The sequence below is a fragment of the Cryptomeria japonica genome, chromosome 5, assembly GCF_030272615.1.
Source record: "Cryptomeria japonica chromosome 5, Sugi_1.0, whole genome shotgun sequence".
Taxonomy (NCBI): Eukaryota; Viridiplantae; Streptophyta; class Pinopsida; order Cupressales; family Cupressaceae; genus Cryptomeria; species Cryptomeria japonica.
In genome coordinates this window covers 114,186,444-114,330,622 of record NC_081409.1, presented here as the reverse complement: position 1 = coordinate 114,330,622, position 144,179 = coordinate 114,186,444, and the positions used below count along the sequence as shown (strand labels likewise).

Here is a 144,179-nt window from a genome sequence, read left to right as displayed (position 1 = left end):
GTTCTCTCATGGGGTAGAGAATAATCTACACCTTCTTCTAATGGTTCATCCCAAATAGTGAAGTTGTTGAAAGGAATGTTTGAAGCATTGTCAATTTCGGGAGAGGAGATAACATTGTTTATTAATTCCTCATCCTTAGGAGGGAGAGCGTCAATAGATGTGTTAAACTCATCCTCTTTCCTCAAAATATGTTCAATATGATCTTTAGGGGAGAGAGAATTAAGGAAATTGCTTATTATTTCATCTTCTTTCTCTAAGGGATGCTTATGGGTAAGACAAACTTTAGGAGAAGGGTAAGCATTTATCATTAATTCATCATCTCTAGTGGGAATTTTGTTGGAAAAGGAAATGCCATCACTAGGAAATGTAGGGATAATGTCATCTTCTTGCACAAAAGGATCCTCATGAAGGGAGTGTTTTTTAGGAGGAACATGAACATATTTCTCCAAAGATTCATGCTTGGGAAGGAGATCTTTGAAAGAAGTGTTCATAACCTCTTGTTGCACTAACATGCCCCCATTGGAAGGACCAACTTTAGGAGAAAATAAGTCAATGTCCATCAATACCTTTTCACTTAGAGAGGCATCTGTAGCGTCCTAAAATTGCGACACTTGCAATTTCGACTGCATTTCGGTCTTCACGATGGCGACGCAACACACAACCTGAATGGAGACCCCAAAACTTGCTCGCGACACCAAAAACTGCATTTTTCAAGTACCCTGGCCTGAACCTCCTTGCACCCTGTTGTCCCGGGAGGTGGGACCAGAGCGCCCAGCGCCCTGGTCCCTGGGTCCTATTTTGGGCCCGGTCTCCTAAGGGGCTCGGGTCTTTTTGTTTGCAATTTGGAAATTAACTTTCCCTGGTCGGCCTAAGGTCGGGAAAATCAGTCTATCAGCCCTAAATGACAAGTATATAAACTACATTTTTCTCTCTCATTTGGGATAGATGATGGATAGATGAGGAGCATATGTGTACAAAGCGTGGAAATTATACTCAAGCATTCAAGCATTCAAGCATTCTTTCAAGCAATTGATCATTTCAAGTCTCCATTCAAGGCTAAGTGTTGCATTCAAGTCAAGGATTCAACCATTGAAGAGGAGATCACATACTACATGCTACAACATACAACATACAACATCTAAACCTTTGCACATAAGGATACAAACATCCTTAGAACAAGGTATTAGTACTTGTTTTACAGTCATTTACATTTACAGCTCTTGCTCATTTCTTGGTTAATTCAAAAACCGGGGTTTGACCTAAAGGCAAACCCCTAATCCCTAACCCCCCAATCGTCTTCACTTTTCTGTGTGTAGGTTGCAGGTACGCGGCTGAAATTGAAGATCTGGAATCCTTGTGCAGAGACGAACAGATCCCCCTTCGTTTCGCGGATTTTTCGGAGGACCATGGCGCCGGGCGCCATCGTCCCGACAACTTTTGCTCAAATTTGCAGGACAGCGCCGTATCGACATTTTACTGCTAATTCCAGGTCCGCAGCTTCATCTTATAACCCGAACTCAGTTTATAAGCGAATCTTTATGACTTTCTATGCATGCTTAGCTTAATTTCCTTAACAACATTCTTTACAAAAGAGGGTAGCCTTGCTTTCCTAACCCTTGAAATTCATTTAGCATCCAACCTTACATTGTGTGGGATTGGATCTTATGAGTTTCAACCCCTCTTTTGAATGTAAAGTCTCTCCCCTAAGTGAAAACCATCAAATCCTAGCAAACCTCCCTTCTCTCTCCTCGGAGTGGGAAGAGGGGAGAACAACTAGGGTTCGATCGCGATTTTCCGCTTTACATTTTGGTGAACCCGACGTGAACATCCTTTCTGATTTTTCATGCTTAGATCTGAAAAAATTGATTACATTTCCATGTTTGATCTTTTGCAAAATTTTAGAGGTGATTGCATAAAAACCCTAAATTTTCTTTTTGGTAATTGAACCTGCGAAATGTCTAAATGTTAATGCCTGTTTCAGATCTGCCCTTCTATTACAAATTTTCAATTCATATTTGTGCTTTAATTCTGAAAATTAAGTGGTTAAGTGTCAAAACCCTAATTTTTGAAACCCTCTTGATTCAACCTTTGTCCGACAATTCCACTGATCAAAACATCTCCAAATCAGCTGTAACTTTGGATTCTGCAATAAAATCACAATATCCTTCATCCCTGAAAATTTGAAAAAAAGTTGCGAGGACCGTGTTGCACTCCGAGCGCCATCGTCCCCGACATTTTTTCCAAAATTTCGGGAGCGAGATCTTGCTGTATTTTCCTGCTAAAATCCAGAATTTTGGCTGATTTTGTCAATTATAACACTTTCAAAATTACAGTCAAAGTTGGTCTTGCGATTGCTTGGTCTAAGGCTTCTAATCATTCAAAAATCATTGAAATTAAAATTTTGTGTCAAAATTGCATTTTTATTATCATAAATCTGAAAATTGCGTTTGCATTCATTCGAAATTTCAGTGCTTTATTCAAATTCTTGCATTTTGTGACTTTTGAAATTAAGTGCTTAATTACAACAACTTTGATTTCCGCTTTCAAAATTGAATTTTGCGTGAAATTGAGTCAATTTTTGAATTTCAAAATTTGCATTGCTTTTGACATTCCCTCTAAAATCATAAAATTCAAAATTTCAGTTTCCCTCTCTTTTTCAAAATTCAAATTTTGCATTTTTCGACAATCTTGATAGGGTTCAATTTTGAATTTGCAACTTTAATTTGGCCTATCTACAGATCGTAAAATCACTCAATTTTTTCAAATTAGCTCTAAAATCATCATACCTTTCATCCCTGCAAATTTCGAAAAAAGTTGCAAGGACCGTGTTGCACTCCGGGCACCACGGTCCTGGACATTTTTTCCGAAATTTCAGGAGACTGTTGTGATTGCATTTAACAGCTTAAATCCAGAAGATTGGCTGATTTTACTGAAAATTGCTACCTCTAAAATCAAAATTTTCTCTCCTTCTCTAGTGCATGAGTTTTACAACAATAAGCCCTACTTACACTATTCCCGTTAGACGAAGCCGTAGAATTAAGTCTTTCCAAGGTTTAACTACTGAGGAGATGGAACCTAATTTGAATAGCCTTTTTAACGAGGACATGGGTAATTCCTCTAATCCTCCTAATGATGAAGAAGCTCTCCATGAGGTTTCTGAAGAACAACTTTCGAAATTGGATAACCAATTTGACGATTTTCGACAATGGATGTCTCATGAGTATCCCGATAGTCAAGCTCTTCCTTTAATTGAGGGTCTAAAACATATGCTTCAAAGTGATAAGAATGGAATTGATATTTTGCGTGGTATTTCACACATTGTGAATTCGAACGTGATGCCTATGAAGAGCTGTGCTGAAAATTTGGGTTATACACAACCTCCTACACAAGTCAATCATTCTATTCCTTTGATGACTTCTATTGCTAGTATACCTACCTTTACATCAAACATAATGGCTACTTCTACACAAGACATTCCTCCTGTGATCACCAGTCATGGGGGCAACCCTTCTTCTTCAATTAACTCTCTTCCTTCATTCAATCCGACTTCTTCATTCATTCCTCCAATGAGTGTTCCTATTATATCTCCACAAATGAACATGACGCAAGGGGGTAATTCATTTAATCATTCCATTCCTCCTTGTAGTGTTCCTCCTGTCCAATCATCTCCTATGACTGATTATCATAGAGTCCCACCACCTTAATCTCTACCTTCTTTCAATAACATAACACCTCCATCTCAATCTAACACATCCAATATGAATTCTTCGATTGAAGCGACCATTAACAATCTAGCACAAACTGTCTCTTCTTTACAGCGACAAATTGCCTCTATGAATCAATCTAAGTTTAGTGTGCCCACATTTGATGTTGCGAGCCCACTTTCTCTTGACATTGTCCGAGCTATTCCTCCTAAACATGTTGAAATCTCGCATTTGGAACTTTATAATGGTAAAGGAGATCCTCTAACACATGTTAAGACTTTTCAAACAATTTGTACTGATTTTGCTTATGACCAAAGGTTGCTTGCAAAACTGTTTACTAGAACATTAAGAGACAAAGCCCTACAATGGTATTGCTCGTTGCCTTCCTATTCTATTACTTCTTTCGAACAACTTGCAAATGCTTTCATTCAACAATTTCAAAACAATATAAGTCCTAAAGTTACTTTGATTGATTTAATGCATTGTAAACAAGGTGTTAAGGAAAAAGTGACTAATTTCATTGGTAGATATAAGCATTTGTATGCTCAAATTTCTTTTCCAGTGCCTGACAATGATATTCAAAGAATCTTTATTTCTAATTTACAAAAAGATATTCGAGACAAACTTCTGTTTTCTGAGTTTACTTCTTTCCAACAGTTGTGTGCAACTCTTCACAATTATCAACTGACTGTGAGTCAAATGGAACAATCACATCCTATGGCTCCAAGTGATAAGGGTGATAGCAGTCAACAACCATTTGGGAAGTTTAAACCGAACAGAGATTCCATCAAATTCAATGAAAACATCATCAACAACAATGTGAATGCGGCATCAGGTGTGCCTCCTATTTCTAAATTTTTCAAGAAAGAAAGAAAGTATACTCCTTTGAATGAATCATTGCATAGTATTATGAATAAGTTATTGGAACAAAATGTGCTTACTCTTCCTCCTATAAGACAAATTGATCCTGCAAAGATTACTTCACCTTATTTTGATAACAAAGCCTTTTGTCAATTCCATCGTCAGCCTGGGCATGATACTGAAAAATGTTTTTCTTTAAAGGGTAAAATTCAGGATTTGATTGATAATAATACTATTTCTGTTTCTGGAGTCAATGATAAAGGCAACACATCTGTAGCTCCTCCTAATCAAAATCTTCAGATTTTCACTGATCCATTGCCTTCTCATACCTCTAATGCGATTGAGACTAATGATTCCTCTCTCTCATCTGATGGTCTTGTGTCTATGACTCCGAATGTGATTAACTTTGTAGAGCAGCAAGAAATCCCTAAAGAACCTTCCATCACATTTGATTCTAGCGAAACCATTAGGGCACCTGATGGTCCTTTATACATAGTTGTAAAAGTCAAGAATACACCTTGCCGTGGAGTGCTTATTGATCCTTCGTGCATGATTAATGTTATTACTGAAGAATTCCTTTTTACTTTGCAATTGAATCAAGTGATCTATGACAAAACAGATGTGATTGTGAAATTATTTGATGCATTTTCTTCTCCTGCAATTGGTTCTATTACATTGCCTATTGAGGTCCATAACAAATCTCTTGATGTGAACTTTGCTATTATTCCATCTTCCGAACAATTTCGTGTGAAGCTTGGCTATCCTTGGCTATCTTCCATGAAAGCTATTGCTTCTCCTATTCACAAGTGTTTGAAATTTCCCCATAATGGTGAAGTCGTTACTGTCAATCATAGTCTCTTTAAACCAGCTGAAAGAACTTCTAGTGTTCCTATAGATTACTTTTGGCCTAAACAATTCCAATCTCTTCCTCCGCGAAGTGATCATATTTTCAAATCTTATCAAAAGTGGAAAACAGATATGATCTTATCTCTAAGTGAACCTAGAACACCTAAACTTGACATTCCTATCATTCTTGAGAAGGAAGTTCTTCCTTTGAAAGATAAAACTAATGTCTTTCCTCAAGAAGATTCCCAACCCATCCCTATGGATGTGACTATGTCTATGCCTAATAAACTTCCTAAGAGTAGACCTATACCTCCTTGTCATGATGGACTTGGTCTTCTCCCTAAACCAAATATTCTTCCCTTATATGGAGCAGTTCCTCCTCCTTCTTTTTATAGAGAGAAGAGACCTTCTTCTTCTCCTATTATCCAGCCTAAGAGACCACAACCTAAACACCCAAGTGCTAAGGATGAGAACATTCCTCCTCCTCAATCTTCTCCACTTCCTACTAAGACTAGACGAAATCGTTCTGCACGTGAACACCGACGAAAGCGTCGTCTTAGAGCTCAGGCAGCTGCTTCTCAAACTTTGCAATCTCCAAAAACACCTTCAACAAGCATTATTCCATTTTCTCCTCAGCCGGACATTGAGCCTAAATCTCCTAAACATAAGATGCATGATGATCTTGATCCTGTGCGAGTTAAAGATCCTATTTTTATAAATCTTGATGACGATATAGATGAAAATGTTACTCCTCTTGCTTCTGATAGTGAATATGAACTTGTTGATGTTGATAACCATTTATCTAATGAATTTTCTAAAGCACTTATCCTAGCTCCTAGACAAGAACAATGTGGCTCGGAACATGAACATAGCCCTTGTTTGGATCTTGTGATAGCTCCATCTGCTGTGTTGGATGTTCCTCCTCTGGCATGTTCCCTGCCTTCCCGAAACATTGATCAGCAAGATCGGGGGGTAGATGACATGCTAGACTAGTTACATTAGCATAGTAGATTCTCTTCTCCTCTCTTGTGTTACTTCTTCTATATGTTATTCTCATTCTTCTATTTGTTGTCCTTAGTGTTGTCTACTTGAGGACGATGCAAAGCATTGAGATCTCTCGATCTCTCTCATGTTGACTCAAAAGACGCATGTGTTCCCTTCTTCTAGGTGACCTTCCTTGATTGGGGAATGAAGAACAATTATGCATACATACATATGATATATATACATGAATTATCATACAACATACTGACCCCGAGGAAAGTGAAGTCACCTCGTGCTTTATGTTTTGTGTCTATTATCCTTGGGTTTATCTCACACTTGGGGGCTAAATCCTTGTGATAACGTGCTCCTTTCTCATTTCTTATGTGTATCACTACGTTAAAACAATCACCCCCGGTGAGGCGTGTGCGATCGCTTTAACGTAGGGGGGCATACATCCCGTTCATATCTTTTCAAGATACTTGAAAATTTCTTGGTAAATTTAACCTTGCCTTGAAAATTTTTGATATCTTTCTTGCATGACTCATAGTGAGGGAACCTTACTACTAACAGTCATGGTTCTCCCTCGTGATCTTCCCTTTTACTTTGTCAATCGAAGTCGTAAGATCCTTAGTCCACTGGGGGCTTGGTGTATCTTGCCTCCTTGACATGGTGAAAGTCTTTCAATGTTGTTTCCTTGTACTTTACCGGAAGTATGAGCATACATACTCCCGCTAAAATGGGGGCTAAATGTAGCGTCCTAAAATTGTGACACTTGCAATTTCGACTGCATTTCGGTCTTCACGATGGCGACGCAACACGCAACCTGAATGGAGACCCCAAAACTTGCTCGCGACACCAAAAACTGCATTTTTCAAGTACCCTGGCCTGAACCTCCTTGCACCCTGCTGTCCCGGGAGGTGGGACCAGAGCGCCCAGCGCCCTGGTCCCCAGGACCATGGCGCCCAGCGCCCTGGTCCCTGGGTCCTATTTTGGGCCCGGTCTCCTAAGGGGCTCGGGTCTTTTTATTTGCAATTTGGAAATTAACTTTCCCTGGTCGGCCTAAGGTCGGGAAAATCAGTCTATCAGCCCTAAATGACAAGTATATAAACTACATTTTTCTCTCTCATTTGGGATAGATGATGGATAGATGAGGAGGATATGTGTACAAAGCGTGGAAATTATACTCAAGCATTCAAGCATTCAAGCATTCTTTCAAGCAATTGATCATTTCAAGTCTCTATTCAAGGCTAAGTGTTGCATTCAAGTCAAGGATTCAACCATTGAAGAGGAGATCACATACTACATGCTACAACATACAACATACAACATCTAAACCTTCGCACATAAGGATACAAACATCCTTAGAACAAGGTATTAGTACTTGTTTTACAGTCATTTACATTTACAGCTCTTGCTCATTTCTTGGTTAATTCCAAAACCGGGGTTTGACCTAAAGGCAAACCCCTAATCCCTAACCCCCCAATCGTCTTCGCTTTTCTATGTGTAGGTTGCAGGTACGCGGCTGAAATTGAAGATCTGGAATCCTTGTGCAGAGACGAACAGATCCCCCTTCGTTTCGTGGATTTTTCGGAGGACCGTGGCGCCGGGCGCCATCGTCCTGACAACTTTTGCTCAAATTTGCATGACAGCGCCGTATCGACATTTTACTGCTAATTCCAGGTCCGCAGCTTCATCTTATAACCCGAACTCAGTTTATAAGCAAATCTTTATGACTTTCTATGCATGCTTAGCTTAATTTCCTTAACAACATTCTTTACAAAAGAGGGTAGCCTTGCTTTCCTAACCCTTGAAATTCATTTAGCATCCAACCTTACATTGTGTGGGATTGGATCTTATGAGTTTCAACCCCTCTTTTGAATGTAAAGTCTCTCCCCTAAGTGAAAACCATCGAATCCTAGCAAACCTTCCTTCTCTCTCCTCGGAGTGGGAAGAGGGGAGAACAACTAGGGTTCGATCGCGATTTTCCGCTTTACAGCATCATGTAGGGAAGGTGAAGTAACATTAAGAAAGGTGTTTATGATATCATTCTCTTCCTCTAGGATAGCTAAATAGGAAGGGCACATTTTAGGAGAATTGTCAAGATCACTCTTAAAGTCTTCATCCTTAGAGCATGGGAGAGTCTCAAAGGGATTGGTAGCAACTCTTTTAGGCACTAAAATGTTGTTATAGATGGGGGGAGGCTCTTTAGGAGAAGGAAAAATTGAAACAAGGGAAGCTAACCCATTATCACATCTATGAAATGAATGCATCATGACAACAATTTTCCTCTTTCAAATGATAACACATGCAAAATAGAAGGAAATGTTCAATGCAAGCACTTAGAATGTAGATTTAGAAAATGATTCAAATGAGTTCCTAAATCAGATTTAAAATTATTGATCCCAATTAAGCTATCCACAAGTTCAACTTTGAATTGAAAAATTAGGGTTTTAGCAAAAATTTCCTCTAGATTTTTGAATCTTGTAAGAAATTAAAACTTGTAAATGCAAATTTGAATTTGAAATAGCATAAACACTCAAATTTGAAAACATAAATCAGAATTAGAGAAGATTGGAATTCACGTCGGGTTCACCAAAATGTGTAGGGGAAAAAGTGACACTAAGCAAACATGCCCTAATCTCACTTTCAATCACACACTTGTGGAATACGAAAGAGCCTAGAGGTATCACACAATTGGCTACTTCTTTTTGTGGAAGAGAGAGCCACGGGCTACCTATTAGGATTTCTATTCCTTTGTTGTAATTGAAAAATAAAATGATGCAAGTTCAATCCCTAACCCAAAGTGCAAGTATGAACTAATAACAAGATTGCAGAATTGAACTTAAATAATGGAAAGCTGTAAACATAAGGACAAGACAAGAATGTAAATGCGTACCTGGTGTTAAAATATGAATGAAAATGTTCGGGACGGGGGCGTGGGCGCCACTGTCCTGATTCTGCCCCTGAAACTGCTCCTGAAATTGTTGTTTTGCAACCTGAAAAGCTGTCGGAAATGCTGAAAAATGTTGTCTGACAAAGGGACCAGGGCGCCCAGCGCCCCTGTCCTGGTAGGACCAGGGTGCCCCACGCCCCTGTCCTGGTCTTTTGCTCTGCAATTTGGTGTGTTGTTCCGTCTCAGTCTGCTTCCGTCGGATCTACAACTTGCAGCGTCGTCCGAATCCCGAAACCTGCACTTATATCTGAAAAGGGTTGTAGGCGGCTATATAGGGTTTTGCCTTAGTCAAACCCCCACTTTGGTGATTTCCACCTCCACGAATAGCCAAGTTGTATTGTAAAAAGTAATGTGTGTGCAGACCTTGTGTGTGTGCAAGATCCTAAAATGCAAGTAAGCAAACTAGAGCAACCTAGAAAGTAAACCCTAATTGCTTGTAAATGATAATGTAAATGCTCCAAATCAAGATGTAAAGAGATATAAAGCATGAATACAAATGATATAATGAGGCTTATGCAAAGACATGAAAACAACATGAAATCATACCCAACCCCAAGGGAGGGGTACAAGCCAATCTTCAGTCGGTGATCCCTTATCGCTCTTCAATGTCTTCAAAGCCCTAAATGGATGAATGAAATTGATGAATGCTTGATGGATGGATGTTGAATGCTGTTGAAGTCTTCAAAGATCTGCTCTTTCCCTGCATAGAAAGTCCTTGAAACCAAAATTCCGGATCCTTTCAAATGAAGAAAGAGAGCTCTTATATATGAAACCCTAGGTCTTAATTTCAACTTTTGGCCGACCTAGAGATTGAATCTCCCGTCAATTTCTTGGGGTTAAGCTTTATTTTATGATTGGATCGTGCTCCTAAAATTTTGGGAAAAATGTCCGGGACCATGTGCACGTCGGGCGCCATGGTCCCAACAACTTTTCACCAAATTTTTAGGGCCGTCGGATATGATGATTTTAGAGAGAATCCCGAAGTTACAGGTGATTTTGAGATGTTTTGACCCTCGAAATCAAGCCCCCAAGTTCAAAATAGGACCTAATTAGGATTTTTGATTAAATGATGTATTGGAGGAATAAAATGAAAGGGGCACACTTTAATGAAAAGGGCCCAACTTTATAATATGGGAGATGATAAAATAGAACCTTAGACCTAATTAATTTAATTAATTAAGTGCTAAAGGGGAAATGCAATGCAAAATGCAAAATGCGCCAAGGCGGGTGCTAAACTAGGTGTGAAATTGTACCACCCTAGCAAGTGCGTACAATTTATGACGCTACAGGAATTAACCAAGAAATGAGAATGCTGTAATGTAAACAAGTACTGATACCTTGTTGTAAGAATGTTTGTATTCTTACATGCGAAGGTGTAATGTATGTAGTATGTTGTATGTTGTATGTGATCTCCTCTTCAATGGTTGAATCCTTGTCTTGAATGCAACACCTAGCCTTGAATGGAGACTTAGAATGCTCAATTGCTTGAAGGAATGCTTGAATGCTTGAATGTTTGAATGTTTGAATATCGCTTTCGCGCCTTTGCACACATATGTCCTCCTCCTTCCCTCTTTCTAGGAGAGGAAAAGTAGTTTATATACTTGTCAATTAGGGTTGATAGACTGATTTTCCTGACCTTAGGCCGACAAGGAAACATTATTTTCCAATTTGCAAACTTAAAGACCCGAAGCCCCATAAGAGACCGGGCCCAAAATAGGGCCAGGGACCAGGGCGCTGGGCGCCATGGTCCTGGGGGACTAGGGCGCTAGGCGCCCTAGTCCTAAAGGACCAGGGCGCTGGGTGCCATGGTCCCACCTCCAGGGACAGCGGGGTGCAAGGAGGATCAGGCCAGGGTGCTGAAAAATGCAGTTTTTGATGTCATGAACAAGTTTCGGGGTCTCCATTTAGGTTCCGTGTTGCATCGCCATCGTGAAGACCCAAATGCAGTCGAAATTGCAAGTGTTGCAATTTTAGGACGCTACAGTCACCTCCCTGTCTATGTGGCGCGATCTGTTTGGCTAAAAAAAATGGATGATGTGTCAGGGTGATCGGGCAACCAACTGGGCTGCTGACTGGGCAGCGTCTGCTGATGTGGCGCGTAGTCGGGGGTCACTGGAAAAACCGCTGAGGTCCCAGCAGTGGTGGAGCTGAAGTAGGGGGGCCGACAACGGCAGAGGAGCTGTCGGGGAGGTGCGCGGCGGTGCTGCGGAGGGCGGCTGCGCCGGTGGAGCAGGGCTGTCGGCGGGGGCCTGTGCGGGCTTCAACTCCGGACGGTGGGGACTGCACGGGTGTCAGCGTCGGACAGTCCTGTAGACCTATAGAGTATGACAAGTCAGGGGGGGGGATCTGCGGACCCCCTAAAACAAATTTTTTTTTGACAAAAAAAAATCGATATTTTTATTTGAAAAATACTAAAAAAAATTCAAAATCCGTACAATAATAGCAAAGTTGGCGAAAAAAATTTCTCACCAAAATAGGCCGACTTTATAACCAAAATTCATGGAAACGGTCACCGGGACGCAATGACAAGGTCGGATCTGGTCTAGGATGCCTCCAAAAGATGCTGCTCCTCAAATCTGCCTCTTGACATCACAATAATGCCTCTTCAAGGACAAATCAATGATGCTCTAATGGCTCTGATACCATGTGAGATTTTGCCAAGATCAAGAGCTCAATGAAATGTAAAAAATAGAGACACAATATAGGACAAGAATAAATTTTATTCTCATCAATGGAAAATGATCAATCGTTCAATAGTTACAATGAATATGAGTTTGCTTATATAGGCAAGGCTATATGGATATGTGAGCACACAAACATGACATGTGGCTCAGTAAGAAACAAGGGTAGGTAGGAAATAGGTGTGGGTAGGTAGGAGAAACAATATAATAGTCCACATGAGGTGGATCACCCATTGAATGTGGAGTGTAACAACAAGATCAACACCATAAAAGGTGGAAATTCTCCTACACACACTATCCCAATGTGGCACAAACACCCAAGTGTCTCATACCCAAACTACTATGAAATGCATTTCCTAAGTAAACTTAAGTAAAGTGTAATAATATCCATGATAAATAATTATTTACACCAATAGTGTTGTCTTAAGGAAACCTCAAGATGGATCCCAGGAAGGTTGAAGCCATAGTAAATTGGCCTACTCCTAAGTCAACAACAGAGGTGAGAAGCTTCCATGGACTAGCTCAGTACTACAGGAAGCTCATTAGGCAATTCAGTGTCATATGTGCACCAATGTTAGACACCATTAGAGATGGAATGAAGGCAAAGTTTCAGTGGAATGAACAAGAAAATAGACGATTTGAAACCTTGAAGGAGAAGATAGCTACTCAATCGGTGCTAGTGTTGCCTAGTTTTGAGAAACTCTTCACAGTGGAATGTGGTGCAAGCAATGTTGTAGTAGGTGTTGTCCTAAGCCAAGAAGAAAGACTAGTAGCTTTCCATGGTGAGAAGATAAGTGATGCAAAGAGGAATTACTCCTCTTATGACTTGGAATTATATGCTTTAGTGCAGGCTTTGAGGAAGTGGAGACACTATCTCCTTCCTAAGGAATTTGTAGTCTATACGGACAACCAAGCATTGAGCTTTCTAAACTCACAAGACAAACTCAGTCATAAACACATGAAATGAGTGGAGTACATGCAAGCCTACACATTCACAATAAAGCACAAAAAAGGACACTTGAACCGAGTTGCTGATGCATTGAGCAAAAGACTCTTAACAGTCCAAGAAATCCAATTGAGGAGCATAGGTGTTGACAATTTTAGAGGCATATACCTGGAGGATGAAGACTTCTCAAATGCCTACAAGGTGTGTAAAGAGTATCAAAATCATTTCCATAGTGAGTATTCAGACTTTACTTTGCAAAATGGACTATTGTTTAGAGGTGGACAACTTTGTGTGCCTAGAGGCTCAATGAGAGAAAACCTCATTCAAGAGAAGCATAATGGCAGCCTTAGTGGTCATTTTGGAGTCAATAAGACTCAAGAGTTGGTTCAGAGGTATTATTATTGGCCAAGGATGAATCAAGATGTTAAAAGGTATGTGGAGACTTGTATAGTTTGCCAAAAGGCCAAGGGTACTTCTTCAAATGTCGGTTTATACCAACCTCTTCCCATACCAAATAGACCTTGGGAGTGCATTAGTATGGACTTTGTAGTAGGTTTACCAAGGACAAAGCAGGGATGTGACAACATTTATGTCATTGTGGACAGATTTAGTAAGATGGGCCACTTTGTGCCTTGCAAGACTACTCATGATGCATGCCAAATAGCTCATTTGTTCTTCAAATAAGTAGTAAGGATACATGGTTTACCCATGAGCATTGTTTCATATAGAGACTCAAAGTTCATGAGTCATTTTTGGAAAACACTTTGGCAAAATCTTGGCACCAGCCTATCTTTTGGATCAGCCTACCATCCACAAACAGATGGGTAGACCGCAGTGGTGAATAGAAGCTTGGGGAACTTATTGATGTGCCTTACCAAAGAGTATGGAAAGACTTGGGATCAAGTGCTTTCACAAGCTGAATATGCTTACAATGCCACAATAAATAGGACCACTGACAAGAGCCCTTTTGAAGTGGTCTATGGTGTTCACCCAAGGGGTATTTTGGAGTTGAGAGACTTAGGTAGTGCAGCAACAAGAAGTGGATATGCAGAAGACTTTGCTTAGTCAATGAAGGAAGTACATGAATCAGTCAAGCAAGAATTGATGGAGAACACAAGCAAAACCAAGCAAAAAGTTGATGAAAGAAGAAAGAACCTACAATTCCAAGTAGGAGATCTTATCATGGTGCACCTAAACAAAGAAAGGCTACAACAAGGAGTGCCTAATAAGTTGCAAATGAGAAGGTTGGGTCCATGTGCCATTATAGCCAAGTATGGAGAAAATGCATACAAGGTGGACCTACCTAGTGACATAGGATTGTCACCAATTTTCAACATAGCAGACTTAGTTCCCTACAAAGGACCAATCCAAGGTTTAGATTGTGGTCACTCAAAGGTATCAGATGATTCCAACAAACTTCAATTACCAGCAAAACCAAATCCAAAGGTTGAGAAGGTGTCGAGTTCAAGAATCGCCAAGAAGACAAGGCATCAAATCTATTGGGAGAACCTAATCAAATGACATGGGTATGGATGATGTTGAAGCTACCTGGGTGCTTGAGACATAGTTTAGGAAGTTAGGCATTGATCAAAATTTGATTCCCAAGGAGGTGACTTAGTTTTCTTTTGTTTGGGAGAATGGTGCAAGAGCACCTAGGACTTAGGTTTATAGTCTTTTCTCAAATTTGGCTTGTACTGACCTTAGCCAAGTTAGATGCTCAATAAGGAATCCAGGAGGGTCCAAGAGTGAGTGTGATGAGTAAAATATAGGCCTAGATTGAATTAGTTCTTCTTAGGTTTGCATTTTGTGCATAAGTAGTGGTTTGAGTAGGAAATTGACCTTCTTGATGGTCAAAAGTGGTAAAACTTGGTATGAGAATGAGTGAGGTTTAGATTACTCTTAGGAATGTTTTAAAAGTCATGAGTAATGACTTAGAATTAGTTTCATAGGTTAGAAAAGCAAAAGGTGCAAAGTTGCAAAAGTTGTCATTACAACTTTTGAAAGTTGTCATGACAATTTTTGAAAGTTGTCATGACAATTTTTGTCCTAAAATACTTAGTGATGGAGTTAGGGATAGCACAATGCCCTATAATGCCTCCACGCATGGGGAAGACTATAATAACCTCCTCTTACACAATTACCAAGGTTGGATTTTTGTTTTTGTATGATCAACATTCTGAAACTACTCATTTTCAGACTGTTTGTCACCATTTTGGCTTATTTTGCTTGCAATGTGAATACAAATGGATTGAATCCATTGATTCAGTAATGGATTGAGTTTCCTTGGTGTGTTTTAGAGTCATTTAATTCATTTCAAATCTTTGTAGATAGTGTGTGTTGGTGTTTTCCAAGTTTTATTTTCAAACATCCAATTTTGGATTGTACATAGCAATTTTGTGTAAAATGGTTGACCCATGAAATACCTCTATGCTACCATAATGGCCTATTGGTACATGGAAGTCAACCACTTGCAAAATGTACATATGTAGGGACAATTTTTGGAGATGAATATTGATATGACTTTCACCTTGTTCTAGGCGAGTCCAGGAGCAATCCGGCTAGAGAAGACAGGGTGAAATTGGAGTGTAAAGTGCATGGGTGAGCATAAAACCACAACCAAACCTTTTGGAGGGGTCCATGAAGTTCATACATAGTTTCCAATGCAAGGAGAAGCCTTGAAAAGACCATTTGATGCCCATACACAAACTTGACCGGTCACTGCCGGTTAGAAGGCCTAGAAACCCTTCAAAACCCTCATTTTTGGGTTAGGGCATTGTACGGTGGGTTGAGATACCAAAATCACTGAAATCACTTGGGGATAGGTGAGTCTTTGAAGAAAAACCAATCTTGTTGTAGGTTCTTTTGGACCATTTTCCTGCAAGCCCTAGAAAACCGGATTTTGGAGGCCTAATAAGGGCTCATTCCTTGTAGCCCTTTTCTAGGAAAAATGGTGAAATCGGTAAGAAAGCTAATGGTTGCAAACCTCAAATGGACCCAAATGGTATTAAAAACATGTTACAAGCCACCTCCACACCTCTACAACAACTCACAACAGTAGGAGGTAAAATTGACAAGTTGAGGTCAAGACAACAATGATGAGCAAGTGGGAAACACCTTGAAATGGTAGGGTTCCTAGTTAAACACTTGAAGCAGACACCTTGAGAGTGACAAGAAGAAAGCCCTAGAAGAGATTGAGAAGTACTTGGAGGTCTTAGAGCATAGCTAGACCTGGAGAGTTGGTGGAGTTGAGCAACATCAACTAGGTGAAGTGTGAGCAAGCTAGGTGAACCCCATCAGGATGTCAAAAAAAAATGGATATATTGTTCAAGTTCCCCCTACTGACCCTGATGCTAAAAGGGAGTATGAAAAAAATGCAAAAGATAATAACACGATCTTAAGTGGTATGTCTGATATAAATTTTGCCAAAGTCATGCACTACACATCAGAAAAAGCAACATGGGATAAAATGTAAAGTATATATGAAGGAGATACTAAAGTGAAAGAAGCCAAACTGCAGAATCTAAGAGCTCAATTTGAAAACCTGTAAAATGAAGGATAAGAAGAAAATAGCTGACTATCTACAAAGAGTGGATGAAAATGCAAGTGCTATAAGAGGACTCAGAGAAGAAGTTAAAGATGAAGTTATAGTAAAAAAGGTACTTAGATCTCTCAATCCAAAGCATGACACCAAAGTCTCTACCATTGAAGAAGCTCAGGATCTAACCATCTTCTTTATGCATGAATTGTTTGGCTCTCTATCAGCCTATGAAATGAGAACAATAAGTGTTGAACCTTCAAGGAGAGAAATTGCCTTCAATACCTCACAGAAAGGTAAAGAACAAGCTACAAATGAGGATGAAAATGATTTTTATGTTGTAGAAAACTTAGTAAGGAAGCTCAAAAGAGGCTCAAGAAAGTACAAAGGTAAATTGCCTTTCAAGTGTTTCAATTGTGGCAAGATTGGACACTTTGCATCATGAGTGCCCTTATGAAGAAAAGGATGAAGATGAAAAAAAAAACATGAAAGCTTTTGGCAAGGAAAAGATGAAGAATTCTTATAAGCCAAGGAGAAGAAGTTTTAGGAGTAAGAGAAGTCTTTACACATTTGAAGTTGATGCCTCTGACGAAGAAAGTGTCTCTGAAGATGGTTGCAATGAAGGTGAAAGAGAAGTCAATCTCTTCATGGCGCAAGGATAATTATCTGATGAACATTTTGTAGATGATGAAGAAGAAGAGATTGAAGTTGAAGTAGACCTTGAAGGTGAACTTGTAAGTGCATTAGAAGAACTTAGGAAGGTGAGAAAGGAATATAAAAAGTACAGGAATGTTTCTGTTGAAGAACAAGATCTACTAAACAAATCACTTGAAGAATTAAAGACAACAATTTCTAATTTGAGAATCCAGTTGGAAGAAGCAAAAATGATGTATGAAGTGACAAAATCAAATTTAGAAAGGAAGGATAAGGAGTTTCAAAAATTGGAACAAGATCTTGTAAATTGAAGAAAGCAATTGGAAAAGAATAAGGACGAACTCAATACGAGAATTAAATATGGTGGCAGCACTGAAGCACTAGACAAAATGTTAAGTAAGGAGAAGCACAACAAGGACATAAATGGAGTTGGATTTGAAAAGGGATGGTGTTCTAAAAGTAAAGATTCATCAAACAAGGAGATACACTTCACCTCTTCAAGTGAAAGTGATGTCAAACAAACCTTCACAGTCGGCAAGTCCAATGAGAAGAAGACATATTTTGCCACTACAAAGATTTAACCAATGCACCATTATGCTGATCTTAAAAGAAAATCCAATGTTGATAATGGAGGCTTCACGAAGGTCAAGGATACAAGAAGGAAGAGCTCAAAAATACCAAACTATGCTGCTCCAAGAAGACCAATGAGAAATAATTTCAACAATGATTGGTATGTACCTCAATTCCATGGATACTGCTATAAATGTAATACTTATGGTCATAGAATTGTTGATTGTAAGCTTAAGCATACATCTCCATCTAGTTTTGAAAATAGAAATCAATTTGCTTCTCTTAGGGATATGAGTGTTATTTGTTATCAATGTAGTGGGTATGGTCATAGGGGTTATGAATGTAGGAGAAATGTTTATCAATCCTACAATAGTTTTTCAAATTCATCATTCAATGTAAATGTTAAATGTTATCATTGTCAAAACTTGGGCCACATTGCAAAACGTTGTAAGCTTAGGACAACTAAGCAAAAAAAGACAATGTCAACATCTGAACCTAATGCAAAATCAAAACAGAATGGGACAATGGAAAAGACGAAAGAAACCAAACAAGTTTGGGCAGAAAAGGATAAAGATAAGATTGAATCAAGTTTGATTGTTCAAACTGCCTTACATGCTAAAAGGAAAAAAATGTGGGTAGTTGATAGTGGGTGTTCTAACCACATGACTGGTGATAAGAAGAAATTCATTAAGCTTGAAGATTGGAATGGTGGCTCAGTGAAGTTTGGAGACAACTTATCAATCAAAATCAAGGTTAAAGGTACACTAAACATTGATGGAAAGCTAAAAGCTCATGATATTTATTATGTAGAAGGTTTGAAACACAATTTGCTAAGTGTGAGTCAAATGTGTGACAAAGGATATAAGTTTACATTTGATTCCAAGGGCTGTGAAATCAGAAAAGAGAGCAATGGTCAAAAGGTTGCAGAAGGTAAGAGAACGTATGGAATTGTATACAACTTGAAGGAATGCTTTGAGTCTCAATGTATGATGAGACAAGTTGATGAGAGTTGGCTATGGCATAGAAGAGTAGGTCACATCAATTATGATAAACTTGTTAAGGTAAGCAAGAAAGGGTATGTAAGACACATACCTCACATTATTAAGCCAACAAGCACCTTCTATGATGAGTGTCAAAGAGGTAAGAAAACAAAGGTCAGTTTTAAGACAAAAGAATACTCAACTACAAGACCTTTTGAGCTTGTGCATACTAATTTGTGTGGTCCCACAAGAGTGAGAGCCATAAATGGAGAAAGGTACTTCATGTTTCTTATAAATGATTTTTCAAGAATGACATGGGTCACCTTCTTGCAAGACAAGTCATAAGCATTTGGAAGACTCAAGATCCTCAAAAATACGGTTGAGAAGGAAACTGGATACAAACTGAAATGTTTAAGATCAAACCGTGGATGTGAGTTTACATCAAATGAGTTTAAAGATTATTATGAGAGACATGGAATTAGAAGGCAATACTCTGCCCCTAAGATGCCACAACAAAATGGTGTTGTGGAAAGGAAAAACAAGACAGTCAAGGAGATGACAAGAACAATGTTAAATGAAGCTAATCTACCCGATGTATAATGGAAGGAGGCAGTCCATACTACTGTATACACATTAAATAGAGTTCAACTAAGAGTGAACAACATAATGACACCTTATGAGTTATGGTATGATAGGAAACCATCAGTCAAGTCTTTCAAGGTATTTGGTAGCAAGTGTTTCATCAAAAGAGATGAAGATGGATTAAGAAGTTTTGATTCAAGAAGTGATGAAGGCATCTTCTTGGGGTATTCCACTCACAACAAGGCCTGCAAGTGCTTCAACAAGAGGTTGAAGAAAGTGGTAGAAAGTGATAATGTGAAATTAGATGAGGATTTGCATAAAGGAAGACAAACCACATTAAATTAGATTGAAGACTCCCATATTGAAGATGAAGAGCAATTTGAAAGTGAACAAGAAGATGCACCCAACAAGACTCTAAATAGGTATGTGCAAAATAACCATCCCGAAGAGTAGATCATAGGAAAAAAAAATGATGGTGTGCAAATTAGAAGGAGAGAAAGGAACACTGAGCAAGTAAATTTTTGCCCCATGACCGAAATGGAACCCAAGACTATGATGAGGCTAGCCAGAGTGAAAAGTGGATGAAGGTAATGGAAGAAGAGTTGCATCAGATAGAAAAGAATAAGACTTGGGAATTAGTTCCTAGACCAGCTAATAAAAATATCATTGGGACAAAATGGGTCTATAGGGACAAGATGAATGAAGAAGGCAAGGTAATAAGGAATAAGGCAAGGCTAGTATGCAAGGGATGTGCTCAGGTAGAGGGCATAGATTTTGAAGAAACATTTTGCAACCAGTTGCAAGGCTTGAAGCTATAAGGATGTTCTTGGTATTTGCAGCCTATAAAGGGTATAAGGTTTATCAAATGGATGTCAAATATGCATTCTTGAATGACAATCTAAAAGAAGAGGTGTACGTCGAGCAACTTGAAGGTTTCAGTTGTACGAAGATGAGAACTTATTTGCAGATTGAAGAAAGCATTATATGGTCTAAAGAAAGCACCTAGAGGATGGTATTTTATATTGGATAAGTACCTCCATCAACAAGGTTTCAGAAAAGGAAATGCTGACAACAATTTATATATCAAGGTAGATGGAGACCACATGATCATAGTAGTGGTATATGTAGATGATATCATCTTTGGAGGCAACAAAGATGTTGTATGCAAAGAATTTGTTGATCAGATGCAGTCAGAGTTTGAAATGTCCATGCTTGGAGAGTTGTCATGTTTTCTTGGTTTAAAAATATCACAGTAGAATAAAGGCATATTCATCTCTCAAACCCAGTATGTTAAAGACGTGTTGAAGAAATTTCAGATGGAAGACAACAAACCAGTTAGTACCCCCATGGTAACATGATGCAAGTTAAGCAAAGATGACGTGTCACCTAGTGTTGATCAGACCTTGTACAAATCCATGATTGGAAGCCTACTGTATCTTATAGCTTCAAGGCCTGATATAGTTCAAGCTGTATGCATGGTTGCAAGATTTCAACCAACTCTTAAGCAATCACATGCCAATGCAATGAAGAGAATATTCAAGTATCTACAAGGAACACTTACTTATGGATTATGGTATCCAAAGAAAGGAGATTTCACTTTGCAAGCCTATATTAATGCAGACTGGGTAGGATGTGTAGATGACATGAAGAGCACCAGTGGTGGAGCTTTATTCCTTGGAGACAGGTTAGTTTCATGGCATAGCAAGAAGCAAGAGTCTATTTCACTATCAATTGCTGAAGCAGAGTATATTGTTGTTGCTACATGTTGCTCACAAGTTTTGTGGATGGAGCAAACTCTCAAGGACATTCAGGTAGAGTTTTTGGATTCCACTCCCATCATGTGTGACAACTCAAGTGCAATCAATATATCAAAGAACCCTTTCATGCATTCTAGGACAAAGCACATTGCAATCAAATATCGTTTTCTTAGTGAAAATGTTGCAGACAAAGAAGTGAAAGTTGAATATGTTTGTACTGGTGAGCAAATAGTTGACATCTTTACTAAGCCACTGCCCAAGGATAGTTTTGAGTACTTGAGGCAAAAATTAGGTGTCATCTCACCCTCCTTATATACTTAAAGCATTGATATGAGATCCATGGTTTAGGGGAAGCATATTGGTTCTACACTTTCCACGTTGAACCTCATATAAATATTCAGGGGGAGTTTTGAATTTTTGTAAGCAGTAGTAGAACTTCTCTTTATATTATAATAATGGTTTATCTAGCTATAGGTAGTAGAGGTCAAGAAGTTGTAAAGGAAATTTCTAATGTATTACAAATGTGTCGTGATCGAAATTAGAAGTTCCATTCATTGCTATAGAAAATCAAAGGGGGTGCTCATGCACATTTGACAGTTGGTTGTTTCACCCTTTTCCATTATTGTCGAAGGGGAAGAAAATGGTCAGAGAGTGGTTTGCAAGTGTGTTGACATCAATGCCAAAGGGGGAGATTTTTGGCATTATTGTCATTGATGTCAGGGGATATCAAATAGTTGCAGAGAAGGAGGTAGCAGTTGCACATAACATGCAGGTTATGCTATGCAAATTATGCATAACACCTCGTGTTATGTTGTAGGCAAATGGTGTTCAACTTACCCTTCATCATGTTGGTCGAGTTTTGAATGCCTTGCGAGAAAACATAAAAGTGGCACTACTAGTTATCTCGCGTTGTTGAATAGGTCATGTGCTAGTCGCGCGAGATAACTTAAGTTTGATGAACAAGGCGGTCCCTCTTATCCTGCGGTGTCAAAACTGACCAACAAAAGTCGCACTTTATAAGAAAATGAAGGGAAGATTGCAGACCCCCTTATCTTGCACAGGTTAAAAGGCACTCAAAATATCATGTGGGGAAACAAAAAAAGGCATCCTGTTATTTTGCGTGACCAAGCAGGGAGGTGAAGAAGCCCGCGAGATAAGGAAAAGCGAAGAGAAAAGGGAAATATGTCCCCCTCTATTTCGCATCATACGAGTGTGTGTATGGTGTCCATACGAGATAATTTCAAGTGGGACATAGCGACCCCCCGCTATCCTGCGACTTGTTTGTGGTAAGACTAAAGGTCTTGTGAGACAAGACAATGATAGCGGTAGAAGGTTTCCACTATCCCGCACCATTCAAGATGGATGAGCGATGGTTGCATGAGACAAGACAGTGAAGTGAGAGAAGGATCCAACTATCCCATGCCTACAAATGGATATAAAGAGGAACTCACGAGATAAGTTAAGGTAGAAAGATGATGCATCCCGCCATCCTGCGATGATAGAGGTTAAGGTCATCATGACCATTAGAGGTGTTTCAGTCGACACGTTGGCAGCCCGATAAGGACAATAGTCCATGTGGTGGTTGACTATGGTTGACCAGGTGATTTAGATGTTGATTATGAAGACTTTTGACAACACCTGCGCATGTCGATTAGCACAAGGTTTTTACGTGGAGGCCAACCGACCTTGACCGAGTGATCTAGATGAAGAATATGAAGACATGTGGTTTCTTGGTGGGCAAAGAACGAATCAAATATGCAAAAAGTTGGTAATAATGGATTCAAGTATGGTAGTTGTCATTCTTTTCAGGGTAGGTCAACAGAGGATGGAAAACACATTAATGGCGACTGAGTTGCAGGCAGGTTGTGCGGCTTGAGGAAGGATTCTAAATCATTTTGGGCAGAGGAATAATACTAAACTTAGTAGTCTAAGTACAAAGAATGTTTTGAAGACAAATAGGATGCATTTAATTCAGGAAGCCAATCTCAAAACAAATAGAGGACGAAGATTAAAATCACCTGCAATAGAGATCTCCAATATAACCGACTTGAATAAAATATTAAAATCCTACATTTGGAGAAATGCAAGTGGTGCATAAAGACGAATGTATTGAGCAACAAGTGTAATGAGATTTGGAATCGATAGGTGTGGCCGTTGAGATAGAGACAGAGGTGGAAATTGAAATATCTCACCAAGTCGTCTATGAAAAAAAGAGAGAGGTGTGTGTGCTATAGAAAGTGTGTGTTGCTGCCTGGAGAAATTAGGAAAACTACTGAGGTAGAGAGTGTGAGCACTGAGAAAGCATAGAGTGCTTTGAAAAGTGAAGTTGTAGCAGAGAATTCAGTAAATGTGTGGCTGCTGAGAGAGTGTAATATTTAGAAACAAAAAAAGAAGAAGAAACAGAGAAAGAAGAAGAAACAAAGAAGGAACTTCAACAGGCAAAGAAATTCATTCTCATGATATGAGAAATGTGTAAGTGTTACAAAACTCTTTTGTAACAAGGTTTCATCATTGCATTGTAAACTTGATCAATCATTGTATATCTTTGAGTGGGTTCTTGGAGCAAGTATAGGTGCTCCTTTGAGTAGGTGCTCATAAAATTAGGGGTTGGTCCTCCTTGGGTTGGTGCCCTAAATATTGTAAACTGTTATTTGTTGTGAGGCTGGATTGGAGCAATAGAATCCAAGAACTATTCGCACTGAGGGTTTTCCCTCATTGGGTTTTCCTCATAAATATGGTGTTGTGGTTTAGTTTGTATGGGTGTGTATGTTATTAATTAATTTACAGTTTCAACAATAGCATACATAGTTAAAATTTTAAAATACACCAATTCACCCCCCCTCTCAGTGTCCATTTGTGTTATTCACAAATAGATTGGTCTCATGAATATCAAGGTGAAGGATATAAGGAACAACATGAATATTAAAGTTGTCTCTAATTGGTGCCATTAGTAAAGCCGTCGAAAATGAGACAATGTCAGGTCATTCTCCCCTTCTATTACTCAAAATAGAATCAAGCCCCACTTAATGGAGGAAAACCCCTATAGCAAGATATATGATAAAAAATGATAAAACAAATGCACCTAGACAATAGATAAATTCAAAGATGTAACAAAGCAATACATGCATTGTTAAAGATACAAGACAAGAGATAAGAGAGAATACAAAGCATTCTAGCCAAACTCCTCTCTTGAGATAGGAGCACGATGAAGCTCGAGATAGTGTTGTTGTTGTATGATAGTTACTAAGTATTCACAATGAGAGCCAAGAGAACTTACCATGATTCCATCTCATGACCAACCCAGCCACAAAAAAGAGAAGATCACATAAAGCTACAATCAACCTCTTTCACAAAGCAAAGCTCCACCTCCATAAGGGAAACTAACACCTCCATGGGAATGATGAAAGAAGAAGAAGAAGGAAATCGAAAGAACCAAACTCTCACCATGGCCAACAAAACACACCCCACCTCAATAGGGGTAAACTCTAACTACAAAGTAGTCCCATAGGGAGGAACTAAAAGACAAGGAGCAGAGGCCCACTTCTAAGAAAAGAGAAGGATCCCTACATCAACAAAGGCAAGCACAACCCCAAAACTAGCTTCAATCCTTAACCAAAAACAATCATAGGCCAGGGCGAACCCTTGAAAACTAACAACAAAGACCTGACCATTAGAGAAAACAAGACTACTATCCATACTAACTAAAATAGATAGTCTAATCAAAAAGACAAAATGCAACCCAGTAGTGTTGGCAAATTCCACCACAATCCAGCCCCAAAGGGCATAAATTCTACTACCTGAATCCAGTACAAGCACTACCTTCAAACTCAAAACATCCTAACAAAAAATGTTATATACATTGAAACATCCTATTGCGCGTAGTCTCACAACAAAAGTAGGAAGTGTAGATCAAGTAGAAGATTTTTCAAATGATGAACTTGATCTAGAGATGCTGATAAGCAAGAATTCAAGGGTGTTGTTGACTTCAAATCCTTGGATATGAGTAGGACTTGTAAATGGAGCTCTTGGATATGTTTGAAAGATTATCTATAAACTAGGAAGTTCTTCACTCAAACCACCATCATATGTCATGGTTGAATTTGACAATTATATAGGAATACCATTTGAAGATCATCATCCAAATATAACTCCAATAACACCAATACAAAGGGGTAGGAAATTTAAGTTACCATTGAGATTGGCATGGGCATTGACTATACATAAAACTCAAGGGTTGAATCTATCAAAAGCCACAATTGATATAGGACCAACAGAAAGAACAAAGACAAAGATCGGGGGTATGCAAAATATCAGTTAATGATTGTTTTTAGGCATCGTTTTTATGATCAATGGTGTGACAGAGCTTATAATAATAAGTGTTGGATCTCTGCGGCCATTATTATTTACTTTTGTAAAATCACGGAAGGTACTCTGTTTTGTGAACCCAGTATTTTGCTCAAGAGCCTGTGTTTAAGTCTTGGTCTGCAATTTGTGAGATATACTATTGAAGACTTTGACCTGCTTTTCAACATGGGAGGTAACCTAAACCAGAATGAGCCCTCTAGTTGTGAGAATTGGAAAAGTGAGCGAAAAGTGTGGAGGAGGCTCCAAAGACATGGATTCACAAACTACATGGAAAAGTTGCATGGAAGCAAAAAATCGGTGTCTGAAGGCTTTGCTAAGGGTTGGAACAAAAAAAAAAGTTACTTTGTTTGGGGAGACCTGGAAGATTGATGAGGATTTGGTTGCGGAGGTCATGAGATTATAGAAGGAGGGCACAAAGTTCTACAGAGATCGAAAGTTTGCCGCCGAAGCAATTAAAAATTTCTCGAAAATTGATGATGAGAAGGCTCGACTTGCCAAGAAAGACAACGTTTCTTACTAGCTCCCGCACTAGGTAAAGTCTTTTTGGCAGAAGATGCTAAGGGTTTTGATGGAATTCTTGACTGTTGATGGTAGACTTACTAAAGTTTACAATTATCATTTTTCTATACTTAATCATTTCTGCCATGGGGTTAAGATTTCTCTGCCCTTTTATTTAGCATCCTCCCTGAATGAGAGCTTGGCTAACCATGCCAAAAAGCCCAAATCTTACCCCATAGCCCATTAGGGGCTTATTCTGCTCATTTACAAACACTTGAAGAAAAAATCTAGGGTTAGCAAGGATGATAATTTGGTGACAAATGCTCATATTTCAGAGAGTCATAACGACTCTGAGTCTGAAGATGATTTGTCTAATGTTCCTATCCATAAAAAAGGGAGGGCTGACATTGATAAAGTGGACATGGATGTGGATGATAGTATGGAGGAGGAACAGGGGAAGGAGGCTGATATTGAAGTAGAGAGTGAGAAGAAAGAGGATGTTGGAGAAGAGGAGGAAGGGAAAATAGATGCTTATATTGAAAACCCTGATTCTAACCCTATGGTATCAGATAGCAAGAATGTTGCCCAGAATTCCACGGAGGAAGCTAACCCTAAATCTGTGAGCTCTGAGCAGGGAAGGGATACGACGAACGCCATTTTGAATGCTGCTCGAAATTGCACATTGGAGTCTTTCAATTTTCAGAAGTGGGTTATTGAAAATATTACCAGCATTTAGAGCAAACAGAGAGACCTGGAGTATAAGATTCACAATTTGATCAAGGATACTAATTCAGGGAAAAAGAGTGCGGAGGTGGAAACTAGCGAAGTAGAGGATGAAATTGAAATGCAGGACTGGTCAGAAAAAGAACTTATAAAAGGTGATTTGAAACATCTGAAAGATGTGATTAGAACTGTCAAAGATAAGACTGAGGCTGATAATGAAATCATCATCAATTGGGTTGCTAAAACTGAGAAGGTGTTGAAGAATTTTATGAATCACAGTCTTGAGGTCTTGAGGATCTCATCTCAAAATATGAATGCCTTGGTGGATTACTTGGAGAGGAAACAACAAAATAAGGATATGGTAATCATTGATGATATGCCGACCTCCAACTCTACCCTACAAATCTCCAGGCGAAGGACCAGGCTGACGACCAATGATTTGGAGACAAAGACGAAAGAAATTCAGCTGAAGTAGGAGATCAAAGATATGTGAGAACCCACTAAGGCCATGATGATGTTGGTTAGGAATGCAGAGGAGTCCATAAAAGTTTTTATTTGATATGTAATGCTAGTTTTTGGTTGCCAGTATCTCGCTGGCTCTGTGTTGTCCTTTTTTCCTAGCTGCTGGTTTTTTTGCAGCTTTTCTGTCTAGGTCTTGTCTCCTCTAGTTTCTTTCATGCTTATCCTTCATATTGTAAGCGGGTTTCAGGTCCCTTAAAACAAGATTTTCCTTAATAAAAAACAGAAAGAACAAGATTGACATTTGTGGCAGTGTCTTGAGTAAAATCTCTAGAAGGCCTGAGAATAATGACAACATTCACATATGAGCATTACGAAAAAATGAAAATTGGTAGACAACTTGCAAAGCGAAAGGCCAAAGAAAATAGATTAAAGTTTTTAGAAGATAATTGATGTAATATATCTTTTTGTTGCTACTGTTTTTGTTGTTAGCTTTACATCCTTTGGGTTGTTGTTTATAGTAAAAACAACCTTGTTTTGCTGCTTATTAATATAAAAAACAATTGAAATTTTGTTCCAATATCTTTTATTTTCCCTAATTTTTACTTTTATTAATGACTTATATTGTGACAAATAATTTGATCAAATTCATTCTATTTTTTTTACTATTTATTCAAAATTATCCAAACAAAATGTAATTGAATACTATTTATTAATAAATAATTCAAATTTTGTTTGAAAATCTTCTATTTTCTATAAATCTAAATGATCTATTAAACCATTTCACTTCAAACTTACTACTAATAAAAACTTTATTATTATTTAAAAAATATTTATTATTATGTATGAATATTAAATATTTTCATAATTTGATATCTCTCGACATATGTTAGATTTTTTTAAAATATAGGTATGCTAGTTACTTTAAGTAACATATAATTTTATAAATTAGAGTTAAAATTATGTTAGAATTAAAATTAAAATTAATACTATATACATTATTTATATTGTATAATTATCTATTTAATATATATACATATCTTTCTACATTATCAATTGTTATTTCTAAAGTCAAAATAAATATAAAATACCTATAAATATTTTAATCAATTAAATATTTTTGTCATCATAATTAATAATTATTTCAAATATTTTAATTAAATAATCTTTCATTAAGCTTAGGCAATTATGATTAATGATTTGAAGGTTATAAAATATTGTGAATAACCATCACCAACCTCTATAATTGCAAACTCACATATCGATGAAATGAATGCAACAAGTGGTGACGTGCAAGAAGAAAATTATACTTGCAACCAAATATATATCTCACACAAGCAACACTCTATTAGCAATAAGGTAACTTGATATTAATGTTTCATTTGGATCACATCAATATTTAGAAAATAAATGATATGAAACTTATACATACAATTTTAATTTTAATAATAAATATAAGGTTGTTAGCTTATATATATAAGAATAAATTAATTAGTTAGAATTAATATTATATAGATTATTTTTAGTATAAAATTATTTAATTTTAGGGTTTCAATATATATATATATATATATATATATAATATTTTTCTAAGCTATCAATTGTTATTTCTAAATTATATTATGATTGTAATCCTAATCAAAAGTTATTTTAAAATATATAATTATTATATTAGGCAAATAATTGTTTGAATTAAATTATTAGAAAACATTGTCACTAACCATCACCAACATTTGTAATTGTAAACTCGTATATTGACCAAATGAATGGAACAAGTGGTGATCCACATGAAAAAAATTATATCTGCGACTAAATTTACATTTGTTAAAGCAACACTCTATTGCCAAAAACAATATCTACAAAGTAAATGATTGTAAACTCATATATTGACAAAATGAATGGAACGAGTGTTGATCCACATGAAGAAAATTATATCTGCGACTAAATTTATATTTGTTAAAGCAACACTGTATTGCCAATAACAATATTTGCAAAGTAAATGATATATGAAAGTTATACATATAATTTTAATTCTTATAATAATTATAAGGTTAAATAATTATCTCTCCTTTATATTCCCCTCATCTCTCTCTCTCTCTCTCTCTCTCTCTCTCTCTTCCCATATATCTTTGTCTCTCCCTATTTGTTTCTCCCTCTCCATCTCTCCCCGTTTCTCTCTCTTTGTATCTCTCCCTCTCTCCCTCTCTATTTTTCTATCTCTTCTTCTCCCCATCTCTCTCTCTCTCTCTCTCTCTCTCTATATATATATATATATATATATATATCTCTATCTATTTCTTTCCTCCTTTCTCTCTCCATATATCTTCATCTCTACCTTTGCCTTCCTCTCTCCACCCCCCTCTCTCTCTCCATATCCCTCTCCTCCATCTCCATCTCCATCTCCATCTCCATCTCCATCTCTATATCTATCTTCTTCACTATCTTTGTCCCCTATTTCAAACTCTCTCTCTCTCTCTCTCACACACACACACACACACACACACACACACACACACACACACACACACGCACACACACACACACACGCACACACACACACACACACACCCCTTTATCTCTCCCTCTTTCTCTCCCTATCTCTCCCCCTCTCTCTATTCCTCTCTCCCTATTGCAAACTTAACACGAGCCTATCGATAGTGGAGGCTTATTATCTTTCTAATTCACGAGTTTTCTTTCAATCATGCTTGGACTTGTATATGTGAATGTATAGTTGACACCATCACTTCTCCATTCAAAATTGTGTTGCACATACAACATGGCTTACTAAATGGCCTATTGGTCGATCTCATGTATTACACAAATGTATGCAAGAAATAGACAAAAAAAATTATTTATTGACCTTCCATGCCTCATCGGTGTACCCATTGCACACCAAGGTGCAATTGCTAGTAGTAAATATATTGGAACATGGTGACAAAATAGTCATAATTGTTGCATACATGAGAAATATTTAGATGGCTAACTTATGTTGTTTAGCAACAACAAGAAGGTTGGACAAAATGAATATTAGTACCATAAAGAAGACTAAGAATGATAGGTAGTTTAACAATTGTAGTTGTAATCTTATTCATTCTTCCCAATCGACTAGCCATCTATTAAAACTCATTATTGATATACAAATATGAGTCTCTCTATTTATTATTGTGTGGATTAATAATTAATACCATCTTCGTAATGTACAAGTTTTACAACTTTCATATTAAGAAAAAAATTAAATTTTTTAATTTAATTCCCTTTCTAAGACAAATATTTCATTTTTATTTTTAATCTATATATAATATGTACGCAAATTAAAAATCATCCATATATACAAATTAAAAGATAAAAAATTTCAAAATATATCAATAAAATTCAACAATAGACTCAACTACTTTAAATTATACATACTCTAGCTTACAAAAAAATCAACAATTGCAACTTAAATTTGATTGCTAATAACACATTATCCAAGAATCCCCTATAATGGATGTAATGTCCCAACTAAAGACACCTAAAGAAAAAATGTACAAGCAAAGTCCTAGCGAGGAAGATGCCTTGAAAAATTAAAAAATTCTTCCCCCCTATATTAGCAGAATTTAATTACAGCACCTTTCATTATGGTCCTTGGGAAAAGCATGATTATGGATGAAAATTCTACCCAAAATAACCCGAATAACCAAAGTAGCAACAGAGACAGAAGAATGGCTACAGGGGAGCAGCTAGTATTGGAGCTTACCATTCCCGAGCACAGGGAAAATGCTCTCCTCGATCTCTCCAAGGTACTTATCTATTTGTAACTCCAATTTTGAATTTCTCCTGGATACCCATGTTTAGGAAACCCTAAATCGAAGCGTCTCCAAGATGCTCGTTTCTATGAAACCCCAATTTCAGGAAAATTCAATGTACCATTTCATGGAAAGATCTTGTATAATTTTTTCTAGGTTCCCTTTTGTTCAAAAACTCTGAATTGAGTTTTCTCCACGGTACCATTTTCGTAATTATGCACTTGATTTTATTTTATTTTTTCTTTGAGGGGTTGTTTGTTAAATTGGAACCCTAACTTGATGATAATGTTATAAACCAAGGGATTTGTACTACATTTTCTGACGTTGTCGACTTGTCTTCGGGGTTATTTTTGATTGGGGTGCTCAAAACATTGATTTGGATAGTAGAAAAAAAATTGTATTGCCTTTTTTTGGTAAATTTTTTAAGTTGAATTCAACCAAAATTTCGGGTCTTTGAGTTTTTCCCTTAAAGGCAATATATCTCTTGTTAAATTTCGCTAGAATGAATTATTGTGTTTTTTTGTGGGTTTAAAGGGTTTTTTGGGGCTAATCTTTCCCTTAGAAATGGCTTCTTTATGATTCTGCAGAGACCTGAGTTTCTACTGGTTTTGCAACACACTAATTAGATTTTGTTAGGATAGCACACCTCTATCTTGGCATTAATGCGTTTCAATCCCTTACCTTGTATGTGCTTGGTAAATTTTGGTTCAGCTTATGGGCTGTGTGTTGGTTTAAGTGTGACTGCATTTTAAAGATATTTAATATAGGTCAGAGTCACATGTATCTCATAATAGGTAGGTCACAAACTGCCTACACCTTTTCTGTAAGCACGGTAATGGGCTTACAGATTCCTTCATTTCATATTTATGTTTCAAGTTTATAATTCTTTGGAGTAAGATTGGTACTGTTAGCTTAACTAGCTGGTGAAGTCGAGACTGGGGATATGCCCAATCACGCAGCAAAACAATAAGTGATATATTTCATTGTCACAAAATAGCAAACACTTCATGTATTCATTTAATCAAATTGGCAATTCAACAATATTTCAAATATCATATAATAAGAAGAAATTTCTTATTTTTACGCAGTACATCAATCTCAATTCATCGGTATAAAATTTCTTTGTTCATTCAACACTCCTCTATTTTTCTTTTATCATCTGCTCTATTCATCTTTCCTTTCTCTTTTCCCTCTCTCCCCTTCACTGCAGAGTTATAATTTTTCATTTCTGATATTTTTGTTTCTTGCTCTAAATGAGTACTTTACAAGTTTATCTTCTTCTCTACAAATGGTGCAATATATCTTCAAACTGGGAAGCAGAGATTTATTTTAAATTCCTCTAAAATCTGCAATTTTTTAATTCTAGTGCATACCTGGACAAAAATACACACCCCTTGAGCCTTATCTTCTCTGCTGCATTCTGTTCGTATTCTCTGCTGCATTCTGTTCTTATCACTGTGCATCCTCTTTCTCTCTTCTACTATGCCCAAACTCTCCTCTCTTTCTTTTTAATTCTGCTCTCCTCTTATTCTGCTCTTTTAAATCTGTAACTTCTCTCTTATTTGCCTGCAATAAGACAGTTGCATCATACTCTGTTTTATTTTTATTTGATCCAAATCTTGTGCCAAAACTTCCTCTCCCATCTGCTACGCACTCTTCCCTTTCTTCCACAAATTTATTTCCTTTTAGTGCAGCTTCCTTTTCTCTTGGAAATTGACCAGCAAAATCACAGTGCTTCCTTTTAATTATTTGCTCACTCTCTATTTATGCACCCCCTCATGCCTTATTCACTGGTTGTTCTTTTACTTCCCTTCTTTAAAACTGCAATAAAACCTTCTTGTCTTCCAGCACATGGGAAGACCAAAACCATACGCTGCCCCACTTCTTTTAGAGCTTAATGGAGAAAAAAAATTATGTCGCCAATTTCCTTTTAACTTCCACATTCCTTTTTTATTTGAAATCTATTTTCTTTTTAATTTTTTTTGATCACAGATGGAGACAAAAAGCTTCTGTGGTATTTTTAATGATTTTCATTCTTTTGATTTTCAAGGCCTCTTCAGCCCCTTTACCTGCCATATTAACTTTGGTTTTCCAGCTTCAAGATTTGGTGTTGCATTTCATCTAAACCATTTGCAATGAATTTTTATTTTATTTCATTTCATCTGCTGCTGGACATATGACACTTGACTTCAATTGCCTCTGCCTTCAATACTTTACCTTTTGAAGATTTTTAAAGCATAAGAATAAACCAAATTTATCAAAGAAAGAAAATTTCAGCAATTACAGCCAAAAAAAAACTCATCAAATTGATGTAAGATTTATTTTGATGACCTCCCGATTGCTCCTGCATCACTAGGATCATTCATTTATTTAAAATTATTTTTCAGTTGAGGGATGCCCTTTCACTATGATTTAAGACAGTCATCATTCTATAGGGTTTGTAATTTATCTGAGAAGCTAGCCAACTAACCATAGCCACAGATTTTGGTTTTAACTTTTGGTCCCCTGTAATTAGTTTGATATGTGCTCTATTTCACTGCTAGATCATCCTCACTCACATATTTTGTCTTTTATTATTAATCATGTTATTTGCTAGTGTATGCTGTAGGCTTAGGCAATCTCTTCATCACTAAAATGAGGCTTCTGATATGTTAATATGTTGTCCAGGATATTTACATCTGATGAAATGTTACATTGTCAATCTAATTTATAGGTGCTATGACAATTTCTGTTCAAGTTCATTGTATTATATAATTATACTATAGTTATACCAACATACTTTTGGTATGGTGGGTTGTTGCTGCAATTTGCAGATGTTATGAATTTATATTTTCAATCGTAGACAATGCATAATATGATATGTTATTATCTTAATGTTCTGCATACTGTTTTCGATCACCCTTTTGATATCTATTAACTATAAATTCTATTACTCTTAATCTATTGTTGGAAAAATGTTGTGAAACAGAATCTGAAATCTGATGACTTACAAAAACTACATTAGAATGAAAAATAATTGAATGAATTAATTACGAATATACAACCATATATAAAGGAATTACAATATGGTGTTCTAAAAAGAACAAACCATAAGGCTAAAGCTTCAACATGAAGCTAAAAAGCTTAATAGGCTAAATAAAGCTAAAAAGCTAAATAAGAAAAAGCTAACTATGCGTCTTTATAAAAGAAGCAATAGTTGCGCTTTAAAAGACTAAACGAACTAAAAAGCTAAAAAGCTAAATGACCATTAATAAAAGAATTAAATATAACTGACTAAAATATAATCAAATATTCTAATATAGAAGTTGAAATGTCTTACTGAGAAATTTTAAATCTGGTTTCTTTATTTGAAGTCTACAAAATTTAGCAAACCTACACAATTAGAATTAGACTGACCTATTCAAGAAAACATTGCAACATGCCGAACAAGGCTATATTTCTATTCAAATATCTGGCAAACAGTGTATAAGAAAAACCTCCATGAGAACATATGGATGCCAACTCAGGACAACTTTAAGAGCATTATGGTTGCCATACATGGAAATGAACAGCCCTTCACATGCCTATCCATCATTTTTTCAGCTGCTCTCATACGAGGCTTAAGTACCTTTAGGCTTTTATTACTTCTATATAATTCATTTAGACCTAAAGGCCATAGTGTAATTGAATTTAGATTTCCTACCTGTAGGGTTGGTCTAAACTTGCAATTGTCATTATGACTGCATAATCAATGAGTTCTGATATATGAACTAACTGATATGATCCTGCATAATTGATGAGTTATGACTGTATAATTGATGACATAACTGATATGTTCCTGCATTACTGGCTGATTTATAATTGTAAATTGTACACTTATAGAAATACAGATACTTAATGCAAGGGCCCCTCTTTCAGACTTGCAGCAAACAATTTTAAACTCTTGTTAATTTCTTATTGATTGTAATAAAGTCACTATAGGTCATTCATGAAATTTAATATGATCTTGTGAGCCACTCTGTGCACATCTTTGTTGAGTTGAGAATGCAATTTCACTGATTAGCTGGTTTTGTGAAACTTCATAGACTATCAAATGTAGTCAAGAATGAAATTCTAGTGGTTGGTTTGAAAAATTGTTGTTTTTTCAAGCTATGCATTTATATTTAACATGGTTTGTGTTCGTGACAGAAACGTGAGCTGTTTCAAGACCTTGCTCCAATGCTTTGGCATTCTTTTGGTACTATTGCAGCTTTATTGCAGGTTTGGTTTTAGGAAAGAGCACTTTCTCATGTTTTTTTTTCGTCTTGTGCTTCTTTATCAATATCTAGATCACATTTTTCATTGTAAAAATGTTCAATATTATGACTCAGTCTTGCACATCTTTTCCACATTGAGATTTTACATTTTTATATCTCAACCTTATGAAATCAAGTAGTCAGTAGTTATAATGTTATATTAATAAAGATGATTAAATTTGTAGCCTGGTCAATAATTTAGAATTTGATTTTCTAAATGCAAATGATTTTAATCTTTAAATAAATGTTACTACATAATATAATGTTCAAGATTTAATAAAAGATTTTTTAGATGTAAATTTAATTAAAACCAACCATCATAGGGTCACCATTAATGCATTATTTTTTCTCTATTATTATGGCAGTCTAATGGCTTTTTTATCCAAGTTGAATTGGAGTGTGAACTATTGTGTCGCAACCATTTTGTGCAATTTGCCTTGTCTTATGTTGTTTACCTTGCTTTCATAACACCATGGTTCATTTCAATTTTTTGTAATTTTTTTGATTATGCTGCTCATTTTTGTCAGCTAATTCCGCATTAGTTATCCCTTCTTACGACTATGACTGTTGTCAAATCTGACATCTTGTGAAGGCCTTGTGGTGGGTTGCCCATGATTCTGGTGGGAGTATGGCCATCTCCTTTGACATAAGATACACAAGTTTCTTGCAACTAGACCATGTGAGCTCCTGGCCATCTGTAATTCAGTTGAGAAGTTTTCGGCATTCTTGTTACAAGTAAAGCCTACTCTTTTGGTATTGATATCCTGAATTGTGTCTTGCATGCTAATATTCATTGCAATATCCAAATCAGCCTCTTCTCAATGTTTTTCTCATCCAACATTTTGTCTTTTATTTTTCTTGGGGTACATTGTATTACCTATTTGGAAAATATGCACTAGCCAAGTAGATGATTACGAAAGGTTCCAAACTGAATTTATTTATCATGGCTCCCATTTGTTGGATGCAAAAGAATGAATGCATGAAGAATGAGAGGGAAATTGTGAGGTGCACATCATTTATTTATTGTTGAGGGAAGAAGTTACATCAGTTGTAACATACATTTGTAAGTTATTTGATTAGACTTGATGTGTAAGTTATTTCAACATCATAACATTGAGCATTTTATGTTGCAAGGTTATACATTATGTCCTAAGTTATCGAATCGGGTATGGGTACATGTGTTCGATTTGTTGGTACAACAATTTTTTTGGAGGGGTTTGGGTACATTTTGGGTATGTCGATACTCTATTCATGAAATTATAAATATGTATACATTTGAAACCTAAAAAGTACCATATTAATGCCATAATAATAGAAACCCATACTATATTAATTTTTTTAACTACTATACTAATACCATATTAATATATAGTTGTTTTAAATTTATTTTTTAAACATGTTAAATATTAATAATAAATATTAAAAAAATTAAAGTAGAATTATATTATGGATAGGAATACCATATCACATATCATACGTTAATACAACTATTTTTCAAAACCTACTAAAATAAATACTACTTAATATGACATATAACATAGCATATATATAGAATAATAAATAATATTAATAATAAATATGAAATAATATTAAATTTAATAATTAATCAAATCAAAACTAATTAAAATAATGTAATAGAAAAATATATATTTAAGTTTAATAAACAATAAATTTCATAAAAAATGATTTAAGATTAATAATATAGCTTATAATCCTATAGCCTAAGTTTGATTTAAGGAGGTTTAAAAAAGAAACTTGAATGCAAAATTTTGAATATTATCCTGATTGGAAGCTATTGAATGGTTGGTCAAAGTTCAAACATTGTTGGAATTTATTCGAATGGCAGGAACATACCGACAGTGTAATGTCCCTTTCTAGAGCATTTCTAATTTTTACCCTAAAACTATAATTCCAACTTAGAATGATAATTGCATTATATTTGTAAATATAACTTTATCTAAAATGTTGAAATTTTATTATAATATTCAATTTATAATTTCGTGAGTAATTCTGAACATAGAACTTATCTAGGTTTTCTGCTATAATTCTCCTTCAAATTGTGATAATCTCCTCTTGTATGCCTACTTTGGAAGCGCTTTCAGATTTTCCCTGAATTAGGTTTTGTTTTCCCTAACTCAGCAATAGCAAGATTAATGTTTTTCACTCGTAACTGTCTAAGAGAATTTAAGGGTTTCCATCCTTAAAGCTCTTAATTTACCTTGGAGGTCAAGATTTGTGTTTTTGTCCAAAACTTGATAATGAGAAATAAGGGTTTTCATTCTCTTTGGCTGTAATTGCTTATTTGCAAGTCACTTCCAATTTTTCCAAATCTATTGATTGATTCCTTCCATCCCTCTTCCCAAGAAAATGATTTGCTTTTTATATCCATTTCTTGAAGGAGTCACCTCCCTTCACAAGATATGAGTCACCCCTTTTGGCTGTTGATAAATTATTCCTTAATTAATTGCTCTCCACAATGACATGATCTCCCTTTTATAAGTCATGTTTGAGGGAGCCACAACTTTTCATTATAACAATTGCACTTAGAACTCCAATAGACACAATCCTTCATTCATTGCCTTATGTCCTTTTTAATTGAATATAATTTGATCTTTTATTATTTCTTTTGCTAGCTCTCCTTAAGACTATTGCTGCCTATATTAATATTTGATTAACTACATGGGTGCTACTATATACCTCAATTGCCTGGGCAGTAAATTTAATTGGCTGATATCTGGCCCTTGTGGTGGGGGCATGATAGATGGCTAGTTGAGAGAAGGGCGAGAGAAATGGTGAAAATTTCCATGACATGAATGCAGTTTAAAAAGGGGTTAACCATGCTGTCAGTCTTGATGAAATATTTTTATCATCAACTACTCTTATTACTTGCAAAAATGTAGTAAACTATATTATTTAGTGTTTCCGTCATATGTTCTATGGTAAAAAAATTACACCAAATGCATCAGAATTTTAGTCCGCCACTAGAATCGCAGCAAAAACACTTTGTATAAGTTGGAACTGGTCAGGTATTCTTGTTGATGGCTCTAAATGAATCCACCTCAAAAATTGCATACCCTACCCAATTCCACAAGCGTTTTCTATCCGAACTCGATTCAGAAATAAAACAGTGCGAAACACGCAATGGATTTCAAAGAATTGATTGAATAATCAGAATGAGCAAAACGCTCATAAATAATACAAGCTATTTACAAGAATAGCAAGTTTCTAAAAAGAAACTGCTGAGAAGATCGAAGACGATCTTTCTAAAATAGAATATACATTGAATGAGCATTAATACTAAAATTAACATATTTTAATATTCTATTACCCTCCCTTAATGCTCAATCTATTAACTACACCTATAGACCCCCTGAATTTTACAAATTTATCAGGTCCAAGGGGCTTGGTGAATATGTCTGCTGGCTGCTCCGAGGTAGGAACATACAGCAACTGGATGGATCCGTCTTCAACCAGCTGTCGAATATAGTGACAATGCGTTTCCACATGCTTGGTTCTTTCATGGAAGATTGGATTCTTGGCGAGTTTGAGCACTCCCTGATTATCACAGAACAAGGGAGTAGGACCTGCCTGGGAGACATGCATATCCGCAAGCATTCGTCGAAGCCAAACCGCCTCACAAGATGCCTTAACTGCTCCCTGATATTCTGCTTCTGTCGAGGAGAGAGCCACAGCCTGTTGCTTCTTACTAGTCCATGTGACAGCACCAGATCCCAAACTAAACACATACCCTGCTGTAGACTTACGGTCATCAACCGAACCTGCCCAGTCAGAATTTGTGTAACCACTGAGTATAGGATCAGAACTCCGAGTGTACAGAAGTCCATAATCAGAAGTGCCACTCACATAACGTAGCACACGCTTCGCTGCTAACCAATGATCAGCCTTGGGAGCTGTCATGAAGCGTGAAATGTAGCTCACTGCAAAACTGATGTCAGGTCTAGTGGCAGTAAGATAAATGAGGCTGCCCACTAGTTGCCTAAACAGAGATTCATCCACAACTGGTGAGGATGACTGAGCTGAAAGTTTGAGCCCGGGTTCCATAGGAGTAGAGGCAGGTTTGCAATCTTGCATTCTGAACCTGTCCACAAGACTTCTGGCATACTTGGACTGAGAGAGAAAGATACTGGTCTCAGTCTGCCAGACTTCAACTCCTAAGCAGTAATGTAGAAGTCCCAAATCTGTCATATCAAAAGTGCGGCACAAATCCTGTTTGATCCCAGTGATCAAATGTGCTGAACTGCCAGTAATGATTAAGTCATCCACATAGACAACCACAAACAGAATATCATTACTAGTATACTTGATATACAGGTTTGCATCAGATGGACTCCGCTGAAAGCCATGATCTGTCAGGTACTTATCAATTTTCATGTACCAAGCCCGAGGAGCTTGTTTCAGAGAGTGCTTTGACTAGTCTACAGACCTTCTGTTCTTGACCAGCAACCTTGAATTCTGGGGGTTGCGTCATGTAGACTTCTTCCTGTAAGTCACCATTCAAAAAAGCACTTTTGACGTCCATCTGATGGACTTTCCAACTGAACTGGGCTGCCAAGGCAAGAACGAGCCGTATGGTACTCATTTTGGCTGTAGGAGCAAAAGTCTCCTCGTAGTCAATGCCTTCTTTCTGTGAGAACCCATGAGCAACAAGACGAGCCTTATACTTGTCTAGGGTTCCATCAGCTTTGTATTTTACTTTGTACACCCATTTGCAGCTAATGGGCTTCTTCCCTGAAGGAAGATCAGAAAGGGCCCAAGTGTGATTCTTCTGAAGACTCTGGAACTCAGCTTCCATAGCCTGTTCCCACTCAGGTATACCTTTAGCCTCTGAGTATGTTTGAGGCTCAAAAACACTGTGTATGTTAGCCATGAGAGCAAAATTGACTGTATGCTGCTGTTTGCTCTTATTACGGGAGGTTCTACCCTCAATGAGCTCAGTATCCCTGAGGTCACCAATGGTCTTGGCCCACCATTTAGGCCGGAGAGTAGAAGTGCGAACATCTGGAGGAGCTGGAAGAGGCTCAGGATCAGGAACAGGAGCAGCAAGAGGAGGATTATTCTCCGGAGGGAACTCAGGTAGTGCATCATCGAAAATAGATTCTGCATCATCCCTCCCATCAGGCGAACCTAATGGAATAAGAACACTGTGAGGCTGATCCTCAGAATTCTGCTCAGAAGAAGGGGACTGAAAGAATCCTCTGTCTTCATCAAATACAACATCACGACTGAAGATAAGACGTTCAGTGTCTATATCTATCAGTCTGTAGGCTTTATGGTGATCACTGTATCCTGTCATCATGAGTTTCTGACTTTTGGAATCCAACTTGGAGCGCTTAGCATCTGGAATCCAAACATAGGCAACAAAGCCAAAAACCTTCAGGTGGCTGATCTGAGGCTTCCGACCAGACCAAACCTCTTTTGGAGTCTTGCCCTTAACAGCCTGAGTAGGAGAGCGGTTAAGAAGGTAGACAGCAGTAAATACTGCTTCAGCCCAATACTTGTTCGGAACACTCCTGTGTTGTAACATAGAACGAGCCATCTCAACAACAGTACGATTGCGACGCTCGACAACACTGTTTTGCTGAGGAGTGTAGGGTGTAGTCAACTGGCGTTTGATGCCATGGGTATCACAGAAGTTGGAGAATGCAGAAGAACAAAATTCCCCCCCGTTATCTGTCCTAAGAGTAATGATACTATGTCCAGACTCTTTTTCAACAAAGGACTTAAACTTCTGAAAGATACTAAATACATCTGATTTATGTTTAAGAAAGTACACCCACATCTTTCTACTAAAATCATCTACAATAAGCAAAAAATATTTGCAACCAGTAACAGAAGATGTATTCATAGGACCACAAATATCAGCATGAAGTAATTGAAGTACCTTAGATGCGCGCCAAGACTTTCCATGTGGGAATGAAGTCCGATGCTGTTTGCCAGCTTGACAGGCGCCACATACTCCAAGATGCTGAGTTTGAATATCAGGTAACCCTGAAACAAGTCCCTCCCGAGATAGCTGAGAGAGATACTGAATGTTGAGATGTCCATATCTCTGATGCCACAAAGTGCTAAGAGGAGAAACACGAGCTGCCAGAGCCACTTCAGGAGAATCACCAGTGTCAAGAAGCCTATATAGGCCATGATCCTCTAGACCAACAGCAACAGTAAGACGAGTCTCCCGATCAATGATGGAGCACTTGTGAGCACTGAACACCACATCTAGTTGAGGAGAATTCCTCATAATCTGGCTGACAGAGAGCAGATTAAGTTCCATTCCAGGAACATAATACACATTCAGAAAAAGGAGAGTCCTGCCACCAGACTGTATCTGAACAGTGCCTCTGCCAACAACTGTATACTCCTCACCTCCGCCAAATACAACGGAATCACTGAAAGGTGAGAAGTCTGTAAACCAGTCACGCCGATGAGAAAAGTGACGTGATGCACCAGAGTCAATGTACCAAGCAGAAGACCTGGCATGATCTGAAGACCTCTTAGCCATAAAAGCATAAAAGGCAGACTCCTTCTGCTCGGAATGTTCTGCAACATGCGCCTTCTGGTGTGACCCTCCCTGCTTCTTTTGTTCAGAAGCGAGCCTCTGACGGCAATCTTTCTTCATATGGCCGTACTTGTGACAGTAATTGCACTGCACATTTTTCTTCTTAGCTCCATCCTGTGTCTGAGAAGAGCCTTTCTGCTGAGAAGACTGAGAGGACTGAAATTTGCCTTTATCCTTCTGAAAGGATTGAGCTGTGAAGGCATTTTCCGAGGAGGCTGATGTAGTACCACTACCAAATTGCTGTTTCCAGCGATCCTGTTGTAGAAGTTTGGTGCATAGTTCTGAAAACTTCAGATCAACATTAGTGGAAGTAATATTGAGGGTTTCAATGAAGTGTTCATACGATTTCGGAAGACTTTTTAAAGTGATTACAACCATGTCTTCTTCCTCCATAGTCCGACCAATAGCTTCGAGTTGATCTCGAATGTCCTTAATCCTCGTGAGGTGCTCCTGTAAGGACATACGTTCGTCCATCATAATGGAGAACAACTGATTCTTCAGAAAGAATGCTCGGCTCTTGTCGGATGTCTCATGCAATTCCTTCAGATGCTTCCAGATGTCAGAAGCTGTCTTGCTGGAAGGAATCTGCGGTAACTGATCATCAGTTACTGAGAGTTTGAGAAGCATGACTGCCTCCCGATTGCGTTCATCAAACTTATCTTGATCTGCACCAGGTGTACCAGGACTGAGTTCTTTACCCAAAACAAGCTGGTCAAGACGCCTATATTCAAAAATGGTCAACATACACTGTTTCCAGATGTTGTAGTTGTGACCATTAAAGCGTTGACTGCCTTCTAACATCAGATTGGTGAGAGAAGCCATTTGCACGTTTCCCAAGACAAATTCCTGGCTGACCCAAAAAAATCCAATGACAACCCAGAAAAGCGTGCAAAAAACCCAGAAGGATTCTCCTGTCAGAATCTGGATTCGCGGGCTCGAAGATCGAGGCACCCAGAAAAAATGGACAACCACCCAGATTAGGGTTTGAAAAACCCACCACGAATCTGCAAGAAAAAATGAGCTTCGATTAAAACTGGAGGTAAGAACTTCAATCGAAGATTGCAGAGGTCGGCGCCATTGTTTGCAGAGAAAAAAAAAAAAAACTATCGCCGAAGATGCAGGTTGTGCTTGCAGAGGACGACGCTAGAGAAAGTTGCAGGTGGCGACGACGACGATGGAGTTTGAAATCACGACGCTGAAGATCGTTGCAGGTTACAGGAACAGGTCGCGGGACGTTGCAGGTGGAGGTCGCGACGCCGAGGTCAGAAACGAGCCCAGGGTTTGCACAGAGCCGCGAACACCACCAGGGACAGAGCTGCGATCGTCGAAAGTTGCAGACTGAACGACGCCGAAGTGAAAACGACGCCCCTCCCTGCACGAACACAGGTCGCGACGACGCACGACGACCCTGCAGACAGAGGTTGCCGAAAAACGACGAACCTGCAGGTCGAAAAAAAACGACGATTCCACCCCAGAAAACTTTGATAAATTTTCCAAAAAATAATTTCGAAAATTTCCACTAATTAGAAATTAGGATTAAAAAATTTCTGAAAAAATTCCTCCTGTAGCTCTGATACCATAAAACAGTGCGAAACACGCAATGGATTTCAAAGAATTGATTGAATAATCAGAATGAGCAAAACGCTCATAAATAATACAAGCTATTTACAAGAATAGCAAGTTTCTAAAAAGAAACTGCTGAGAAGATCGAAGACGATCTTTCTAAAATAGAATATACACTGAATGAGCATTAATACTAAAATTAACATATTTTAATATTCTATTAAGAAATGCATCGTACTTGAGTGCACAAGTATTTATTGACGATTTGGTAATGTAGATTATGTCTAATAACTCCTCAATGACTTAATTGGAGACAACCCTAAGCTTGTCCCAAAATTTTGCAAACAAAATAGAACCAAAATTTTGTCATTAGGTCAGCAAATTGCTTTTAAGATGTAGTAGGAGAGAAATGTCTCCATTATGTATCCCTTGTCAAGTTTAATGATGATGAACCTCAATGTGCTTGGTGTGGGTATGATAAATTGGACCCTTCACAAATTTAAGATGCCCTTTGTGCAACTCTAGATTTGCTGATCACGGATGCGGATCAATGAAGGAAATTGTATATCACATACAATAGAAGTTCGCTAACCTTGCAGAGGTAATTCGCTAAGTGTGTATATGTTGTGTTGATGCTTGCATTGCCTTGAATATATATGAGCTTTTACATCTTATTTGACTTAGGTCGGCCTTTATGGTAAATTTATAAGGCATCTAAAGTTGGCACACAAAATAGGGTCTGACCCATAATAATTACAAGTTACACATTATAGGGTCAGCCCTATCACATCAACAAGTTACATTATATCACCCATTTAGGGCCCAACATGAATCACAAGTTACAATGCCCATTTAGGGCCAGACCCAATTACAAGTTACACAAGTTGAGCGCCCAAATAGGCCTTGCCCTTTAACATTCACAAGTTACATAATATAATCACATAAGTAGGCCCATCAAACATTTACCAAGCTAGGTCGGCCCAATCAAGGGATACGACCTAGCTATATTTCAACACTCCCTCTTAGCTAGGGAGGATTGTTGGTGTAAATAAATATTCATCATGGATATTATTGCACTTTACTTAAGTTAACTTAGGATAATGCATCTCTTCGTAGTTTGGATATGAGACACTTAGGGAAGTGTGCACATAGGGATATAGCTTGTAGGAAAAATTCCACCTTTTGTTGTCTTATTTATCTGTTACACTCCACATTTTGTGGGTCATCCACCTCTTGTGGAAAATTATATTATTTCTCCTACCTACCCCTAGTATTTCTTACCTACCCTTGTTTCTCATTGAGCCACATGTCATGATTGTGTGCTCGTATATCCATATGGCCTTGCCTATATAAGCAGGTTCATATTCATTGTATTGGTTAATCTAGTTGATCATTTGTATATTGATGAGAATACAGTTTGTTCTTGTCATTCTATTGTCTCTCTTTATGCTTTTCATTGTGCCCTTGATCTTGGCAAAATCTCACATGGTATTAGAGCTATTGGGGCTTCATTGATTGGTTTTGGGAGACATCTTGGAAGGCTTCTATTTTCGGATTTGAGGTATTGCGTGTTTTGGAGGCATCCTAGAGTGTTTTCGATCTCACCATTGCGTTTGGGAGATTGTTGCCAAAAAATTGAGTATAAACTTGACCTATTTTGGCAAAAGTCGAATTTTGGGTGTTGGAGAAATTTTTTGCCCAATTCGGGCGGTACGGTATAGAATTTTCGGTTTTTTTCAATGTTTTTTTCTTTTTTTGAAAAATAATTTTCCAATTGAAAATTAAAAACAATTTTTAATTTTTTATTTGGGGCTCCTTACCTTCTGCCCAGTCAACAGCACATAGTCAGTGCCCAGTCAACTTGGTCTAGGGGTGTGACGGCCATTTTGACGGGCAGACGATCGTCAAATTTAGCACAGTGTTTTGTCGACGTCAGCATTTTTTGAAAATTTTAGACCCCTCTCCGTTGAGCAGTTTGGATTTTTGGGTCAACTTTGGAGGCTCATAACTTGCTCAATTTTGCTCCTTTTTGGGTGCAATTGTTTTTGATTTGGGCTAATTTTTCGTGCTCTTCGCAGTGGTGTGGTTATTTTCTGATTTTGGTGCACAGGTTTTTCGGAATTTTCGGATTTTCTTAGCTATACCTGTCCAATCTTCAATTTGGCAACTTCAAAGGCTTCGTTTGAGCTCATACGACCTCTTTTTCAGGTGCCTTTTTTTTGAAAGTGCATATTTTTTCGTCTACTTTCATAATCTATGATTAGTTTTCAGAGATTTTGAGTGGATATTGTACTTTCAGATATTGGTCTTTTTTGGCCTATTTGGTACTTGTAATTTGCTTGGATCTTAGTTTAGATCCCTTGCATTATTAATTTGAGTCTCCTTTGGCCTTATTAAGGTAGTTGTAAAGTTGAAATCAGAAGTCCACTTTGCCATCTTTTGCAAGTGGTCCGTTGTACACGCACTAAGTATAAAGTGCCAAATCGTCATTTTGGGGGGGGGGGTTTAATTGAGTGAATTTGGGGGGGTGTCTTGTGTGATTGTGCCTCTCTTTCCTTGTGCTCTTTCATTTTTGTTGCAATGAGTCCTCATAAATTTCCACCTTTAACTCCACATAATTATGCATCTTGGAAAATTAAAGTATGGAGCAAATTAATGGAAAAAGGTCTCACGCATTACATAGATGGAACAATAGCAACACCACCTGATCCTAAGGTTGATCCTAATGCTTAGTTAGAATGGCTCACTAAGAATTGCATGGGTCTTGGAACTTTGCGTAAGTATGTATTAGATGACCTCATTTTTCACATTGAGAAGTGTACTACAATCAAAGAGGCTTGGGATATGTTTTAGAAATTGTATGGTCAAGTTGATGAAATCAGAGGTTACAAGATTGACAATGAGCTCACCAACTTGGATCCCAAGAGTTTTGATACAATCCAAGATTATGTCACCAAAGCAAATGAGCTAAGAGCAAAGCTTAAGGATTGTGGTATTGACAAAAAGGATGTTCAGTTGATATTCAACTTGTTGGACAAGCTTGCACCAGAATATGCAGCATTTGTTTCAAGCTTCCAAACTCATCATTTGACAGTGGGGAGTTCCTACATTATGCCTTCATTTGATGCTTTCACAGAAATGTTGATATTGGAACAATCTAAGTTGTTGAACATGGGGTTTCTCAAGTATTCAAAGTCCACGGCTTTGGTAGCTAATCAAGGGAGTCAAGGGAGTGAAGGCAAAGATTCCAAGAATAAGAAGAAGCAATCTAAGTCGAAGCCACAACAAGAGAAAGGACAATCCTCCTCTCCATCACAAGGTGATTTTTCATCCTTTTCCAAGAAGGGGACTCCACCTAAGAAGGATAAACCAACTTGTGCTTATTGCAAGAAGTATGGTCATGATGAGCATCGATGCCACACCAAGCAAGTTCATGAGTTGACAAATCTTCTTAAGAAAAACAACATCAACTTGCCATCTGCCTACACAAAGAAGGATTCATCTCCTTCCTCTTCCTCACAGTCTAAGGGAAAGGTGCAAGCATTTGTGGCTAGAGCAGGTTCTTCACAGCAGTGGATACTTGACTCGGGTGCCTCTTATCACAGGGGTTCTATAAAGGAGTAGTTTTTTTCATTGGAGCCATCAAAGGTACTTCACATTTACATAGGTGATGATACACAAGTTGAGGTTGAAGGGAAAGGTTCAGTTGACATGGATGATGGAACATTTGAGAATGTTCTTTATTTTCCTAACTTGTCTACCAACCTTCTCTCTATCTACCAAATCACACAATGGGAATGGGAAAAAGGTTGAGTTTACGCCCGATTCAATTGTGGTAAAGGAACTTGATAATGATGCCTTGGTAGCAGTGGGACAAGTCAATGACAACGCAAGGCTTTATTCATTCTCCCACTTTGTGCCAAGTTCTCCTTCTAGGGCCTTGCTTACTCATCCAAATTCGGGAAGTAAGCTATGGCATGAGCGGTTTGGTCACCTCAACTACCACTATCTTTAGCAGCTCAACACTAAAGACATGGTCACAGGTCTACCTCGAATCAGTTTTTCAGAGGGTGTATGTTCAGGTTGTTCCATGGGCAAGCATCCCGAGGAGAAGTTTCATAAGGGGAAATCTTGGAGAGCTTTGGAAGTTCTTCAACTTGTTCACAGCGATGTAGTAGGTCCATCTCCAACACCTTCATTTAGTAAGACCCGCTATGTCCTCACCTTCATTGATGACTGCTCCCGCTTCACTTGGGTCTACTTTCTTATTCATAAGAGTGAAGTATTTGACAGATTTCAGGACTTCAAGACTCGTGTGGATAAGCAATCTGGGAAAGTGGTCAAGATTCTTTGCACAGATAATGGAAGGGAATATGTGAACAAAAGACTTGAGGATTTTTGTACATTCGAGGGGATTGATCTTCAACATTCTGTTGCATACACTCCACAACAGAACGGAGTTGTAGAGCGCAAGAATAAAACTCTCAAAGAAATGGCTAGGTGTATGAGACATGCACGTTCTCTTTATCCCGCCTTTTGGGCAAAGGCTATCAGTTGTGCCACAAACATCCAAAATTGGGTTCCTCACAAAGCTTTGCAAGGTATTACTCCTTTTGAGGCTTGGGCTGGTAGGAAACCGATTGTGAGACATTTCAGAGTCTTTGGGTGTCTCGCATGGGCTCGCATACCTCCGCAGAAACACAAGGCACTGGAACCTCAGAGTAGGACTTGCATATTTGTTGGATATCCTAAGGGTGTTAAGGCATATAGATTGATGGATCGTGAGACACATGAGGTGTTTATTGAGAGGAGTGTTCACTTTGAGGAAAGCTTTCCTAGCCTAGCCTCTCTACCTCCTCCACCTTCCTCCATTGTGGATAGTGATGCCAGTGATTCAGATGATGAGATTCCTTCAACTCCGACTCGTAGGGTTACACCTCCGCAGGGTCCACTTGCAGTTGAGGAGCCTCATTCTCCACCTCCACCTAGACCTCGTTGGGCTCGACAGACACTTGAGTTAGCGAGTTCTCTTGTCGGGGATCCTTCAGATACACGGAGGACTCGATCACAACATCAAGACCTTCCACATGCATTCATTGCTACCGCTTCCGATCCACATACATTTCGGGAAGCATCAGGGGATCCTAAGTGGAACCAAGCTATGGAGGAAGAGTATAGTTCCTTGATGAGGAACAACACATGGGAGTTAGTCCTCTCCCTAAGGGGAGAAAGATGGTTCGATGTAAGTGGATCTATCGGACCAAGTTTGCAGCGGATGGTAGTGTGGATAAGTATAAGGCTCGACTTGTTGCGAAAGGTTTCTCTGAGGTTCCAGGTGTTGACTATACTGAGACCTTTGCGCCCGTAGCCAAGATGAACTCCATTCGCTTTACATTTGCTATTGTTGCAGCTCATGGTTGGGCTGTACATCAGAAGGATGTGAAGAGTGCTTTTCTTCATGGGGATCTTGATGAGGAGATTTATATGGAGCAGCCACAGGGTTTCATCCAGGATTCTTCCTTGGTTTGCAGACTAAGGAAATCTCTCTATGGCCTTAAGCAGGCCCCCAGGGCTTGGTACGACAAGATGGATTCCTTTCTTCTCTCAGCAGGGTTCACTAGGTGTCATTCCGATCCGAATGTCTACATTTTGGGACAGGATGACTCTCACTTGATAGTTGTGCTCTATGTTGATGATTTGATCATTACAGGGAGCAACGCATCCATCATTAGCAGGGTCAAATCTGCTTTGCATGATAGATTTGCTATGACTGACTTGGGTCTTTTGCACTACTTTCTCGGGATAGAGATTTCATAGTCACCTTCCGGGATTACACTATCGCAGTCCAAGTATGCTCTTGATCTACGTGCAGGCTTTCACATGGCTGATTGTAAGCCTGCACCGACTCCCTTTCTTTCAGGAGTCAAGCTTGAGGCTCGGTGCTTTTCTCCACCACTTGATGCCACATTGCATGATCAACTTGTGGGTAGTCTCATCTACTTGACTCACACATGCCCTGATATTTTATTTGCGGTTGGCATGGTTTCCCGCTTCTTGCAGGAACCACATGAGCGTCATTGGAAAGCCGCCAAACGCATCCTTCTTTACATCCAGGGTACACATCACTATGGGATTCACTATGCGATAGGCACAGGACTTCGCTTGGTTGGTTACACAGACTCAGATTGGGCTGGCGATCTTGATGATCGTAAGTCTACTTCAAGTTACAGTTTTTACCTTGGTTCAGGCCCCATTTGTTGGCAGAGCAAGAAGCAGCATGCTATTGCTCTCTCTTCGACTGAGGCTGAGTATTGAGGAGCTGTTAACGCAACGACTGAGACCATTTCGCTTCAGTAGATTCTCACAGGGTTTGGGTTCACCACTCCACGACCGATAATTCTACATTGTGACAATCAGAGTGCTATTGCAATCTCGAAGAACCCGGTCCAACATCAGCAGACCAAACACATCGAGATTCATATGCACTATATCCGAGAGCTGATTCAGGAGCAGGTCATTGATTTGGAGTATTGTCCTACAACGGAGCAGGTTGCAGACATATTCACCAAACCTTTCATCGAGAGTAAGTTCCAGCATTTGCGAGCTCTCTTGGGGGTGCGGGATGTCTCATTAGGGGGGGTCAGCTGATTTCTCCTTACTCTCTTATGGGGGGACTTTTTCCTCTTTGAGGTTTTGTCCTTCTTCTTTGAGAGTCTTTTGTACATTCATCTCTCTTTTGGGGGGGAGTTTTTTCCCACCGGGTTTTCTCCCTCTCTCCGTTTGTGAGAGATTGCATTGCATAGGTTTGCTTGCATTTTCATATTGTACATGGGTACTTATCATGGCCTAGTAGCCGGGACCCATCTTGCATTGTTGACTTGAGTCTTCATTCCCCTAAGTTGCACTTACGGGGGGGTGTTGGTGTAAATAAATGTTCATCATGGATATTATTACACTTAAGTTAACTTAGGATAATGCATCTCTTCGTAGTTTGGATATGAGACACTTAGGGAAGTGTGCACATAGGGATATAGCTTGTAGGAAAAATTCCATCTTTTGTGGTCTTATTTTGCTGTTACACTTCACATTCAATGGGGCCTCCACCTCTTGTGGAATATTATATTATTTCTCCTACCTACCCCTAGTATTTCTTACCTACTCTTGTTTCTCATTGAGCCACATGTCATGATTGTGTGCTCGTATATCCATATGGCCTTGCCTATATAAGCAGGCTCATATTCATTGTATTGGTTAATCCAGTTGATCATTTGTATATTGATGAGAATACAGTTTGTTCTTGTCATTCTATTGTCTCTCTTTAGGCTTTTCATTGTGCGCTTGATCTTGGCAAAATCTCGCAAGGATCCCTTTAATAATCAAGTTACATCGTGACTATGCATCATGGACTCTTTCCATGATATGTATCATGCATTCCCACAGAGGATGGTTCCAAAATGCATCATGGATTCCTTCCATGATATTCACCATGCATGCCCGCACAGGATGAATTCAATATACATCATGCACTCTTTCATGATACCCATCATGCACACTTGCAGAGGATGGATGCACCCTGCATTGCCCACAGAGAGTGGAAGAGGTCTAACACCTCAAAGAAACTACCACCTTGCACTCCGCAGAGGGTGGGTCCACCATGCCTACTTGCAGAGGGTGGAACGAGGGCTCTAACCTCAGACTTCTCCTAGAGAAGAATGCCTTAACTGAGGGCTTTCACCTCAATCTTCTCCCGGAAGATTGCCTTAACCGAGAGCTTTCATCTCAATCTTCTCCCGGAAGATTGCCTTAACCAAGGATATGGCTTCCTCTGAAGCTGAAACAACAAACAAGCTCCCTCTGAAGTTGAATACAACAAGCTTCCTCTGAAGCTGAACGTGATCGTAGTATCACCAACTAAGCTATGTCTCTTAGTCTTTAGCCTGTGATGCTTCCTCATAGGATGTCTCAAAACCTTCCTCTCTTGAATACAATCATCATCTTTATGCTCCCCAGTCCGTCTTGAAAGCATTTAAGAGACGTTACTAATAGTTCAAGACTATCATACATGATTCACTATCCAATGAATTGATAACAACATGAAAAATTCAAAAATACTTCTCTTATAAGTTAGTTTTCAACATAACCATCCACTTAGATCACACTGAATTATTTGATGATGGCTGCATGGCCTTCAGCCCTCGCCATCACTCAGAATCCATTCTCATCCATAAGCACTTCATAAATACCCTCGCCACAGGAGCATGTTGATTCGGTTTGAAGTCTGGACACTGCATGACATTAGCTATCAATAGTTGTGAATCGTTTCCCAGTTTGTATGAGTAGAGCGATAAGCCTGATAGAATTGCATTCATGCTAGTCTTCTTCAACACTTCTTTGTGCTACCTGCTCTGATTTCCCAGTCTGCAAAAAAAGGATACAAGATCTACCTTCAAGCTATTAGGCTTTATAGAAGGAACCCGCTCTGATACCATGTTAGTTTTATGTTAAACTTAGCAATCAGATTGACAGTAAAGAACAAGAAAACACAAATGCACACATAACATAATGATACCCTGGGAAAACCTCCCTCTTGGAGGAAAAACCGAGGAACAATAATCTCAGATCTGATTTGATTAAGCAGATTACAAGTTTACCCTTGTAGGGCATAAATCAACTATAGCAAAACTTATCTTAATTTGGAAGTCAGGGTGATGTGCAGATCGCTGTCAAACTTAGACAGCCTTTGGGCAGCCTTGACACGCTCCAGCAGACCTAAGGCAAATTCGGCAGCACAGAAGATCTTCGCCCAGCCTAGTAGACAAATCGCTGACTGATAAGCATTCACTGCCCTATAGTGCAACTCCAGATTTGCTGATCACGGATGCTGATCAATGAAGGAAATTGCAGATCACATACAATAGAAGTTCGCTAACCTTGCAGAGGTAATTCGCTAAGTGTGTATATGTTGTGTTGATGCTAGCATTGCCTTGAATATATATGAGCATTTACATCTTATTTGACTTAGGTCGGCCTTTACAGTAAATTTATAAGGCATCTAAAGTTGGCGCACAAAATAGGGTCTGACCCATAATAATTACAAGTTACACATTATAGGGTCAGCCCTATCACATCAACAAGTTATATCACCCATTTAGGGCCCAACATGAATCACAAGTTACAATGCGCATTTAGGGCCAGACCCAATTTCAAGTTACACAAGTTGAGCGCCCAAATAGGGCCTGCTCTTTAACATTCACAAGCTACATAATATAATCACATAAGTAGGCCCATCAAACATTTACCAAGCTAGGTCGGCGCAATCAAGGGATACGACCTAGCTATATTTCAACAGATTTGAGCCATGAAAATGGAATTGTCATGTTTTTGGAATTTAATACTTAAGCAATACTGTGAGTGGCCTAGATTAATCATGTCAAAAGCGACACTTCTAAGATTTACTTGCTATAGTGCAATGGCCGTGTTACTTGTGATGACAACTTCAGCTGAACCTCCATAGGTGTAGTGGAAAGCTCACTATTTGTCATATGAAACCTTTCTAAAAGATTTGTAGCATACTTGACTTGAGGCATAAAAATGGAATGGTCATGTTGTTGGAATTTAATACTCAACTAGTACTATAGGAGGCCTAGATTAGTCATGTCAAAAGTGACACCACTAAGGTTTACTTGGTTTAGTGCAATGTCCTTATTACTTGTGATGGCAATATCATCAACATAGATAATAGTTGTCACGTCGTCATCTTTGCTGCTTGTGACAAAGGGATTTGGATAATCCAATATATATCTTTTAAATGTAGAAACTTGAAGATGATCAATTTTCGTATGCTAGGTTTATGAAGCATGTTTCTTCTCATACAAAGGCTTAAGAAACTTGTAATCTAGATGATCACTACTAGATACTTGGAATCGTTTAATAGTTTATTCTCTCTTATTGTGAATAGGCTTTCACAAAAGAGGAGATTTGTTGTCCAAAGTACTGTTGGCTTTACACTTGATTTTGTACACCCATTTGAGCCCAATGAGTTTTTCTACCTAGAGCCAACTTTGCTAACTTGTAGGTATGATTCTTCATTAGGACATCATACTCAACTTGTATGGTAGCTTCCCATTTAGGGCTACCCTAAGATTTTGCATACTTGTGGTTTGGATGCATTTTGAAAAGATCAAAAGATAGCAAAATGAATTTACTCATCTTAATCAACATTTTGTTTCCTATTTTGCTAGGATTGTGCATTTAATTTAGGAATGGCATCCTCCTGCACATCTTGAGAGTGGAATAAAACCATTTTGTACTCTTTGGTTGGGTTTCTAAGATTCCTCAAGTGAAGTAACCATCGCTTGAGCATAAGCCAGCTTAGGTTTTTATTGTTGATAAACTAGTGGAATGGTAGTGATATTAGTTAGAGATTGACACATTGTGACTATGATGGAGTACAAGAAGAATTAGAGTGCTCATTTTTTAAAGGAATCACAACACTAGTTCCTAACATGTCACTTGTTGCTTGTTGATTAGAACTATCAAATAAAGGTCTTGTTTCATTTACATTAACATCTCAACTAATCTTGACATTGTTAATAGAAATATGAATGAGTCACTATGCCTTATATTTTTCGCTTTAGTCAAAGAAATATTTATAGCTCATAGAATCTAGTTTACCCGTCTTATTTTTGAGAATTAAAACATATGCACTTGAACCAAAAATATGAAAATGTCTTAAAAGACTTTCTATTGAGATATATTGTTGTGTTAATTGCTTCATCCTTCTATCTATATGACACACCTCTGTTGTGCATCATGCATTGGGCCTTCTCCATGGTTGTCTTGTTTTGTCTCTCAACCTCCCCATTTTGCTGAGGAGTGTATGTGGCTGTTGGCTGTTTTCAAATGCCCTCCATCTCATGATAGTGCTTGAGCTGCTTGAAAGTGAACTTGCCCCCATTAAATTTGGATGATTTTTAGGATAATTGCCATACATCTGCATGAATGAGATTAAAAGCCTCCATGCATGTTACTCACCTTTAGTAGGAAATGCCTTTTTGTTTGCTTGCAAGACAAACACCCTACATGCATCCCGCTTCTTCACAATAGTTGGCAAATTGTGAGCCATGTAGGTTCTACTCAATTTGGCTAAATATTGAAGGTCGAATTGTACTTTTTTCTCATGTGACAAGATGATTCTGTTATTCTCCATAGCGATAATATCAACTAGCCATTACAACACACTTGCCCAATGCCTCGAGCATTCTTCCCTACTTGACATTTGTCACAACACACTTTTCTCTGCAAAATCCATAAGAATGTTATGGACATCAATAAGTTGATTAATAGTTAATATGTTCTTGTGATCTTTTTTATGTGGTCTACCAATACAAGCATAAAATGATAATAGTCTACTGATACAAGCATACAATGATGATAACATGTGAGTGATTGTGATTAAAGAGTGCCATGGTGGGGGCAAGCCGAGACAAATAGACACATCTTTGACCTGATCAAACCCTTTTTTTTGAAATGAAGTGTAAAAAATACTGTTATTCAATAACCTATGTTTTTAACCCACATTGTTTTCACCTTTTTAAAAAAAAAAACTCAGCCATGTTTTAGGGTTTACCGTCCAATTTGTCATGCTTTTAACATTTAAACTTATGTAACTATGGATCAATGCTGTGTAAATGTAATGCTACTATGGATGTACCATTACCAAGTTGAATATAATATATATGATTAGAATCAACAATGAATTTAACATATAGGTCTTTGTGGTAGGTGAATTATGGAATGTGCAGTGTTTGCATCATTGTTGATTTGGGAAGACACCATGAATACAGACATTTCTTCAGAGTCTTGCTCTGCTTCAACTATTGCTGTATTAGCCCTTATTCAATAGCTTCTTGTGGTGTAGTTCCTATTGTTGTTTCCAACACACTTTCTTGACATGCTTGACTTTCTTATTGTATTGACATTTGACTTTGTGGTTGCATCGTGATTTAAAGTTGAACTTTCCTTTGCTTTGGCTGTCCAATTGGATTCTCCCATTTGTGCCTGTCTCTTCTCTTTTTGTGGCCAACATGAAATTGATTTTTTCAAATGTGAGAGCTCGACTTCCTGCGAGTAGAGCCAGAGACTGCAAAATTTTTAAAGGATGTTGGAAAACTATTGATGTCTAGACCAATGATATAATCTTTATCCATCTTTTGGTTCATGGTGAATAGCTGATCTCTTAGGTTTCAGTGTGAGAAGGTGTTTTGATAGGGATCCACCGGCACTCAACTTTGTGGAAAAGAAAAGATTTTTGAAATATAAGTTATAACAAATTACCTTTTTCTCAGGTTTTATATTTATCTCTCATTTTCTCAAAGGTGGCTAGTGGAAGTGGAATTCAAGATTTTTTGGACCTACTCATCAGATGTGCATAATTTTATTAACAAAAGGTTTAGGGGCTTCATTGTGATGTTTATTAAAATAAAAAAATGTAAAAATTATGTGTACCTGTTTAGAGGATCATCTTGTTACGGTTTCAACACTTGGAAATGGAAGTATCTTGTGAAATGGTAAGTATGAGGGGGGTGCTTCTTTTTCCTGCAGTTCAGATTAGGGAGCCTTTGCCTCCAATCACGTTCTTCATTAGCCCTATTTCTTTGGGCTTTGCTATTCTTTTTCTCATGGTAACTTCTACCATTTGTAATACATGGCCTTATTATCTTGACACACCTTTAGGTTACCCAACCTTGATTTACACCTTGTTAGTTACATTTTATTATTGTTGTGCTATTAGTGTAGCTTTATCTTGTAGCTTCTTCTTTGAGCTTCTTTCTGCTCCCTCATGTTATTTCTGCTTGTTTTACTCTCAAGTTCCATTGACCTACTTTGGTTGCCCATGGACATTAATCAAATTTCTTTCCCTACCAATCTTTATTCTTATCTCCAATCACAAATTTCATTGCTCTGTTTCTTTGCCCTGCTTTGTTTTCTCTTTTGTATTGAACCTCAGTCATTCTGAATTACCTACATTAACTTCGCTATCCTTTGTTTGATTAACTATATTCTAATTCTGCTTTCCTCTACAGTTTTCCATTTTTATCTTCTTGTGATGTTTTCATCCCTTTAACTGTAGTTTCTCTATTTTTGGCCCCCATTTCAATTATTTGTCTTTATCTTCTCTTCCTTGCTTATTGACATCGGTGCTTCCTTGTTGGTACATTCTACTATTCTATTGTTGTTCACTCTTTACCTAGCGTTTCTTCGGTTTGAGTATGCCTCAAACATCCCATGCAACATTCAATATGCCTCTTGCAAATAGTCGCAGTTTTGATTTCAACTATTCCTCAAACATTTCTTGTAATTTTCAATATGCCTCTTGCAAACAATGCAACTGACAGAAAACATTAATTCATTCATTGTTCTAATATTTTGAAAACATTGTGCAACATTTTTATCTTCTTAGGCCTTGATTGATGTCTCTCTTATGACCTGGTTTCTTGTAATTATGTGCTAGCAGAAAACAACACACAAGGGTAAACAACACTTCGAAACATATAAATATCTTAATTCATAATGATAATATGAAATAAATTGTCTTAAAGAAAACGCGAAGAAAATTTTAAATAGCTATGTTAAGAAAGTTATATACTCTTTAAATATGTTAACATTTTGTTTTATCTTTATTTAATGATATCAAGACATTTGAGAAAAATATCTTCAATCTAGACAGAATGTAATTTGATTGTGGTGTACCTGCCTCTTATCAGAATAATTAAATTCTCAATGGCATGATGCTCTACATTTATATAGCTCAAGGCAGCAATTTGGGCAAAAGTGTCATTTGTTTATGGATTAAATAATCTTGTATATAAACAATTTATATTAATCATTTGAACAACCATTTTGTTCCTAGAATAATAGATTATCACTCTGTTTTCTATTTGACAAGCTTATATATGGGGAGTTGAAGACAGTATTCTATTGGCAACTTCTGTTACTTAAATAGTAAACTTTTGCAGGAAATTGTATCTATTTACCCGATGTTGTCACCGCCTACTCTAACAGCAGGTGCATCAAATCGTGTTTGCAATGCATTAGCTCTTCTTCAGGTTTTATTCTTTCCTATTGACTCTTTATGGACAGGCGTTGACCTAGTGTTTGTTGTTTAATGATATAGGAGGAATCGATGTTTACAATGGTATAATTAGGCTTTGAACTTGAAGTGCAAAATGAAAATGGATGTCTAAGATGTTTACAAGTGCTTGTTTTTCAAATTACCATAAACAATGCAATTTGTGTTGGACATTTTGTCATTGATGTCAAAGGCTATTTGTGAAGGTTTTGTAAAGAGAGAATTGGAATGAAATATTAGCTAAGCTGCTGATTATTCATCAGATGTGATTTGAGCTGCTTGCTTACTTGCTTCAGCTACCTGTTTGTGTGCTTCAGCTGCTTGGCTGTCAGCTTCACTTGCTTGTGTGTCTACTTCACCTGGTTAGTTGCCTGCTTGAGCTGAGTGTATGTCTACTTAGCTGGTTATGTGTCAGCTTAAGCTATTTGTGCGCTTGCTTGTCCATCTGTCAGCTGCTCAATCAGATTGTATGCCAAGTCATCCTTGAATAGTCAACGAAACTATTGATTTTGTTTTCGACCATGTTAATGTGCTATTTATAAGATATGAAATATCTTATTACCGGCAGACGTTATGGCTTCTATTTTAAGCTTTTTGAGTTGAGGAAGGCAGACGTATTTAGTTTGACGGCTAGCATGCTCAGAAAACACCCGAAATGGTATATTCTTTTTGGTGTTTTTCTAATTCTAAGTGCTGGGCGTTTTTGGTTCAATGCCAAGTCAATGAATTCACATGGTCATGATCTCTTGAGGCAAGTCAGGGGTTACTAAAAATAAATGCAAAACAGATTTACTCCTGCAACGATTTGAAAACAAAAAGATTTGTGGGTCACAAAAATTGATGCTGTATTAAATTAGACTTTCTGGAAGTTTTCAATAGCCTCTGGCATGAATTTCTGGAAGCTTTTGTGGGTCTTCCTGAAGGATTGTTTAATTTTTTTCTGGAACCCGTTTGTAATGTGTGTGTGAGTCAATCTGATTGAACAAGTAGACAGGAATTTCATCTCATTTTGAAGTCGTCGATTTTCTTATCTGAGCAACATCCGCTTCAGAAAGATCGTGGCTGTCAGTCTTTCAATTTTTTTTTAATGTCTGCCTTCAATGATGTTCGTTTGAAACTGAAGATGGCTGGAGAATTTTGCGGGTGTGCTGGGCGGCGACTTTCAAAAGTAGTGGAGTTGGGTCTTCATAAATTAAGAGAGCTGGGCATTTTTAAAAAAAGATGATGATTTTATTATGGCAATGGGGTGTTATGATGGGGGGGATGACTTGATTTGATGCTGCGTTCTGGAGGAATCTGAAATGGGAACGAACCTGAGTTTTTGAGACAGATTTTGTGTGTTTTGAAAAAGACAGTCATGTGAATTTCTAAATGTTGCTGAGTTGTTTTTTGTTACTGGGATTTCACAGAGAGTTTTTTTTATGTTGGTTCTACCGTGAATGATTGTGGGAGATTAGTTTTACAGCAGGAGTTTGTTTTGAATTAAAAAAGGGAGCTGTGCGTGTGTTAAGTGATCGTGCTGAAGAAATATTTTTTGGGCATGTGATGGAGGCTGGGATTGTTTTGATTCAGAATCTGTGTTTCTAAAAAATATTGTTGATGACGGAAGTGTATTTTTGATGTTGAATTGCAGTTCTAATAATTGTAATTCTGAGTTCTCAATGTTGGTGTATTGGAGGGAGTTGGTGCTCTCATTTGTATGGGGTTTGGAGCCTCTGCTGTTCTCAGTTGGTGCTGAGAGGAGAGTTGGTGCTCTCTTTTGATTGTTGCTTTGTAATCTGGGCTGGAGCCCATTTAAAGTTAATGAAAGTCTTTTAATGCCGTGTTTTTTTAACCTGAAAGGGTTTTCCACGAGATATCTGGTGTTTTACTCATTGTGGTTATTCTTGTTGTCATTCTGTATAATTTTTAAAAAGTTAAATTTCTGCAATATTGATTCACACCCCCGCCCCACCACCCCATCGCCCCTCACCTCCCCACCCCTCTCAGTATTGCCTATGTGCTTCTCAATTTGAAATCAGATGTTTATACCATGATAATCATACAAACGGAATCTATTATTAATTTATTACTATTAATGTTAAAGTTATAAAGTATAAACATCTGAATGATTCTCCCCTCCATTGAATCTTGGTTACAAGTTGAATTTATCATGCTTTATATTGGAAGAATTATACATATCTATAAGACTTTTTTAACTGTAATTATGGACCTGAAGTGCATAATGGATATTTTACCAGCAAGAACAAGTGCTTGTGTTGCAGAATACCATACATAGTGTGATACTAAATTAAGTGCGTAGAGCACTGCAATCCTACCAGATGGATGAAAAAGTTGGTAGATATGTAAAGAACCAAGCATACAGTAACAAATCTATGCATAAATATAAAGTGAGATTTAGAACACGAGATGTATGGAGAGTATCAATGCCCCCAAATAACCAATATACTCTGAACTAAACATCCTGAGGTAGGTTACACTATACTACATTCTTTATGAGATGAATTACTCCAAATTATCTCCCACTATGAGCCAAATTAAATACAATATCTTCACATGATGTGTTTACAATGGCACGAGCCTCTCTCTATAACTTATCATCGTTACAATATCTTCACAATGATGCCAATAAAATGACATCAGCCTCTCTCTATATACAACTCATATCTATTAACTGCCAGCAGGATGCTGAGAAAAGATTACTTGCTTATATTGAAAGTAGCTGGTTCAACCCTATCAACATGCTGTCATATTTGTCTAACCCTATTAGTGTGAACCCTGGCAAGAATGTCAAAGAAAACGTTAGTGATGATGATAAGCTTCTAGTTCTAACTGTTGGTGTCTGTTTTATCATCTTCCAAACATTAGAATAAAGTACCCAAAGATAATTTATCCTCTCTTGAAAAACTAGAAGATCATATGGCAATTCCAAGGTTTCTTTTGTCAGGTCTTGACATGTGGATAAGATCAATGGGCATTGTGCTTTGCTGGTAATACACAAAGGGACTTACGCTTGGATTGTTCAATTCACAATGAAGGTTTAGACAATGAATCTCTATCATTTGGGACATGGATCATGATTAACTAAAAAGAGACAAGGGTTTAGAAGTTTTAATCTATTCCTAAGAATTCCAGAGATGGTATTAACTAGGTGTTCTCGGGAAACCACACTTTGCTTTGCCACACTAAGGACAACTAAACAAAGCAGGTGCAATCTTCAATGGGTTGTGTTTATGATCGAAGTTTTGGCATACACAGGGGATAGGATCAGACTAACTTTGCACAATGAAATGGAAATCATCCATTCACCAAAAGTATGAGCGGAGATACATCGTTAATTAATACTTATCAAATCCTTCATTCAACTCTAACAACTTGAATGCTAATCTAAATTAACTTCTAATTAATGTGTTGAGGAAATTGAAACCATGCTAATCACTCAAATAATAGAGATTACAAAGCCTTAAGAGAAAGCGCACATGCAATGTATTATTTGTAAAACGACCTTCACGCAACAATATATCAAAAACCTCACTCTCCAAATGAGAGGAGGCAACCTTATATAGTTTTCCAAAAAACAATGAACGATTGAGATCGAACAATGATCAAGGGCTCAGATTGAAAGATTGAAACCCTAATTGGGGTTTCCCAAAACTAACTACCCTTCGACCAATGAGAAAATTACATTTGGGGACACTTGTCCATCTTGCTAAATATGAACCAACAATGAAAATCGAAGGTTGTTGCATTGTGAAGTGTGCCCTTCTAGAAGCTTCTGGATAAGTCAGGTTCATTGAACTTGGACATGCTGACTTGGAACAATCTGATTGGTTGGAAGATGACGAGGCGCCACCTCAGCGTGTTGGATGTCTTTTCTGAATTCTCCAATTTGTGTGAAGAAATTGTCTAAGTATGGAAATTTATCTCTTCTTGTGATCATCTGATTCTGTCTGGGAGCTTGTTTTTTAAATTCTTCAGGAGATGAAATCTTTCAAGAAGTTGTATGGATGAAATTCCTCAAGAAGTCTGAAATTCTTCTCATCAAGTCTGAGGACTTTTCTTTTTTGATGCCTTGAGATTCTTTCAAGTGCCTTGAATTCGGAGAAGAATTCCTCTAGGCCTTCGTCATAGTAGCTCTTCACATACTTAGCCAAATTTTGGCCATCTTTATGCTTGGACGAACCTCACTTGTGTACCTGTCTTCAACTCTGAATTTGGCTCGAAACTCCATTCGTGTTTTCTGTGATGATCCCGTCTTCTTCAGCTGCCAATTTATGTTGTGCGGGAGGAGGGTGAAAAGCTCTGGATAACTCCTCGCAAATATGAATTGATGTGATCTAAAGTTCAGCTTTTCAGACATTCATCGTGTTCAGCCATCATCCAAAACCTGCAAAATCAAAAGAAAATTAAGTTAAGGTTCTATATTTGAGTGTAAATTTTGAAGGTTTGATGGCAGAGTGTATATCATGATTTTCACTCTTTCTCCAATACTTAGCCTTAAAATGGGGTTTCTCGACACTTGGATATTCTAAAAAAAAATCAGGTTAGAAACCCAATATTCTGCTCGCAAGACACATTTTCACCTTCGAAAGAATGAGAAAGAAGGGGAAAGATGCCCGCTTAAGATAGAAAATCAGAGGTCTGTCCCAGAAAATCTGTGAATTTGTTCTTCAAAACAGTCAAGAATCTCTCAAAAACCCTTTTAACCTGCACAAAACCTCTTAGAAACTCTCTCCTCTTGCTATCCAAAACTCGAACTTCATGTGAGAAAATGAAAGAATGAAGTGTATTTGTGTTGAAGTTCGAATTCTCAATTAGAAACTCAGAAATCTCTCTAAAATCTGTTTCTAATTCATCTTCAGTCTTTCAAATCTGCAAGGAATGTTTCTAATTTAGTCTTTAGTTGACTTGTCACTACTATCAAGTTCTAAATCTTCATCTTGTCTTTCCAATGCAACTTTCTAAATTGATTTTCAGTTCACAATTCAAACCAAATCTGCAATATTCTTCTTTGAAAAAATGTTTTAATTTGGTCTCAGTTCAAACTTCATCATCAAATCCTACTGACATCACTCGAGAATATTCCTTTCTCTCCAAACTTAGCAAGTTCCTCATGAGGGCAGACTTCATTGATTTCATGATTTCTTATCACCTCCAAACTTGGGCGGACTTGGTTAAGTTTGTGCACCACTTTACTCCTGCTAGGGCGGACTTTGTAATGTTTGTGCACTCAACCTCTTGATAGGGCAGACTTTATCACTTCCTTGCACCTCAACTCTCCACTCATGGTGGACTTTGTTCAAATTGGGAACCTTTCACATGGCATTTCTAAATCCCTTGGGCAAATTTCACTAACTCTTGACACCATGGCAAGGGTGGACTTCATCAACTTCATGCCACATTCCTTGTTTGCTAGGCGGACTTGCTTTGAGTTAGGAACCTTTCATCTGCAGCATAAGGTGGACTTTGCTCTCTTCATGACTCATGGCGGACTTTACCTTGCATTGGATCCTTCAACTTTCTTCCCAAGGCAGACTTTGTTTGATGTGTGCACCTTAACCTTAACCAATTTTTTTTTTCTAAGCGGATTTCCTTGGTTCTTTCCTTTCTAACAAGTCATTCTTCTTCATTTGAGCAGACTTCTCTTCTAATGTGCACTTCATATGTCCTCGTCCTAGGGCGGACTTTGCTCATTTCATGTACCACTGGGCGGACTTGGCACAACTTGTTCTTTTTGTAACCATTCCCTATGGCGGACTTGGGAAAAGTAGGAACGAAGACCATGCTACCTTCATACCCTTGGGCGGACTTCATCACTTCCTTGCTCCATGGTGAGGGCGGAGTTGGATCACCTTAGGCACCTTTCATTTGCAGCAGGGCGGACTTTATTGATGTCATGCACCTTGATTTGAAGGAGGGCGGACTTTGTTTGACTTGAGAATCTTTTAACCTTGTTATTTCCCTCACTTCTTGGGCAGACTTTGAGATACTTAAGCACCATTACCAAAGGCAGACTTTGATTTTTCTTCATGATAGGGCGAACTTTCTTTGATGTATGATCCTTTGGAGGGCGGACTTTGTTTGACTTAGGCTCTGCTGATTGCAAAGTAGGGCGGAATTTTTCACTTCTTTCCTTCTTGCACATGGCGGACTTTGCGAGTCTCCCTCTCCATCATGGGGCGAACTTTACCGAATCTAAGAACCATGGAGGGCGGACTTGCTTACTTCCTTGCACCTTGGAGGGCGGACTTTACTCATCTTGGGAACCTTGGAGGGCGGACTTTTTAACTTCCTTGCACCAAGGAGGGCGGACTCTGTTGAAGTTAGGCACCATCACTCATTACCTTGGGCGGAGTTTGCTTATGTCCTAAGGCGGACTTGATTCACTCATGCTCCAATGCTATGAAGAGTAGGGTGGACTTGGTGAAGCTTGAGGTACCACCATACCTTGCTTGGGCAGACTTTTTGGAGTTCCTGGAACAACATTCGACACCAAACATGATTAGCCAAACTTAGAAAAATACTTGGAAAACTTCAAAATTTGATAACTTCTTCAATTTTAGCCAGATTAACATGATATTTGAAATCCATACTCAGGTAACCCATCCGAAGTGCCATGACCCCTAAAATGTAGGAACTTATCCTTTTGGGTCAAAACTTGAAAATTTTCGATTGCAATCGATGCAGGTCAGTGGTACCAATGCAAATCCTAGGTCCCCACTTCGAAAAAGCAAAAAGCAGACATTCCTAAAAAATAGGGAAAACTTTCTAAAAATAGCCATCCCAGGGATCGAGCTAAAAATGCCAAAAACAAAACTCCCTAAAAAATAGGAAAAAGCAAAAAAAGCAAACATTACAAAAATGAAAAGTTGTCTGAATTCGTTCAAATCAGTTGCGTTCTTCGTCCTTTGGGCTTTCTGGACACAATGACGATGTCTAGACTCTGTTTTAACTATGGCTTGCACACACTGACTCATAATGTTCAAAACTCAGGCCATTCAAAACTAACAATCTTGGCAATATTGATGCCGGAAGGTCGCAAGGCTCCAACAAAAACCCTATAAAGGAGGAAAAAAGGAGGGTCCCCATTTGCAATGGGATGATGTGTGAAAAAAGGTCACAACACTAACTAATCATCATATCCAAAGTACTACTTTGGAGGTTAAATTGAGCTTGCCTTGATTAATAAGAAATAATCGGTTCTTAATGTTTAACTTATGTCAAGGCAGGGTTTGCAAAATACCAAGCTGCTTAACAAGAAAGATGAACACTAACTTCACATTTTCAGGTTCTGTTATTATATCATCTTTGCAGCAAATTCTGTTCATGCACTGCAACTTGAGTATATTTTATTTTATCTAATGCTATATTAGACGAGGATTGAAATAACTTATTGCATTATATGCCATTCTTATTAGTCTTCGTTACACTGATTGGCCATTTATGGCAATTAGTATAATTTATATCTTAACTAGTCAAAATTACTAATATTTGAGGTCGAATTCACTTTACTTGTGTGTTATCTTTAATGGTATTTTACTTTTTTGTATACCTAACTCTCTGATAGACCATATTACTCTTTATCAGGCTGGTTCAAAAATTATGAATCTGACCAGAGTTGAACCAGATCAGTTCAGATTTTAATCAGATCCAACTGGATTTGGTAATATTGAGGTCAACTTCTTCTCAGAAATATGGTTTACAGACCATAGATCAAAAAAATTCAACTTGGCAAAGCTTGGCAGGCTCAACATTGATTTGGACTTGGCAACTTAGCTAAAAATTTCTCTACATAAAGGACACATGTATGTACAAAACAATCTTAAAACTATGCATAAAACTTTATTTAGAGAACTGCTAAGTATTTTTCCATTCATATATTGAATGATAGTCACTATTACACAACATTGATCATAATTATTTACTTATTAGTTTCAAGTTCAAGTGTTCAACAGTCATAATATGTATGATCTCAAATATCAAACATCATAGTGTCTAGTGGAATGTCATAGCACATATATGATCAGATTCATGATTAGTATAACATCTCGCGCTGCTGCATCTGCTGATATTCATTGCACTTCGTCTCCTCACATGATGAAAGGAGAGCTATAACTTCTTGTATAATATCAGGCTCTACCATATCACAATGTGTTAACATCTTTTCCATGGATCCATGCCAGATGATATTTGAGATGGGTGACGCCTATCATCTTCTTCCCACTGTAATTACACACTACTTGTCCTGTTTCTACTTTCTTCCCCTGGGGTTCTATCCCTAGGCATGCCACTTGATGCCATAGCTAAAACAAAATAATGAATTTTGAAGCCCTAGCATAATAAAAATAAAATAAAATTAAAGATTATAAAATGTGAAGTTAAACCCTAGCAGCTAGCTAAATAACAAAAAAATGAGAATAATAAAACCCTAGAATGAGAGGGAAAGGCAAAATAAAAATTTGAAAATATAAAACACAAGCAGGGACATTGTTATGTTACATACATGCAAAATCTATTGAAATCACTTGCAAATGCATTGGATGTTGCCAATGTGTTGAAGGAGTGAGCTCAAAGAAGAAATTGTGAAAAGATGAAGTTATTTGATTCTTTTTTAGCCACGGACCGTATTTGTGTCTCTAGGTGAGTTTTCCTCTTGAACTCGTGATTTATTTGTCTAGTCTCTGTGCAAAACTTGCCAAGTCTTTGTGCAAACCATGCTTACAAGTAAACTTATGACTCACCTTGTGCTTTTTCTCATGATACTATCAAGTAGGCAAGGTTTGGCCAGATTTTTTAAACTATGATATAGAAATTCCTTGATGAGTTCCTCACTTTGTTGCTTACTCTTTGAATAGATCCTATAAACACTTTACTTGCTTATGACTATGACATCCAGATGACACCCTTGCATCCAAGACAAACAAATAACTGCTGTAATGAATCATCGACTCATATTCCTTTTAGACTGCATTCCATACAGTTGATGTTGTCTTTACCCATGGATTTTGCTCTTAGAGTTGAGATGGACTTTCTTGCACATCACAATAGACCCTTAACCCTATTTGGCCTCCTTGTTCACCAAGGTTTGCACTCTTTGAGTGTGCATGACAATACTATCTCCTTTGATCCAGCTGTAATATTGTTTAAGAACACCTTGCATCAAGTCCCTAAATCTTAAATCTTGTAGTTCGCACAAGTTGTGGTTGATGTGCTCTCTGCTCCCTCTTTAGATGTGGGGACTCTTAAGACCCTTGACCTTGGAGAGATCTATAAGTACAATGTTAGCATGTGTGGTGAGATGAAGGCCATTGTTAATGAGACAAAACTAATTCTGGTTGTTGATCACATTTATTTTTGATAATTTATAAGGTTTTGATAGGGGCCCCATGTTGATTTGGTGGTCAGTAACTCCTTGGGGACTTGTGACATGGCTTAACCGCCTCTTGTAGATCGGGTTAAATCTGGCGTTTGTATAGGGCGTTGGTAGTTTGAGCTTTTGGCGCAACGACAAATGATTCCAACAATTAGTATTGGAGCCTTGGGTCACGTGTTCGAGTCTCCCTTCAGTGGGTGCTGAAGGCTCAGTCAGTGCTGAGGGGGAGATTGTTGACTTGGTGGTCAGAACCTCCTTGGGGACTCGTGACATGGCTTAACCGCCATCTGTGGATTGGGTTAAATCTGGCGTTTGTGTCGGGCGTTGATAGCTCGAGCTTTTTGCGCAATGGCAAACGATTCCAACACCCCATGCTTGGTGTGATGAAGGCCATTCTAAATGAGACAAAACTGATTATGGTTGTTGATCACTAATTTATAGGGTTTCTATAGGGGCCCAACCTAGTGAAACTATAAATGTAGAGATTTACAATACTATCTCCTTTATTCCAGCTGTAATATTGTTTAAGAGCACCTTGCATTGAGTCTCAAAATCTTAAATCTTGTAGATCACACAAGTTGTGGCTGATCTACTATCTAATCCGTCTTTAGATGTGGGGACTCTTAAGACCAAACGCTAGGGCCTTGTGCAAAACATCCAAATCCTCTACCTCCACGTATAGAGATTAGGTTGGGAGGGAAGGCTGCTACAAGAGTAACTGATGTTTCTTTTGGCATCAATAGATTACTAATTCAATCTCTTAAGGTTTTATTTGAAATCTTTGTATTCAACCAAGCTGACAAAGTTGCTTGAAAAATGTCCTTGGTCCTCTTGCCAGTATCCTATACCCCCTTTGCACCCAAGATGGTCTTGATCGTATCTGGATCTCTTGGATAGGAGCAATCAAAGGTTGCTTTAAGACGACGAAGCAACATAAAGCCTTCAAGATAGGATTCTGTAGAACCCTTCTTACAATCCTTTGCCATTCCTACCTCCTGCAACAACCAATGAAACACCAATGCTAGGCCAAGTAAACCTGCAATAGTTTAGCCACTCCAAACCACCATCTGCCATGAGAAAGAAGTTTTTTAACAGCCCTTCTCAAGTGTTTCCAATCTGCTTGTATAAATGATGTTTGGGGACAACACCAACTGTTGTGTTACACAAGATGATTAATCATGATATAGCACACCAAAAGAGAAAGAAATATCCAAACACCTTGAGATCTTAGGCACTAAAGTTGTTGCATGCTGCTTTGTTCAGACCCAAAATAACAACCTCAAAGTCACCTTCCGATATTAAATTTTGAAATCCATTCACTCGTACCGTGTAAAGGCCCTCAATAACCTCATACAATGTCACCTCATTGTAAGATTTAGCCCCAAGGAAAAAAGATCCCCCTGCGATGAAATTTCAACCTCATCTTTAAAAAAAATCCTGCTGTAGCTTTTTTGTGGGTCGCACCTTGCAGCCTCTTTAAAATTCATCTTCAAGAATCTTGGTGGGGGAGGCTTCTGTTTCACATTCTTTTACCTATTCAGTGCTTCTCTTTGCCCGGATAATAGGATTTTTGATCACTGGATTACTCATCTTTATAGTCTTATTATTAAGTGGAGTTGGGATAAGTTGAACACCCATTTAAACATGGCCGCATTGATCAGAAGGAGGTGAAGGTGATTTGCTTTGGCTTTTCCACCAATCATTTAGTATTCATTGCATGTATGGTCACGTGTAAAGGAGATTAACTCTGTCCACCTTCACTTAATAATGAGCTGATTATGATTGTGATGGAATGCAAGGTGGGGTCTCTTACATCTCACAAATCATGATTTTCATTTGGCAAGGTACTTATAGATCTCCTCAAGGTTTGGAGTAGGGTACCCTTTTTTAACGAAGTTGAATACAAGGGATACAATGATTCTCACAACTCCTTCACCCTTCCTCTATTCTGTCCTGGATCCCATTTGCCTAATTGACTCACCTACAAGGCTACAAGTAAAGCATTATCTTGATTAAATTGAAATGGGTTGCAAATCTGTCCTTAACTGGTTTAAGGAACTCTTTGCATGAAAGGACTGAGACAATGGCAGTGAGGTCTGGTGGCAGCATATGGTCTGACTGGTGCTAAAACTATAATTCGTTATCATCATATGAACATTTGCACCTATCTAGCACTTGACCGCTGCCCATTTGACCAACCTAATTTTCAAATGTTGAAGGGGTCCAATCTTTGCACATATAAAATTTTGAAGTTAGATTCTGTATTCTTGGACTTTTCAGAAAAATCTACAACTGCATGGAAGAAAGGGAAGAAAATGTAGAGTTGATACATGTGGCAATAATATTGATGAGTGGATAGAGCAAAGAAGGGAAGAAATTTGCAAACTGACTGTTTATGAGTTTGGGTGTTGTATTAAGGTAGGGGTTGGCATTGGTAGGCCCTTCGTTAGTGTTTTCATTTATTTTAAAATGCATTTTATGGCTCTTTAAATTTTTTTTTAACCTCTGCTATGGAAGATGTCCTTGATGCTTTCAAAGGACATCGCCAGTGTGAAGGGAGTGTTTACATGGCCCCAGTGTGAGGGTATGTTTGAATGGCCCCATTGTGCAGGGACGTGCACTTCCCCAAATTACCTAAAAAATAGGGAAAGGTTTCCTGGGATGTTTGTAAACTCAGAGACCATGGAGAAAAAAAAAGAGATGGGAGGGGGTGTTTCATCCCTGTCCTTGAGATGTTTGGGACAGCCTGAAAAGTCAGGGGACACATCCCATGGTACACTGGTAATATTTAACTATTTTTCTTTTGTTGCTTTTTAGCTTATTGTTTTGATGGTTTAGAAGTCCTTTTGTGGCCTGAAAATTCCTTATGCAATCTTAATGGCATATGCCATTTTATTATATCATGATGTATTCTCTTTTTTATTTTTAAAACTATGCCTGGTAAACTTTTTAATGTGACCGGTGATGCTGGCACGGCATGCCCTCTGGCTCCATGTGAAATGCTTTTGACCTGGAGCTATGAACCGGTGAGGCCACAAATAGGGGACCTCATCCCTACACTTCACTTGTTCAAACCTGCGAGCTCAACGGCCCAGCGAAGGCACAAGGCCTTGTGAGCTCAGTGGCCCAACAGGGATTTGAACCTTGGTGGGCGCTTCACCAACGAAGTGTTTTAACCGTGACACTACATGTCCGAAGACATTATATCATGATGTATTAAGTCCTACCGTTTTTTACTGTTTTTTGCATTTACTAGACTATTTATAAGTTTTTGAAACTAGTCGCCCAGACAGGTGTTAGGGTATTTAGATAAAGCTTTTGGATGATTTTATGATGATTTTATGATGATATGAAGGTGCAACAATTCTTTTTTGAGTTTTACTTGATGTTTTTCTAACTACTTTCATTTTTTCTAAGGTTAGATGTTCCTTGTGTAGACGAAAAGCTTTATAATTCACACTTTAGTATTTCAGTCATAAATTTATGAACTGTTATATGTTCAAGATATAATTGAGTTTTTATGAGATCTACTTTTGTTTGTGTTGAGCAGTGTGTAGCATCTCATCCTGACACTAGAGGTCTTTTCCTCAATGGTAAGCATTTGTAATGATTACCTATTTCTTTTCGTACAATCTATGGAGCAATCTGGAATGGATATTTTGCTTTTTTTAAACGTAAACAAAAAAATATTTTAGTTTCTGGAACGGATATTTTGCTTTTTTAAAATGTGAACTTAAAAATGTTTTAGTTTCTAATGTATCAATTGACCCATGCTGACGTTAAAGAGGATTTTATTTGGTTGGAACTCATTTTATAGCTACTATAATATAGTTTTAAAAATTTTCTCGGGTCTTTCAAAGATTCAACTAATGAGAATATGGTATAATCAATATGAAACCAATTATTAGTTACCCCAACTTGAAAATCCTGTAAACTAGAAATTAGGAAACAAGTTTATGTAGTGATTCAGTTCAATTAAAATCGAGAATTTATTTTGGTAGGTGACAGAATTTGAAACATCAACAAAAAGTACATGTAGTTTGAAACACTTTTCGGCTACAGAGTACAAGAATTATTGAAAATTACTGAAAGTAAGACACAGAATATTTATCCATATTGGCATGGTCCTGATTTTTGGTACTTCTTCATATTTATATTTAATAGAAGCTTCTTTTGAATGATTTGAGTTACAAGTTTACATGATATCAATGGTCAAGTGCAGGTAGCTGCTATAATTAACACGTTAGTGACAGGAATCTCGAAATGTTTTAATGGCCACACAAAATGAGAAATTTAAGACAAAAACATCTATGTAATACTAATTCCTCTTTAAGTCACAAATTTCCATGCTTCAGAATTTTGACTTATTCAGAAAAGATCCAATGAACTTTCTGTAGCTAGAGATGGCGTTATGGCTCTAGAGATTCCTGTGGGAGGCTAATTTACTATTGCCACAGGTCACCAAATCCTCTATTTGTTAGAGGAGTTGGGATCGTGTACAAAGAGGGCAATAAAATAGAGTGCATGCACACAAGAAAGAAAAAGAAAAATTATTAATGCTAGCAACTGAAGATATAAAAAACACCCCCTTTGCCACAAAAATTCTCTGATAATGCAAAGTGAATTTTGCAATACCTAAATCTAATATACTAATCTTCTTGTGTGGTGTGTATACTTTTTTTGTATATATTTGTCATTAATTCCCTTTTCTGGTTGCGGTAGACTATTAGAACTGGCTTAAGAGAACAAGCTTTAGGCAAAATTATAACTTGCTTAGAGTGCAAGCATGAGCTTTAGCAAAGTTAAATATATATGACAATGTTGTATGCAAACACAATGTGAATATGTTTAGGAGGTGAGGGGTGCCTGACCTATTATTTTTATCATAATTTTTTTGCAAAGATAGCTGGACTTGAAGCATCTGTGACTTAAATTTCCATGGTTTTATGTGCAAGTCCTCTTCCATTTATAGCTAAATGAAAACATTATCCATAATATGATAAAAGATGGAAATCAAAAGAGGATCTTCTTGATGTAACTATTACGTTGCTTAATTAAATTTAGAGAACATTTAACCACAGCTTCTTTTACTTTAAGTTGAATTTGAGAAAAAGGTGATTGGTAAAATTGCAGTCAATTCTGTTGAAAGTCTAGACATATTCATCCGCAAATCCTGCTTTGGAAGAAATGGTTGGAGAGAGTGGCTCCTTCGACCAATGTTTAATCATAATTTATAGAACTTAATGTTTTCTTCAGAGTAAAAACTAAAATTGCAATAAATTCTGTTGTAATTCATAAACATTCATACACAATATTTGCTTATAAAGAAGTTATTGAAGACAAAATAGGCCCACTTTGATAAATTTATAATAGTTTTCTATTAATCTTATGCTTGACTTCCAATTATAGCCTAGTTAAAACTTCAATCTACTTTGATCAATTCATAGTAATTTTCTGTAAAACTTATGCCTGACATCCAATTATAGCCTAATTGAAACTTTAATCGGTATTGATAAAATATAAATCAAAAGGGGTTCCTCTTGACATAGCCCTTGACTCCCTTATATAAAATTGGAGAGTAAGACTTAAAAATTGGATGTGGATTATTGCAGCTTATTTCACATTGAACCTAAAGTTTGAGAAACAAATGACTAGTAAAATTGTAATTAATTCTGTTGAAAACTTGAAAGCCTTGATGCAAACATTCCACAAATCTTCCTTATTGTGAGTAACAAAGATTCACTGGTAAAAATCTTAAGTTGTATATTAACTGGGAAAAGATTACAATTTATAGAAATACAAAAACACTGTAGATATTAATGAAGTTACCTACTTCTAACTACCTGCTACTGTAGACATTATTGACCATTAACAGTAAAGAAATATTATTCTAACACTTAATGAAGACATGGCTAGATGAAATGGGCTTTGTTTGACCAATTTACAATCATCCTGTAAAAAATAGTCTTTTTCTGAGACACAGGACAAAGATACTCAACTTATCTGCTTTTGTTCTTTAGTGATCAGGATGAGACATGATATCAAGTGCATCATGAACAAGTGCCAAAGGGTGCAACTTTTTGACTTTGGCCAATATATAAGGTCACTCATATTCGTGGTGATCTGAAGACAATTCATATACTGTAGAAGAAAGTTGCATATCAAAGATCTTGGTTATAGGAGCCATGACATATTAGTCTTAAGCAAAATACACCATATGGAGAACGGATGTTGAAACTTTAAAGTACATTTCGTGGATCACTATGATGAATTATTGGCTGTGTCAGATGATTGCAAAAACCTGTGCTTATATAATGAATTGTGTGATGACTATCAAATTGATATCCATCTCACAAAATTGACTGGGCAAATTAATTAGTACTTCTGGTGAAGTCTTGATTGACAGAAGCAAGCGGTGTTTCCATAGCCATCCATTCCATTCAATATGCGATTCTTCCTCATTGTATTTCAGAACACAAATCTATGGGCTACTGTGAAAGGGAATGTTCCTGTGATAGCTAATGAGCTGTATAAATATCCTGTAATAAGGAGTGGTGCAAATGTAGATGTGTCTTGTCATGTCCCTACCCTAGCTGGAATGGCCAGCAATTAATAATTTTTTTTTTACACAATCAAATCCAGAAACTGCATACATTATTTGAATGGTTGTGGAAATCTGATAGCTCTGAATAAAAAATGTGTTCTTAAATACCATATTAATTAAAATATATTTAATTTTTAAATAAAAACAAATTAAATAATAATAAATAATAATAAATAATAAAATAAAATGTAAATAAAGTAAAATTTAAAATTTGAAATTAGGTGCCACATTTTGGGCCCTAGTGCCATTGCACAAACAGGTATATTAATGCCTTTGCACAAACAGGTATATAATTTTGTTTTGAAGGCTGGGCTCTAACATCTGGAGATGGTGTTTGATTTTGAGGTTCTCTCAAGCAGGTCAGCTAGGACACTAACCCTAGCTGCCTACCTAAGTGAGGACAAAATCCCTGATATGGAATCTGACTCAGTCTCTTCATCTTTTGCTGCTTATGATAAGGAAAAACTGCATTTTATGATCTGAGATATCCAATTCGATCCAGTGCAGGTCCGTTCCCAGGAATTTGCATTCTAAGGTTTCTGTCACGTTAAAATCTGAACACAGCCATTGGATAGCACCCAATTATGGTTAGGACGAGTCAGGGTGCAGAAACCTTAGGGTACCATTGTTGAAATTCACTGTTTATCTGCCACCAGTCAAGGTGCTTTGCAGGAATATCATCAAGGGTTTTTCAGGGATGTGCTAGGATTTGAAACACTTTAGTGTGGCGCCGGGCATTTGGGGCTTGATTGCCCAAATTAACGCCTATAATGGGGCTGTAAAGGGCTGTCCCCTCATTCTACAGCCAGAGGCCTATGCGAACAGGCATGTACATCACCCAGCTGCCCTAACAGGAGCTCCCACAGGTTTGAATAAGGGCTATAATCATTTTAATTCCCACCCAGCAGATGCATAGAAGGCAGATATTCAGTTCCATCATGGGTGCAAGTATTGTATGTATGCAATGCATAAGAAGCAATTATTGTTTCAATTTTTGGACCTGTATTTGTTTTTCTGGTGCATTTATAGTTGCAGATCTATCTGTGAAATGCTCCTATTACCAGTTAATTAGGAGAAGATTTTGTTTTTTGGAAGCATACTTTATATTAGCAGCAGTCTTGTCTGGATTGTTTTTGCTGTACTTTCATTGAGGATTAATTAAGTAAACCCTAGATCTAAGAGGAGAAAGACATTTCATGTCTTAATGCATGCGAATTGAATTCATCTTTTGACACCGTTCCTGATAAACCCCTTAAAACTGGATGTTGCAACCACTTCTTTTTGAGCTTCAAAATTTTAATTAGGATGGATCATTCTATTATCCAGATTTAAGGTGAATGATAAAAAAAATTTCAGGTACATTTGGAACATTTGTTGGTGTAATTAAGTTATTTTACCTTGGTTATTTTCCACCTAGGATCTAATTACACATCACTTAAGCTTACATAGGGAACCACAGGAGTTGCTGGAGCATCTCCACCTTAGGTGGCATTATCATGTTATCTTTTCCACTTTGTGTTGTCTCTACCTTTAGTGCCTTTATCACATTATCATATCCACCTTTGGTGGGTGATCCACCTTTAGTAGTGTTATCATGTGATCTGTTTTCCATTTTGGGTGGGATGAAAGATTGTCATTTTTTGTCTCATGTCATACGATTATGACAAGTATGCACTCCTATTTTCTCACCTTGGCTATATAACCAGGGGGTCTCCTATATTCTATTCAGTCCAGTTGTATTGCATTATTGATAGGAATACAGTTTATTCTTGTCACATATCATTTATATCTTATTCTTTTGCTTTCCATTTGGCCCCTAGATCTTGGGTGGCTACCTCCACAGCCAATTCTTACAACATTGCTTTTTAAAATACCTACAGGGATCCTAATCTTAGGATGCTGAAGTTGAATTATCAATGAATCTGAGTCAAGTCTTCTACAGATTTTTAGATTTCACTGTGTCGTATAGCAGCTTCATTCTATCTCTTGGAGAAGATATTGCAAGAGCATTAACCAGACCATTAATAGCTCTTACAAGGTTTTCCCTGGAATGTCTTGTCAGTCATTTATGTCTTCTTTGGTTTTTTAGAGAAAATATGGAGTATAATTTTTTAGTGAGTAATAGTACACCAACAGAAAGCTTGATGAAGATGGGAGTTTTAGTCTCTATTGTCCTCTCATTTTCAGTGCAAGACTGATCACTGTGAAAGTGATGTGCATGGGTCTCGAAATCTGATCAAATGTATTCTGTGATGCAAGATAAAAAGTGACAATTTCTTGCTGGGTGAATTCATGCCTGCACGTTTCAGTTCATATTTTCAAAGGGACATTGAATAGTCTAAGATTAAATCTTTGTTTGATTATGGCACTTTACTCTTCTCCACCTCTAGTATATATAATATTAGATTGATTTTATCAGTTATTTTATTCCATATGGCATAGTTTGTTTGGGGGCTCATCTAAATACTACTTTCTAAATCTGGGGATTGGTTATTATTTATTTTTAACTGTTTTAGGTGGAGATTGCTGTTTGGTTTCTTTCTAACTTTTTTTCTCTTTTGGTTGAAATTGTTTCTCTTTTCAATAGAAGAATTATTTATCTGAGATTCATTGTAATTTTAGTATCAGGTTATGGTATGGTGAGTTTGTATGTAAATCATCTGTATTTGAGGCATTTGGTGGTTCCCTTACATGTTTTTTTTTTAATGTCTGGTGCAGCTCATATACCTCTATATCTATATCCTTTCCTGAACACCGTCAGCAAGTCACGGCCATTTGAGTACTTACGTCTCACCAGTCTTGGTGTGATTGGCGCACTTGTGAAGGTAGAGGCAAATTTAAAAATAAATGATAAATTTAATTTTTTTAATTATTTCTTGCAATAATTCTGTGCAATAATACTTGGTCTATTAGTATCACACCCCATACAAAACCTTGCATGTTTAGGTTAGCTTCGATTATGTGCTGAAGGAACCATAGTGTATTATTGATCAAGTCCACATATGTATACTAGAATTTCATGAATCAAATTTGCATCTTTCCCAATTCTGCATATGTTAAGCATATTATCAGGGCTCTTATTTGCATCCACGGATCTGTTCTTCTATGGTGTTTTACAATGACAAGTTTTGTAAATACCTCCATAGTTTTCTGTGCTATTATATGTTTTTGTGCTCTTCTCCTAGCTGTATCTGCTTTTCCATCAGAAGCACGAAACTCTAAAGAACATTTGGTGGTCATTCTAATTAGATTCCTACTTGCCACATGCTTTATTGGATATGCCCCCTTCTATTTAAGCCACACCTGATATATTTTATTTATACAACTCAAATATGGCTTGGATCCAGCCTGCAGTCTCTATAGATTGGACCTGTGACATGGTTTGTATAAAAAATGATTGACACAGATAATCCCATGTAAAGGAAGAATAGAATACAAGAAGTAACGGAGAACACTTAAACCCTTTATAAAAATACTTTCTAATAACAATTAAAGCAGGATGCTTTTATTTCAGTTGTATTTCCTAATTGATGAGTGCTATTGTCAAATTTCTCTGTTTGATAAGGCTCTTTTGAATATTTAATTTTGAGTATGGTGTATCCCAGTTGTACTATCTGTAAGGTCTCCTATAAAATCTTATCTGTATTTAATACCATATCCGTTCCTTTGTGTATCTGTATCCCGTAAAATAAATTGGCACATATATCTGACCCCTTTATAGTAGGATATTCTAGTGTAGTTTTGTTTTTATGATTTCATGGTCGAACTTCTTGGATACCTTTCAAGTATGAAAGCTAAATGTTTTGTTTAGGGCACTGGATGACCGATGCTTGATGATGTGCAGCCTACTTGTTCTCCCTCTTGTATTATTTTCCTGTGCTTATCAATTGTACCATTTTATTGATACTGTTGTGTTATGAATCTTATGATATAGGTGGATGACACCGATGTTATCAATTTTCTACTTTCTACGGAGATAATTCCACTATGTTTGCGGACAATGGAGATGGGAAGTGAACTCTCAAAGACAGTGAGTCTTTGAAATTTGTTAAAATTCTCATCTTTGAATTATTGTGTTTGCTGATGTAAAAATTTCTGATAACAATACGATAAATGCTATATATACATTGTAAATTGAACGATCCACTCTTTTACTTACTCTGTGTGTTGTTTGCAGCATCTTCAATGTGCTTGTGCCAGTTTACAAGCATCTTACTTCTGCCTAGTTTGAGAATAACAGGATATTGTCATTGTTGTTAATAAGTGTGAAAATGTTCTTTTGTGATACTTAGTCTATTTTCTTTTATAATGCTGAGATGTGTAACCTATAGTGGGAGTAAGGGTGAGGTGTAATGGCATGAACATGTTCACAAAAATATACAACAGAAGAAACCTTTAAGAGCCAACGAATAATGAATGCTGGCTTTTAAAAAAGCAAAATCAAAAGTTACATATAAAGATATAATATTTCACTACACGAAAAATAGGACAGCTGTAAAGAAGGGAAAATAAGCAAAAAGAAGTTGTCAAAACAAAGGTAAGAGTAATCAAATATTTATCAACAAAAGATATTAAAAATGTCTTGACTCTTATCTAAAATCGGTGCGTGGTTTTATTCATTTAAATCATAAATGTAGTGAATAAAATAGTAAGTAAAACCATATAGGCATAAATGATGAATAATATTTTCCTTAAAATTTGTCATAAAAAGAGTCTTCAATTTTTTTAATTTGTTTGCATGTCACCAGTTTTATCCATTTGTTTACATGGTGCCTATTTGTTGACCTCAACAACTTTGGTGCTAATATTTCACAGGACACTAGAACTGTTGGTAGCTTTGACTGACAGGTTGCTTGGCTGTCCAAAGACTAATTTGCTTGAAGCATTCTAGACAGCACCTCCTGACACTCTTAACTCTGTTTTTCGGTCTGCCTGGATCTCTTTCCACTAGCCACACAATTTTGATTCTTTTGTTTGTCATTATTTGCAGTTGTGATTTTGGGGTTTCTTGATGAACCTTGGTATCTACACTGTGGAGCACTGCATCTCTAGCTCTCAAATACTCAGGATGATGTGAAGAATTTATAATTTCTTACTGAAGTTGGGTCCTGAAACTGAGGAATTCAAATTCAAATTGAATTTTAATCTAGAAACACATGAGGCTTCCCACTTAAAAGGATTTTGGCTAAGTTGCCGAATCGGGAATGGGAACAGGTACGTGGGTACGAAAATGCTGGTATGGCAGAAATTGCTTTGTGGGCTGTATATATCTGTGTGTGTATACATATATATGTATATCAACGTTACTGGGAGACGTGTCTCCAGACCCCTAGGACGCGTCTTGGAGACTGGGACACATCTCCCGTCTCCTAGACGTCTTTGGAAGTGCCTCTCAAATGTGGGTGCTTTGGAGAGACGTCTCCTCATGTGTCCAGCGTCTCCATAAAAAAATGTGGCATCTCCTGTCATAGAAATCAATAAAAAAACTTGTTTTTTAGAAAACCCCCGATGTGACGTGTTGACTTAAAATGCCCGACGAAAACCCTAAACGCCTGACGATTTTTTTTAACATCATTCAAACTTGACGAAACCTAGTGTCGTGGCCAACACAAACAAAATCAACGGAAACTGAAAAAAAAACGACTTTCGCGGCCGGCAGGTGCAGTTGCCTGAACAGGTGGACGCGATTCAGGTAAGTTTTCTTCAGTTTTTTATTTTCATTTTTCATATTCAATTTTCTTTGAAACTTCAAATATTTTTTTATTTTGTTTTTAATAAGCACTATTAATAATTTTTTAATTTAATAGCTAATAAATTAGCACTATTAACCATATAGTATATAATATCTCTGTGTTTGTGGTTTTTATATTTAATAGTTAATACTAAACAAATTTTAAAAATTTAAAGAATCTTATTAATTATTATAGTTTGCAAATTTAAACAGTCTTATTATACTAAACAAATTGAAATAATAAAAATAATAATATAGTTTGTCAACTTTTAGTTTTTTAAATTTATATTAGTGTTAAATTTGCAAATTTAACTCTATATACAATGATGCAAATTTAACAGTGAAATAGAGTCTCATAAAATAAGAAGGCATATATTTGTGGCATTTTGCAAAAAACTCAAAATAACCTAATTCAGAATTCCAAAACCAATGTGCAAAAAAACATAAAACTGTTAATAGTTTTTGAATTTTCATTTTGTTTTGCAGATTGCAGAATGTCAGCAGGGGAAACAAGGCTTGTACCTCTTGTGGAAGTATGTTGACTGTGTTCTAGGGCCAAAAGGAACAGGGGGGACGACCACTATTAAATGTAAACTTTGTCCATTGGGATGGAAAGGTACCAACCAGGACACGGTGTTGAAGTTTGTACAAATGAGTCAGAATGATATATGCTGTGAGGGAGCAAGAAAGGGTTGATGGGAAAGCTTACAATATGAGCTCCTTTCATGCTTCAACCACAGGGGCAACTAGAGAGCCAGAGTTAGATGCGTCTTCTAGTGTTGTAGGAGCACAATAGTCTGAGTCTCACAAGAGACCACATACTAGCATCTCAAACCCCATTGGAAGGCTATTTGATGTGCAAGGTCGAGAAGCAATTGATGCAGCAATTGCACGCTTCTTTTATGCAAATGGAATACCCTTTAATGCTGTTCGCTCACCTTTCTATGTAGAGATGGTACAAGCTATCAATAATGGACCAGTTGGGTATAAACCACCTGGATCTCAAAAGCTTGGCACAACTCTAATTGACAAGGAAAACATTCGATTAGAGCAACAAACTGCACCAATGAAGAGAGTGTGGTCTACAAAAGGTTGCGGTATAGTGATGGATGGGTGGACAGATGCTAGAAATCATCCACTACTTAATGTCATGGTGACATGTAGCAAAGGGCCTTATTTTTTGAAGGCAATAGACTGTTCCGGGCAAGAAAAGAATGCAGATTTTTTTCATAACCAGCTATGTGACAGCATTGAGGAGGTGGGGGCATCACATGTAGTCCAAGTTATTACCAATGCTGCCCCTGTTTGTAAAGCAGCAGGTATGATGGTACAAAACAAGTACAAGCATATATTTTGGACACCTTGTTGTGTGCATTCGTTGAACAATGCACTCAAAGATATTGTCAAGTTCCAATGGGTTTCAGACCTCATAGAAAAGGGCAGAAAAATATAGATGTTCATATGTAACCATCATCACACACAAGGCATTTATCGTACGTTTGCCAAGGTGGAACTTCTCAAACCAGCTGATACACGGTTCGCTTCCTATTTTATTCTTCTTGACCGCCTTTGTGAAGTCAAAGGAGCTTTGTGTTCCACAGTTGTTAGTGATGCATGGGCATCTTGTAGGCAATCTGCATCAGATACTGCAGTTGAGGTGAGAGGTTTGGTCCTTGATGACCATTTTTGGGCTGATGTGAGATTTGCTGTGGATTTTATTAGGCCCATATGTGAGGTGATTAAATTTATAGACTTAGACAAGCCATGTTTGGGGGAAGTTTATGAAGAAATAGATTCCATGTGTGAAAGAGTCAAAAAATAAATTGATGCAAAAGATTCTTCTTTATATCCTTTGATAGAAGAAAAGTTACATTGAAGATGGAACAAACTCAACACACCCCTTCATTGTGCTACCCATGCCTTAAATCCTAAATGGCATAATACAAGACAGACCAAAAAGAGGGCTCCACATGAGGATAGAGAGGTAATGAAAGGCCCAATAAATTTTTTTATGGTCAACATGAGGATGCCTTAATCATAAGGACTCAATGGAATAAGTTTTCACGTGAGCAAGGTGATTTCTCTTCAGTGGAAGCTTTATATGATATGCGGGCAAAGAAAGATCCTTTAGAGTGGTGGTGGAACCATGGAGGTGAAGCCCCTGAATTGCAATCATTTGCAATCAGATTGCTCTCACAAGTAGCTAGCTCTTCATCTTGTGAGAGGAATTGGAGCACTTATGGTTTTATTCATTCACAAAAGAGGAACCGATTGGGGTCAAAGAAAGAAGAGAACTTGGTCTACATTCATAGCTCACTTCGTCTTCTCTCTCATGTTGATCCTGGTTACATGGAGGGTCCTTCAGCAAAATGGGACCAAATTGCACCTGATGATGGAGGAGTTGCAGCCACGGGGGATGAAGCGGTTGAACCAGATGGCCTTAATGAATTGTACCTAGTTCTACTACCATCAGAGGAACTTGAGTTACAAAGTGATGGGTTTCTGGAGACCATCCTAGCTGAGGACCTTCATATGGATGTGTTGTGAGGTATTCACACATTGCCCCATTGCAAATGGGGACCCCCACTTTTTCGCTTTCTAGGTTAGTTGTCTTAGTTTAGTTTTTGGTTGTTGTCGAGTCTTTGCTATTAACCTTTTGTTTGTAGTTGCTCAGGAGCTAATCAAGTCTCTCTCTTTAAGGATGAAATGAGGTTCAACACTCCCTTTGCCCAGCCAAAGCATAATCCCTTCCACTTCTCCCAGTCCTGTTAGTGGGTGCCCAAACCCGATCACAACCATTTCCATTTCTCATCATTACCTTCACCATTTCACCATTCCATTTCCTTCTTTTTCCACCTCCTTGTTGTGACCTTTTTCATACATCGCCCCATTGAAGATGGGGACCCTCTCCTTTCCTGCTTTCTAGGGTTTTTGTTAGTGCCTGTGGCCTTTCGCTTCAGTTTTGCTCAGTTCTGTCAGGTTTTGAACGGTTTGGTTCCCAAAGATTGAAATCAGTTTGTTCAAACCTACATGAGCGAAGTTGAAAGAGAAGCAAAAGACGTTTGATAGCACTTATCTTGAATGGATTCAATTTGAAATGAACTTCACGAACTCAACAACACAAGCGAACTTCAAGAGTGAGCAAATTGGAGCGTACTTCATGAGCGAGCAAGTTGGAGCGAACTTCATGTGGTAGCTGATAGGAGCGAAATTCATGTTTGGAGGAGCGAATTTTATGTTTGGAAGTGGAAGAGCGAAGGGTGTAAGAATATTTACCTCAAGCTGATCCAATTTGGAGATAACTTCATGAACTGAAGAAGATTAGCGGATTTCACAAATTGGACTACATAAGTGAATTACAAATTGAGCTACATGAGCGAATCTCAACTTCATGTTCAAACCTACATGAACAAATCTCAACTTCATGAATTAACATGCATAAGCGAATTGAACTTCATAAACTCACCTACATGAGTGAACTTCATGATTGAAGGGATATTTTTGAGTGAGTGTAAGGATTAAATCAATGAAACAACAAAAGGATTGAAGAAAAGTTCATTTGAAATTCATTTCATCTCCAAGACTTCAAGAACTTCATGTTGAACTTCACAAAATGAAGGGTATGAGTAAGCTTTAGGAATCGAGCTACATCAGCGAACTTCAAAAATGAAGACACATGAGCGAATTTTATAAATTGAGCTTCAAGAGCTAATTTCAAGTGAGTGAACTCTACTTCATGTGTTCCCAGTTGAAGGCGAAGGTGCAAGACTGGTTACATGATTACTACCTTAAACTGATTTGAAGTCTGGAAAGAGTCATTTTGGGTTAAGCTCATATAATGAAGGAGAGTAAGTTCAAAGATGAAAATCAAGGGAGGAGTAAACTTCAAGAGCTTCTCTCTAAGAGCGAAAATCAACTTCAAAGTGCTCCTTCATGAAGGCGAATTCCTCCAGATCTTCTTATCAAACCTGCAAAACACATAAAATCAAGGGATATATCAAGCTAAGAAGAACTATCAAAGTTATATATTATGTATTTGATATCATGTTTGTTTTCTTTTGCAGATGGGAGAAGATGGTGATTGCAAAGCAAAAAGGAGAAAGATTGTAAGATCTACACCACCGTGCAAGAGGAGAAACTTCACGCCCAAGAGGAATTTCAACCTTCACCACACCATGAAGACATGAAGAGATCAAAGGAGTGCGAAAGAGAAGTTATACAATCATTGCAAGGCAAGCGAGGATGAAGGAAGGACTCAGTTACCTCAATATATCCCATCACCACTACTTCGAGAAAGCTTGTAATGTCGAGTATCAAATCTTCCAAGTATACAAGCAAATTGAGGTGGCATCCCAGTCACCACTCACCAATTAGAGGGGTTCCACACCAGCATGTCTAGATGCAATGTACATGACTCGCCAGTGATGGCACAAACTTCGAGGCACCTACCCTTATCATCTATTGGTTATATTAAAACGTAATTATTTCATTGGCCAGAATTGAATTTGTTGTAACAAACCCTAATTAGGGTTGTCATTGTAAAATCTCGGCCATTGATCTCAAATTGATCTAAGCCATTCATTGTAATGAGCTCTCAATATAAAGCTCAAGCGCCTCATTTTGAAAAGGTTAATAGTTGTTGAATGTATTCATGTGGAATCCGCCTAGTCCATACCACTAGCCTCTTACTGATTGTGAGCATACCTTGTGTGGTCAACTGGAATGATATGAACTTAACTTCGAATTGTTCTACATTCATTGCTTATGCATTAACTTAATGGTATTGATTCAAATATCTTTGAAATATCCTTAGAAGATTGCACCGAGCTTGTGTCAAATTGTTCAAGTTGATGGTGAGACCTCGCTCAGTAGGATTCCATCTAATCATTCACTCATCTTCCTACATTCTTATTATTAGAATAGACTCTCTCAACCCCTCATCTTTTTGCCATTTTTTTAAACTCTAACTAGTTTAGGATAAAACAAAGCATCACAAGATTGCTTCATTAGATGATCTAAGTTCCAGCAAATCAAGCATTCAGGCATTCTAATGTAAGCCACCTTGTGATACCATCAATCATATCAACCAACAGAGCTTATCCACAGGTAGAGACCCTACATTCATGAACTTTGGAGTCTTCTCAAGTGATCCTTAAGCTAATCTTCAGCATTTGAGAGATTTTGTTCAAGAGAGGATGAGATACTCTTGGGTATTTTATTCTGTGTTCGCATGTGCCTAAAAAACACATCAACATGATGATCCAGACATAGCAGAGTAGATGAAAAATTTCTGATTTTTGTTTTTCGTTTGTGTATCAGCATCAAACTATCAATGTTTTTGAATTTCAATTTGTAATGATGCTGCTAACTAATATGAAATATCAAATATGTAGTGCGAGTTTTGAACTTTTCAGTCTTTGACACAATGACATTTGACATAAGTGTGTTTAAACTTGAAAGTTAATATTGATTTGTTAAAATTTTCCACTATTCTTGTTTTCAAAATTCTATGTTATGATATTTACTGAAAATTATAAAATTATATTAAAAAAGTAATTTGCCGTCTCCAAGTACTTTGTCTCCTATTTTTGAAAATTTGCTGTACCAGTACCAGTACCCGTCTCCGAAGCACCCAAGTACCCCCGTCTCCTGGTAACCTTGATGTATATATATATATATATATATATATATATATATATATAGCTAAAAAATAGAATTAAGTTTAGAATGTCATATATCGATACATATGCTAAACAAAACCATTACAAATTTCAAAATTTGAAACATAACATACTAATTTAAATTCAGTTTTCAATATCAAAAAGATCAAACTGGAATCCCATGATAGATAAGTTTTAAGTTCACTAATCAGCACTGTAGGTCTTAAGAATATTAAAAAGATCAAAGTTCAAACTAGAATCACTAAACATTTCAGAAACATTTCGGCTTCTAAAAACGCAGACCTCGGATATACCCACAGGAGATTTGTTTCAGAATCCGATTCTGGTACGTTTCGTACCCGGAATCGCCCGAGAAATCCCACAATTCAGCAACTTAGGATTTTGGTCCTCAAAAAGCGCATATGCTTAATTTACTTGCCTGAAGGGAAATAAAGCATGACTGCACTTTAGCTGTTCATCTTGACACCTTGGTTTACAATTATTTCCATTGGACAGCTTTATTGACTTTTTGCCATAGCACTGCATGATTTGCCCAATTTTTGCTAACAGCACCCCTGAATGGGTTAACTTTTGTTTTTTGTACCAATTAGACTGATTGAATATTTGAAAATTATTAAAATATAGTTATCATTTGTGCACTCTGGAGTATGCGTTGTACAATGTAATGTAATCAACCAGATGAACATAAATGAAAAACTCTATATTCCAAAATTCATGAGATTAATTCTCAGACCCCTGAATAGGTTCACTTTCGATTTTGTACACAGTAGACAGTAATTAAAAATCTGAAAACAAATAGTATATAGTTATTATATATGCACTCTACAGTATGCATTGTGCAGTGTAATATAACCAGTTAAATGAAAAAAAATATATTGCATAATTCATGGAACAAACTTTCATTTTTATATGCTCTATATCTATGCTTCTAAAATTTAGAAAAACAGCAGGATTTTTTTCACACATTTTTCTGTGTTTTTAAAAGAAGGCACAAGCTGGAATGTCAGTTGCAAGTTCATTGGAGGGCAGATTGTAGGTCAATGGTTTTTTTTTTGTTATGTTGACCAGTCAACGTAGGAGGTCCAAAAAGCAAAAGAATAAAAAAAAATGATTAGGGTACCTATTTCTGCCTGAGTTCACCTTGGGTCTTCCTAAGCGCAACTAGGTCTGCCTGGGTATGTTGTAGAGCGTACAATATGAACCTGGGTGCCCTTGGGATGACCTTGTCCAAATCCATAAGGTATCCATACCAGATCCCTGACTGGTTATGAATTGGATTTGGATCCAGGCTTAGACCCAAGAAAATCTGTAATATAGAGATTTTTTAATGAATTAAAATTTTTTCCATGCAAAACAATTTTAAAGGCAAAAATGAAAAAACTAATCAATTGCAAGCTATTTTGATCACATACACAAGCATATATTGAACAAACGAACACGAGAGTGGATTTGAACTGAAGGAAACAAGATTTATAAATATGTAAATATTCTCAAGTGTTTTCACTTTTCAGTGTACAAAACCTGTGGATAATGTTATTCATGGCATTGTAAACAAAAAATCACAACTGTAATCATGATCTATGGTAGGGAGGAACCTTTTACACTTGGCCAATGTCACTAGCTTCATTTGGGGTCTTGTGCCTGTATCTTAGATAGGTCTGTGATGCTACTGCAGCCATAGTACCATTATTCAATACCTTGGGATTTAATTGGGAAAAATGTGAGACAATAAACTATGTTGCTTTCTCATTCAGCATGGCCCAAAATGATTTTTTATTTTTAAAATCAAATTTGGGGTATGGATGTGAAAAGCCCCTAGTGAGGTTGAGGGACAGCACATCTTATAGGGTCCAGTGGTAGCCACCAAGCCCAAATTAATGCCTTTGAAACCTAAGTCACCAAGTTCGGCCGAATTTGAACCTTGAAGTTCGAAATTCGGCGAACTTGAAAAAATATGCAAAAATTCGATTAAATTCGAATTAAAGTTTAGGGTTTGCGATAAAGTTTTTTTGGCTTGCGTTTTAGGGTTTCGTCGCGGATTTTATAAATATGGCGGCTGCAGGAGTTGCAGTCACGCCCACGCGAGTTGCCAACGCCCACGGGAGTCGCACCAGTCACGCCCACGGGAGTCGCCCAATTCGCCCGGCCGCCACCAGTAGGCGACGCCACGACCAGTCCGCGACGCCATTTTTTCTAAGTTTATTATTTCTTTATTTATTTATAATTTTATAATGTTTATAATGTTTATATAGTTTAAAAATTTATAATTTTATATTAATGGTTTGTAATTTTATATTATATATTTTTTAAATTTTTTTTAGGTTTAATATTTTTATAAACAATTTAAAAATGTTTATTATAAATTTATTATTATTTATTTAATATTGTTGTTTATTTAATATTTTTTAAGGTTTATTATTTATTTATAATGTTTATAATATTGTTTATAATTTATTTAATGTGTATAATGTTGTTTATTTAATTTTTTTTAGGTTTATTATTTAATAATGTTGTTTATTTAATATTTTTTTAGGTTAATTAATAGTTTATACTTTATAATGTTTATTTATAAATTTATAATGTTAAACTATTTACGCAATTTTATAGATATATTACATACATTTATTAAAAAAATTTAAAAATTACATATGGCGAATTTAATTCGAAATTTTTCTGCATCGAACTTCATTCGAATTTCAAAGCTGTCGAACTTCGAATTCGAAAGCTGTCGAACTTCGAATTCGAATTCGAACCTGGTGACTTAGTTTGAAACCACATAGACCTTCATGGTGCATAACATTTTTCATAGACCTTCATGGTGCATGATATTTTTCATATTTATGTTGCTTTTAGTTTTAACCAAGCTCCAAGTGTCTAGACTCCAAACTATTCAAAAATGGAAGTGCCGAAGCCATAGAACAGTAATTTGGCTTTAAAGATGTGTTTTTGTCTTTTCAGGGTTTAAAAATGCATATTTTTAATTATTTTATTTTATTTAAGGGTTTTTTAGGCACCTGAGTTTGACCTTGTCTACTTGCAATTCCTTGTGAATTTTGCGAGTCTGGCAGGCAGTTAATTTTGCAGGCCTTTGATGGCCTGGCCCAGTCCACAACTGTGCAAATCTGTAGAGTACCTGGTAAGCTGTGGTACTATGGTTTATGCTACACGTAGTCATGCCTTTACATTAATCCCTATTGAAGAAAAAAATAGTGTAATCATTGCTTAATAGTTAATAACTACATTACAAGGTCAGTTTTAAGTACTAATTTGAATTCCAGGCAGCTATTTATTTGCTATCATATTCTTTTAGTTTTCCTAACAATGAGCCTTTATTTTTTATTTTTTGGGTATAGTTGAAAATGACATTGGCAATTTAAACATGTTATGTATAAAGAGAGTTGGTCATTCTTTTACCACAAGATTGCATCCTATAATTCTCAATTTGTAAATAATCTGATAGAGCTTCAATTATGTGAAGAGGTGTAACCACAATGGCAGCAAGGGGTGGAGTGTAATGGTGTGAGTTGTTGACGTGTTTTTTATGGCTGCGCCTAACACAGAATAAAGTTGCCTAATGGTCACTTCACTCTCTCTTGATCAAAGTACGATTGTATGCTAAGATTGCAGTAAGTTTAGACAATCGACTCCAACCTTCCTATATGCAATGGACGTGACTCAGTTGGCCGATGTGATTTGCCGGTAATCCAAGGGGACTTACGCACACATGAAGAAGATTGGACAATTCATAACTTTCAAGGAATTCTAATCGCAAATGATTTGTCAATGGCAAACTATTTTTTACGATTTTTGAGTTTAAAATATGTAGAAAGTAAATAGGAAAGGGCTTAGGGAAGTCTAATCTAAATCTAAGAACAAGGAGACAATGATTGTTTGGGTGAAACCAAACTGCACTTTACTTCGCCAACTTTGTTCAACTACACAAAGACGGTGCAATCTTCAAAGGTTGTGCAAGAGTTTTTCATACCACCAATGGACACCATCATAGAACAATATCCACCTGATGATCGAAGTGAAGTTTAAATATAAAAAAGGGCTTAGACTAACCTTGCAAAGTTAATAACAATCAACTACTAACAATAGGTATGAGCAAGGGCTTCACTGCAAACAATCTCATCAAATCCTGTTCATCTAACAACTGAAAGCAAATCTGCTCTAAGTGTAGAGTGCGAGACCATGCAAGTTGCAAAACAGAACAAGTATACACCATCAAATTGAACAATATTTTAAGTTATAGCTTCAACAACTTATCACAACAATCTCAAAAAGCAATCTCTCCTCTTTACAAATGAGGGGGGGGGGTCGACCCCTTTATATAGGCTTCATGCCTTGGCTACTTGCAAAACCCTAATTAGGGTTTTCCCCTAAAAATTACCCACACATGGTGCAACAAGGTGGGAATCAGCAATAAATGCTCATTATGCCCATAAATGCTCCATTATCTCCACATGTGATGGCTGCATGCAAAAGGAATCTGCCATAATGCCTTGGATGTGATGGCTGGATGCAAAAGATGCTCCATGAATTCAACCTGCATTGACCCGGCTGCTTTTTGGTCAAAGTATTCCTGCAATAAATATGCCACCATGTCATTCGGTTAGAAGATCCTCGTCCAGAAATGGATGACCATTATCTCGTTCATTAATGGCATAACCGATGAATTTGGCGACAACAACCTCCAATTCTCCTATGTAGACACTTGGCACACTTTCTATCCTGAACTCCATCAAAGTAATTTCTTCTTCACTCTTGGAGAGAAAACTCTCCCACTCTACTACCATTTCTTGTGTCCTGCGCATAGTGTTGGAAAATAAAGAAACATTTTCAAAGTGTGCCTTGGAAAATGGCCTCACAAAGAAAAATTCATGCAACTGGGCCCTTAGAAAATTTACTATCACTCCGCCCTCATTTAGCTTCCTTGCGAATAATGCCTCAACTGCGTTGAGGATTTCCTGCTGTACCCTTCTGATTGAGTCTTTCAAAGTCAAAGACTCCATGCTGTATCTTTCAAAGGCCTCCCTTCCAATACAGACGTTGCAAAACCATTGCGGGAAATCATAAATCTCGTTCTCTTGAATCACCTTCCCGTCTATTAGTGTCTGATTTGGAACTTTCATCAAGGCTCTGAGTCGTGGAATGATCAGGTCCTGATAAATGTGAACATCTTCCCACACACCATCTGCTACCTCCAGCCAGTTCAAAAAGGCAACAAGTCTAGAATGAAGGCTAGCCAGGTCTCCAATGAATTTTCCGGCTGTGATGAAAACATCCTCCACCCATTCCCTAGAATATTGGGCAATTTTCCTAACCTTTTCAGCGACATTAATGGATTCTTTAGGAAGAGAGGAAGGAGGAACAAAGGACGAATCCTCCTCCTTGAGTGGATGTTTGAAACTCGACATACTCACACAAGGCCTTGTTTTCACTCTTCAGCCTTCTACATTTTCCCTTCAGCGTCTATATCTGTTCCTTCATAGCCAAGGAAGATCTTTCAAATTCATCTATCACCTGCGTTGTGGAAGCACGCCCCAAATTAAACTCTCGGATTGCATAATCATCTGGCGTGATTTCATTCTTGTCCTTGTCAACTATAGGCTTTGCTATATGTAAGGTTCTAGATCCAAACTCATCCCTTGTGACCTTGGAAAACTTTCGGGCAACCTTCTTTTCTGCCGGTTTATCCATTCTTCTTAGAAGTTCTTCCAACTCACGTGTTGGATCCACTTCCTCTTTTGGTTGTTTTCTTAATCTGTCTTGTAGCCAATCTGGAGCAGTTGTTGACTGATCCTGAATTTCCATTTGTGCCTGCTCCTATGAAGCTTCCTCCATATCTCCAAGGATTGTTTCTATGAAACTATCTTGCCGTGGCTCTTTTGGATGAGAGGGAAGTTCTTGCCTTTGACCTTCTGGTTGAGTTGTTTTGCATGTAGCGTTGATGCTAAGAACATCTTGTGTAAGTATGTTATCAGGAAAATCACCCTGTGGTGGATTTAGTGGATTTCCTTGTTGAACATTTCCACTTCTCGCACACTGGAAGAATTGGTTGGGGATTGAGCCTCTTCCACCCTTGCTCTTTTCTACGGTGGTTCAACCTGGTGGACTTCCGGTTGAAAGTTAGTTGGATTTCCGGTTGAACATTTGGCTGGGATTCCTTCCTTTTCCTTGTCCTAGGCTTCTTTGGAGCATTCTTTCCTTCACTAGGTCCTACTCCTTTCTGTTGGATTTCTCCTTCCTCAGCTTGGGCCTATGATGATCCTTTTGTGGCCTCACTGTGGGAATCCAAATTTCCCATTAATTGGTAGCTCAGGCGGACATTCCCTTCCTTCATCCTGACATGTTGATCGATCCAATGCCTGGTGAACTTTAGAACTGGTCTAGCCAAAATGTCTAGATCATCAACTTTAGGTTCTGACCAATCCGGAATTTGGATAGGTTGATCCCTTACCTTTTCGAATTCCGGTTGCACTACATTTGGATCCTCTTTCACTTGATTTGACACTTGCATTATCTCACCAATTCTAATCATGTCAAGGAGTAGTTTGGAAAACATCTTTTTCCTGACCTCAAGATCATCCTTGGCACGAGCCCAAAAATCTTCCAGGTGAAACTTGTGCACAAACTTCATTCTAGCTACCTTCTGGATTTTATGATATGGATTGAAGTAAAATCTGGATGTGTAGAATGTTAAATGGTAGGATGCCAATTCCTCTACTGCCTTCTCAGTTGCTGCCAGGTTCGGGCACAATTCCACATAATCACCTAGGACAATTGGGAATTCAATGGATAATTTTCTTTTCTTTTTTTGAATCTGGTCATATGTTATCAATTGTATGATAAGTTCCAACAATACTAGCTTATTTGACGGATATCTTGGCAATTTGTGGCTGGGAGGAAAATCCCTGTGTCCAAATATAGTTAAACTTTGGAAACTGCAGGAACACAACCCCAAACTTTTGCTCTAGTGCCCTGGCTTCTAGTGACACTCTCGTATGAAGCTCATTTTGCATCAACCTAGTTAAATACATTGTGAAAGTGTCATTCGCCAATTTGAATGAACTAGTGCTGGATATGTGCAGCTCGGGATAACATTCATGAACCTTCAACTGTGCCGATCCACATCCCATGGGCCCATTTCCTTGCAAGCCATCAATGCCACCTATCCTTGTAAGTGAATAAATCACATATGAGCTCATGTAGAAGGATTGGGTCTTCTTTTCCTTAAGATTTTTCAATTGTTTGTGCACATAATGGCTAATCAATCTAGCCCAATCCACCATCCCATTGGCATTCATGACTTCACCAATGAAGAAGAACATCCACGTTTCAAAATTGATGGCCTGCATGTTAGTTTTCATGATCAGATTAACCACAATAAACAGAAAACTAAAGTTGCACAGTAAAGCATACAAATAGAGGATCACACAACACAAAAGCTACCCTGGGAAAACCTCCCTCTTGGAGGAAAAAACCCAGCAACAACAGATCCTCAGATCTAGTTATTATTCTGAAAATGTAGATTCAATTACCCAGCTAGGGCACAACACAACAGCAGGAGATAATAAATAAGATCAGACTTATCTCAGTCCTTAGAATACATGAAATTACAGTGCTGATTTGCAAGCCTTTACACAGAAATCTGTTGTCCTTTTGATTGTGCTTCACTGCCCTTCAATGGTGGTTTGTTGTCCTCTAATTGTCTTCGCAGTCATCTTCTTGTCTTTGCTGTCATGGAGAACAAGTTCGCTATCCTCAAGGTGTATTCATACCAGCACAGCAGATGATGTCCTCCTTCAGTCAGATTTCGCATATGGAGGAGCAGAGATAGTTCGCTGATTGTGTGTGGTGTGTCTTTCAAATGATACTTCATTTGCTTGCATTTATATATGATTAAACTTCCTTAATCACCCTCCAAGTCGGCTAGGAGGTTTTGGCGCCAAGGTTTGTTTGAACCACATTTATTGCCGCCCAACTTGGGGCCTATATCCTTCACACGCTGCAAAGTAACGGTTATAGGGTCGGCCCTACAATGAGGTTTGCACGTTACATATTGGTGAAGCCCTATCCTTGGGCGCTGAGCTGGGGTATTACGCGTTTGGCAAAGATTAGAGGGCCCAACCCTATTTAAGTTTCCACGCCACCTAAATGAATAGGTGCGATTTACAAAGAAAAGGGCCCAGCCCTTTTGGATGGGTTCTAATGTTGCCTTGCGGCAATTAGAACCCATCTCCTATTTATTTTCACCCTAGTTACAAAAACAACACTCCCTCTTAACTAGGAAAATAAATACAAAACCATATTCACATGGATAATCCCATGGCTTGAAATTTTACAAAGTTTAAGAATAGGGCCCAGCCCTAAGCAATACAAAATACACATCATGATCTGAGCACACAAATACATTGCAATATGAGCCTTTCCATAATGTTCTCCTCTGTAATGCCAGGAGAGGATGAAATCAAACTTCATAGCTTATATGCTTTCCTGGAACCTGCATATATCACCAAGATTTAGGATCTTTCATCATGCACACCCACAGAGGATGAGAGACCTTTCCTCATGCACACTTGCAAGAAAAATACTCATATGAACATACAACATAAATCATGCACAATCGCAGAGGATACATAAACTTCTCCCAGAGGAGGACAATCTGTCACCTTGCACACGCAGAGGGTGAATACGCTTCTCCACTGAGAAGAACAAACTACCACCTTGCACTCCGCAGAGGGTGGACCCACCTTGCACTCCGCAGAGGGTGAGAGAAACCTGCCACCTTGCACTCCGCAGAGGGTGAGCGAGAACTACCACCTTGCACTCCGCAGAGGGTGGATGATACACCCAGTGTATCATGGTTAGTATCAAAACATTTTGCAATAGACAAGGAATATACATTAGATATATATTATCAATTCCTCTATTAAACCATAATGATTAGAACCCAAGAATGAAATGAGATATTAAAAGATATCAAGACTCCCTCTAAAACCCTATCTAAATAAAGAATTCACAGACCTGATGATTCATTCTTACTTATTAAGTGGACCCATAGCATCTTAAAAGAGAGAGATGAAAGGTAGACTTTCATAATTAGTCCGATGACAAGATCTAATTGAGGTAGGGCTTCTCAGGTCATGCATGAATGCTTTCTTCAGAGTGACATAATCTGAAAACATTATCTTCAAGAGCAGACAAGGAGATTAGCTTAACTTAGAGGCAAGATATAGAAAAGAAACAAAATAAACACCAAACCTTACAAACCCTTAACACAGGGGTTCAAACATGAGGATAGAGGACATATACCTATACCTAGATCCTATTTCCCTTTAAATAAGTTGAGATTCATCACCTTTGAAAGTTCTAAGATACTAAGAAGATGAGGAAACAATTGATGCAGATGAAAGACCTTGACTGTGCATGTAATCATCTGAAAACGCTAGCTGTCACACAGAAGTCCAGGCGATAAATCTGATCACTGCACATGCAAACCTAGGCTCTGATACCATGTTAGTTTTCATGATCAGATTAACCACAATAAACAGAAAACTAAAGTTGCACAGTAAAGCATACAAAAGCTACCCTGGGAAAACCTCCCTCTTGGAGGAAAAAACCCAGCAACAGCAGATCCTCAGATCTAGTTATTATTCTGAAAATGTAGATTCACTTACCCAGCTAGGGCACAATACAACAGCAGGAGATAATAGATAAGATCAGACTTATCTCAGTCCTTAGAATACATGAAATCACAGTGCTGATTTGCAAACCTTTACATAGAAATCCGTTGTCCTTTTGATTGTGCTTCACTGCCCTTCAATGGTGGTTTGTTGTCCTCTAATTGTCTTCGCAGTCATCTTCTTGTCTTTGCTGTCATGGAGAACAAGTTCGCTATCCTCAAGGTGTATTCATACCAGCACAGCAGATGATGTCCTCCTTCAGTCAGATTTCTCATATGGAGGTAGTTCGCTGATTGTGTCTTTCAAATGATACTTCATTTGCTTGCATTTATATATGATTAAACTCCCTTAATCACCCTCCAAGTCAGCTAGGAGGTTTTGGCGCCAAGGTTTATTTGAACCACATTTATTGCCGCCCAACTTGGGGCCTATATCCTTCACACGCTGCAAAGTAACGGTCATAGGGTCGGCCCTACAATGAGGTTTGCACGTTACATATTGGTGAAGCCCTATCCTTGGGCGCTGAGCTGGAGTATTACGCGTTTGGCAAAGATTAGAGGGCCCAACCCTATTTAAGTTTCCACGCCACCTAAATGAATAGGTGTGATTTACAAAGAAAAGGGCTCAACCCTTTTGGATGGGTTCTAATGTTGCCTTGCGGCAATTAGAACCCATCTCCTATTTATTTCACCATAGTTACAAAAACAACACTGCTGACACCCCATAATTCTGCTCAACATCATCAGTAAGTCCACATACTCTTGCTTGAATTCAAAAATAGTGAGCTGTTTGGGCATCTTGGAAATGTGAGGTGTTGGCCTTTGCATCCAGTTCTTGTTGATTGTTTCGGCACATCTGTCTGGACCTGCATCATATACTGCCTAAGCTCTATCTTTAGTCTTGTATGTCATGGAATGATGTGATGGAATTTTGAAGGTTTCCCCAATAGCTTTTGTAGTTAGGTTGGCAAGAAGCTTCCCGCCTGATGTTAGAATCGCCCTTCTTTCCCGATTGTAGTGCTTTGCGCATTCCAAGATTGATTCTGGACACTAGATAGATAAAGGGAAACTGGCTGCCGCGACAATTCCACTCTTGACAATTTTGGTAGCAACGGGTGACGGAGCATGTCCAACTGTTCCAAATATTTTGATCTGAAAAGCAGCCAAGTTGAAAGTTTCAAGATTCATGTCGCTGATCTCCTTCCACCTGGACACAATTTTTGACTTCGGAAGAAATCCCTTCATCTCGTTTTTAATTTGTCACTGCTTGGAAATAGTTGCTGCCTTGCTTGCCTTGGCCATTCCTCCGTGAACAAAGCTTCTGTAAGGAATGGAAAATTCTTCAAGTCCTTGAATCTTGCCACCTCTCTCCAAGTCCAACGTTCGCACATGAGAAATGAATTGAGTTCACTTGTTTAAATAAAATTCTTTCATTGAGTTGCTAAGTTGGTGAAAGACCAAAATTGGCAATTGTTTTAATGTTGCGTCATACTTTCCTTTCCAACTTATCATGCAGACGGGTCCCACCATTATCCTTGTGTTTCAAAACGGAATTTTCCATTAATTCCTTGAGTCATGCATCATAACTTGGAATATTCTTTCTTTTGCGTTGCCAAATCGCCATTCTTTCCATTTTGAATTTTGGAGGGACATTTGAAAGTTTTACCTGAGAGTTTTACTATCCATTCACTTGGCAAGAAATCTTTGGAGAGAGAAAATTTCATCTAGGAAGAATTTTCTTGAGATTTTGAATTTGCCTTGTTCTAGGGAAGCTTTTTCATCAATTTTGCACATTTCCTATTTTTTAGGAACTTTTTCAAATTAGCGTTCTAGGGTCTAGGAGAGAGAATTCTCCCACAAATCCAAATCTATCATCATTTTGAAATTCGGGTGATTTTTGATGCTCAAAAATGGATTTTTAATTTTTTTTCCCGGGGTGCATTTTCTTTTTCAATTTTCCTTGACTCCAATTTTTCATGCCATGGAATTTGATCTTCTAACTTGGGTGTGGAATTCTTGTCATGTAGGAATTTTTCTTTCCTTGACTTATTCCATGGCCTCCTTCACCTAGCGCGTTGCCTTGACCTTGGGCTCTAAAACACCCCCATGGAGGAATTTCATCCCTAGCTTGACTTTCCTTGGCATCCTCATTTTGGCACCCATCACCTGTCTTATGCGGAATTTTCATGCATTGAAGGAAATTTTTACTTTGATGATTTTCCATGGCACCTCCCATTTGGTGCCCATCTCTTGACCCAGGCGCTAATTCATTGCAGTGGTGGAATTTCTTCCTTTGGCAACTTTTCCATGACCCCCCAAATTTGGCGCCCTAGGTTGACTTTGGGCGCTAGAAGACCATCGTGCAGGGATTTCGGGTGGAGGAAAATTCCTCCACCACCCTATTTTGGCACGCTTTAGCAAGCTTGGGTGCTAGAAACACATGGCGCAGGAAAATTTGTCATGGAGGAAAATTCCTCCATGACCATGATCTGGCACCCATCCACTTGATATGCATTTTGATGGGGTGAAGGATCTTGCTTGGTTGCTTTCCAGACTCAGCGAATTTTTGCACATTTTCTAGATCAGAGTACCATCTTTGGAATTAGTGATATTGCACTAGACTTAGAAGATTTTCAATGCTTTCCACTTCTGGAACATGCACCCATACTTAGCCACTTTTTGACCAGTTTAGCCTGCTTTTCAAACTTTCTAGACTTAGAAATGTTCAAGAATGCCCAGTCTTCAGTGTCAGCACATGTGCTTGTGGTGAACCTGCCTAAAATTGACTTATTATAAATAGTAATTACTTCAAAATGTTAGTGCAAAATGGGACACAAAAACACTAAATAGAAACTTATTAAAAATAGAAACTACTAAAAATAGTAAGTTTTATTTTTGGCAAAATTAGACCTAATCCGGGAGGCAGTGAAATCCCTAAAAAATAGAAACTTTCTAAAAATAGAAAGTTGCTTAGAATTTGCTCAAATTTCACGTGTAGGTTCCTTAAAGGGTCTTGATTCCAATGCAACGCTCAGTTTTTCCAAAACCCTAAAGGAAAGGTCTCAAATCCAAGTTTGAAGGGCAAAACCCTAAAATGGATAAAGCAGGCTCCAGACTTCGCCAAATTTACTCAAACGAGCTGCAGACTTGATCAAATCGACCCCCAAACCTGAAGCAAAAGAATAGAACTCTTAAATAGTTGTTCATGGCATTGTATGATGGTTAAATCATGGCATTATTGTTGTTCAAACCCCAGGCCATTGTGCACATTGTGCCCTTGTTGATCCATTGTGCTTGCAGGTTTGAGCCTTTGTGTTGATGTTGTTAGCATTCATGCCAATGACTTAGAGTTCATTCCTATGTTACCTATCAAAAAGAATAAAAAATAGAACTCTTAAATAAATAAACAATAGATGTGTTTGTGTATGTATGAAGTAGATAAAGATTAATCACAAACATTTGGAATAAGATTTGAAATTTCTAAAATTATATAGAAAGTCATAAAAATGTTGAAGTGGTTCTTAAGTATTTGGGGTTATTTTATAGTTTGATATATCACTAATACTTTGAAAAGTGTAAAAGCTCAAACATTGGCTTTTTGTAATCTAACTCTATTATTTGATGAATCTTGATTTTATATATATATATATACGATCCATAAGAAATTGTGGACATGGGGTCCACTCCCATATGTAGAAAATAAAAATAAAAATTTGCATCAGCCCTCTAATAAGGGTGCATCAGAATTCAACTAAACCACTGTAAAGGATGCCGAGAGATATTATTTTTGAGGCACCTATTTTGATTAGATTTGTGATTAATAATAATTAATAAATTATTAATAAAATGAATTTTAGTAAAATTTTATATTAAAAAATTCGATATTAAATAAATTTAATTAAACTAGTATACCTATCTTTAGAAAAATCAATGTAAATGTTGCCGAGAGATTATTCTCAAGGTGTATATTTTGACTTGATTTGTGATTAATAATAAATTATTAATAAAATAAATAAAATAAACTTTTAGATTAAAAAACTTGGTATTAAATAAATTTAATTAAACTTGCATACCAATCTTTGGAAAAATCTATGTAAAAGATGCTGAGAGATTACTATCGAGGTGTCTATTATGATTGGATTTGCAATTAATAATAAAATTTGTTATTAAATAAATTTAATTAAAGTAGATTACCTGTCTTTTGAAAAATCTATGTAAAAGATGTGAAAAATTATTTTTTAAGGTGCTTATGTTTTACTTGATTTGTTATTTATGTGGAGCAGGCACCTGAGAATTATATCTTTAGGCATCTTTTACATAGATTTTTTTAAAGATTAGGTATGCTAGTCCTAAGTTGGGGCTATGATAATATGGATAAATGCTTGAAAGTAAGTCAGGATGATAGTATTATCTTGGATGTATTGCAGGCGTGTCATCGTTTATAAAATATTTATAGATCATTTGCTTTGCTTGTTATCTGTTATAAAATTTTTGTAATTTCTTGCTGAAATGATTTGACAAAATTGTCTTTTTGTATTTTGTTCAAAAGCTGTTATTTATCTTTAGCAGTCTGTTCACATCACTGATTCAATTCTGTGTTGGAGTTTTGAAGGTGGCAACTTTTATTGTCCAGAAGATACTCTTGGATGATGTTGGGCTAGCTTATATTTGTGCAACTGCAGAGCGCTTCTATGCAGTAGGCGCTGTGTTGGGAAATATGGTTTCATCACTTGCAGAACAGCCATCTGTGCGATTGCTCAAACACATAATTCGCTGTTATCTTCGGCTTTCTGAAAATCCAAGGTAATCTCTTAATCTATTTGATTATCAATTGTAAATATGAAAGATTGAATTAAATTTGAATCTTTGGCTGAAGTTAAAAAGTTAACTTGAATTACATGTATTAAAAATTTAAAATGCTGATTTTAAAGAGGAAAGTTGCAATTATCCTTGGGTTTGATCTTAGTATTGGTATTGCATGCCACTGATTTTATGTTCAATCGTTGTTATATAATATGTATTGCTTGAAGGCTGCTATGGAAATTCTTCCCTGCATTCTATCCATCAAAAACTCTTGTATTGCTAATCAGATTTGTAATTTAATTAGTTAATTTTTTGAGCAGGACAACAAGCTTTTTAACTGCAGATTCAAACCAGCTTGACCAATTATATATTTTAATTTAATGTATCTACAAAACGTAATGATGCCTACTTACTTTTACAATAAAGATTGGAACTGTATATACAGATCCAGAAATTATTTAATAACAGTTTTAAAGGCTTGAAGTCCCTGTTCAGCGTTACAAAACTTGCAGGGTTCCTGGCAGATGAGGCAAGACAAACAAGGCCTGCAGACTTGCTGGCAAGGCTTGATTTGATCCTCAAAATTTGTTGAAATCAGCAAAGGAAAGGACGTGATCGGCAAATGATTATTACCACCTGTTGGCACCCTCCAATTAGTAAATTTTGATTTTCTGCCCTTAATTCCTGAAATACAATGACGGATAGCAGTGCCCTGACTTGCACCAAAATCACATACAAATGGTAATGGTTTTCTTGAAGTAACAGCGATCAAATCACTGTAATTTGGCTTTAATATCTGGCTGTGATAATGATGGGCTTATAATGTCCAGAGGTGTTTCCTAGTCGGATGAAGTATATATACAAATCGTAGCTTCAAATAGTATGGAAATCTACCCTGGAAGTACAGTGATCAGCAGGGTGAATATGGCACTCAAATTGTTGATTGTCAGGTGCTCTTGAAGCTTGGTTGATAGAATGTTAGATTGATTTGCTTTGGTTCTGTTAGCTTAGATTTGAACTTGGATAAAGGAAGGACCCTGGGGAGGCTTTCTTACATCCTTATATAGTTTGCACTTGAAAGTCACTTAGACATGGCTGTAACAAACATGATTTTATATCATTGAAATATGCATAATGACAACTTATTATACTCATACAGTTAGCTCATGTTTCTTTGTTAAGTTTGGAATGGTCTATATGAATAATGATTGATGCATTTGTATCATTTTCATTTGTAGTTCTACTGGTCGTTTCTGTTTACCTGTTGAAAATGATGCATTTTGCTTTTTTTTCATTCAAACTTGTAAATGGGTTCTTCCATTCTTTGTTGTTTGCTACATCTTTTAAAAAATTTCTGGTAAAGAAACGTTCACTGAATTTATATTTTCATTATCATCTCTGTTAAAAATTACAGGGCATGTGAAGCATTAAAGAATTGTCTTCCTGATATCCTGCGTGATGCGACATTTAGCAGTTGTCTACGGGTATGTGGTTTTGCTCCTTTACCTGATTGTAGAGTTTAAATTCCTGTCCCTTGTACCAGGTTTCTTATTTTCTGTGTTTCTATGAAGTAATTTGTACATGTTACATCAGACCAAAAATTATTTTAATTTATATTTCTATTCTCTACTGTTAATACTTTTTGAAGCTATGGCGTTTCTTGATAACATAGATGTAATTGTTTTCCACACAGTTCTTGATTCCAGTACTGAATTCCTACGATGCATTGAAATTTGTGGTTGCCTGTTAATGTGGTTATTGTTGATTGTTTTAATCTGTAGTAGAGTGATTTTTTATATGCAAACTGTCTATTAAATGGCAATATACTCAGAGAAAGAGCAGTGAACAGCTTGGCTAGGCTACAGAATTTAAATCTCAGAAATGCTTGACTTGTATTGAAGCTTCATTGGTGGATAGTTTGTTTTCTAAGAGACTATTCTCAAGTGGGCATGGCTCTTGTTTGTTTGCGGTCTAGATGTGCTGCTCAATGTGAAGGAATATCTGTGTTGCCAAGCAAAGTGTAAGTTTATTTAATAAAAGATGTGATCATTCTGTCCAGGTTTGCCTGAACGATTCTTTTTGTGAATTTTTCTCCCACAATACTTTTCATCGAGGCCCATTTTTTTTTTCAATTTTCTAGGAAAATAAATATCTGTACATTGTTATTTTTCCATTAAAGATATTCATCTCAACCTTTCAAGCTTCTCTTCTAGAGGGTCTAGAAAATTGTAGGAAACTGCAAATGGGTATTGTGTGTTTTGCATAAAGAGTATTCTTTAAGCTTGTGATGCAGAAAAATAATGAAATTATATTGCTTTTCTTCTTTATTTACGTGCACTTTTTATTTGCATGGATGTCCTAAATATCAAAGAGACTAAAGATATCTTCTATCTTGCCAAAGACAACTTATTGATAGTGTAGAACCAGATGAAACAACAAACCACCATCAAAGGAAGTACCAATTTATGGTTGGTGATTTGGCTTTCCTTAAACCCCAGCTTTACAAGAAACCTCAAGCAGTGAACATGTTGGAACTCAAATTTGGTCCTTTTTGCTTGTGTCCTTTCCTTTTGTGTGCCTGCGAAGTGGTCATTTCTTGATCCTTCATTGATTTTGTTTTGAGAAATTCCAAAAGGGTTACCATGTTGAAATGTGTTATTGGCTGTGTTCCCTCCCCATGTCCTCAGTCAGTTATTCAAAATTCAAAATCCAAAAATTCACTTAGTATGGGTTTGTCTTAAGTCTTCACCTAGTAAAATGCCCAAATAGGTATCTTTGTTTTAAATTTGGGAAATTAGGAGCTAAAATGAAGAAGTTATGGCTTGTCAGAGCTTTTGCTAGTTCCTGGAACTGCAATCGGTGTTGACAGTTGTTCCTAGAACCATCAGAACTGCCCACGGGTTCCTAGTTCCTTGTCTCCTGCCGTTCTCTTTCGTGCCTTCACAAATTTTTAGTGATTTTTGCTTGGGGTTTTCGGTGGTTCCAGGAATTGTCAAAATTGCCAATTGGTTCCTGGTCCCTAGTGAACTGTCAACCACTAAGGGATAAAAGAAGAGAGGAAAGATATAGGCAAAGTGTGTATTAGAGCTTCTCATTGTTCTTGAAACCATGGGAACCTTCGACGGTTTCCCAATTCTGGTCCAGGCATTGGTGAAGTGAAAAGGTGATGACTGAGGCGACGTGGGAGGTAGGAGGAAGGTGAAATAAATGAAAAGAAAGAAGCACAAGAAAAGTTAGAAGGCATCTAGCTTCCGAAGGTTCCTGAAACCATTAAAACCTTTGACAAGGTTCCTAGTTCTGCCTTGACCTTGACCACCATTGATGGAGTTTTCAATCACCTAAGTCCTTCGCTTGTCAGACTTTCGATGTTCCTTCTTCCTTCTTGCCTTCTTAGCATGCGTCCAAATGTCAAGCTCAAAGCTTGCAACCCAATGACAAAGTGCCTTGGGCAGGTTTTGCGATTTTCCTTGCTTGTTTCTTGGCTTGATTTGGCATGTGATCCTATGGTAGGCCGATGACCCAACTCCCAATGGTTTCATATTCCTTTTTCATGAACCTCTAAATTTTAATGTCAAATCATTTTGGTCTTGTTTTAGTGCAATGTGAGTTTTTTGATGTTTTTTGCGGCCCAATGGCATGTCCCTTAGTTGACCTAACCTACCAACCTGCAGTAATGGCATGCTTTTGCTTAGCCACCTAAACAGATTGCAATTTTTTCCTTCCATTTGGGGCGTCCATTTTGGGTGAGATTCATTTCCAGTCATGGATTTTGAAAGCACTACAGTGCTATAGATTAGAGTTCTGCTGTTTTAAGGTTCATTGGATCATTTTCAGGGAGGTTGGTTCAGTGGTGGTTTCTTTAGATGCCAAAGATTTGCCAGTGTGTTGCAGGGCAGCCTTAGAGCCACATCCAGTTCATTGAGGGATTTCAAACCCGTGGAATCAAAGAAGGGTAATATTGTAAGTGGGTTCTATTGTAAAATGTCTCGAGGCATTAGGTGTATATTCAGGAAAATCTCTTGGTCTTAGCCATGCATTTTCCTTTGTCACATTTGCTGGCATGAGTATAATGTTGAGTCAGATCAATGTAAGAATGTTTTGAAAACATGCAAGTATTGTAATGATCTTTCCCATTTTGTACAAGACCATATACAGTTATGTCATGGACTACTAAGTATGTTTTGTTATAGAAATTTTGTGATCTCTGTTGTATGCAAATACATGGCTTCATGGCACAATAAATAGACACCGGTTTGGAACCATGCTCCTGTAATGTGCCCTATCGGGATATTCCTATATTTTTGCCCAAGCACCTTGTAATTGCACAGGTCTGCTGTTTATATCAATCTGATCTGCTGCCTATACTAAGATATATATGTGTGTGTGTGTGTGTGTGTGTGTGTGTGTGTGTGTTTGAGAATCCTTTCTATTCCATCAGGTCTGATTCTTTGGTTATTAATTTAACATTTCTCATTTTTTCCTTCAATGCCTGTTTGACTTTGTTTGCAGATTTGAATGTGTTCTGATCTCTTTGATAAATGTTCATATCGTTCTTTACAGATTTTCTTATAATTCTGATTTAGGTCTGCCCCCAAATTTGCTTTTAATGCTTCAGATATTTTTTGTTCTATTCCTTGGATCTTTCTCAAATGAAAACTTCTCCCCTTTATATCCTCCAATGTGAGGGAGAGTCACACCTCTTCATAATGGTCACAACCTTTAACAATTACCACCCTTCAAAAGAGTCACAACCCTTCATCATTACTGCCCCTTTGAAAGAGTCACTTCCTTATCTTCTTCCCATAAATGCTTCCTTAATTCCTTTGCTCCCTTCTTTCTTCCTTCATCTTTTTTCTCCTCAAATGAAGTTCTCTTCTCTCCCTTTTACATCTCATGTTTGAGGAAGTCACAACTTTTCATTTCATGCCTTTTGACCATTCATTAAACTTAACTAAATTTTAATTATATAAAGTTTAATTTTTATTCTTTAATATTTAATTTATTAGCATATTTAGTAATAATTCCCATTTCAACAAGTAGACATTACAGCTCCAGTCACACACCTTCAAATCAATATCTCAACCGGTAGTATAGGAGTAGGAGTCCTTTTGTGCATTCATGGCATCGTATTATAATCAGGGATTTATCTTCAAGATGGTTACTTAAATGAATCTATCTCATGTGGATTATGATTGCATATTGTTATCAGCTATATAGGGGTTATTGAGGCAGCCATTTGTTCTTGGTATGGTAATAGTATTTGGGACGAAGACATCAAGTTGGGTTTGATTGTATATGTTTATTGATTGTATATTTTGTGCGAGTTTAATACCTGTTAAGGCATACCCTTATGAACACCCTCTTGAGTTTAAGCTTAGCTCAAAGCGTAGGAGATATAATCCACTCTTGTAGAGTAGGCCTTTAACCCTCTAGGGTCTGTTGACGAGCTGATTTCACTTGCATGACAACCACCCTGACCTTGTGAGTGAGATTTGATTCTAGGAAGTGAAGCATCAGTTTTGGAACCCAACAAAACATACTATTTTTTTGCTTAAATTTGACAGTCTATATAAGATTGTATTTAATAGACAAGGAATGTTGCTTGTAAAGCTTGAAAGTATTGCCTGAACAGTTTTGACATCTTCATAACAGATTCACAGAATGAGTGCAGAGTTTTTGACCAATTGTAAAACTGTAAAACATTTACCTCTAGTAGGTGCTAGGTGGGAAGATATAAAATGTATGCAACACTCTTACGTCTTAAGCATTGAGAGGAAAAGCTATTGTTTCTCCTAATCTTTTCCCTTGGTAGCAAGGTTGCAGGATACATGAGCCCCCCTCCCCTGGTATATGTACCAGTGTACTGGATACGGATATAGGTACGACACAGCTCAGATACGGCCTGGAAACCATGCCCACCCATATACCCAAAATTAGGGTAATTGTAGAGCCGCACTAAAAATACCTAGATTTGGCCTTCTGAAAATTTGAGCTGTTTCTAGGTCAAAGCATTTTAAAATCCACCAGAGAAAAAGTTCTATTTTCCATCATTTTAGCCTTTTGCTTTCATCACGTATATGGGGGGATGCTGTCTGAGAATCAATGGTGAGTGAAGGAGGACTGCAGGAGTGAACAAAGGCAATGTAAAGTGGGATTTTTCCTAATCGCATCACTTTGGATGTGCTTTTGGAAATGTTCTTGTGGCAGACTCAACCAAACAACCAAGTCTTCTCTGCCCATTGCTGTGAGCATGACCTCCAGGCGTCTCCCACACATCCCCGTGATTGCTACTAATACGTACATAACAGAATTGATACGGCTGCTATCAACGCGTCCAACTTGAATTCTTTTTCGTTCATCCTTGCCCTTTTTCCTCCTTTCTTCTTCATTACAGAAGCCCAGAGGCACCTTCAACTAACTTGACCTCAGCCTATGTGCTAACAGCCTTTTCCCATGCAATTTGGATACCTATTTTGAAATTTGTTATTTATTTTCAACTTTTTTTTATCCTTAACACTAATGGTGACCAGTATTTTTTTCAGGCAATGTCACTCTCCGGTGATTTTAATACCCATCTTGGAACTTACTGAACAAATGTAAAATATCTTATGGAACACGAGCTTGGTTTGTAGAGAACCTTGACTAATGAGGATAACCATACCACAACATATGCAAGGCATCTTCTCGAGTTTGGTAACTCTGGGTTTTTAGATTCTCAATCGGACATCTATATTGTTGGCAATATATTCTTTGATTCTCCACGTGGCATTGAAATGTTCCATCCATTTCCCTTGCTGGTTATGTTGTTTTGACTTTAACTCTCTCTGCAGCCTCTTAGTTCCCCTCTTGCATAGGTTACTTGGTTAGAGATTATCTCCTCTTGGTTGCAGCACTCACTCCACTATCATTAGGGGACGGTTCAACTTTTTATATTCACAAGCACTGATCTGTAGTTGATGCAGCCTTAGATTGTGAGATATACGTATGTTTGAAACTTTGTTGTTTACTCTCTTGCAATGTCTCAGATCCATGCTAGCATGCTTTAGCAAGCATTCAGGTCAATGCAAATATGTTTTCTCGCCCATTCATATTTTTCTTGCAGCATAGCAGTGTTTTTATTTGACTGCTATAAAGAACTACACACAACTATTTTCTGAGGTTATCAACATGGCAATTCCTTTCATCTATTGACTCTTGAAGTTTGCGATACTATATAAATTAAGGTATTGAGAATCCATGTTTTTTTTTTCAAGGGAAGAAGTACTGCCCAAAGCTGCTGCTGTCTTTGTTTTTTTGGCTTCCTGCATCTTTTAGCTATATTTTGCTTCTCATGTTTGTTCCCGACTGAAATAGTGTCTTTCTTCCAATAAAAGTCTGCAAAATGGTTTTCACTAAATCTCGTCTTGTTTGTAGGAGGATCCAACAACTAGAAGATGGCTGACACAACTCATTATTAATGTTAGCAATGGAGGCGCATCACCACGTGTAACATCCCTGCAAGGTGGCCCTCTCTCTGGAGTGGAACGTTTAATGTCTTGATAGATCAAAGCTTGTAACAAGACCTATTTTGCAGTGTTAGAAAGCATATTTGACTGAGTAGCCAGTTGGGATTATCTGCAGTTTTATGAGATGTATCAGAAGCTTTTGTACATGAAGAGAAAGAATAGATCTGGTTGAGGATATGTGGATTCTAATGTGCTTTGGAATTTATGTTCCTTCAAATAAGGAACTATATTTAATTTCATTTGGATTTATATTCCTCCAAATGGGAGGGATGGTATTCCTTGAAGTTGAGAAATGCCTCGTTTGTAACTATTCATTAAGGTTGAATAAGTGATTGGCAATTCCTAAATATTTATATATACTTGTAAAAATGGAGTTGTCGAAAGTGAGATAGGGCAATTGGATTGCAACACTTCATTTTTTGAAAAACAACAGAAGGTGCTAAATGTGTTCAGAAATTTAGTCCTGAAGTGTATGCTCTTCCATGGAATGTATTAGTTATCTTGCATACTATATGTACTCACTCTCTTATCATCTTTCTGAGTTTTTAAGTGCAGATGCAAATATAATAACATAGAACACATTTTATTTTTCTGTTTGTCCTGGCAGTTAAAATTGATAACAGTTTATTTTTAGTTTCCCCTACATATTACACAATTAATTTCTACACCAAATGTACTGGATTAATATCCTATGTGAACATAGCAGAAAATGATTTTAGGAATACATTGAAATTGACATGCTAGTTTCCTTGCTGCTACTGTCCATTTTTCTGGGCAGGATGTGATTCTTGTTCTGGAGCTTTAATTTGTTTGCCTTTCCATCATTTTTCCTGTCAATTATGTGTAGACTTTGCAAGGGGACCATTTTGTTTAAGGTTGCATTTTCTTTTTAGTAAAGGCCATTCGTTGAAGTTCAGTGGTGGCACTGTTCAAGAAACTTTACCGTAACCGTTGATTAGCAAACCTCCTTTTGAATTGAATTCATTATCACATCCCTGAATCACAGGGGACTGACTTGACTCGGCAAATGCTATAATGTGACACAACTGGTGATGTTGGAAGATAAGTTGAACCTCTCGTCTGCGTGCACCTATTGTCCTCTCCTCTGAATAATGGGTAGCTTAATTGTATCCATGCGGTACAGTAAGATGGACCATTTCTGGTTGTCTTAGTCCTATTTTGCTTATACCATATTGAACTGCAGGTGTCTCGTCCCTGAATTTCTCATTTTAATCAATAGGTCAATCCAGCCCTCCTGACCCCAATGTAGAATATCATGTTATAGTATTCCGATATAATTCAGTAATATTCTAATATCCAAATTCAATAACGTTACTAGTTTCTTCACAGGTTCCTTTAAAAATGGGTGGGAGGCTGGAAAAAGATGCACACATGACAGCACCCAGTTGGGATAGGCATTTATATAGAACCAATGATTGACAACGGGGCTACAAAAATCTTAATCAGGAAGCTCCATGTTACTGTCTAGGTGACTTGGTATTCCTCGAAAGCAAAGAGGATCTGACGAATTCCATTTCTAAAACACAACCAGCGAGCTTGTCAACTTGAATAAATAGCAGTTAAAATTTTTACGAATCACAAGTAGTTTAAAGCACTTGCGACGGTCTTTGCTTCGTATTCATTAGTTATTTGCTTATATAGGTCTATACACCTTGTCCTATGTCTATAGCTGATTTGTAAATACCAAGGATATAATGATATTTGGTACCCCACTTAATTTGTTTGGAGTTTGATTTTGAGAGCAACAAATAACTGAATTACTTGCAACAGTAGTAACATAGAACAAGAAATAACTGGAGATATAGATGAATAAGATTCACTGGGTTGGTTACGTTGCATAACGTCAATGTATTTGCCATCCTGTTCTACCTGCATAAGCTGACCGATAACTTATAACCCAAACTCGCTTGCTCCTGGAAGTTGTTGATTCAGTTCCACTCGTAAAAAAAAGGAGTCGCAAAGGTGGAAGCATAAGATCCTGCGCCAGTTGATTAGACATGAAAAGAGAATCAAGATACGTTGGAAAAGCCCTTTGTGGTTAAAAACCCTAGAAATTGTGAGCAAACACATTTGAGTACTCCAAATGGATTAAACACTCAGTATACCAAATGAATATTATACTCAGTCTTAGTCAATAGGCCTTTGAGCAGCTTGCAAACATTCTCCCAAGTCAACTTACCAACTCTTCTAAAACTTCTCTGCGTATGCTACACGACAGTCGTTGGTATGAGCGCAAAAGTCCTCACTCCGTCTCCCAATGTTTGAGTCACAAGATTCAATTGGCTCCATACATAGTTCGAAACAAACAAGATATTTAAAATGACTAATAAGAAGTTGAACTTAAGAATAATGGAAGGCCAAAAAAAGATTGTTGCACATAATGTATTTGCTGTTTTCATCATACTGGCAATCTCATAATTTGCGGTGCCAAATTTGCCATAGATCCACAATATATATTTTGAACGATATGTTTTGAACTGTTTCTTGTCAAATTGAAGCAGTCAATATAAAATTTCGAATGCTTTTAGATTCAATTTCATAATTTTTTTCTATCAATGTTTCAGATCATACTTCATGATCCCTCATTAGGATCATCTAGATTCGGCAGCATTTATTTCTCTTATCTTCTCTTGCTCTTTTCATTCTGATGATGGACCATGGAGTGTGATCTGAAATAGTTATCTTGTCAACCAAAGCTTGCATGCTGATGTCTCATTCTACCTTGCACAAACATGCCATCGAATACAAACCATCTACTATCTATAAACATGGCAACAAATACCAAATTTGACCTCATCACCTTTCCATAAAGCTAGACTGAGTGATTGAGGCGGTAGAGCCTCAACAAGTCACACACATGACAAAATCTTACAACACAATATAAAAGAAAATCAAAACTTAGCACAACTCATCCTTCGCGTGATCCGATGATATAATGAAAAATTATTGGATCTGGAATTATATTATCATAAGTGCAACCAACCATCTTCCCATGAAGATTTAGAATTTCAAAAGATTTCTTGCTGCCATGACAAGCATATCGTGTATTGTTTCTATGTATCTGCAAATCCTTCTGCTTCTACATTTTCTTCACTTTCTTATTAATGTCTTTGAGTTTGTCCATTAGTACATGCTACATGGGTTAAATGTTGGACTAAATTTTTAGGTTGGTCCTCATCTTGTATAATGTTTTCCAAAAATATCATGTGAACTTTATGTTCCTATTTGACATAATGCCCCATGACAGTCCATGCAATATCACTATCTCTCAAAAAAATACATCAACATGTACAACATCATGGGTTTTTCTTATAAGGAATGGAATGCACCATCTTAGGAAAATTTGTCTACTATCACAAATATAGAATCATGTCCTTTGTGCTTCTGGCAATCTTAACACAAAATCTACGCCAACATCCTCCCAAGGTCTCTTTGGTACCATCAAAGTTTGAACACCAAAACTCTTGAACAAATTTCCTTACAGCCTCATATATTTGAGTCTAAAAATAATGTCCACTCACCAAAGTTCACTGTCTTATCAATGCTCAAGTGTGTTGTTAATACTCCACTACGTTTCCGCTTGATCAAGTTCTCCCTCATTGAGCTCCTAGGAATGCACAATTGGGTACCTTTGAATAGCATGCCATCATGAATGAAATCGTCCAACCATTTTTTTTTATTACAACTAGCTCCCTACTTGCTTTCCAAGCTTTTGCAAAATCTAGGTCATCCCCATACATGCATTAAAGCTCTTCAAATCCCATCAATTCTATCCTCATTTTTGTCAATGGGTTCCGCCTTCTACCCAATGTATTTTTCACTTCTATGTTTCAACACAAACGTCTAACTTTGCATGCACTCCACCCATCTCATGTGTTTGACTCAACTTTCCTTGATTGCCCAAATACTATAAGGCTTGATGGTCAATGTACCACATAAATTCCTTCTATAGTAGGTAGTGTCTCCACTTCTTCAAGGCTTGAATGATGGAATATAACTCCTGGTCATAGATTGAGTAAATCTTCCTTGCATCATTCAATTGTTCATTCAAAATAGGCTAATAGTCTTACCTCTTGACTCAACATTACTCCTATCGCACTTCCACTAACATCACAATCAATCTGAAATGTTTTGTTAGAATTAGGCAACACTAACACTAGTTGCTTTGTCATTTTTTACTTTATTAAATCAAATCTCTTTTGTGCTTGTAATGTTCACTTGAACTCCGTTTGATCTACTCAGATTATTTCTATCAAATAGTGTGCAACAAACATTGAAATTCCTAATGAACTTCCTGTAAAACTTGTCAATCCATGAAAAGATCTTAACTCTCTAATGTTTGATGGCATAGGCGATTCAACAATTGCTCTTACTTTTTTAAGATCCATCTTCAATGCTTCCATAGAAATAACAAAACCCAAATATACTATTTTTGACCTCATGAAAGTACATTTCTTTATGTTTATCAATAGCTTATCTTCTCTCAAGCTCTAAAATACTTGCCTAATGTGCCATAAATGTTCTTGATTGAACCTATTGAAAATCAAAATACCATCCAAGTAAACAACAATAAAATTACCCAAAAATTTCTTCAATACCTCATTCATTAGTCTTATGAACATGTTTGGTGTATTGATTAATCCAAAAGGTATGGCTAACCACTCATACAAGGCTCATTTGTCATGAATGCAATCTTTCATTCATCACCCTCTTTGATTTTGATATGATTGTACCCACACTTTAGGTCAATCTCTATGAAATGCTTTGCACTACTCAAATAGTCCATAATGTCATTGATACTTGGAAATTGGAATTGGTACTTTATAGTGATCTTGTTGATAGATCTTGAGTCTATGCATACTCTCCACTCTCTATCATTCTTTTGCTGTGATACTACTGGTATCACACATGGCTTAAAATTTCCTTGATTAATCCCTTAACAATTCACGTGCCTGTCAATTCCGCCCCATATTTTTTGTTGGTGTCATCTTATGTGCCACTTTGTTTGGTAGGTTGGATTCTAGTATTAAATGCATTTGCTAACTAATGCTTTGAATTGGTGGCAATCCTTCTGGTACATTCTTTGACACAATATCTTGGTATTTCATCAACAATTCAATGACTTCCTGTTGTGGTGTCATTTTTAGCATCTTGGGTGTTGAAATTCCTTGGAATCATGCAAAACACATGTTCTTATGTCTTATTCCATTCAAGAATTTTCTCCCACCAACCTAACAAATTTTGGCATGTCTTTTGTCATTTGAGCTCAGAGTGTAAGTATTCTTTCTCCCATCATAAATCACCTTTTTGTCATACTACCATGGTTTTTCTAACAACATATGACATACATACATTTGCATAATATCAATTGACATTTCATCATTGTATGATCCCATGTAAAATTTCACCAAACACTATTCACTTAAAAGTATCTTATGATCATCTTGATTTCATGAGATCCTATATGGGTTTGAATGTTTTATCATTTCTAACTTCAACTTATTAACCATTTCCTTAGAAACGAGATTGTTTGTACTACCATTGTCAATAATAAATTTAGAACACTTGAATCTAGATTTGCATTTTGTTTTGAACACAGTTTTCTTTTGTGCTCGCTCTTCAAGCTTTCCTATCAACAACAAAGCTCTTCTCATTAGTAGTGATTCACCTTTCTCAAGTTTTCCCATCGAACTTGGTGATCCAATACGCTCTTTTTTTGCATATATTACCCTTGCATCATTCTTTCTCCTTTTGCTAGCACTCCATTTGTATCATTCAAATGCTCAATGCTTTTCACCCCCACATTTGAAACAGGGTCCTTTTAATGGTCTCATCAAATCCCTTGTCACTTCTCTAATCTCTCTCATTGCAAATATGTATTGTTGCTTTCTCTACTAGTGTGGTAGCAAATTTTATAATTCCTCGCTCAAAATCAATGCCCATTTCATCATTGTGGTATGATCTTTCTTATTATGTATAACATATGTCCTTCCTTTGTTGCATTATGATCTACCTTTCTAAAAATTTCTTCATCTATGTCTTCTTATATTCAAATATTTTGTTCAATTTTTTCTCATTTCAGTGCAAACTAGTATGCTTCTTCCACTATTGTCATCTTCACCACGATTAATTCTTTTTGAATGCTTGTTCTAAGGCCAATTATGTACTTGTTGTCACTTGGATATGCACCTTTGCTAAGGACTTTTTAAAAATTGAATATCGATTACAAATATCTTGCTCATATGAGCATCAACATTAGACTAATACAAGGTCCTTACGATAAAACATATTAGAAATAACCTACAGAAGACCAAGAGTCATCACTTAGAAATCCACTTTTATTTAGAAACCATCTCCATATTAGAAGCCAATTATGAAAGACCAAGAGTAGCATCTTAGAATTTCACTTTTTAGACGTCCTTATGGGGAATTGAACTTGTATCTGCACAATGAGAATCCAAAGTGTTAATTAATTAAGCTCAACCCCTTTGACAACTTTGCTAATCACTTGGCTTATGTCTAATGAAACATGGGAAACTCTCTCAAAGTGTGGGCTTTGATGAGTAGAGATCAACCTCTAAAGAGGGTTAGTTCCCTTGGTACTTCACCTAACTTAACTTGTGCTATTGTTTTTCTACTGAGGAAAAAGGAAAAAAAAAGACATAAAATGAACCTAAGCACTATGAAGGTGATGCACCAAATTGCTACTAAGACCTATGCCACTATTTTGACACACAAATGTTCAATTATTCAACTATTTAACACACACCTTTAGGGTTTTTGTATGCTCATGTATCAGTGTTTTGTAGAGAGGTTCGAGTTTGACAGTTTTAGAAGGAAAAACTAAAATTTCACAACTAGTAATTGTTTTCACTATAACACAAACTACAACCTACATAAGATATGCATTTTCTATTTACATGTGCTAAAATGAGATATATTTGAGGATTCATATCATGAAATCACATAAACAAACATCAATCATGAAAACCACACACAATAGAATAGGCTTTTGAAGGAAAAATATCAAATTTTATAACTGAAAAGGTGTTTTATAGTAATGCATAGTTTAAAATAGTTTGATATTGCTTTGAAAATGAAATATTACATTCTTTTCAATCTCAAAGATTATTTTTTTTTCCATTACAATGCTATTTTTGGCACAAAAGAACTTTTATCAATTACAAAGCAATAGAAAAAGGAAAGAACTAAACTAATTCTACCCCTCAGCATCCACATCAGCTGTCCAATTGCTTCCTATTGTTTAGGCATATGTTTTGAGGATAAATAAAAAATATTTTCTTTAGTTGTTGTGTCAGACCTCATCCTTGGGCACCTAACAAAGTTGTTTCTTTCTTCTACTCCTTTGAATATTGGTTGTTGAAGGCTCCTTGATGGTGGTTAGGGAGAGGTATTGATTGCTTTGATTTCTTTTAGTTGGAAATGCTCCTAGATTCTTGGAGATGTGGGTGAATTGATCAACTACTTCATATATCTTCTCATCTACTTTCCAACACATCAAACTATTCCTAGATTCCCTCCAATTTCTCATTACTCCTCCAAATTACCATGAGTATTTTATCCTTGCTTATAGGTCATGTGGAAAAAGGCTTGAAGATGATTAATGCCTAAGAGGGTGTGGGAGATCTTCAACGGTAGGTGTTTGACACATAAGCTCACTTTATTATGGTCTCCTTTCCACACTCCCCCACTTGTTCACCTATAGGATTGTGACTTGCACATTCATCTATCATATCCTTTGTTCTTTGTTCGTTATTAGATACATTTAAGCATACTTATTGTGCTTGGGTACATCTTCCTTGCCATTAGGTTCTATGCACTCTCTTTCTACTATCATACAAGCACCTTTCCCTACTCAATATATTTATTTTACCTTTTTGTCACTGCACATATTTGACAAGGCTTGCAACTCTACTATGTGCCTTATCATTTCTATTCATTTTTGGTATGGTATGATTGTCTCTACTCTCTTTAGGCTTCTAAAGGTACATATACATTGTCATTCATGTGTAAGACATCTTATCATTGCCATAGGAAGACTATCTTACCAAGTAGCTTCCTCATTATTGTCAACTTTGTCCCAACTTCCTTTATTTATCATTGTGGTCTTTGTCAAGAAGATTGTAATATTTACATGCCCATATTACACTTACTTGCCATGTATCTCAACGTTCATTTTGTTATTTTTTCTCTTGAATGCCATCCGCTTTGGCATGCATGCAAATTCTTACAAAAAATTTCCTCCACACTCCTTTGATGATTGTCATCTACCCACAAACCTAATTATCACTATTATGCAAGACTATATGATGTCACTTATTGATGACATTGACTATTTTGCCTCATGTTCACTGTTTCCTCATAGTTGCCATGCATACATCATTTGGACTATCATGCAAACTATTATCTTCATTAGACTCATTCATTCATTGTTTGGCCTCTATCATACTCTTTAAGAACTTTTCCATTCACTATCTCCAATAAGCTTTCCATGTATGCATCTGGAAATTTCTTATACCCATGTCAACCCCTCACATGAAACCACTATCTTTGATAATTTTAGATCTCCCTTTTGATAACATATATAAAAACTATGACTTGCCTTTTGTGAATTCAATTGTCGATTGTTAACTTTTTCACTATCATTACAACTCCCCACTTTGAAGTTTGCTACTATAGCTTGCTTCAAATCTCTAGACTATCTTAACAATCCTTCATAATTTTCCTCACTATCTTGGAACTTCTTTTACTTTCATAACTTTGTTACCATTGTGATTTTGCTAAGATGATCTCATAACTCGTAAGTTCTTATACCTTAGTCAATACTTGTTATTTTAACTTGCTAAAGATTGTTGAGCTTGAACTGTGCTCTTCATAATGATTTTTTTTTTTAATATAACCCTATCTTTTGTTTTTGCCTTCTAAGGGGTTTTAAATATTATTTTACCTCTCCACTATTATGTTAAACACCATATTGAATATTTGGAGAGTTTAACAAGGTTTTTTATATGTGTTTTCAATGTAGCCTTCTATGAGTGTCACAACCTACCAATAACACTATCAGTGTACCATCACATAGTTGTCATAGACTATCTATGGTTTCTCTATGCCTTTGTTTCATCTATGTTCAATTATATCCTTGTCATTACATACTTCTTGGTAAACCTTCCACCGGTAAGCTTCTCAAAATTGAAGGAATAGGTTGTAACACTTGAGCAAGGCTTTTTGACACTTTTAAAGACCATCATTCAACTCTTAGGCTCTTGACACAAAACTCCACACTATCTTCACATATTGTAAACATTATCATTTATGAATGGTCAATGAGTTAAGCATGATTATCTTGTTAGTATGCAACATACTCATGGCATAAAAGCGGAAAAAATACCATACTCTCCCTTCTCCCTTTAATATATTGTCATCCATATATAACTATGAATTGATATGTTTATAGTGGGAAAAGTGTTGTCATGAAACTATGCATACCCCTTTTATTATGCTCAAACCCTTATTGACAACAAACCTCTTCAAGACAATACCCATCTTATTCACTCTTGGAAAATGATGGAATATGATTACATGAAGGCTTTGACAAAGATCCTTGACAAGAATTTAACACAAGGGTTTTGATTGTAGCAAATATTATAGACAATTTTTAATGCATGATTGAATAAAAATGCATTAGGGACTTGCTTGAAACTATTTGATACTTTTCTAAGATTTTGACATGGCATACACTTACCCTTTGATGTTGTTAGTGAGAAAAACTAAGAGACAATATGTTACTATTGCAACAAAGACTTTGTAAGGTTTTCATAAAAAAACATCGTTACCTTTTGACATATTTTAAATAATATTGAATGGTTTAATGTGAATTTACTTTCTTGTAAAAATCCATTTGCTTGGTCCCGGGTTCGACTCTAAGGCCCAGATTCACTCGATGCACCTGGCTTGCGTGTGGCTTGGTACATCCCCAGGGACTAGTCTCGGTTAGCTGGGTCGTAGGGTACCCTGTGACAACAAAAAGAAAAATCTGTTTGCTAAAATAAATGAAAAAGTCTCTTGGAGATCCTCAAAGATGCTATGTCTGTGCTAGGACGTGAACCCCTAAAACAAATATCAAAAGGTACCTATATTGCCTTCTATCATGCAAATCTCTTGAAACTCTCACAGATGCAATTGTCTAAAATATGTAATAGAATATCACCATTCAAATACCTCTTACGTTGACGGCTCTAATCATCTTTTTTATGACAATGATTATGATATAAAGGTTTTAGTATAACAAACTTGCCCTCTTTCATTGAATTGATATGCATGCTCTTGCAAGGTTAATTGATGATGGCATATAAGGGCCCTTCAACCATTTCAAGCTTCTTTTACCGCAATATGGGTACACTTTCACATCCAATCTTCTTTGCAACAAGATGTTCATGAAACTAAAACTAAAAACAACGGTGAAGATGTAATACAAAAAGTTTGTTGCTTATTGAAATTGATATCAGGGATCAAAATCTCATCAATGCTCTCCATTTTTATTTGCAACAGTCCTAGTTTTTCTTGAAAAATTGCAATGTCTCGCAAGGAAACTTAAAAGTGATGGAATCCCTAAAAGATTGACCTAATCCACTAAAACACAAACTCCTCATTCATTAAGCTTGCCTCCAACGCTCATGCATCATGGTTTTTCTTTAAAAAATGTTTTTTAAATTAATTTTGATAAGGTTAAGGTTTTGGAAACCTTGATGAATACTAAGACTCCTTTAAAAAGGTAAAAACATCTTACAAACCTAATAATATGGACATAGTATACCTTTGTTAACTTTAACCTTCGAAAACATATCAAACCTTCTTGAGTCTTAAGACTTCAAAAACACTTTGTGAATGCGTATTTTGACTAAGGGAAAAACTAAACTAAAAATACCACGTCATGTTCTCCCTGCTAGCTTCACTATGTCCATATTTGATAATCATCTTATAAAACTCTTTATTGTACTCTTTAATTATCTTTTGTTTTGTTTTAGGTTTTGCAATCTCTTCACCAATTGAAGCTCACAATCAATAGGTATTAATTGGTTCTTCAATTTTGTCACTATCTTGTCACACTTTACGATTGTTTCATTTCCTATCCTATTTTGATCTAACTATGTTTCCTTCCACTAAATAGAAATATATCTTTTCAACTTGGTTTGATCAAACCCCACTTTTTTGGGGTCTTTCATTTCTTCATACTCAAAGTATTCTTCCATATCATTTATCCAATCAATCAATTCTTTAGGATTCAAATCACCATAATAAGAAATCTCAATTATAGGTCTCTTACCTATCTTGGAAATATTTTTAAAACATATTTATTTAATCTAATTCTTCTTCAGTGGTTTTTCCATTCAAATATATGGCTTGAGCTCCTATTTTATCGTCATCACTCCCATCCTCATTTTTAGGGTTTAGACCTCCTTTTCTATCTTCCTCTGTAACATATAATCAAATATTTGTTGTTTTCATCATATATAGTATTTTGAAATGTTTTTAATCACTAATTTTAGATCTAAAAATTAGTTTAGTTAGTTACCTTAAATTTCCAAACAAATTGATTTCCAACATTGAAATAAATAGGGAATAAATTGCCAAATAAACACATAAGTACCATAAACTAATTTTTTATTAAAAAATATTGATTACTCACCTAAATTGAATTCTACAATAAAATCCACAACTTGCACTACAAACTAAACCAAATAGGAGAAAACTCACAATGAGAAATCACCTAAAACTTCTTGCAAAACATTTAAAACCCCACCAAATTTTCACTAAAATATCTTAGCACTTGGAAAGTGGTACACAAAATAATGATAGAAACCTATTCCCAAAAACATAGCAAACAATTTAACAACATAAACTCCAAACTCGCAAACTCTAAAACTACAAAACCCACTGTAAACTCCACTATTACACTACCAAACTGAAACCCCAAGAACTATAAAATACATCATCCTTGTAATTCCTCCCACATTTTCATTCTATCATTGTTTTAGTATGATTCGAGGTTGTAATGGTGAAAATTAGGGTTTCCACTATTGGATGTAGTAAAACCTCTAATTTTTCTTAGGGACCACTACATTAGGGAAAGATAGGAATATGATAGAGATTTTGATCAAATTCCAGGGGGCCTTGAATGTGCCTCTTCTTTCCCTTAAGTTGAATTGAAGTATTGAAGATGCTAAAATTAGACCAAATGTGCTGAAATGAAGGCAAAAATGCGCCAACAGTGAGCTATAGTAGTCAGATTGAGCCACGAACTTGGATCTGAGCAACATATGTAGATTCGAACCTACTCCTTGAAAGAGCTCCCAAAATGTCGGGACCATGGTGCCGATTGCCTTGATCCTGATAGGACCTAAAATTATGTCTTGCAAAATTTTAGTCGTTCTGATTTTATTATGCCCTTTGTCAAGTTTTAAGGGTTTAGGGTTTTAGGGGTTGTGACTTTCTTGATTAAGTCTTGGTATAAAGGAAAATCTTCAGGCCTTTTTATATTCTATCGTTACCTTTTTCTCACTTAAGGCCGAGGGTTCCATTTCGTTGGCGGGGCCATTTTATTCCCTAAGCATTAAGTCGCGTTAGACTGGCCTATGAAATGACTTTCCTAAATTGCATAAAATTTTCCTATAGTTGGTCTCCTTTTAAATATTTTTGCCCGCGCATATATTTTCCTAAGTTCGAAATTCCTAAGTATTTCGACAGATTGTTAAAGACAGGATAGATTTGACGGTCCACGCTTCCCCATGGTCAAAAGTGCAAGGATGATAAAGACCACGACATCACAAGATGATGCCACGTATGTCTGGTGGAATAGGATGAGACGACGGTTTGAATTTTCAAAATGCTTGATGTTACCGGTTCCCAACGCTTAAAACACGAGTAACTAAAAATGAATATTTTTGCACATGCTTATATCAAGAGGTAATGTTTTAATTGCAGTCTGAGAAGTGATCGGGAGTTAGCGGCCTTTGTCAAATAACTGGTTTAGTTAAGAGGTAAACATAAAATAGATCCCACAGTTTCCGTGGTCCCACAATCAAAAGATGCGAGGAAATTATGGACAACGACATCACGAGATGATGCCACGTGTCCAAGGTGAGCCAAGAAAAGCCGATGGTGGGGTCACTAAAGGTGGAGAAGCAAGGCAAGGAGTTGGATGTGCCATGTCATGCCAGGGGTGGACCCGCTTGCCACTTTGGATAGTAACTGTCAGATTGAATGGTTTGGTCTGTAGGATTTGCCAACTTGGAGGGTGATTGACAACTAGGTTTTAAAATTTTTCGAATGCAAGTTAGGAGCCGTTGTTTTGCTCGTGTAAATAGTAATGGCGGATGAGACATTTGCGTCCTTTTTCAGGAGTAATTAAAGACTCTTGAAAGGTTGTTCTTCATTCGTAAAATATTTCATAGCAATCTAGAAGATTTTCTTACTGATGAAGAAGGTTGAAACGACTCTTTGCAACACATAATTGCCATCTCTCTGGTGCAAATTGAAACAGTAAGTTTATCTGAGCTCCTTCATTTTTTCTTGAAATGAATTGGTGTTATAAATTGTGCATCAAGTTGTAAGAGAAGAGTTCAAATTGTTCTAGGGTTAGGAGCTAGACAAAGAAGAGTGAATTTGTTTGAATTACTATTGTAATTTAAAATTTCATATTAGCCCTAGTCTTTTCTTCCTCAATTTGAAGTTATAGTGTAAAACCCTAGTTGCAAAAGATGCCTCCCTCATGAAAACATTCAGGACAAATGGATTATATGAAAAGAAATCTATATGATGATTTCTTGGATCAATTGAAGCCCTCAACAAATGATAGACAACAAGGGCAAAGATTTGTGAGTGGAAAAAGCCTAGGGGAAGGGTTAACTGATAAAGAATTCCGCTTGGCGGATGCTAATATACCGATGACTAGGCTAGAAATGTTCAAACTATGGTATGGACAAAGGAACTTGCATTCCCCATTGTCCAGTCCCTGGCAGTATGATTTGGGTAAGTTGGTAGTGCGGGGTGTTTTCATGGACGTTGACCTACTCAAAGCTGTTGCAAATAGATATGACCCTGTCTCAAGGGTTATTAGAGGAAATGATGGAGACATTCTATTGACCATCAGAAGGGAAGAGTTCCAAGAGATTTTTGACCTGTATGAACCATATACGAGCCTGGTGCAGATAGATTTGAATGAGAAAAAGGAAGAGTATTACAAGATGAGGGAATTCATTAGAAAGAATTTCCTTCCAATGCATTTGGCCAGAGTAGGGTATACAACATACCATATCGGCCCTCGCTCAGAGGAGCCATTCCCAATTGGTGCTTTTGCTCCCTATTTTCAGGCTACTTTCTTCTCTCTATGTCAGATATTGGGTTTTAATCCAATTACAATGATGCCGCCTGATTTTATGTACATGGCTATGCAAATACAACATCCAGATTATACAGTGGTCTTCGATTTTGCCCCTTACCTTGAAGAAAAAATTCATGAGGGGTTACTGGATATTAAGAATGAAGTAGCCGATGCTAAATTCTCTTGGTTTTCTTTAATCATGTATATGTTCCTTTTTAGGAATGCATATTACTTTGAGGGTACCATGAACCTCAAAAGGACAATTGATAACTAGGTGATTCTAGTAGAACTTTGGAGCACAGATATGTCTTGGGATAGACAGGAGGCCAGCTTTGTAAGATTTGATAACAGTTTTGCTTTTAGGTTGAGGCAAAAGTTGACAGTAAATCCGCCAATGATTCCCAAGGAATTACATGGGATTACATGATTTTGTAAGACCCAAAGAGAGGTTACCACTTGTCAGGATTGAGCATAATTGGGGGGATTTTATCCCTTACTCTGTAAGTACTGTTATCAGGATCTATGGTTTCTCCGGACAACCACATGTACTGCCCTTCAACATTCCTCTGAGAATACGTTTTGCTGAGGTGATGTGGCAAATAGGATGCATTCAAGATAAGGATTTGAAAGGGAGTGGTAAAGGAACAATTTTCCCAGAGTACGCTATCATATCTTATTTTTTAATTCTCAAAGGACGATATGGGCATTTTGATAAATTCATTGCTCCATATCATTTGGGGGTGAGTATAGCCCATTAAAGGATTTTTTTCCATTTTGTGCCAAGGTCAATTTTGTTATGAACAATTTCGATGAGATAAAGATGATTTTAAAGGAGAAGATAGCCAAACTTGAAGAAGCTCATGGCCGAAAATAATCAAGCTCACATCCTCCTTTGTCTCAAGGACGAGGTGGCATGGTAGGAAGGAGGCCTATTCAATAATCTTCTCACAAAAGAGCAAGATAAGAAATGATTGATGAAGAGGATAGTAGCAATGATAGTGTAAGGTTAATAAGGAGAAAGGGTAAGAAGATGATGAGTACAAAGCCTTCCCCTAAAATACAAACTAAGCCTTTTCAAGGAATCGGGATAATTGATCTTGAAGATTCAAACATAAGTCCTTCGCCATCAGCTATATCCTTTTCACCTATAAGGCAAGATGAATAACAAATGGAGGAAGATATGTCCATTGCAACAAGTGTAGAAATGCAGTTCGGTATTCCTGGCTTGCCTCCTAATTTGGAGTTGGATCTCACTCCTTTGTATATCTAGGGTAAAGCTTTTAAAGATGCAAGAAAGGAGGCATGTGATAAGTTCCTTGAAGATGATTGTTTTGTGAGTAGCCCAAACTTTCTGTAGCTAGTATGGAAGATGAAGGTTGAGGAGTAAAAAAGAGGAATTACTGAGAAGAAGGCCTGACGGCCAGACAGATTGGATCAAGAGAACCAAGAAGAACTAGAGAATGAGATGAGGGAAGAATTTAAGGAAATCACTGCTGATGAAGGCAGAAAGATTATAAGTCAGGCTAGAGTCTTGATCTTGCCAGAATGGGACATAGTAGATGCAATGGCATTTGATACAATTAGGAAGTCAAAGGGTCAACCTTTCAATTAAGAAGAAGAAGAAAGGTTAGCGTTAAAAGGATCAGATTTTGTGGATGATTATGCAACCTTGGCAATATGGGCACTAGAGGAAGGACCTAGGAAGCCTAACATTAGTGATTTAAACTCCAATTTGAGGGGAAGTTTAATTATAAAAAGAGCATCTGACACATCAAGTGTAGAGGCTACAAAGTTAAATGTTCATGTTGCTAAGCTAGCACATGAGAGTGCAAAAATAGGAGCTTTAGAGAAGGCGGAGCTGATAAGAAAGTTTGACAAGATTTTCAATGATTACAATGCATCTCAAAAAATATGTGTGGATTTGCAAACGAGAGTGAAACTCCTTTAGAAGGGACAAATAAAGGTTTCCTATCCTGCACTTACAGGGCCATCCGAGCCATCAACATCTAGGTTGCCACCTATGGTCTAGGGAGGAGAAGCAGTTCAACTTGATAAAAAGTGCTGCTATCCTTGGTATGCCATTAGTCCTGTATGATGATGATGATGATGAGCCTGATGCTACAAGATCAATTGAACCAAATCAGTCTCAGCTTTTATAAAAGATTGTTGAATTAGAAAATAGGCTGAAATAATCAGAAGATCAATCAGTCGGGAAACAAAAGGATATAGTGAGCTTAGTGCTAACTCATTTGAATGAGAAAGTTGATAGCAGGTTAAATAGTGTCTATGCCTTATATTCTTTTAATTTCAATGTTATTCAAAAATTTAATGATAATAAAGAAGTGACAATTCCTCTATTTACAAAATCGTTGCAAAGAGGAATTGAGCTCAGAATGATGTCCATGGCCTCTAAATTTCATGCCGAGAGACCACATGCACTCCAACCAACATATTTGTTGGTAAAATCAATGCAGAATGCCCAAATCTTGCTAGAGAATATAGAAAGAAAGCTAAGGGAATTGATGAAGAGTTTCAGTGAATTGGAATAAAGTCTTTTGCTAGATATTGAAGACAAAGAAGGGGCAGTCAATCCTTTACAATTTTGGAAGGAAGAGGCATAAAGTGTCATCAACACCCAGGTAGAAATGATATGTGAAGGGTTAAATATAGATATGTTGGAGGATAGCATGGATAAAACAATTGCTACAGGGTTATTTTTTGAAACTTTTGAAAGAGAGGCAAACCAAGTAGTTGTTAAATATATTCCATATAGGGAAAAAGATGACGAAGTCATGAGTTTTAATTGGCCATCCGATGAAGACTATAGTGCATGGAGTAGCATGTATCTGAATGCTGAATAAAGGTTATATACAGTTTGCATAACTGTTTTTGTCTTCTAGTGGCAATGTATAACAAAAATGATAATTTTCATCATGAGTTTTAAAGAAGGTAGATACATACTTTGATCCTGCATAAGCAAGCTCGAGGATGATTGTTTGTGTAACAAAATGTAGTTGTGTGGAATCATTCTGAGATGACATGCGTCTCCTCTAGCCTGAAGCTTGTTTGCTCCCTTGTTTTTTATAAAAGGGAATTTAGGGCTATGAGACGGGGTTCGGATTTTTGGTCCCTTGATTGTATACGCCACAAATTTTGTGAGAAAGATATTTCAGTTTGTGAACAAGGTTCACAAATTTTTTCAAGGATTATCAAGCAATATATTAGTTGATATCCGAAAGCAATTTGGGTTGTGACTCCGAGGTTTTTACACCATTGCATATATTTTGAAGAATTCTAACAAATCCTTGAAGGAATCTGCTACTATGAGTAAACAAAGAACACCAGAGGTTACATGAGGCTGCATCTTGAAGAAAAATTGGAAGAGCTTCATGGAGCTCCGGAGAGACAGGGAACAAGAAGAAATGCAGATACAAGCATTGCTCCCTCATCATGGAGGCCTAAGCACAAGAATGCAAGTAATCCACAGTTAAATTCTATTCCTAAGGTTCATGCATCATCTTCTAAAAGTTCTGAATCAGATAGTTTAGGATTTTTCAATTCTTTATTTGATACTCCTGTTCAAGAAGAAATGCAACCACATAGAAAAGAATGTGCTATTAGTAATTTGGGTGGTGTTGTAATATTCCTGATATCTCTAAATTTTTTGCAATTTTTCAGAATGTTCCTAGTCTGCAAGTCAATAGATTCTAAGGTTTTTGGGTTTAATAATTTTGAGACCTTTGATGGAAAAAAACTTCATGTCTTGTTGTCCTTAGGGAAAATTTGTTTAGTCATTACCTTTTTCACCACTTAACCAGAAGGGTCATTATGTCGTTGAAAGGGGCCATTTAAGTCTTAAGCTTATGCGGGTTTCATTTTTATTAAAGTTGGAACGTTTTAATATTACCTAAGTCCTAAATAAGATCTTTAACACATGTATCGGGTTCTTAAAAGTCGGGTAGATCTGAATAATCCAACGGCGGTCGTGAGACTATGAAGGGAAGTTGTGTGTTGAATAGTTATCATGAATCAGCGACAAGCCGCCAGTGGCGGGGCTGGGTGGAGATCCAGCGGTGGAGCGGTGGCGGTCAAGCGACGAAGGGGTCTTAAAGTTCGAGCGATAAAGATTTGATCCTACGATGGTTGTAAGACCGCGATGAAAAGTAGTGGGAACTTTACTCTTCACGGATCAACGACTAAAGGGTGGGCTCGACAAGTGTGAGCTGCTAAATTGCTTTAAAGTGCTATTAGATCTAAGAGATCCAACGGTAGTCATGAGACCACGATGGGAATATGCAAGTCTTTTACCCATCGCGACTCAACGACTAAAGGCAGACAGATATAGTATGGCGGGCCCTCTTCGCAAGACTTAAGTGATTAAAGGGCATGTTAGATCTGAGTGATCTAAGGGTTGTCGCTGAGCCGTGAACGAAAGTTGCAAGTTCTTTACTCTTCGTGGATTTGCGACTGAAGGAAAAAGCGCACTACAGAAATCCTTTTGGTCTATTGGAGCGGAAAGTTTAAAATTCAAATGAATTAATTGTAGAGCGCGTGGCTTGGTTGATGAGAGTTAATGCTGATTTGCCACTGAGGTTGCTTCATAAAATCTTGTTTTTTGAGATTTTGATTGTAAAAGGCTTTCACGAAGGGTTAGCAGAGACAAAGTTTGCAGCTTCTGAGAGTTTTCTGGTGACAAGTAAGTTGTTCTGCGACTACTATATTTGCAATTTCTGCTCTTGTGTGTTGGCATTGTTTGGTTCTGGAAAATTTGAAGGGTTGTTTGAATCAAAAAGTTAAATTAAGATAAATCCTAAATTATCAAAATGGCACCACGATGGAAATTCAAATGGAAAATAGATTATTAGGAAAGGGCCATCTGTGATGATTTTTTAGAATAGTTAGTTCAGTCTACGAATAGTTCTGCCAAACAAAAAGAACTTGTACCCTAATCTTCTCGCTTGCAAATTGGTGATGGTTTGTTTGACAAAGGACATTGGTTAAGAGATCCCTAGATAGGCATGTCTGGTTTAAATCTATTCAGGGTGGGGTTTAGTCAATGAAATGCATTTGCTTTTGCAAACAACCTATGGCAATTAGATGTCGGGAAATTGGTGGTCCCTGGAGTTGTTATGGATGTTGATTTATTGACCCAGATTGCAAAGAATTATGACTCTATTACCAGAATTGTAAGGAATGTAAGTTGAAGCCCCTTGATTGAAGTTACAACTGATGAGATTATAAGGGTTTTCCAGCTAAATGAATCTTCAAATTATCTAGAGCTGATTGATTTTGAAATGTTAAAGAAGGTCTATGATACTCAAAAAGATCATCTTAGAGGTGGACCAATGAGGGAATTCTTTGCAAAAATAGGAGGGCTAACATTGGTAGGGCCCAGTACAGTTGAACCTTTCCCTATGAATTTTTTTCTCTTTGAGGGCTAAAGGAGTATATTGGTCTTTGTGTCAGATTTTTGGAGAGGATTCAAAAAATGATATGCCAACTCATTATATGCTCATGATGACACAAATTCTCAATCCATCTATAGCAGTAGCTTATGAATTTGCACCTTATCTAGCAAATGTGATCCATGAGGGTTTGATTGGGAATAATATTGCCAAGGTGGATAGACCTTTTGGCTGGTATTGTTTGTTAATGCACATGTTCTTGTTTAAGGGTGTAGACTATTTTGCAAAGGGTATGGACTTACTGAGAGCAAAAGATGGTGAAAACATGCCAGTGCAATTATGGAGTGTAGACCTATCCTGGGATAGAGAAGATGCCAGCTATTTAAAGTTTGACAGATGTTTTGCATCAAGGTTAAGAATTCTCTTGTGTCAAGAGAACCCCAGGATCCCAAAAGTTCTTCTTGAATTTATCAGACCCAAGGAATTTGCAGAAGATATCAAAATTGTGCATAATTGGGGTGATATAATTTTGTATCCTGGTTCTACTGTTTTTAGAGTGTATGGCTTTAGGGGAACTCCATATTTTCTTCCTTAACAGGTCCCCTTGAAAATAGGTATTGCTAAGATCATAAGGCAGATTGGGGGTCTGTAGGAAGCAGAATTGACAGGTAAGGGGAGAGGAACAATTTTCCAACCGTTACCATTGCACACCAATTTGTGATTACTAAAGGGGGTTGGTTGCATTTTGACAAGTTCTTCAAGCCCTATAGATTGGCAACATCAGTTGCAAGATTTGTTGACCCAGAAGATTTTTTCAATGGCATGTTCAGAAAGAAGGTCAGGTGTGGTGCTAAAGTTCATCAATTCCACTTCCCTGAGGATTTAATAAGAAATGAGTTTAATCTGGCAGAGCAAGAGGTGAAGAAAGAAAAATGGTTGGTATATAAGAAAACTCTTGACTTTGTCCAGTATTTTGATAAAAGCTATGATCCACTGAAGAGCTTTCATCCATTTGGGGAAAATGTAAAGTTTCTAATAGAATATTTTGAGGACACCATGCAAACCCTAAATGAGAAAAAAGATGCAGTAAAAAAGGCAGATCCTGAAAAGGCCAAACTCATCTTGACTAAACCTATCTTTTCTAAGATCATTCCTCCTGGTGAATATGTAATGTATAAGAAATTAGGCTATAATGTGGTGATGCGTAGGAGGGATGAGCATTCTAAATCAAAGGGGAAATAGCCAATGGAGGATGCTCCTAAGTTCCAGACTTCTCCAAAGAGGCAGAGATTGGAGGAAGATGCACAACCAAGTGAAGCTATGTATTCACCTTCCCAATTCCCATTACCTATAGGCGATGAGCAGGTCGTAGCTAAGCAACTACTACGGTTAGGAAGCTTGGGAAAAATTTCTTTTACTTATGGAGAATTGCAGGAGGGAGTGCCAGAGGAGCCAGCAGGTGCTAAAATGGATTTAACTATTGAGGAATTTGCTAGAAGAGAATTGGATCCGGTTAGAAATCAGGCATGTGATGAATTTTTTGTCGATGACAATTTTGTGAGGTTAGGACCCTTTTTGCAATTTGTTTGGAGAAAACATATGGATCGGTTTAAGGAGAGATGTGAAAAAGACAAGTTGAACAACCAAATAAAGATCCATCTACTATTGAAGTAGAAATTAAACAAGAAATGCTAAAAGAATTTGAGATGATTACCCTAGAGGAGGGGAGAAAATTAATTGAAAGTACTGGAGTACTAATCCTCTCAGAGTGGGATATAGTAGATGTCGTGGTTTTTGATACAGTAAGAAAATAAACTAAGCCCCTAGAGGGGATAACCTATAGTAATGACCATGCAACTCTTGTATTGTGGTCATTAAAAAGAGAAGAGAACAAAAGAAGGGGTGAATCCTCAAGGTATGATTACTCAAGGGGGATGATAGTAATTAGGGTCAAAGATACAGGTGCAAGAGAAGCTGCTAGCATGACTTTAGAGTCTACTAAGTTTGGAATGGCAGTGGCCGAGAAGGAGGCAAAGGAGAAGGCATATCTTCAAGTAAATTTAGAAGTAATTCTCAAGGTTTACAATGATGCAAAGATTTAAATCACTTATAAGGACAATACAATTACATAATTAAAGGGTAGATTGGAAGGACAACAACAAAAGGGTGGGTCCTCTCAATTGATGATTGCCTCTTCTCCTACCAAGCCCCCTTCTTCCAGTCCTATCATTGAATTTCCTCCTTCGCCCATGACTTCTAGCTTTCAGTTAACATAGAGTGTTCAAGATGAAATTGAAAAGTTAAAGAAGGCTCAGTCAATATTGGCAAATAAGTATGAAGAAAAAGTCAGAGACACTATTTTGAAATTTGCCAATACTGTTGAGGTAGCAATTGTATATTTGAACATGAAAAGAATAATGAATCTCTTGGATTCTTTGAAGGAGGAAAATGATACTTTGGAGCAAGTCTTAGACAAGTGGATTGCAAGAGAAGTGGACTTAGAGTCAATATATTCATTATCTCAGGAAGAAGTAGATGTTGATGATATAATTAAGTATACTTATGAATTAGTTAAATACTTGTCCAGGTTTGTAGCTGAAAGAATAAACATTGAAAGAGGGGCAAATTTATTCCGAAAGGAATACACCAAGGAAAAGTTTGAATTGTTTCCTGGAGGTTTCTTAAGTGAAAACAAAATGAAAGACAAGGGAGTGTGGATTGAGGAGCTAGATCACAGGCTGTCTCAAAGGATAAATAATATTATAAATATGGATAATACCTTTTTTTTAATTCAAACTATTGAGGAAATTGAAAAGGCAAAATCATATTTTGGCTTTTTAGAAAAGGAGGTCAAACAATTAAGGATGAAAAGGAAAAGTTTGAATAAACAAACGCTTGAAATTATCAACTTTCCTTGGCCCAATGATGAGATGTTCAAAGTATGGGAAAGCAAGTACATTTTGAAAGAGACAGGAGAACAAGAAGGTCCCACTGGTGCTCCAGCATGTGACAGTTCACCGACATCCCAAAGCAGTTGTTTTTTTGTAACAGATTTTGGGTAATTGGAACTTCGAAGAGATGAGGACACCTGGCGCCTGATTCATGAATATAGGGATGTTAGTTATCTAAAAGATGATGCATGTTTGCTTTGAAAAGAACGCTGGTATCTCCACCACAATTAACAAATTGCTAATTAAATATCTTAAGACAAAGGTGCCACATGTCAGGAAACTGCCCTTTTGGCCGTTTTCCAGCTAGATGACCAATCAATTATAGAAGCATGCATTCCAAAAGCATCTATGCTTCTCCCTCAATTGCAGTCTTGTAATCCGTATAACTTTTGGAGGGAATGATTGTCAAGATAGGAATATTCTTCTAGGGAAGTCCGAAGCTTGTTGCATCCAAAGTTCTATAAAAAGATACCAGGACTACATAGAAAGGATCACAAAATTTGGCATCGAAGCTCTGGCGAAATATATGCAGACTTTGTTTTTGGTATTTTGAATCATTCTTAGATCTCTGTAATATTTGATGAGCGAATAATAATATACAGTCAAAATATTTTGAGCTCAGGTCTGTGTCATCTTTATGTTTGCATGTTGGTTTTCATTTTTAATTAAATAATCAAGGATTGTTTAATTAGATGATTTACAAGGCAATTAATGGGAATGTTTTAAGTCTTTTTGTCAAGGAGCAAAATTAAATATACTTAATTCAACTTCATTGATATCAGTATATTCACATGAATTTGATGACTAGGTCTAGTATAGATTAGAAGTTTGTATATGTCAGGCATATACAAATTTAATAGATCAAAAATAGTGATATGTATATGAATTTTGTTGTCAGATTTCAGTCTGGTTTTTGATGACTCTGATGCCTGGATAAGACATTGGTCTAAATTGCTAGTATTTGTGACATCTTTGTGGTCCCATACAATCAAAACAATTTTTTCATTCATGTTTGGTTGCACTAAATCGAAGAAGTTTGTAGAAACTCGCACTGGTTTTCTATAAACCATCTACTAGGTTGTGAGAAAGTAGTCACAATTAGGTTCACCCGCCTAAGCTTTGTAAAGCTTTTGAAGTGTAGGAGGTTTTTTCCTTGTAAACCTCGTTAATATTGTCTATTTTCCTATTCTTGTTATTCTCTTATTTTGTAAACAAAGGCATAATTTATGAAGAGAAAACAAAGTAGCCAGAAATCGAGACCAACAAAATGTACTCAAGTTCAATATTCAGAAAAGAGAAGAGGTCGGAGTAGAAGTAGAAGTCATCAAAGAGAAAATTCTATTGGTGTACCTCCCCTCCAGGTCTCACAACAAATTTTTCTCGTGGTTATGCGTCAGTACGAGAACAAGATAATGTGAGGTTGATTGATTTAGATGATACTTTCAGATCTAAGATAACTTTACCAGATCCAGAAGAAGTTTTTGGAGATATAGACACATTGAGAAGAGAACTCCAAGAATAGATAGATTTGAGAAGTAAAAGAGAAAAGGAAAAGGAATCTAAAGTTATTAGAGCTGTGATAGAAATAGATGGTCTGATAAGACAATTAGCAACACTCAAAGCCTTGGCTTAGGAAAATGATAAGCCTAATATTGAGGGCCCTATTTTAAGAGAGATTTTAGATAAGAAATCTGAAAATATCATAAAGGAAAAGGCTAAGAGTAATATGGATAACTAGAGGTTAGTAGATCTTAGTAAGCCAAGTATTCAGATTCCTAAATTAGACCTAGATAAAGGAAAATGAAAGATATCTGGTGTTAAGATAGATGATAGAAAATCTTCGACTATCCCAGATCTAAGTTTAAAGTTATCCCAAATTAACATTGAGCTAGAAACAACTAGAATAGAAAATCTTCTACTATCCCACATCTATGTTTAAAGTTATCCCAAATTGACATTGAGCTAGAAACAACTAGAATAGAAAATGAAACTCTTGCAAAAGAGTTGAAGAGAGTTGAAATGGAAGCCTCAAATGTAGAGATGAAAAGGAAAATTGATTTCCTTAAGTTGTCAACATTAAACAGTACTTCTTTCATTGCTGGCCCATCCAAAACTCAGACTATTTCTGCTACACCACCAAATGCCATTGTGAGTGTTCCAGCCCAAAATGTCCAAGATACTTAGAACATTGGAATACCAGTTAATGGGTAGAAAAGTCAAGCGACTACTCAAAATAGTAGTCAACCCCAATTTTCTAAAGATTTTAATACAATTGCAGGGGTTAGCACCAAAACATATGCTATTGCAACCAATACCACAACAAATGTTGCAGGATGAGCTGCAGCAGGGCAATTTCAAAGAAGACCTATTCATGTAGAGAGATATAGGCAATTACATTTTGATGGGATTCCAGGATATCCAAATGTTATCCCAAATGACTTAAGGGATAAATTTAGTAAATTCGCAGGCAGTAATGCTATAATTGGCGAAGAACACCTAAGGGCATTCATTGATAAGCTAAATGACTATGAGGTCGAGTATGAGGATGTAGTTATGAAATTATTTGTGCAATCTTTGACAGAGGATGCCAGGAATTGATATAGAGGATTGCCAACTGCGAGTATTAGTTCCTGGAAAGAATTTGAGAGATTTTTTAAGGAGCAGTATGGTGAAAAACAAATCCCAACTTCATGTTAAATGAGTTCAATAACACTAAGAAGTAATTGAACGAAGATGTATTTGATTTCAATATCAGATTTCAGAAAGCTATGCATAAGTTGTTTCAATTTTTAAGATTGGATGATAATGTTTGTCTGACCACATATATGAATGCATTTGATGCAAAAATGACATATATATCCTTAGAGATAAGGATCCTCAAACTCTGAGAGATGCATAGGGGATAACTATAAATGTTGAAGGAAATAGAAGAGCTTCAGGTAAGCTCGGAAGGAGAGAGGATCCTAGATTTTCTAAGAATGCCAAAGATAAAATTGAAAAGTCATTAGGCATAAAACCTAAAGCAGAAGAAAGACGGGATAAGGTGCTTTACCTTAAAGGATTTGAAATTAACCGTGGAAAAAAATGACAAGAGTTCTGTACCAGAAAAGCCACAGTTTAATAAGTATAATAGACCATGAAGATTTGAGGATTATCCTTACAATACAAATTGGAAGGATGGAAAGCCTTTTCAACAACAAAAGGGTAAACAGGAACAACAAACTCCTGACCCATTGCAGAAACATAAAGTGAACGTGGTGGAAGATACTCCTTGGTGTGTTGCTTGTCAATCACCTCACTCACTTGAATATTGTGTTGTAACACAATTTATTTATGCCAAGGATGAGACACATGAAGAAGAGGAAGAAACCTTTGAAGGTGACAATGTTGATTGTCTTATGATTTCTTCTTGTCTTGGAAAAGAAAAATATTCTTCTAACATTGAAACCTAGGATTTTGATATAGATAATCAAAGGCAAATAAGTGAAACATATCATCAGCAAGTTTTTTCGGATGAAGAGTTATCTGTTGATGACTGAATGTGTAATGTTGAACAAGGTGAGAGTTCTGTGTCCTTGAGAAGACCCTCAAATGAAGAAATTGCCAGAATACCAACTGCTATGGTAGCTCAGGTAAATAGAAACTATCAATTGAGAAACAGGATTGTGGGTGAAGACCAGGGCAAGCCTTCGGGTTTATTTGTCAAAGAGTTAAAAAATAAAGGCAAAGATGTCAAGGAGGATAAATCAGGGAAGGATGCAATCAAAATTAAGGAGGTCAAGAGAAAGGAGTGGGCTTAGAAAGTAGAGGTTGTGAAACCTATTGAAAAAAATTCTCCACCTAAGATGAAAGCAAAGATGGTTGAAAAATCTGCTTCGCTCACTGAAGGAGACTTGCAGAAAGCACAAAACATTGAAGGAAACAAACCAAAGAAATGTGAAGAACAATCAGGTATGTCACTTGAACTACCAAATTACACACATGTGGATATGCTTTAGTTGCTTTCTCATATTATAGTTAAGGTTCCTTTGCAAGAGATGTTAAGAATTGAAGAGCATAGGGAGAAAGTCATGACTTGGGTCAAAGGTGTTTCTCATTCTGTTGAAATTAAAAATGAGAATGTATCTCATAATGTAAAGGAACAAATGATTAAAAATGAAACAAAGGATAGAGAGTTAGAGGGAATGGTTTCTTAGATTCTCCAAATTTATCTTGAAGATACAGTAGGTGAGATCCTTGACAATGTAGAACCTTTCTTTCTGAGTGTTATTATAAATGGAGGAGTCTTAAAGAATTGTATGATTAATCCGGGGGCCTCAAATTATGTCATGCCAGTAAGGATAGTGCAGTCCATGGGTTTGGAAGTAGATACTCCTCACGAAAGATGTTGTGCTATGGATTCAAGAGAAGTGCCCGTGATAGGAACTATAAAGGTATTACCTTACAAACTTGTTGCTTTCCTTGAGAAAGAATTAACTATGAGTGTCCTAGTTGTAGATATTCCACCGCATTATGGGATGTTATTGTCAAGAAAGTGGAGTGCCTCTATGGGTGGAAGTTTGCAATGTGACCTGTCTTATTCTACCTTTTGCATTGATGATAAAAATGTAAATGTTAAAAGAGAATCCAAGGTAGCATATATGATGGTACATATAGTACAATCTGATGAAGACATGACTTGTTTTGTAGACACATGGATAAACACATTCAGGGTTGAATATTATCCGCAAAAGAAAAAAGAACAACCTATATTATTGGATGAAGAAGTAAAAAAATCATCAGGAGATGATAATTTGTGGATCATGTATTTTGATGGAGCTAGTTCTAAGGAGGGCTGGTGTAGGAGCACCCTGAGCACAGTGAGTTCAAGGGGTCATATGATGATACAGGGCATTGGAGGAAGCTAATGAGACCTATGAGGTCATTTTTAAATGTAAATGGGCCATTAGTGCCAATCAATGTAATGAAAAGATGAAAATATGTAAAATTGGCAAAATTGGCAAAATAGGCCTAAAAAGGCTAAAATTGGGTTTTGAGGGTAGAATAGATAAATATGATGAATAAATGATGTAATAATGTTTAAAAGGTCATTTAATGACTGTTTTAGTGGTTTGGGGTGATTAGATTTCAAATTGTCAAGTTGACAAATGAAATTGTCAATCTTGACAACGTTTGAACAACTTTTGTTGCAAAATGTTGCAAAAATGCAAAAAAGGGTAGTTATAGGTGGTTATTAGTTAAATTTATACCTTAAAAGGCTTTGAGAACTATAAAATGATGTAATTAATCCATTTTGAGGGAGAGATTGGATGTGGAGCAATAAAATTGTATTTTTCCTTGTATTTTTTGAGTTTTCAACGTATGACAAACTGAAATTTGTTCATTTGCAAATTGATATGCATTTGCTTAATTAAGTTATCTTAATGGGATGAAAGTGAAATTAACTAAGAGTAATTTGGTTTTTATTTGGTGCAATTTAATTATTATTTGTGGAAGATATTGACATTTGTTTCAAAATTGTCAAAACCCTTACTAGGGCATCCAGTGGCCTCATAAATGTAATAAATTTTGTTTAGATATTTTTACAAACCCCATTTTGGTCAGGGATGAGGGTAAGGATGTATTTTACCTGTCCATGGTGTGTGTAGGGTTCCATGATGGATTTGGCACGTGCTTCATGAAGGTTTCAGACTGAAAAATAGTTAGATTTGGGGTGTGACTGCAATAGTCCTAATGCGAGGAAAATATATCATCACTGAACCGTTGGATCTTCTTAAATTTTGTATATGTTGTTAAGGGTTAAGTTTGGAATAATCTCACCGAAGAGATTGAGTAAATAATGATTTGTTCAAAAGTTATAGATCTTTGAGTATGGGTCTATCAAGAAGGACAACAAGAAGGTATATTTCGTTTATTTAGTTTCAAAGTTGTGTTTAATGGTTCAGTGGAGTATGTATGGAAATGGATAGAGCCTAAGGGGATGTGTGAGTGTCTTGAGTACATTGGGAATGTTTGAAACCAAAGGGAGAGAGTTTTATGAGTTTTTTGGTCAAAAAAGTATTGTCATTTATGCTTTTGACTATCCTAAAACAGTGAGACAATGTGTTGAGGGTGTTATTCTAGTATGTGGAGAGTAGGGGATCAGAGGTGATGTGTTTAACCAATGAGAGGTTTTGAGGAATGAGTTGTGTGGGTTTGGGTAATATTCCTTAGTTTTCTGGGTAAGATCCTCCTACCCTCTGCACCAAGGGCTCTGGAGCAGGTGTGTTATTCATATCACCCCATGGAGAAAGTTTTAAATTTTCTTTTACTCTGGCCTTTGCATGTACAAATAATGTAGCATAATATGAAGTGTTGCTTCTTGGGTTGATACTATCTTAAAAACATTGGATAAAGAATCTCAAGGTTGTTCTGAGTTAGTTATATTCCAAATCAGATCTAAATATGCATCAAAAAATAAGAGGCTAAAGTAGTATAGAAATACTCTATGGGACCAACTTGAGAATTTTGATGTATTTGGTATTAAATGGAAAGAAATGAGTCATAATAGAATGACTAATCTCCTAGAAAATATAGCTCTAAGGCTAGAGTACATTCTTTTGCTGGAATCTCAAAAATTGAGATTCAGACAAGGCCTTCAGTCCTTGACAACATTGAAAGCTGGCAGGTTTTTAATGATGATAATGATATTTTAAGGTTTCTACATTGTGTAGATGAGTATGAAAATCAGGAGATTGATTTCAGTGCTTTTGTACAAAAAGAGGATGACAAGAAAACAATCTTTGGGAAGGAAGTGATTCAACTGAAGACAAACAAAATTCCCAGAGGTTTGGTTGTTTTAGAGAGGGTGTTTGATAGTCAAGACAAGGCTAAGGTTGTTAATACTTCCCCACACCCTGAAGATTTAGAAGAAGTTAACCTTGGGACAGAAGGATCCCCAAGGAAGGTATATATTGGAAATAAAATCTCACCCAGGGTTAGGAAAATGCTAATTGATTTATTAAGAAAATATAAGCGTATTTTTGCTTGGTCATATGATGACCTAAAGGCTTATAGGGAAGATTTATTTCAACATGAGATTCCTTTGAAATAAAATGCCAAACCTATTAGACAAAAGCAAAGACCTATTAATCCAACATTAGCACCTAAAATGCAAGAGGAGCTAGTCAAGCTAAGAGCTGCTGGGATTATAAGACCAATTAGACATTCATCATGGGTGTCTAACTTGGCACCTGTAAGAAAAAAGAATGGAGATATTAGATTATGCGTTGATTTCATAAATCTAAATATATCTTCATTAAAAGATAACTATCCATTGCCCAATATGGAAGCAATGATGAAAAGGGTAACAGGGTGTGAGATTTTGTCTATGATGGATGGATTTTCGGGTTACAACCAAGTAATGGTTAAAGAATCAGAACAATAAAAAACAACATTCACTACACCTTGGGGAACCTTTGTTTATATAAGAATGCCTTTTGGTTTAACAAATGTAGGAGCGATATTTCAAAGAGCTATGGATGTTGTATTTTATGATATTATAAATTTGTTCTTAGTGGTATATCAGGATGATTTAACAACTTACTCCAAGAAGGAAAGTGATCACTGTGGTCACCTCAAAATGTTTTTTGACAAAGTTGTTGAATATGGGATATCCTTAAACCTGAAAAAGTGTGCTTTTAGGGTAACTGAAGGTAAGTTGTTGGGTCACATCGTTTCAAAAGATGGTGTGAGAATTGACCCAAAGAGGGTAGCAGCAATTGACAAAGTCCCTCAGCCCAGAACAGTGAAAGGTATCCAATCTTTCTTTGGGCATATTAATTTTTTAAGAAGGTTTGCCATTAACTTTGCTGAAATTAGTAGACCTATATCCAAGATGTTGAAGAAAGGTGCAAATATAGAATGGAACGAGGAGCCAGTCAAGGCATTCCAGGAGATCAAGCAGGCTATTAAAAATGCACCTGTTATGAAAACACCAGATAATGGCAAACCTATGCATATTTTTTCATTTGCATCTTTTCATACTGTTGCAACTGTATTATTGCAAAAGAATTTAGAAGGTTTTGAACAACCTATACAATTTTTTAGTAAATCTTTTCAAGCTGCAGAGTTGAAATATGATTTAAATGAAAAACAAGCTTATGCACTAGTGAAGGCTGTTAAAGCTTTTAAGAGTTACTTGATGGGAGCAACAATGGTTTCATATGTGCCTAGTGCTGCAATTAAAGATATTTTCACACAACAAGAAGTATCTGGAAGAAGATGCTGATGGATCAATAGGATCCAAGAATTTAACATTGATATCCAAATCACCAAGTTAGTGAGAGGACAAGGATTGACAAAGTTGATGGCCCAAAGTAACTCGGATGCCAATCAAATAAATATTGTGGAAGAAGAGCACAGATCTTGTAGCTGTGACATGGATAGCTGCAAATGGTATGATAATATCATATATTATTTGTAGAGGATGAAATGTCCGGAAGACATGAATGATAATAAAAAAAGGACATTTAAATTACATGCTATTAAATATGCCATTGCTAATGGGAAGCTTTGGTGGAGGAACAATGATGGTGTCATGTTAAAGTGTGTTGACCAGGATCAAGCTCAAAAGTTGCTATCTGAATTGCATAGTGTAGTTTGCAGAGGGAATTATATGGCCAAAACAGCTGCACACAAATTATTAAGGCCTGGGTTTTGGTGGCCAACAACTTTGAAAGATGCACACCAACTAGTCAAGAAATGTGACCCATGCCAGAGATTTTCAGGAAAATTGAAATTTTCAGGAAATCTGTCATTAAGAGTTGTGAATGTGCAAGCTCCATTCCAGTAGTGGGGCATAGATTTTATTGGAGAGATAAAATGAAAATCTAGCAGTGGTCATTCTTGGGTTTTAGTGGCCATTGACTATTTCACTAAGTGGGTTGAAGCTATACCCACTAGAAAGCAACAAGTAAAGTGGTAATTGATTTCCTTATAGATAATATATTGACCAGATTTGGATGTCCAGAGAGGATAGTCTTTGATAATGCCATGATTTTTAGGTTAGAAGAATATGAAAACTTCTTCAACAAATATGGCATCCAGATCTCCTATTCATCACCTTACCACCCACAAGGAAATGGGCAAGCTGAATTCAGCAACAAAAGTTTGATGAAGACCATTAAAAGAATCCTAGAAAAGAATAAAAAATCTTGGGATTCAAAGTTGAGATTAGCAGTTTGGGCAAACATGGTAACAATAAAGAAAGAAATTGGATGTGCACCTTTTGATTTGGTGTATGGTATGCATGCAAGGTTACTCCAAAATAACCTTATGGATATGTATAAGTTTGTCCAAACTTATAACAATGATATAGATGATGATATGCAGTTGAAAATTGAGGCTTTAATGAAATTCGACGAAGCTACAAGAAAAGCCAGTACCTGAAATACAAAGTTATAGATGCAGGTTAGAAACCTGTATGATAAAAGAGTAACTGCAAGGATTTTTCAAGTTGATGATTTGGTTCTGATGTGGAAAGCCAGAATAGAGGACAAGGGAAAACATGGCAAGTTTGATACCATTTAGCTGGGCCCATATCTGATTCAAAGCAAATGGGGAGAAGATTCTTATATTCTCTAGGATATACATGGTGATACTCTTCAATTTCCTATTCATGGACAATTCTTGAAGCTCTACTTTTCTTGAAAGTAGTTATTTTCCATGAGAATTAGTTAGCTTTTGTATATATTAGTGTAGTTTCCTTTCAGTTGAAGCTACCCTGTCCAGGTAATTTCTCTTTGTTATTCTTTGTAATTGGTCTACTTCACCCAAAATTTTTGGTTTCTCGTCTCATTCATGTGAAATGGACGTCCCCAACTAGAGCCACTGATAGGACCTAAAATTATGTCTTGCAAAATTTTGGTCATTATGATTTTATTATGCCCTTTGTCAAGTCTTTCAGGGTTTAGGGTTTTAGGGGTTGTGACTTTCTTGATTAAGTCTTGGTATAAAGGAAAATCTTCGGGCCTTTTTATATTCTATCGTTACCTTTTTCTCACTTAAGGCCAAGGGTTCCATTTCATCATATATTTTCCTAAGTCCGAAATTCTTAATTATTTTAGTAGGTTGTTAAAGACAGGATAGATCTAATGGTCTGCGCTTCCCTGTGGTCAAAAGTGTAAGGATGATAAAGACCACGACATCATGAGACGATGCCACATATGTCTGGCAAAAAAGGTTGAGTTGACGGTTTGACTTTTCAAAATGCTTGATGTTACCGGTTCCCAGCGGTTAAAACCCAAGTAACTAAAAATCAATATTTCTACACATGCTTATATGAAGCTGTTATGTTTTAATTGGGGTTTGAGAAGTGATCGGGAGTTAGTGGCCTTTCTCAAGTAACCAGTTCAGTTAAGAGATAAACAAAGAACATATCTGATGGTTTCCATGGTCCCGCAATCAAAAGATGTGAGGAAATTATGGACCACGACATCACGAGATGATGCCATGTGTCCAAGATGAGCCAAGAGAAGACGGTGGTGGGGTCACTAAAGGTGGCAACACAAGGCGAGGAAATAGATGTGCCATGTCATGCCAGGGGTAGACCTGTTTGCCACTTTGGATAGTAACTATCAGATTGAATGGTTTGGTTCCTAGGATTTGCCAACTTGGAGGATGATCAACGACTAGGTTTTAAACTTTTTCAAATGAAAGTTAGGAGTCGTTGTTTCACTCGTGCAAGTAGTAATGGTGGATGAGACATTTGCGCTCTTTTCTAGGCTATAATTAAAGACTCTTAAAAGGTTTTTCTTCGTTCATAAAAGATTTCATAGCAATCTAGAAGATTTTCTTATTGCTGAAGAAGGTTGAAACGACTCTTTGCAACACAAAATTGCCATCTCTCTGGTGAAAATAGAAACAATAAGTTTATCTGAGCTCCTTCATTTATTCTTGAAATGAATTGGTGTTATAAATTTTGCATGAAGTCGTAAGAGAAGAGTTAAATTTGTTCTAGGGTTAGGATCTAGACAAAGAAGAGTGAAATTTATTTGAATTACTGTTGTACTTTAAAATCTTGTATTAGCCCTAGTCTTTTCTTCCTCAATTTGAAGTTATAGTGTAAAACCCTAGTTGCAAAAGATGGCTCCCTCACGAAAACATTCAAGACAAATGGATTATATGAAAATAAATCTATATCATGATTTTTTGGATCAATTGAAGCCCTCAACAAATGATAGACAACAGGGGCAGAGATTTGTGAGTGGAAAAATCCTAGGGGAAGGGTTAACTCATAAAGCATTTCACTTGGTGGATGCTAATATACCCATGACTGGGCTAGAAATGTTCAAACTATGATATGGACAAATGAACTTACATTCCCCATTGTCCAGTCCTTGGCAGTATGATTTTGGTAAGTTGGTAGCGTCGGGTGTTTTCATGGACGTTGACCTACTCAAAGTTGTTGCAAACCGATACGACCCTGTCTTAAGGGTTATTAGAGGAAATAAAGGAGAAATTCTATTGACCATCAGAAGGGAAGAGTTCCAAGAGATTTTTGATCTGTATGAACCATCTTTGAGCCTGGTGCAGATAGATTTGAATGAGAAAAAGGCAGAGTATTACAAGATGAGGGAATTCATTAGAAAAAAATTCCTCCCAATGTATTTGGCCAGAGCAGGGAATACAACATACCATATTGGCCCTTTCTTAGAGGAGCCATTCCCAATTGGCGCTTTTGCTCCTTATTTTCAAGCTACTTTCTTCTCTCTATGTCAGATATTGGGTTTTAATCCAATTAAAGTGATGCTGCCTAATTTTATGTACATGGCTATGCAAATACAACATCCAGATTATACAGTGGTCTTCGACTTTGCCCCTTACCTTGAAGAAAAAATTCATGAGGGGTTACAGGATATTAAGAATGAAGTAGCTGGTGCTAAATTATCTTGGTTTTCTTTACTCATGTATATGTTCCTTTTTAGGAATGCAGATTACTTTGAGGGTACCATGAACCTCAAAAGGACAATTGATAACTAGAAGATTCCAATACAACTCTGGAGCACAAATATGTCTTGGGATAGACAGGAGGCCAAATTTGTAATATTTGAAAACAATTTTGCTTTTAGGTTGAGGCAAAAGTTGACAATAAATCCGCTAAGGATTCCTAAGAAATTACATGATTTTCTAAGACCCAAAGAGAGGTTACCACTTGTTAGGATTGAGCATAATTGGGGGAATTTTATCCCTTACTCTATAAGCACTGTTATCAGGATCTATGGTTTCTCCAGACAACCACATGTACTTCCCTTTAGCGTTCCTCTGAGAATGGGTTTTGCTGAGGTGATGTGGTAAATAGGATGCATTCAAGATAAGGAATTAAAAGGAAGGGGAAAAGGAACAATTTTCCCAGATTACACTATCATCCCTTATTTTATAATTCTTAAAGGAGGATTTGAGCATTTTGATAAATTTATTGCTCCATATCATTTGGGGGTGAGTATAGCTAGACATAGTGATCCTGAAGGGTTCTACAATACTTTTAAAACAAGAATAAAGGGAAGTCTTTTGCCCCATGAGCATAACTTTCTTGAGGACTTAATCAAGAATGAACTTGATTCCATGACTCAGGAATGGAGAAAAGAGAAGTGGATAATCTTTTGAAAATTATGGGTTGCTATCCAAAAGATGGACCAAAAATATGACCCATTAAAGGATTTTTGCCCATTTTGTGCCAAGGTCGATTTTGTTATGAACAATTTTGATGAGATAAATATGATTTGAAAGGAGAAGATAGCCAAACTTGAAGAAGTTAATGGCTAACAAGTATCAAGATCACATCCTCCTTTGTCTCAAAGACCAGGTGGCATGGTAGAAAGGAGGCCTATTCAGGAATCTTCTCACAAAAGAGCAAGAGAAGAAACGAGTGATGAAGAGGATAGTAGCAATGACAATGGAAGATTAATAAGGAGAAAGGGTAAGAAGATGATGAGTGCAGAGCCTTCCACTAAAATACAAACTAATCCTTTTCAAGGAATCAGGATCATTGATCTTGAAGATTCAGACATAAGGCCTTCGCCATCAGTTGTATCCTTTTCACCTATAAGGTAGGATGAAGAAAAAATGGAGGAAGATATGTTCATTGCAACAAGTGCAGAAATGCAGTTTGGTGTTCCTGCCTTGCCTCCTAATTTGGAGTTGGATCTCACTCCTTTGGATATCTAGGGTAAATCTTTTAAAGATGCAATAAAGGAGGCATGTGATAAGTTCCTTGAAGATGATGCTTTTGTGAGGATCCCAACCTTTCTACAGCTAGTATGGAAGATGAAGGTTGAGGAGTACAAAAGAATAATTACTGAGAAGAAGGCCCAAAGGCCAGACATAGCATATCAAGAGAACCAAGAAGAAGTAGAGAATGAGATGAGGGAATAATTTAAGTAAATCACTGCTGATGAAGGCAAGAAGATTATAAGTCAAGCTGGAGTCTTGATCTTGCCAAAATGGGACATAGCAGATGTAATGGCATTTAATACAACCAGGAAGGCAAAGGGTCAACCTTTCAATTCAGAAGAAGAAGCAAGGTTAGCATTAAAAGGATCAGATTTTGTGGATGATTATGCAATCTTGACAATATGGGCACTAGAGGAAGGACCTAGGAAGTCTAACATTAGTGATTTAAACCCCAATTTGAGGGGAAGCTTAATTATAAAAAGAGCATCTAATACATTGAGTGTAGAGGCTACAAAGTTAAATGTTGATGTTGCTAAACTGGCACAGGTGAGTGCAAAAGAGAAGCTTTAGAGAAGGCGGATCTGATAAGAAAGTTTGACAACCTTTTCAATGATTACAATGCATGTCAGAAAATGTGTGTGGAGTTGTGAACGAGAGTATAACTCCTTGAGTAGGGACAAATAAAGGTTTCCTATCCTACACTTACAGGGCCATCCAAGCCATCAACATCTAGGTCACCACCTATGGTCCAGTGAGGAGAAGCAGTTCAACTTGATATAAGTGCTGCTATCCTTGGTATGTCATTAGTCCCCTATGATGATGATGATGAGCCTAATGCTACAAGATCAACTAAACCAAATCAGTCTCAGCTTTTAGAAAAGATTGTTGAATTAGAAAATAGGTTGAAAGAATCAGAAGATCAATCAGTCGGGCAACAAAAGGATATAGTTAGCTCAGTGCTAACTCATTTGAATGAGAAAGTTGATAGTAGGTTAAATAGTGTCTATGCCTTATATTCTTTGCTTTTCAATGCTATTCAAAAATTTAATGATGATAAAGAAGTGGCAATTCCTCTGTTTACAAAATGGTTGCAAAGAGGAAATGAGCTCAGAATGATGTCCATGACCTCTAAATTTCATGCTGAGAGACTACATGCACTCCAACCAACATATTGGTTTGTAAAATCAATGTAGGAAGCCCAAATCTTGCCAGAGAATATAGAAAGAAAGCTAAGGGAATTGATGAAGAGTTTCAGTGAATTGGAACAAACTCTTTTGCCAGATATTGAAGATAAAGAAGGGGCAGTCAAGCCTTTACAATTTTGGAAGGAAGAGGCATAAAGAGTCATCAATATCCAGGTAGAAATGATATGTAAA

General features: G+C 37.0%; 1 protein-coding gene across 2 annotated transcripts; it reads left to right on the top strand.

The window, feature by feature from the left end:
• The first annotated feature begins 30,652 nt into the window (after positions 1-30,652).
• On the top strand, positions 30,653-107,402 carry LOC131067068 (uncharacterized). Of its 2 annotated transcripts, XM_058001996.2 has the most exons (9): positions 30,658-30,877; positions 35,051-35,122; positions 57,316-57,405; positions 70,352-70,394; positions 76,124-76,230; positions 77,340-77,435; positions 99,118-99,308; positions 100,723-100,792; positions 106,722-107,402. In XM_058001996.2, exons 1-9 carry the CDS (start codon positions 30,716-30,718, stop codon positions 106,845-106,847), a joined length of 957 nt encoding a protein of 318 aa, XP_057857979.1. In that variant the 5' UTR covers positions 30,658-30,715; the 3' UTR covers positions 106,848-107,402. The 2 variants fall into 2 exon arrangements, with proteins under 2 accessions (XP_057857987.1, XP_057857979.1); XM_058002004.2 differs by lacking the exon at positions 57,316-57,405 and having other exon boundaries at positions 30,653-30,877.
• Positions 107,403-144,179: the final 36,777 nt, after the last annotated feature.

What these genes read in the sequence shown, in the direction of transcription:
- LOC131067068 (XM_058001996.2), top strand. Translation starts at nt 30,716, where the DNA reads ATGGTCCTTGGGAAAAGCATGATTATGGATGAAAATTCTACCCAAAAT. An exon ending in CTCTCCTCGATCTCTCCAAG is followed by an intron (nt 30,878 to 35,050) that starts GTACTTATCTAT and finishes TGTTCGTGACAG; the next exon opens with AAACGTGAGCTGTTTCAAGA. An exon ending in TAGAGGTCTTTTCCTCAATG is followed by an intron (nt 70,395 to 76,123) that starts GTAAGCATTTGT and finishes TGTCTGGTGCAG; the next exon opens with CTCATATACCTCTATATCTA.